Genomic DNA, 144,179 nt, shown 5'->3' on the forward strand with positions numbered 1-144,179 from the left:
ACGCCACCAACAACTTTGTTACTTTTTAAATAGCTTTTAGTCAAAATCTTGAAAAATTCACAATATTTTAGGCAAAATCTTTGCAAGAAGTAGATATTATAAAATTACAATTCACCCAAATTGCATGTTCTACGGAAGCGTTTGACACTCTCCAAGCTGTAGGAAGCCTTCACCCCATATCTGGGCTTTCTTTAGCACATGGACCTTCCTCTCATGAAGTGTAATAGTAGTGTACATTTAAAAAAAACTTTTTGGGCTGTGAAATAAAATCAGTCAGTTTACAAAACACTTGGGAGTTTTTTGTCCTGCAGGGCTCAGTGTCACACCAATGCAAGTCATATCTGGTGTAACAGTAGTGTACATTTAACTGAAAAAAAACTTTTTTGACTGTGAAATAATATCAGTCAGTTTACTTCACACTTGGGAGTTTTTGTGCCTACCAGGGCTCAGTGTCACACTAGTGCAATTCATATCTGGTGTAACAGTTGTGTACATTTAAAAAAAAAATACAATTTTGACTGTAATAGTGCACAGTGCCACTCATATCTGTTGTCACAGAAGCTTGCACGCATAGTACCACTAATTGGAAAAAAAATGACATGCAAAACAAAAAAAAAAAAATGATGAAAATTTGTCTATATATTCGCAAAATATTGCAAATTCGAATATGGGCAATGCTGCTCATCACTACTGCCCAGCCAAAAAGTGGAGGAGACATCTGACGCTTCCTCCGCTAGGAGGGCAAGTAGTGATGAGGAGAGTGACGAGGGAGGCAATGTTGCCAGCGTTCAGGGTCCTGAAGCAGACACTGTTGAGAAACCTGAGGAGGACATCAGTGACGTGCAGACACTTGTTGATGATGATGAAACCGATTGCAATTGGGAGTCGGTTGCAGAAGGGGCTTCATCATCATTAGGAGAAGAGGGTTGCAGGTTGCCCGTGAGGCAGCAGCTGAGCCAGCAAGGTGGTAGCATAGTTGACAGTCAGGATGGTGGCAGAAATTCTGGAGACAAACGTGCCCGGGGAGACCTCCTGCTTCGCAGCAGCCTACCTTCCGGGGAGTTAGTGGAACAGGAGTTCCTGGAGACGGCGCAGTAGCAGTCAGCTATTTCGGACTGTTGGTAGGAAAATCAGCTACTCGGCTTTGTGGCAGTTTTTCATCAAGCATCTAGAGGAGGTTAACATAGCCACATGCAAGATGTGTCGGCAGAAGGTGAAGTGTGGCCAGGGTCCCAATGTTGGCACCAAGGCCCTGCATCAACATATGCTGCAATTATATACATATATGTCACCTGTTCACACTTGGGCGGGTGTCCTGCATTTTGTAAGTGAGGGCTCCCAACTCACTGGAAATCCAAGTAGCAAAAGTGAAAAATGCCACCAACAACTTTGTTACATTATAAATAGCTTTTAGTGAAAATCTTGAAAAATTCACAATATTTTAGGCAAAATCTTTGCAAGAAGTAGATATTATAAAATTACAATTCACCCAAAGTGCACCTTCTAAGGAAGCGTTCGACACTCTCCAAGCTGTAGGAAGTCTTCACCCCATATCCAGGCTTTCTTTAGCACATGGACCTTCTTCTCACGAAGGGGAACAGACTGGAGCTTGCGTCGACACCTTACGAAGTTTCGGAGACCACGCCTCCTTTCTCAAGTATCAACATATGCTGCGCCACCATAAAACAGCCTGGGAGTACCGAGGCTCCAATGTAGTGGTCCAGCCTGATGCATTACCCAGTGGCATGCCACTCCCTCTTTCAGCCAGTCAAGGCTCCACCACCTCAGCCAAAGGAAGCTGTGTGTCATACCCTCCTTCTGTCACTCAAGTTGCTCCTGCTCCTCCTACTTTTAGTCAGTCATTTCAACAATCCATCGGTGAAGCCATGTCCAAGAGACAACAGTATTCGCCCACTCATCCAATGGCAAAGAAGCTGAATGTGCTCCTGGTGGTGCTGCAATCCCTCCCTTTTCAAGTGGTGGACTCTGCATCTTTCAGAGAACTGATGGCTTGTGCCAAGCCGAGGTGGATATTGCAAAGCCGTTATTTTTTTTGTGAAGAAGGCATTACCAGCCCTGCACAATTTTGTGGAAGAGAAGGTGGGCCAGTCCTTGAGCCTGTCAGTGTGTACCAAAGGGCATGGCAGCACCGACATCTGGAGCTGTAACTATGGTCAGGGACAATACATGTCCTTTACAGCCCACTGGGTGAATGTGGTTCCTGCACAGCCACAACACAACTCCTTCACATTCTCAGGCCGTTGGTCCTGTGACAGTGTGCGACTCCGCCACCTCATCCTCCACCGTGTCCTCACCCGCCAATGCACAGACAAGTCTCAGTTCCCCTTTTGCATACCATGTGTGCAGGGCACGGCGGTGTCACGCTGTTCTTCACATGGTTTGCCCTGGCGAACGGATACACACAGGGGAGGAACTGTTAAAAGTAATTCATAAAGAAATCAGAGCATGGCTTAATCCACGAAAACTGGAACTGGGAATCATGGTGACTGACAACAGGAAGAACATCTTGTCTGCACTGCGTCAAGGAAGGCTGAGCCATGTGCCCTGTATGGCACACATGATAAATCTGGTTGTCAAGCAGTTTCTGAAGTGTTCTGCCCATTTGCAAGACATCTTAACAATGGGAAGGAAACTGTGCATGCACTTTAGCCACTCATACACCGCAAAAGCACACCCTCCTTGAGCTGCAGCATCAGAACAGTGTCTCCCAACATAGTTTTATTTGCAACATTGCCACACGTTGGAATTCCACCCTCCATATGTTGGACCGACTATACAACAGAGAAAAGCATCACTGATTTCTTGATGATCCAAGCGGATAGGGGTACTCTCCTGTGTAACTTTAATGTCAACCAGTGGCAGCTCATACGTGACGCCTGCCGTTTGCTCAGGCCCTTTGAGAAAGCGACATTATTAGTCAGTCACCAGGATTACGGGATGAACAACATCATTCCACTGCTTCATTTCCTACAACACGTGTTGGAAACGCTGGCTGGTCAGGGTAATAGAGACGTGGCGCTTACATCTCATGGCCACATGATCCCTGTGGGGGATGACCTGGAGGAGGAGGAGGAGAGGGAGGGGCACAGTGGAGCACAGTTTAGGTTTCGTAAAATGGGCAGTTTTTCTAGTCATCTGACAGGAGGAGCAAGAGCAGCTAGAGGGTTATGAAGAAGGCGAGACAGAGGACCCAGACACATCGTGGCAGTATGCAGTGGAGATGGAGTCCCTCCGAGTCACTTGCACAAATGGCACTATGTATGCTCACTTGCTTGCGTAGTGACCACCGAATTGTCACCATTTGGCAGTGGGATAACTTCTGGCTCTTCACCTTATTGGACCCTCGCTACCGCCACAAAATGGGGGCCTTTTTTACACCCATTGAGAGGAACTGACCTACTAAAGAGCCATCCTACGTTGTCAGTTGGCTGATGCGTATCGGCGCCATTGTCCATCCTCTCGCAGGTCTGACTCAGGGGGCCCCCTGCGCTCACCTTCCACTGTCATGGCTGCTGGGGAGGGGTGCGTGGCAGGAGCAGTACCAGCTCCATCAGCATAGCAGCCTGAGTCTACAATTGCTGATGAGTACCTTTCTTCACCTGCTGTTACGCCGAGCACTCCGGGTCCCTGCTCCTCCCCGGAGAGCTCGCGGCGTCCTCTTCTCTGCAGCGCCCCGGTCAGACCCGCTGACCGGGAGCGCTGCACTGACACTGCCGACGGGGATGCGATTCGCATAGCGGGACGCACCCGCTCGTGGATCGCATCCTTCTGCCGTTACCATTGATTACGAACCTTGCCGCCTGCCCTGACCTTCTGCTACGTCTGACTCGCCTCTGTCTAATCCTTCTGTCCCACGCCTTCTCAGCAGTCAGCGAGGTTGAGCCGTTACCGGTGGATACGACCTGGTTGCTACCGCCGCAGCAAGACCATCCCGCTTTGCGGCGGGCTCTGGTGAATACCAGTAGCAACTTAGAACCGGTCCACTGGTACGGTCCACGCCAATCCCTTGCTGACACAGAGGATCCACATTCAGCCTGCCGAATCCTAACAGTAGATCCGGCCATGGATCCCGCTGAGGTGCCCCTGCCAAGTCTCGCTGACCTCACCACCGTGGTCGCCCAACAAGGACAGCAGCTGTCACAGTTGTCCGCCATGCTACAGCAGCTTCTGCCTCTTCAGCAGCAACCATCTCCTCCGCCAGCTCCTGCACCTCCTCCACAGCAAGTGGCCGCTCCTAGCCTCCGCTTGTCTCTGCCAGACAAATTTGATGGGGACTCTAAACTCTGCCATGGTTTCCTGTCCCAATGCTCCCTACACTTGGAGATGTTGTCGGACCAATTTCCCACAGAACGGTCAAAGGTGGCTTTCGTGGTTAGTCTCCTGTCTGGGAAGGCCTTGCCATGGGCCCCACCGCTCTGGGACCGCAGTGATCCTGTCACTGCCACTGTTCAGTCCTTCTTCGCTGAGATTCGTAGTGTCTTCGAGGAACCAGCCCGAGCCTCTTCTGCCGAAACTGCCTTGTTGAACCTTGTCCAAGGAAATTCTTCTGTGGGCGAATACGCCATCCAATTTTGTACCCTCGCCTCTGAATTATCTTGGAACAATGAGGCCCTCTGCGCGACCTTCAAAAAAGGCCTATCCAGTAACATCAAGGATGTGCTGGCCGCACGAGAAATTCCTGCCAACCTGCATGAACTTATCCATTTGGCCACCCGCATTGACATGCGTCTTTCTGAAAGACACCAGGAACTCCTCCAGCAAAAGGACCTTGATCTCTGGGCACCTCTCTCCTGGAATCCTTTGCAGTCTACCCCTGTGCCTCCCGCCGAGGAGGCTATACAAGTGGATCGGTCTTGCCTGACCCATGAAGAGAGGTCTCGTTGCAGAGATAAAAATGTATGCCTCTACTGCGCTAGTACCGAACATTTCCAAGTGGATTGCCCTATTCGTCCTCCGCGTCTGGGAAACGCACGCACGCACCCAGCTCACGTGGGAGTGGCCTCTCTTGGTGTGAAGTCTGCTTCTCCACATCTCACTGCGCCCGTGCGGATTTCTCCTTCTGCCAACTCCTCCTTCTCAGCTGTGGCCTTCTTGGACTCTGGTTCTGCGGGAAATTTTATTTTGGCCTCTTTTGTTAATAGGTTCAGCATCCCAGTGACCCGTCTCGTCAAGCCGCTCTGCATTTCTTCTGTCAACGGAGTAAAATTGGACTGCACTGTGCGTTACCACACAGAACCCCTGCTTATGAGCATTGGACTGCATCACGAAAAAATAGAATTTTCTGTTCTGCCCAAGTGCACCTCTGAAGTCCTCCTCTGTCTGCCATGGCTCCAAAGTCATTCTCCTACCCTTGACTGGACCACCGGGGAGATCATGAATTGGGGTCCTTCTTGTCACAAACGATGCCTCACATCTGCTCCCACTTGTCTGGCTCCTGAGGTTCCACCCATACCGGCTCCCCCCAAGGCTTACCAGGATATTTTCGGCAAAAAGCAAGCTGGGATTTTGCCTCCTCATAGCCCCCTTCCTGGTAACACTCTGCCCAGTGGCAAGCTTCACCCTCTGCCCCCCCTCCCCATTCCCACTTCTTCTGGATTTTCTGCCATTGATGAAGTTACCCAGGACTTCTCTGTCATCCGGAAGGAATCTCAAGAATCGCTCCCAATGGCCTCGTCTCGTATGAAGGGACAAGCAGACAAAAAGAGGGGGAGACCTAAGGGGGGGGTACTGTTACGCCGAGCGCTCCGGGTCCCTGCTCCTCCCCGGAGCGCTCGCGGCGTCCTCCTCTCTGCAGCGCCCCGGTCAGACCCGCTGACTGGGAGCGCTGCACTGACACCGCCAACGGGTATGTGATTCGCATAGCGGGACGCGCCCACTCACGGATCGCATCCCAATCCACTTACCTGTCCCGGTTCCCGGCTGTCACGTCCTGGTGCGCGGCTCCGCTCCCTAGGGTGCGCGCACCAGCTCTGTAATATTTAAAGGGCCAGTGCACCACTAATTGGTGCCTGGCCCAATCAGTGTAATTAGCTCCCACCTGCTCCACGCCTTTATAACCTCACTTCCCCTTCCCAGCATTGCCAGATCTTGTTGCCCTTGTGCCTAGTGAAAGCGTTTCCTGTGATTGCCTTACCAGTGTTTCTAGACCTTCTGCCGTTACCATTGACTACGAACCTTGCCGCATGCCCTGACTTTCTGCTACATCTGACCTCGCCTCTGTCTAATCCTTCTGTCCCACGCCTTCTCAGCAGTCAGCGAGGTAGAGCCATTACCGGTGGATACGACCTAGTTGCTACCGCCGCAGCAAGACCATCCTGCTTTGCGGCAGGCTCTGGTGAATACCAGTAGCAACTTAGAACCGGTCCACCAGTACGGTCCACGCCAATCCTTCGCTGACAAAGAGGATCCACATCCAGCCTGCCGAATCCTAACACCTGCATAGTGAAGCAACTCATCAGCAGCAGGTAGACCTGGAGCAGGACCTGAACCAGCAGGTGATGGCATTCCTTGACATGCCCATACCAACACACCTTGAAGATTGGCTGGTCTGCTGGGCAGCCAAATTTGATTTGTGGCCGCAACTAGCAGAGTTTTCCCTGGAAAAGCTGTCCTGCTCGGCCAGTAGTGTGCCATCAGCGTGGGTGTTTAGTGCAGAACTCGTCTGTCCAGGAAAAATGCATAGAGACTGACCTTTGTGAAGATGAATGTGGCATGGATCAGCCAGGATTTCCACCCAGCAATGCCTGATGCATCAGAGTTGATTGACCATGGTGCCACACCAACACTTCACAAATATGGATAGTGCCAAACAGATTTAAGGCACTGCTCCCCAGTTACAAACTTTCCTCCACATCAGACCTTTTTTACCCACCTTCATCACCGGGTACTGGTATTGCCACCCACTGCACCACTCTGTCGCCAGGTAACTTTTAGGACTCCTGATGCTGCTGCTGCCTCCTCCAGGCGGTCTCATTCTGCCACCATATGGTCTCCACATGCTTCCGCCAACTCAAGGCTGTGCCATTCAGCCACTATATATTCAACTACTGCTACCGCGAGCTGCAGGCTGTCATTCAGCCACTATATGGTTTACTGATGCTGCTGAGCCTGGAACATTACCTACAAATTTTTATGGTAGCACTAGTTACCATAAATCTTCAATTTAAATTTTAAAATTAATCTTTTAATCTTAGGGATTGTGAGGCCCTATGGTCTCCTCATGCTGTTTTGAGCTGCAGGCTGTGCCATTCAGCCACTATATGGTTTACTGATGCTGCTTGGCCTGGGACATTGCCCACACATTTTTATAGTAACACTAGCTACCATAAATCTTCAAATTAAAATTGTGAGGCCCAATGGTCTCCTTATGCTGCCGCGAGCTGCAGGCTGTGTCATTCTGCCAGATTATGGTCTCCTCATGCTGCTGTAACCTCTAGGCTCTGTCATTGTGCTACCATGTGACTCCTTGTTAGTTTGTGTTTTGTGGTCATACAGTATTGGTTCAAAGCAAACACCAAGACATTAAACTTGGGAATCTAATATAATTATTCAATTAAAAAAAATTGATGTAATCTTTTCGAGACTGAGGCCCCATGGTCGTCGTTGTCATATTACCTGTGGAATTATCACAATAATCCAATGAAACAGCTTGGAGCGATAACAATTAACCACAACTGATTATATCAAGCATTCGCACTTTCACAGTCAGGGGGCGCTGAGAGGCAGGGGCTAGAACAGGTGGTATCCTGCCTGGCAGAGGACCGCCAGCTCGATTTTAAGATACAAGTACAAGCTTTTTCACTACAGCCACTTCTAGCTTCATGCGCCCACTTATCCAATGGCACAGAAGCTGAATGTGCTCCTGTCCAAGTTGCTGGTACTGCAGTCCCTCCCTTTTCAAGTGGACACTCAGAGCATGGGGGTGCGCTGAGAGGCAGGGGCTGTAACAAGTGGTAGCTCACGTTGCGGCGCACCACCAGCTCGATGCTCACCAGAATGGGTAATCAAGAAATTAAAATGAATTCAAATTAAGTTAAATAAAAATTACATAAAAAATCTGCCACATCCAGATGCTCTGCGGTAGTGATTCTAATAGCAATGCCTGTAATCTGCATATCATACTGAATAACGGTATTATTTCACTAACACAGCATACTCCCTATGTGGGTAGGACAAAGCAAAGTGTTCTACACCCCTATTGAGCCTCTCTGTAGGCCAGAAATAGCCATCTTTAATAGTGATTCACCGCAAATAAATTCGGACTGAACTAAATTTATTCGGAAAATTCGGCAAATCGTCCAAATCTAATTTTTCTAAAATTTGCTTATCTCTAGATATGGTACAAATGGTGATTTTCATTTCTTTGAAAGAGGCCCAAGCTTTACTGCAATGTGAAGGAATTTACTGGAATTATATGGGTCATCTGCTGCCTAGGCCTTTAAGACCCTTTAGGATCTAGTGTATACAAAATCATCTCAACCTCGTCCAGGCATCAACACACAGGCACTGGTTTAGATAACATCATTAAAGGGGTACTCCGGCGCTTAGACATCTTATTCCTTATTGCGGGGGTATCGCTGCTGTCACGGCCCCTCCCATAGGCTTGCATTGAGGTGGGGCGGAGCGTGACGTCATACGGGGCTCCGGTCCCGTGATCGACAATAATCAGACCCGGAGCATGCACGCTCCAGGGACTGATTTTAAACGGGGTGCGGCGTGCAAGATCATGGGGGTCCCCAGCAGCTGGACCCCCGCGATCAGGCATCTTATCCCCTATCCTTTGGATAGGGAATAAGATGTCTAAGCACCGGTGTACTTCTTTAATGGACATTATCAACCTTCTTACACCAAGAGACTAGTTTCATTGAAGTCTCCTCAGGAAGGCTTTGGACAGATTTCTTGATTCATGAAAACTAAGTTAGATTAGGTTAACCGCAGGAAGCAAGATTGTGAGGATTGTGCTCAGGCTCTGAACGTGAGTACTTACCTGAACCTACAAGCAAACTTACCATTGAGATAAACACAGAATCAAATATATATACATATATATATATATATATATATATATATATATACGTAACAAGCGGTTGGTGTGTGCCATGACCGCGAACGGGGGTACACCTGTAGAGGGCATACCCTGTGGTGGAGAGTGACTGAAGAAAGGTTGGGTTGGGTGGGTTATGCAAACGCAACACACGCCCAGAAGAGGGGAATTGTGGAACTTTTATAGTCCTCCGCCCCTCCCACAAACCCAGTCTTGCAGACTGATTACTTGTGCTCAGGCTCCGAACGTGAGTACTGTCCTGAACCTACAAGCAAACATACCATTGAGATAAACACAGAATCATATATATATATATATATATATATATATATATATATATACGTAACAAGCAGTTGGTGTGTGCCATGACCGCGAACGGGGGTACACCTGTAGAGGGCAAAAACTAAGATAAGTAGTTATGTACATAATTTATTTAGACTGCATCATTACATAACCAAGACTTTAAACACTTGTGACATTTCAAGTTGAGGGTTTGGTACATATCTGGTATAGCAGGTTGAATTCCATCTGCCCATGGTTTTAATGATGTGCGCTGGGGCCTGATGCTGAGAGGCAGCCGAAGCCGCCCCAATTCGTAACGAATGCCCGGAAAGAGTAGCGGTATCATGACCTAGGGCCTTTGCCAGAGCACGTACCTGTTTAACAAACGTACCGGTCGTCAATGGGGCGTTATTGAACAGGAGTAACGGTGCATCAGCCTGTCTGACCACCATGGTGCCCAATAGGGTCTTGCACACCTCAACAGGACACCACTTGTGTCCTGATTGGTAGTACGGGACCTGGACTGCCCCCTGGGAAGTTTTGGTGGACAACAATGTTAACACGAACATATTATTGGCTGAAACTAACTGGGATTTCAGCAAAGCTGGTGTTTTGAGATTGGCACTGGAGAATTCCCCTGTTCTCAAGAAGCCGTAGAATGCCAGGTATATTGCCGCCTTGATAACCAGGCTATTGGTGAAGCCAAACGGGGATCTGTCCAGCGCGTCCAACATACTCCTGAACAATTCCCCAGTGACTGGTAGCCGTGACAGAGGCTTGGTGACAACTTTGAATTATAGTGGCAAAAGGCAATAAAACATACTAATAGTTCGATATAGTCAATATCTGCTGCCTTGTGGGTCTTGATGAAGCCTCGGTATCTATCCCATCATAGGACTTATTAGTGTTGCTGGCCAGGGAATGCCTGATGAGGCCATTTGCCAGATTTTTGTATAGCGTCAATCCATCAGGAGAGCCTGGACTGGGGGAACTTGTGTGCACACCTGGTCTGCCTCTGGTACAGTCTGAAAGAATACGTAAAAATGTAACCTTGATAATGCATCAGCTGTCATGTTCCTAGCTCCTGGTATGTACACCGCAGTGAAGTGGAAATGGTGTCTAAGGGCGACCCATACCAACCTCCTTAAGAAAGTCATCACCAATTCAGATTTCGAACGGCCCTTGTTTAAAATTTTTAAGGTGGCCTGGTTGTCACATATGAAAACCACTGTATTGTTTGCCCAACTACGCCCCCATGCCACGGCTGCTGCTACTACCGGAAAGATCTTAAAGGCTGCTGAAGATTGGTTGAAGCCAGACATGTTTTTGACTTGGTCTGGCCATGCGTCTGCTAGCCAGTGGTTGTTGTGCCGAGCCGCAAAGCCTATACTGGAAGATGCGTCGGTGAACACTTTAGGGGATTGATCCGACACTTCAGGGAGGAAAAATGAGATGCCATTCCAGTTGTCGAGGAAAACTTGCCACATTGCCAGATCTGATCTGGCAGTGGGACCTAGGGTAACAGCACTGTCCTGATTGGGAACAGCAGACATGACTTCCAGCAGCCTGGAGATGAATGATCGTCCCTGTGGTATGATCCTCATTGCGAAGGCCAACATCCCCAGTAGGCTCTGCAGCTCGGCTTTGGTCCTTACCTGTGACCTGTTGAAGTTTGCCTTAATTCGTCTGATCCTATCTAATTTGTCTGCCGGTAATCTGGCCTCCATTTTGTCTGAATCTAAAATGATACCCAAGAAGGTCAATACGTGGGAAGGGCCTTCTATCTTGGTGGGGAAGACCAGGACTGCTAACTGTTGGAACACTGCAAGCAGATCTGCGAGTTGATGGAGTACTGACTGTGGAGCCTCTAATAACAAGAAGTCGTCCAAGTAGTGGATGACATCACTGCACCCCACTATGTTCTCTAATACCCACTGGAGGGCTATGGCAAACTGGTCAAATAACCATGGGCTGCTTTTTGACCTGAAGATTAACTTGACTGCAAAATAGCTCCTTTTTTACCGGCAGCAGTTTGAACGCATCAGCGATGTCAGCTTTTGACAACCAAGCCCCTTGCCTCAGTCGTGAGATCATCGGGATTGCCTCATCGATTGAAGCATACTTCATGCTAAACTCCTCCAATGGGATTAACTAATTAAGACTGGGGATAACTGAGCAATGAGGTGCTGACAAATCAACGCTTCTTTTTATTGAATTTACTGGACACAATGCCTATAGGGCTAACCCTATAGCAGCTGAAGGGTGATGAGATGAAGGGCCCGATCATGAAACCCTTGTCCAGTTCTTTTTTGATCAGCATCGCCACTGTGTCTGGGTCCCCGGCTGCGGAGACGAGATTCTTGCACTTGTGGGTGGACTGTTGGAGGGCTACTAGGCCTGTATGAAAGCCGGAAACAAAACCCTCCAGTAACCAAGTGACCCATCGAGGCTTAGGATGGCTGTTCAACAGGCGTGCAAGGACCTCTACGTCCACTATGCCCATTCATGACTGTGCGTTCTTTAAGGTGCAGGCCGACCTAGGATGTGCCCTGTAGCAATTGGAGCAGATGTGAATCAATCTGCACAAGTTGAAGTTACATGTAGACAGGTTGAAATTGTTGCAGATTGGATTCCGCCCTAGGAAACTGATCGGCCTACCCAGCCTATCCACCGTGCTAACTGATTTCTGGCCAGAAGGACCTGCTACCGGTAGGGGCCTGCTGTTCCCCGCTTATTTTGGCTGAGTGCACCAATTTGTGGCATGCGAAATTGACTGGCAATAAGAGCATGCTGGTGCTTTTAGCCCAGCGAAATGCCTGCAAAAGAGTCCCGTGTCAATCCTCGCCCAATCAGCCTCTCTGTTATACTGCGTTAGGGCAGCCGCAGCCTTAAAAGAAAATACTTTATGGTAGTCGTAAAACAATGTACCACTGTAGTACATGCTTAAATCTGGCAATATTGTACAAGTACATGACCAACTCCTGGCGTCTGTCTGGCCTGACTGAACATACCACATCACGGTACATGCTGAATGCAACGACGAACTCAGAGAAGTTGAGTTTCCTGCCAACTCTAGCATCCCTGCTTTTGAACGTCACTGCCACTTCCCCACAAGACACTGTCTTAGTGTCATTGGCATCGTGGAATGCTATCAGCAGAGCGGCCAAGTTTATGTCCTTGCCCTCTATGATCTCTTTGCGTATGCTGGCTGGGACGTAGGATTCAGGGGCCACGCTTAAGACCTCAAAAGCCATACCTGGGACGAGAGCCCTTGATGTGGACGCCACGGGCGCCGGGGGTGGGATGACCTCCACCTGAACCAGTGGTACGGGGACCGCGGTATCCCTTTCCAATGACTCAAGTCTGTCCTGAAACCCCGTCATCGATGACAGCACAGAGCTCATCATCTGGAGTAGCTGCCCGGACTGTGAACCATCTTCAGTCCCGGGTACCATGGCTACACTGGGGCCTGCCAGAGGATTCTCCACCAAAAGTCTGTACAGATCAGCTTTCCGGGCGGTTGCTGCAAAAGTACTCCCCTCCTGCACAACTCCTCCATGATCCTATGGATCGTCCACACTTGATAAGAAGAGACACTGCCTCTGTCTGAAGCCCTGGCTGGAGTCTCCGGAATCGGCATAGCCTCCTCAATATCGGATGCACTAGACATGCTGGCTGGCTGGCAACCTTAACCGGACCAATAAAGGGTGCCGGTGGACAAACAAAAAAGAGCATGAGTAACCCAACTTACTGGCCTAGCACCCTTACCATATTGCGACCACAGAATTCACATGCACCCAAACATCTATGCACCCCTGAATAGGGACATAGACATGTATAAACTGTCCCCTCTTTTTTTTTTTTTTACACACCTGAAACTGCCTCCCAAACTTCAAAAGCAACGTCACTAGGAGCCAAGCCCTGAAGAGAAACAAAAACGCTCATATAAAATCACTCACTGATGCAAGGACATGTGTGATGAAACGTCTCCCATTGGAGTGAAAGGCCTCTGTGTGACTGAATATGTGTGCTGTATCCAGCCTGTACGATGGGGGAAGTGATTTATATGATATATTATATGCCAGACTATATATATATATATATATATATATATATATATATATATATATATATATATATTTTTTTAGCACTATTTTTAACCTATAGTCGATATTGCTCTGAAGACGTGTCAATAACAATATGAGTAAACTATTTACCCCCCAAAGACGTGTCGGGTATGATGAGCTAGTTGTTTATGCTATACTACGTAAGTCGGTATTGCTTTGAAGACGTGTCAGTAACAATACAAGTAAATGATCTGCCCCCCAAAGACGTGTCGGGTATGATGGGCTGATCACTTATACTACCGCTACACCAATTGATAGTGCTCTGGAAGACGTGTCAGTAACAATATGATAAAGCGAGTTGCCACCCGAAAACGTGTCAGGTATGATGGGCTCCTCACTTATGCTACTGCTATTTGAGTTTGCACTGAATGAAATAGTACTCAAGGTGAAGAGGCATAGCAGGATGCCGCTCCTGTTTGCCTGAAAATGGAAAGACCACTGTGGAGTCAGGACTGCTGTGAGCTGACCTGAGGTGGGGGTTTGTGTGTGTGCAAGCAGCTGAGGACTGCTGTATGTGTAAAATATATGTATATATTTATTTTTTTTTATTTTTTTTACACACACCTGTAACTGGCAAGACGCTGATGATGTATAGTCCCAGAACAATGAATCACGCAACTCAAACTATAGGGACAGTAATGATAGAGTGGCCATAAAATTTGTGACATTGACCTGCCACCAGTTGCACCCTCTGTGCTGAACTACCACCTCAGTCTGCCCCACTACCTCTCCCTCCCCCCTTGCCATAGTGCCCGCTGCCAGTGTTTCTGCCATCACTGCCCTATGTGACTACCACCACCTGTGTGGTGATTTTCTGGCAGGCACCTGTAGCAACCACCATCGACATTGAAACCTAGCCGGAGCACGTGACCTGACATCAGCCGCTGGTGCCCTGACCATCCAGCCCCTCCATGTCCCGCTGGGCACCGTGTTGGCAGGGCAGAAGACCACCACTGCCATGTTGGAGACCTGGCCTGCAATCAGAGCACCCGGGATGTGGGGATCACCCCGGCCGTGAGAGCTGTTAAGAGAGGAGTGGCGGGCCCTCCTCTGAGCTCTGTTAGTTTACGTTTGACCCAGCACCAGCCCTGCTGTAGTGAAATCACTACCCAGGGCTGGGGGTGTGCCCTCCCTCGATCCGGTGCGTTACTCTGGCCGGCACCGAGGGTTGGACTTAAATGGTAGCGCGCCCGCCCACCGGCATCATGTGATCCCCCGCGTCACTGCACACATGGCCGCCGGCGCTAGGATGACATGGCAGACTGCGCAGCGTCGTGCATGGTGCTCTGGATACCGGTGCCGCCGCGGCGCCACCGATTAGTGACGTGGCTGCGGACGTGACCAAAGGTAGGCGGGCTGTGAGGAGGATATCGCCACCAGGGGTGACACCGTGGCCACCAGGTGAAAAAACGGCCGGTGGCGGAGCAAACCGCCGGCCAAGACAATCACAATGAGTGAAGATACCACGGCAGGTATACATTTGAAAACGTGAATAAAAGACCAGGCCGCTACCTCGCATTAGCGAGACAACAGGACTTACCTGTACTGGCAAGCTTCTTACTTTGTATATAACCACCGAAAACGCGACTTCTCTCCCTCCTAGCGTATGAGCTCACAGCAGTGCATCTGTAAAGAGAACACTGCAAACGCAACACACGCCCAGAAGAGGGAAATTGTGGACCTTTTATAGTCCTTCGCCCCTCCCACAAACCCAATCTTGCAGACTGATTACTTATCTATTTTACACCAACTCCAAAGTGTTAGTTTACGTTAGTTTAGTGACTGACGCTTTATCTTCATGTTATATAACATGTGAAACTAAGACATGTGAGAAAACATGAAAGCTTCTGTTATACCTGGAACATTCATGGGTGCATATTCCCTTTTATTTGGACTGCTATTATATGTCTATGGTATCAGTGATGCTGCTTGAACAAGGATGGCCCTGTAATATATGCTTTTTTAACAGAATATGCACATTAATAGAATCTATGCAGTATGAGCAGGTCACTTATTGTGGATATTTTTATTTTGGCTTAACTGGAAAGCTAAATAGCTCTTGTTTTGCCTCTAGTGCTCAACAAACTAGTGCTCAATTAGTGCTCAACAATGCCAGCTAACCTTAGCAGATGTCTAGAGGAAACACCCCGGAGGGGATACTACTTTCTGTCTCCCATTTATCACCAATTTACCTGTATAGACTTGATCCTTACAAACACTCTAACATGTTTGTGGTCAGACTAAAACTTGGTCTTCGATGAATTTAAGCTTTTGGGAAAAATTATGTGCAGAACTTTCTCAATATTTCAGAGATAATAATACCTGGCCCTGGTCAAAGATGAATGTGGATGGCAGATAATATCTTTCATAGAGGCAAAATTATTTAGACAATAAAAAAATAGGATCAAGTCTATGTGTAAATTGTTCACTAACAAAATCATGGCATGTACCCACACAAGTGATTAAAACTACAAGATTAGAGCGTACCTGTCAGATTCCTCAAATAAATTTTTTTTTTCCCTCAATACCTAATCCTGACCATGTACATCTAATGCCTTGATCACCTATATTTATTATAAAATATACCTCTTTTCATTATGTCACAGTGTTAGAAATCCTCTCAGGGGAAGAGGGCATGTCCCTCTTTGTGGTGGTGGGAGGTGATTGGTCTGTCTGCTCATGCAGCTTTGAGTCATCTCTTGTCCATCTCATGTGAGAAAACATGAAAGCTTCTGTTATACCTGGAACATTCATGGGGGCATATTCCCTTTTATTTGGACTGCTATTATATGTCTATGGTATCAGTGATGCTGCTTGAACAAGGATGGCACTGTAATATATGCTTTTTTAACAGAATATGCACATTAATAGAATCTATGCAGTATTAGCAGGTCATTTAACCCCTTAAGGACCAAGCCCATTTTGGCCTTAAGGACCAGAGCGTTTTTTGCACATCTGACCACTGTCACTTTAAACATTAATAACTCGGGAATGCTTTTAGTTATCATTCAGATTCCGAGATAGCTTTTTCGTGACATATTCTACTTTAACATAGTAGTACATTTTTGTGGTAACTTGCATCCTTTCTTGGTGAAAAATCCCAAAATTTTATGAAAAATTTGAAAATTTTGCATTTTTCTAACTTTGAAGCTTTCTACTTGTAAGGAAAATGGATATTACAAATAATTTTTTTTATTCACATATACAATATGTCTACTTTATGTTTGCATCATAAAATTGATGAGTTTTTACTTTTGGAAGACATCAGATGGCTTCAAAGTTCAATAGCAATTTTCCAATTTTTCACAAAATTTTCAAACTCGATATTTTTCAGGGACCAGTTTAGTTTTGAAGTGGATTTGAAGGGTCTTCATATTAGAAATACCCCATAAATGACCCCATTATAAAAACTACACCCCCCAAAGTATTCAAAATTACATTCAGTCAGTGTTTTAACCCTTTAGGTGTTTCACAGGAATAGCAGCAAAGTGAAGGAGAAAATTCAAAATCTTCATTTTTTACACTCACATGTTCTTGTAGATCCAATATTTGAATTTTTGCAAGTGGTAAAAGGAGAACATTTTTACTTGTATTTGTAGTCCAATTTCTCTCGAGTAAGCACATACCTTATATGTCTATGTAAAGTGTTCGGCGGGCGCAGTAGAGGGCTCAGAAGGTAAGGAGCGACAAGGGGATTTTGGAGAGAACATTTTTCTGAAATGGTTTTTGGGGGGCATGTCACATTTAGGAAGCCCCTAGGGTGTCAAAACAGCAAAAAAAAAAACACATGGCATACCATTTTGGAAACTAGACCCCTTGGGGAATGTAACAAGGGATAAAGTGAGGTTTAATACCCCAAAGGTGTTTCATGACTTTTGCAAATGTAAAAAAAAAAAATTACCTAAAATGCTTGTTTTCCCAACAATTTTACATTTTTAAAAAGGGTAATGGCAGGAAATATCACCCAAAATTTGAAGCCCAATTTCTCCCGATTAAGAAAACACCCCATAGGGGGGTGAAAAGTGCTCTGCTGGCGCACTACAGGTCTCAGAAGAGGAGTAGTCACATTTGGCTTTTTGGAAAGCAAATTTAGCTGAAATGGTTTTTGGGGAATGCCACATTTTGGAAGCCCCTATGGTGCCAGGAAAGCAAAAAAAAAAAAAAACACATGGCATACTATTTTGGAAACTAGACCCCTCGGGGAACGTAACAAGGGGTTAAGTGAACCTTTATACCCCACAGGTGTTTCACGACTTTTGCATATGTAAAACATTTTTTTTTTTTACCTAAAATTCTTGTTTTCCCAAAAATGTTACATTTTTAAAAAGGGTAAAAGCAGAAAATACCCCCCAAAATTTTAAGCCCAATTTCTCCCGAGTACGGCGATACCCCATATGTGACCCTAAACTGTGGCCTTGAAATACGACAGGGCTCCAAAGTGAGAGCGCCATGCCCATTTGAGGCCTAAATTAGGGACTTGCATAGGTGTGGACATAGGGGTATTCTACGCCAGTGATTCCCAAACAGGGTGCCTCCAGCTATTGTAAAACTCCCAGCATGCCTGTACAATCAGTGGCTGTCTGGTAATACTGGGAGTAGTTGTTTTGCAAAAGCTGGAGGCTCCGTTTTGGAAACAGTGGCGTACCAGACGTTTTTCATTTTTATTGGGGAGGGGAGGGGGGCATGTGTATATGTATTGTTTTTTACTTTTTATTTTATTTTGTGTTAGTGTAGTGTAGTGTTTTTAGGGTACAGTCACACGGGCGGGGGTTCACACTAGTTTCTCGCTGGCAGTTTGAGCTGAGGCAGAAAATTTGGATACTTACTGTAAACCTCCGCCCATGTGAGTGTACCCTGTACATTCACATTGGGGGGGAACATCCAGCTGTTGCAAAACTACAACTCCCAGCATGCGCTGACAGACTGTACATGCTGAGAGTTTTAGTTTTGCAACAGCTGAAGGCACACTGGTTATGTATCACTGAGTTTGTGACCTAACTCAGTGTTTCACAACCAGTGTGCCTCCAGCTGTTGCAAAACTACAACTCCCAGCATGTATGGTGCATGCTGGGAGTTGTAGTTTGCAACAGCTGGAGGCACACTGGTCGTGAAACACTGAGTTAAGTAAACAAAAACTCTGAGTTTCACAACCAGTGTGCCTTCAGCTGTTTCAAAACTACAACTCTCAGCAGTCACCGACAGCCAACGGGCATGCTGGGAGTTGTAGTTATGCAACCAGCAGATGCACCACTACAACTCCCAGCATGCACTTTAGCTGTTTGTGCAAGCTGGGAGTTGTAGTTATACAACAGCTGAAGGTACACTTTTCCATAGAAAAAAATATGCCTCCAGCTGTTGCAAAACTATAAGTCCCAGCATGCCCATTAGGGAATGTTGGGAGTTGTGGTGGTATGCCTCCTGCTGTTGCATAACTACAGCTCCCAGCATGCCCTTTTTGCATGCTGGGAGCTGTTGCTAAGCAACAGCAGGAGGCTGTCACTCAGCTCCAACTGCTGCTCTCCAGGTCAGTCCCTCGCCGCCGCCATCGCTCCTGGGACCCGGATCCCAACAGGGACGCCGGGGATCGGGGTCCCCAGCTACCGGGGTCCTGTTCCCGCACCCGATCACGTCCTCCAGAAGAGGGGCGGAGCGGGTTGCGGGAGTGACACCCGCAGCAGGTGCCCTGATTGGTCGGCCGGTAAACCCTGTAAACCCCCTGGGTGATATGCCGCGATGCTTGCTGAACAATTTCAGCAGGCATCCGACTCCGGTCCCCAACCGGCTAGCGATGGGGACCAGATTTCCCATGGGCGTATGGATACGCCCTGTGCCCTTAAGGACTCGGAATGCAGGGCATATCCATACGCCCTGTGTCCTGAAGAGGTTAATGTGGAGATTTTTATTTTGGCTTAACTGGAAAGCTAAATAGCTCTTTTTTTGCCTCTGGTGCTCAACAAACTAGTGCTCAATTAGTGGTCAACAATGCCAGCTAACCTTAGCAGATGTCTAGAGGAAACACCCCGGAGGGGATACTACTTTCTGTCTCCCATTTATCACCAATTTACCTGTATAGACTTGATCCTTACAAACACTCTAACATGTTTGTGGTCAGAATAAAACTTGGTCTTCGATGAATTTAAGCTTTTGGTAAAAATTATGTGCAGAACTTTCTCAATATTTCAGAGATAATAATACCTGGCCCTGGTCAAAGATGAATGTGGATGGCACATATCTTTCATAGAGGCAAAATTATTTAGACAATAAAAAAAAATAAGATCAAGTCTATTTGTAAAAACAAATTAAAGAAAATAGGATAAAAAATTGTTCACTAACAAAATCACGGCATGTATCCACACAAGTGATTAAAACTACAAGATTAGAGCGCACCTGTCAGATTCCTCAAAGAAAAAAAAATGTTCCTCAATACCTAATCATGACCATGTACATCTAATGCCTTGATCACCTATATTTATTATAAAATATACCTCTTTTCATTATCTCACAGTGTTAGAAATCCTCTCAGGGGAAGGGGGCATGTCCCTTTTTGTAGTGGTGGGAGGTGATTGGTCTGTCTGCTCATGCAGCTTTGAGTCATCTCTTGTCCATGACTAATGAACAAGCTGATTCAGCTGCAGGACTGGTTAGTGTGCCAGTAGGTATTGGGACCCTTAGTGGTGAGATTTTCAGGAGCCATTGTTTTTATTAAATATTTGAAATGTTTAAACAACCATATTACAAAAAAGTTACAAAAATAAAAGTTTTTTTGGATCTGACAGTGCCCATTTAACACAATCCGCATTAAATGTTAATTTAATCATCTGTTAATGAGGATGATATAATTCATCAACAAAAAAGTTAAAACAGGGGAAGACCCCCAGCACATTTGCCTTTCCAGCTTTATATTATATAAAGTTCTATTCCATTTTTGGTCTGCAAGCATCCAAGCTCCAAGACAAACAATTGTCAGCAGAGTTCAAGGAAGCGATAATTGTAGTAATCTAAGAAAAGACTTGCTTTTACTTTTTTTTATAATCATGAAAGGATTATATTCACTATAACCAGGCTTATTTATAACCCAAGTGGAAATAATCACAGGTCGAAAAGTCCCCTACAAGATTAGACAGATTTTGAATGGGAAAGATTTCTAATGGGAATATCTCATCAGAAAATGTATTCCGAGTAAAGGCTTGAGAAAGCATAAATGAACATGAAACAGCTGTCTCCTGAATGCTCTAATAGACCTGTTAGTGTGTCTTTTTAACTCAATTGAAGTAAAAATTAAGATACATTTTTCAACAGCATTGATGCATCCAACACAATTTATTTTATGCTACAACCTCAAAAACTCTTTAAACAACTTTTTATACACAAACACGTCATTTTTTTTAATGCAATGCAAGGTTTAATCTGTTGCTGCAGACAATTACATGGTCATTAAATTTTTATCTTTTTTAACTTTGTTGCTCCTACCTAAGGAGTACTGGGATTTATGTGCCATTCTACTCTACTTATATGGAATCCCTCAGAGGTTAAACTTCTTTTCATGTTACAGTAGGAGAAGGATATCCACTGTACTATATCCTTGAAAAAATGTCATTTCCTGCAGACAACTTAGTTAGGGGTGCGGGAAGGCTTCACTATCATATTGAATATTTTATCTCCTGATTAGACACTATTACTCGACACTCATAATGACAGTGTCACATCAGAAGATAGAATACTTGATATGACACGTGTATCCAAAAATTCATAAAAAAATATAAATAGATCTTCATCCTGGTTCCCAGAGCGAGGTATTTACTATATTCCAACTATGACAAAATGCCTTTTTTTCCCCCAGCCTCCCCATTATGTTTCTCTTCCCAAACTACCTACTATAGTATGTGTTTCCTAAAAGGAACCTATAAATATCCCTGACTTTGCCTTTCAGTCTACTCAGTTTATCTTATTGGATGTAGAAATGCATATTGCCTCAAGGTGGAAATTATCTGATCTCCAATTCCCAGCAGTCATTTCCAAAATCAATAACACCATGCCATATTGCAGCAATCTGATCTCATTAGATAGAGCAATTCAATAAGGTATAGAACCAGTGATTATCCTCATTATGAGCATGATTTAATCTATTTTTTGACTATTTAAGAATGCATGTAAAATGTAATGATCTGTAGTTGTATTATTTATGAACCCCATAAGGGGAATAGAATCTAAGAACCTCAGATACATGTACTTCTGAAATACTTATAACCTGGATTGTTGTAATTTCTCTTTCCAACAAATATCATGTACTATCATTTTTAGTACTTTTCTTCAATAAGTTTATAGCTTGAAACATTTCTACTTAGTTAGAAAAGAGGAATAAAAAAATGCTGACCTGTTTCTTTATTTTATTTTTATTTTTTTCAAAGCCCATAACAAATTCATCAAAAATAAAAGATCCAGCTCAAGAATCTAATATAGAAACTTCTCAACAAGCAGGTACTTGTAAAATCATAACATGTCTTTCTGTTAATAAAAAAAGCATTAAACAATTCCAAAAATATATTTTAGAAAAAAACTTAAAACCATACAGCATGTTTTTGTTAATGTGCTGTATTTTTTTTTCAAGTTATGCAGGAGCTGTACCTAAGACTGTCAGTACCCCCTGAAAAAGCTGTTGTAGGAATAATATGAGTTCAAAAAAGTTTCCAATAGTTTTCACTAAAAATGTTAAGTAACGTTTAGTTTTTCTATTGCAGGCTACACTGCATCACATATATAGCAGGCAGTTTTTTCCTGTTCAGAAATAAATCAGTCAGAGAAGTTGTCTGGTGGCTTAGTCCTCGATTACTTTGTCTCCTCTAGTGAATGATCTTCTAAGCTGATTTCTGACCAAAAAAAGTTGACCTTTGATTTGCTCATAATTCAGTTTAGAAGATGTTTCAGGAGAGGAGAAAGAGAAAAAAAATGGAGACCCAATGCTAATCTGATGGTAAACAATCTGCAATGTACCGTATTTTTCGCCCTATAGGACGCACCGGCATATAAGACGCACCCAATTTTAAAGGTGCAAAATCTAGAAAAAAAAGATTCTGCACTCAACAGTGATCTTCAACCTGGGACCTCCACAGGTTGAGGACCACTGGATAGGAGGTAGTACTCACGTGTCCCCGCCGCTCCGGACCCGTCACCGCTGCCTTGGATGTCGCTCCATTGCTGTCGCCGCGTCCCTGGGGTATCCCCAACGCTCCGGACGTCTTCTTCCCCGGGATCCATGCTCTCCGTCGCCGTCATCACGTCGCTACGAACGCCGCTCCTATTGGATGACGGGACGGCGTGCGCAACGACGTGATGACGTCGAAGGAGAGCGCCACCATGCAGGGGATCCTGGCACGAAGTAGACACCGAGGAGGCAGGTAAGGTCCCTCCCGGTGTCCTGTAAGCTGTTCGGGATTCCGCTATTTCACCGCGGCGGTCCCGAACAGCCCGACTTTCGCTTCAGATGCGGTGATCAGCTTTAATCGCCGCATCTGAAGGGTTAATACAGGGCATCACTGCGATCGGTGATGTCCTGTATTAGCCGTGGCTCCCGGTCGTTGATGGCTGCAGGGACCAACCCGATAGGTGTGTATTTGCCGTATAAGACGCACCAACTTTCCCCCCCCCAAAGAAAAAGTGCGTCTTATACGGCGAAAAATACGCTATGTGATACATGTTGGCTTCAGAAAATAAATAGTAAATATTTTTATGAAAGAACTATTGAAAACATTTTCATACAGCAATGGCCCTCATTTACTAGGAATTTTGGGATTTCACTACAGTGAAATGTTGTTTCTGACTTGTAGGATTCCACTCTATTTACTATGGGGATTCAGATTTACAAGTCAGGAATATTTTCTGACCAGCTCTTTCTAGTTGGAAATTTCCAGCCATTTATTCACAGGATTTTCTGTGACATCAAAAGTAAATAGGTCAAGTTGTGAAACCACGCCCCTTTTGGGCTGACCACAACCGTTTGTGTCAGACCACACCCCCTTTTGAGCTTTTCACAACGCAATGTCAGGTTTGTCGGATTTTCCTGGTCCACACTTGCGCAGACAAGTCGCAGATGCTATGCGACAAAATAACTTGGAATAGCCCGACAAAAACTAGCTGGATTTAACTTAGTAAATGAGGGCCAATAAGTAAATTGCAGTAAAAAAAAAAAAAAAAAAGAGCTCATACTGCGCAGTCAAAAGTGCAAATAGCTTTGTGGTGAGGGTGTGATGAAGGGCAGATGTTATTACCCTTAGGGCAGATAATATTAACCCTTGGTATTCTTGATGCCAGGGCGTCCCCACCCGAGGTATGGCCGCTGGTTCCTGGGCCTGGTGCGGGGCAAATATTCACTCCGATGCAAGGTTACGGAACAACGGCAGCTTTACTGAGGCAGAAAGATGTTATAGTCTTTACAGCTTAGTTTAGGCCCAAGGAGATGACCAGTGGACTTTAGGAGACTTGTGGGCTGGGACTTGTAGTGGACTTGGGCTCAATTATGCAGTCCCATGCTGACTAGACTTGACACCCTTATTTAGAATTACCAGGCTTTGACTTTCGCCTGTTGGGGGTTTCACAGATTGTGGCTGCATGAGTAGGCCTTGGTCTCCCTCAGAAACACCAGACACTCTCTGGTCTTCACTTGACTGTACCTCAGAACAGAACTGAACAAGCTAGCTCCTCCCTGCTATATAAGGGAGCAATTTGGAGGACTCCCATAGGTCACCAACAAGTCCCCTGGTCACTGACACCTTCCCTGGTTACATAAGGCTTAGTAACAACATTTAAAGGCACATTAACATGACTATAATACATTAACTCTTTATATTACAGAAGAAATGATGAGAGTCCGGAGGAGTGTGGAGGCCAGGGGACTGGAACTGAGTCAACCTGATAGGACCAACAGTGTACAGAAGGGCCACTTCTGTACTGGGCCACCACAGCTTCAAAACAGAGTCTCTTGTGTTATTTTTTTCCTACCGATCTCTAGACCCTACTGGCTCATGCCCAGAAATTTGTGAAAATGCTTGAATTTTTAAAAATGATTCTCAGTAGGTTCTCCAATATGTAAAGCACTCTGATTTGCTGATTTGGAGGCCCGTTAAAGTGCAGTAGGGGCACAAAATGATTTGTCGTAAGCTTCACACTCCCCACATTGTCTGTTCCTCTCCCAGCTTTTTATGCATTACTTTGTGGAATAAAATTAAAATATCTTTATCTCTTGGATTTTTAAGTTTATAGAGAAGTGTCAGTGTAGAACATTATTTCTTTAGCAACCAGTACTGCAATTTAAAAAGTTACTGTGAACTAAACAACACTGCTTATTTAAATTAAAAAACTTATGTGTAAAAATTTGGAACAAAGTACTGTAGCTCTGGTGCTTTTATTTTATGCGTTTTCGGAGATAATACTGTCATCAGATTAAAAGATTAAAGTGCATTGAGTGGTGCAAGAAACTGGAGGGTTAACTTGCACTGAGAGCTTTTGTTTGGTCTTGTTTCTTTGGTTTTGCTGAGACTGGTCAGCTGACCTTGATGTGAGCACTTGGTCTGGACCTATTTAAGCTGGCAGTCTTCTCCCAGTCTTTGCCTGCTAAAGAGCTCAGTTTGTACTCCTAGCTAACGCAATACTGTTTCTAATATATCTGGCATTTTGACCCTTTGGCTCCACTCTCTTCTGGTATTAGGCTTTTTGTACTTTGACATCTCCTGGTGTTTGACGTGGATAGTGGACTTTTGTGACATTTTGTGTGTTTGTTTGTTAGTTTTTCTTCTTTTAATCTGTCTGCTCCCTATTGTACCTTGACCTGTGTCTGTATTATTGTATTTAATTATTTTGACAGTCACACCCCTCACTTGTCTAGGGAGGGACTGTTACCGTGGTAATGGACCCGTCACCTGGGGCGGGTAAGTAAGTAGCCAGGGGATAGGGGAGTGAGCGACGATAGTGTTCACTCCTTCCCTGCCAATACATGACATTTTAGTAGGCCAAAAATATACCTGCATTTGCCTTGTTCCTGCATCATGGATGCAATGTCTGCTTTGGTGCAGCTACTGCAGGGCTTGACTCAGCTTGTCCATGATTTAGCTGAAAGTCTTCAGCAATATGAGTCTTCTCAGTCTCAGCATTAGTTGAGACCTTGACTAATGCAAGATCAGGAGCAATTAGTTCAGAGCTTGCTAGCCAAAATTCAGGAGCTGCAGTCTGCTCAAACTCAGATGTTCTCTTTTCCTGCTTCAGCTCCTGTGGAGCCACAAGTTAGTCTCCCTGACCGATTTTCTGGTAACCGCAAAATGTTCAAAGCCTTTTGTGGGAGCTGCAAATTGTACTTAAGCTTTAGGCCTTACACATCTGGTACTGAGGCCCAGAGAGTGGGTATTATTATGTCTATTTTGCAAGGGAGTCCCCAGGAATGAGTATTTTCCCCTGGTCCCGATACTCCAACGTTGTCCTCAGTGGACGCCTTATTTGCGGTACTGGGTCCGTTGTACGCTGAACCAGACTGCGCAGCATACGCTGAGAGTCAACTGCGTACATTAAAGCAAGAGCGCAGATAAGTAGAGGAGTATTGTCCAGATTTTAGAAAGTGGTTCGTAGAATACTCCAGCCTTGATTTGTCAGTTCAGACTAGGGTTATCTGACACCTTAAAGGACATGCTTGTTACGTATCTCTCTCCTGAAACCCTTGACCATGCCCTAACTTTAGCTGTGCGTTTGGATAGATGTTTGCGAGAATGGAAACTGGAGTGTTCTTCATCCTCTGTCTCTCCTGTCCTGCTTCATATCTCACCTGTCTTTAAATCTGTGCTTGAGGTTGAACCTATGCACATAGGATCCATTCATACCCCGGAAGAACGCAGGAGGTTTCGTCAACTCTATGGCCTGTGTTTTTACTGTGGAGAGGACCCTCATTTCATTCTATTGTGGAGGACACTTGGGCGCACAGGTATGTCATGCCTCTCAGAGAGCTACGCCTGGCAGAGTTCTTCTGGGGGGTGGGGGTCATTTTTCCTTCTAGTGTACAATCTGATTTTACATCAAAGAGTATTATGAAGCCTCTTTTGCATCAGCCTCTGGTTAAATCGGTGTCTTGTGACATCATGGGCCATAAGAGTGTAGAGAGCACTCCAATTGCAGTCAGAGGGTAGTAATGAGGATCTGGAGGATGACTCTGAGGACACCAATGAGTGGTGTGATTATGAGGATGAGAATACAGATGAGGACATTGATGGTCCATCTGTATCCAAGTCAAGACCTTTATACTCTCAGGTGCTTAAGGATCCAGTGGCCCCTCTTAAGAGAGGGGGGGTGTACTGTAAGGAACCGAAGGGTTAAAGGGGTACTCCGTTGGAAAACTTTTTTTTTTAAATAAACTGGTGCCAGAAAATTAAACAGATTTGTAAATTACTTCTATTAAAAAATCCTTCCAGTACTTAGCTGCTGAATAGTACAGAGGAAATTATTTCCTTTTTCGAATACAGTGCTCTCTGCTGACATCTCTCTCCATTTTAGGAACTCACCAGAGAAGCATATGTTTGCTATGGGGATTTTCTCCTACTCTGGACAGTTCTTAAAATGGACAGAGATGTCAGCAGAGAGCACTGTGCTTGTGATGTCAGCAGAGCGTTCTGTGTTCCAAAAAGAAAATAATTTCCTCTGTAGTATTCAGCAGCTAATAAGTACTGGAAGGATTAAGATTTTTTAATAGAAGTATATTTACAAATCTATTTAACTATTTGGCACCAGTTGATTAAAAAAAAAAAAAGAAGTTTTCCACCGGAGTACCCCTTTAACTTACACTGAGAGCTTTTGTTTGGTCTTGTTGCTTTGGTTACACCTGTCCGCTGAGATGTGAGCACCTGGTCTGGACCTATTTAAGCTGGCAGTCTACTCCCAGTCTTTGCCTGCTAAAGAGCTCAGTTTGTACTCCTAGCTAGCTTAATACTGTTTCTGATACTGTAATTCTGGCATTTTGACCCTTTGGCTCCGATCTCTGTCTCTTCTTCTGGAATTAGCTTTTTTGTACTTCAACATATCCTGGTTTTTGACGTGGATAGTGGACTTTGACTTATTGTGTGTGTGTGTTTGTTAGTTTTTACTCTGTTAGTCTGTCTGCTCCCTACTGTACCTTGACCTGTGTCTGTATTATTGTATTTTATTATTTTGACAGTTATGCCCCTCACTAGGGAGGGACTGTCATTGTGGTTATAGGCCCGTCACCTAAGGCGGGTACATAAGTAGGCAGGGATAGGGGAGTGGGCGAGAATAGTGTGCACTCCCTGCCCATACGTGACAGGTTGTATGGCAATGTCAACATCATTATTTTTCTGCACTAGACTGAAAAATTATGATTAAAAAAATCCCAATTACAAGCCACCCACTTCTCTATACTCAGTGTTGCTGCAACCGATCGAACCTGGTTACACACTTACAATTTCACAATCCAATCCAATATTCCCAAGTAGCTTAAAAAGCAGGAATAAAAAGAGAGTTAGAAAACAGAAAAATGTTTGTTTACAAACTAACTTTCTTCAGGAATAATATGGTCTGTTTTACCAGAAAAAGGCAGGACTTCATAAATTAATGATTTATTATGAATTAAAAATATTTGCAATACAAAAAGAAAATAGTTAGAAGCAATTTACACCACACGGACAGTGGAGTAGCTATAGAGGTCGCAAAGGTCGCAATCGCGATCGGGCCCCACAGCCTGGGGGTCCCATAGGGCCACTTGCCACTGCCCTATACTATGCTTAGATGCTGCAGTGGTCGGGCCCTGGGTGCAGCCCAACGTGGCATTGCACTACACAATATTTATATGCTGCAGAGGTCAGGCCCCCTGGCGCAGCCCGTCAGGCTGGGCCGGCCGCTGCCAGCACTTTTTTTTTTAATTACCCCAGAACTGGCAAGCGGTGGACGGACAGGCCAGGGGCTGATGGGAGTAGATGTGCCCCATGTAGGCACGCACGTCGCTCCAAGCCCCTGACATGTCACAGGCCTCTTACTCTCACGATAGCTATGCCCGGCATCAGAGCAGTATCAGCAGCCAGCCTCACAGCACCGCTAATCTCAGCGGATCTCCAGGAAGGTGAGGAGACCAAGGAGCGGATGCGGGGGTGGTGTAATGAAAGGGGAATGAGGATGGGGTCCGGGGGGGGGGGGGGTTTGGGGGGAGCAGTGATGGTGATTGCAATAATGAGCATGGGGTCTGGGGGGGTGATTGCAATACTGAGGAACGGGGTCTGGGGAGAAGAATTGCAATGATGAGCAGAATGAGGATGGGAAGGGGTGGGACAGAGTGGGTGTAATAATGATAATGATGAGACTTAGGATGGGGTGTGGGGGAGAAGGATGGAATGATGTGGAGATCAAGGATGGACTCCTAGGGGGCGAATAACGGGATAATGAGGAGACTGAGGATGGGGTGGGGGGGGATATGGGAGTGCAGGGGTGAGGAGACCAAGGATGGGAGGGGTGGGGATGAGGGTATGGCAGTATTATATTCAGGGGGTACAGTGGGTGGCAGTAATATATTCAAAGGGGTAAAGTGTGTGGCAGTATTATATTCAGGAGGTACAGTGGGTGGCAGTAATATATTCAAGGGGTACAGTGTGTGGCAGTATTACATTCAGGGGGTACAGTGGTTGACAGTCATATATTCAGGGGGTACAGTGTGTGGCAGTATTATATTCAAGGGGTACAGTGGTTGGAAGTTTATCAAGGGGGTAAAGTGTGTAGTTGTAGCTTTGCAACATCTGGAGAGTCACTTGAACCAAGGTGATTGGTGGGGGTCCCATCAGTCGGACCCCACTATAAAAATTAGCTGCTTATTCTAAAATGTCTGGGTCTATTTTTGGTCCCAGTCCTGCCCTATCTATAAGTGACTTATATCACTGTGTATTCTGCTGACTGTGTGCTATCAGTGCTGTAGACATTGATATCTTTGTGTTGCCGAGTAAGGGGTCTTCGGGGATTAGGGAAGTGGGTCATCAGGGAGTAGGGGGCCCAGGACAATTTTTCACATTGGGGCCCTGTGGTTTCTAGCTACGCCCCTGCACACGGATATGAAAATAAAAAGGAGAAAATATAGAAATTGCACTTACAACCGTATGATATTCTATCACAGGTGGACATATGATGAATAAATGGGGATTTAACACAAGTTAGTCCTGAATCCTGAGTATAAGAAACCCAATCTTTCTAGGGCAGCAAATTCTGCAGGTCAGACCAGTATCTGGGCAGAAGAATAGAAGGGGCTGAGAAGCTTCCAACTTTCTAGAACTGTCTCCTTTATAATTTTAGAACTAGGAAAAATGTATGTCTCTATTTCTCACTATTAATAAGGTATTCATATAATTATTTTATATTTGTGTTATCCAAAGGCTGCCTTTTATGGGGATGGCTGCCACCCTATATCATATTGCAGCTGGTTACATCTGGTACTGTACTTGGACAAACTAGTCACGTATGGGCTTATTTTGAAGGGGCTTTGATGAGAAGTCCATGCATGACAGGAGCTACAGGTATGCCTCCCAAAAGGTTTTATTGTCATTTATGTACCTATTATACACACATGACTAACAATGAAATATTAAGAAGTCTACTTCTCCACAAATAATGGGTTATGCACTCTGACCTGATTGTCAGCTGTTGATAGTGACTCTTTTGAGCTCATGTCTGGACAGTCACAGTCACTTTAGGTTTATTATTAAGTAGATGACCAATGGTGCTGGTACTGTTTCTGCTGTGTTAAGTGTGATTAGTTAGCTGAATAACACAGAAGTTGGATGATTTATTGACAGTGTCATCAGGCTTTGGTTAATCCTTCAAGAGTACTACTCTCTAAAACCACATTACCTGTCAAATAAATGTCTGCTCACTTCCTGCACACAGATTACTGTAAATCCAAATGAAATATGAATTGCCTTCTCATGAGCTACTATTGGCTTGCTGTACTTTAATAGTTATACCACTTGTGATAAAATTAAGGCTTTAAGTCAAATTCCACTTTTAAGTTAATTTTCTTTGGCCAAAATCCTAGCTTTAAAGGATTAGTAGATGTAGAAATAAATGATTAACCCCTTAAGGACCAAGCCCTTTTTCACCTTAAGGACCAGAGCATTTTTTGCAATTCTGACCACTGTCACTTTAAACATTAATAACTCTGGAATGCTTTTAGTTATCATTCTGATTCCGAGATTGTTTTTTCGTGACATATTCTACTTTAACTTAGTGGTAAATTTTTGTGGTAACTTGCATCCTTTCTTGGTGAAAAATCCCCAAATTTGATGAAAAAAATGATCATTTTGCATTTTTCTAACTTTGAAGCTCTCTGCTTGTAAGGAAAATGGATATTCAAAATATTTTTTTTTTGGGTTCACATATGCAATATGTCTACTTTATGTTTGAATCATAAAATTTATGAGTTTTTAGTTTTGGAAGACACCAGAGGGCTTCAAAGTTCAGCAGCAATTTAGAAATTTTTCACAAAATTTTCCAACTCGCTATTTTTCATGGACCAGTACAGGTTTGAAGTGGATTTGAAGGGTCTTCCTATTAGAAATACCCCATAAAAGACCCCATTATAAAAACTACACCCCCAAAGTATTCAAAATGACATTCAGTAAGTGTATTAACCCTTTAGGTGTTTCACAGGAATAGCAGCAAAGTGAAGGAGAAAATTCAAAATCTTCATTTTTTACATTTGCATTTTTTTGTAGACCCAATTTTTGAATTTTTGCAAGGGGTAAAAAGGAGAACATTTTTACTTGTATTTGAAACCCAATTTCTCTCGAGTAAGGACATACCTCATATGTCTATGTTAATTGATCAGCGGGCGCAGTAGAAGGCTCAGAAGGGAAGGGGCGACAAATGGTTTTTGGGGGGCATGTCACCTTTAGGAAGCCCCTATGGTGCCAGGACAGCAAAAAAAAAACACATGGCATACCATTTTGGAAACTAGACCCCTCAGGGAACGTAACAAGGGGTAAAGTGAACCTTAATACCCTACAGGTGTTTCACGACTTTTGCATATGTAAAAAAATTTTTTTTTTTTACCTAAAATGCTTGGTTTCCCAAAAATTTTACATTTTTAAAAAGTGTAATAGCAGAAAATACCCCCCAAAATTTGAAACCCAATTTCTCCCGATTCAGAAAACACCCCATATGGGGGTGAAAATTGCTCTGCTGGCGCACTACAGGTCTCAGAAGAGAAGGAGTCACATTTGGCTTTTTGAAAGCAAATTTTGCTCTTGGGGCATGCCGCATTTAGGAAGCCCCTATGGTGCCAGAACAGCAAAAATAAAACACATGGCATACCATTTTGGAAACTAGACCCCTCGGGGAACGTAACAAGGGGTAATGTGAACCTTAATACCCTACAGGTGTTTCGCGACTTTTGCATATGTGAAATTTTTTTTTTTTTTACCTAAAATGCTTGGTTTCCCAAAATTTTTACATTTTTAAAAAGGGTAATAGCAGAAAACACCCCCCAAAATTTGAAGCCCAATTTCTCCCGATTCAGAAAACACCCCATATGGGGGGTGAAAAGTGCTCTGCTGGCACACTACAGGTCTCAGAAGAGAAGGAGTCACATTTGGTTTTTTGAAAGCAAATTTTGCTCTGGGGGCATGCCACATTTAGGAAGCCCCTAGGGTGCCAGAACAGCAAAAGAAAAACATATGGCATACCATTTTGGAAACTAGACCCCTCGGGGAACGTAACAAGGGGTAATGTGAACCTTAATACCCTACAGGTGTTTCACGACTTTTGTATATGTGAAAATTATTATTTTTTTTTACCTAAAATGCTTGGTTTCCCAAAATTTTTACATTTTTAAAAAGGGTAATAGCAGAAAACACCCCCCAAAATTTGAAGCCCAATTTCTCCCGATTCAGAAAACACCCCATATGGGGGTGAAAAGTGCTCTGCTGGCGCACTACAGGTCTCAGAAGAGAAGGAGTCACATTTGGCTTTTTGAAAGCAAATTTTGCTCTGGGGGCATGCCGCATTTAGGAAGCTCCTATGGTGCCAGGACAGCAAAAAAACAAACACATGGCATACCATTTTGGAAACTAGACCCCTCGGGGAACGTAACAAGGGGTTAAGTGAACCTTTATACCCCACAGGTGTTTTATGACTTTTGTATATGTAAAAAAATTTTTTTTACCTAAAATGCTTGTTTTCCCAAAAATTTTACATTTTTAAAAAGGGTAATAGCAGAAAATACCCCCCAAAATTTGAAGCCCAATTTCTCCCGAGTACGGCGATACCCCATATGTGGCCCTAAACTGTTGCCTTGAAATACGACAGGGCTCCAAAGTGACAGCACCATGCGCATTTGAGGCCTAAATTAGGGACTTGCATAGGGGTGGACATAGGGGTATTCTACGCCAGTGATTCCCAAACAGGGGGCCTCCAGCTGTTGTAGAACTCCCAGCATGCCTAGACAGTCAACGGCTATCTGGCAATACTGGGAGTAGTTGTTTTGCAACAGCTGGAGGCTCCGTTCTGGAAACAGTGGCGTACCAGACGTTTTTCATTTTTATTGGGGAGGGGAGGAGGGCTGTGTAGGGGTATGTGTATATGTAGTGTTTTTTTACTTTTTATTTTGTGTTAGTGTAGTGTAGTGTTTTTAGGGTACAGTCGCACGGGCGGGGATTCACAGTAGTTTCTCGCTGGCAGCTTGAGCTGCAGCAGAAAATTTGCCGCAGCTCAAACTTGCAGCCGGATACTTACTGTAATCCTCCGCCCATGTGAGTGTACCCTGTACGTTCACAGTGGGGGGGGGGGGGGACATTCAGCTGTTGCAAAACTACAACTCCCAGCATGTACGGTCTATCAGTGCATGTTGGGAGTTGTAGTTTTGCAACCGCTGGAGGCTCCGTTTTGGAAACAGTGACGTACCAGACGTTTTTCATTTTTATTGGGGAGGGGGGCTGTGTAGGGGTATGTGTATATGTAGTGTTTTTTACTTTTTATTTTATTTTATGTTAGTGTAGTGTAGTGTTTTTAGGGTACAGTCACACGGGCGGGGGGTTCACAGTAGTTTCTCGCTGGCAGTTTGAGCAGCGGCAGAAAATTTGCCGCAGCTCAAACTTGCAGCCGGATACTTACTGTAATCTTCCGCCCATGTGAGTGTACCCTGTACGTTCACATTGGGGGGGAGAAACATCCAGCTGTTGCAAAACTACAACTACCAGCATGTACGGTCTATCAGTGCATGCTGGGAGTTGTAGTTTTGCAACAGCTGGAGACACACAGGTTGTGAAACACCGAGTTTGGTAACAAACTCAGTGTTTTGCAACAAGTGTGCCTTCAGCTGTTGCAAAAGCTACAACCCCCAGCATGTACGGACAGCGGAAGGGCATGCTGGGTAGTTATGCAACAGCCGGAGGCATACTACATTGGCTGGGGATGCTGGGGATTGTAGTTATGCAACAGCTGGAGACACACTGGTTTGCTACTTAACTCAGTGTGCCTTCAGCTGTTGCAAAACTACAACTCTCAGCAGTCACCGACAGCCAACGGCATGCTGGGAGTTGTAGTTATGCAACCACCAGATGCACCACTACAACTCCCAGCATGCACTTTAGCTGATTGTGCAAGCTGGGAGTTGTAGTTATACAACAGCTGAAGGTACACTTTTCCATAGAAATAATGTGCCTCCAGCTGTTGCAAAACTACAAGTCCCAGCATGCCCATAAGGGCATGCTGGGAGTTGTGGTGGTCTGCCTCCTGCTGTTGCATAACTATAGCTCCCAGCATGCATTTTTTGCATGCTGGGAGCTGTTGCTAAGCAACAGCAGGAGGCTGTCACTCACCTTCTGCTGCTGCTCCACGATGCCGCCGCACAGGTCAGTCCCTCGCCGCCACCGTCGCTCCTGGGGCCCCGATCCCAACAGGGACGCCGGGGATCGGGGTCCCCAGCACCCGGGGTCTTCTTCCCGCACCCGCTCACGTCCTCCGGAAGAGGGGCGGAGCGGGTTGCGGGAGTGACACCCGCAGCAGGTGCCCTGATTGGTCAGCCGGGAATCCGGCCAACGAATCAGGGCGATCGTGAAGTGGCACCAGTGCCACCTCACCCCTGCTGGCTCTGGCTGGCCCCGATCAGCCAGTAATTCCGGGTCATCGGTTCACTGGAGACCCGATTGACCCGGAATCCACCGCAGATCGCTGGACTGAATTGTCCAGCGATCTGCGGCAATCGCCGACATGGGGGGACATAATGACCCCCCTGGGTGATATGCCGGGATGCCTGCTGAACGATTTCAGCAGGCATCCGGCTCCGGCTCCGCTTCGGCTAGCGGCGGGGGCCAGAAATGCTCAGGGCGTATCCATACGCCCTCGGTCCTTAAGGACTTGGAAATGGATACGCCCTATGTCCTTAAGGGGTTAAAGAAAAAAAAAAAAGAAAAATTTGCTCATAGTGTTTGTAATTTAACACATGTTCCTAGAATGCAGTCTTGTGGAAATCTGGTAAAGCTATTTGTTCCCTCACGGTCCTAGAGCCAGGGGCGTACCTAGAGCATTTGGCACCCGGGGAGGACCCTTTGTTTGGCACCCCACCCGCACCCCCCCTTAATTACACCCCCCTCCCTCCCCCCCCCCTTAATTACACCCCCTCCCAGGAGCGGACTGACAACACTCAGGGCCCACGGACCAAAAAAAGCAAGGGCCCCTACTAGGCTCTGCAGCTCGTCAATCTTCTGCCACGCCCCTATTCCACCTAAATCCCACACACAATAAACTAAAATTTATATATATTAGAAATACTTTAACATAGGTAAATTTCCATGACCAATAATACTGGTATACAAGGAGTAAATATATACCACCACACAATAACTGGATAATACCGCCATACTGTACTGAATAAAACCCCTATACACAGACCAGTATACTATAAAGGATCTGTATAAGTGATTATATACAGAACCATATGGCAGTAGATACAGGATCTGTATACCATATAAGTGATTGCAGTTACATTTTGGGGCTCCCAATTACGTATTTTCTGATCAGCAGCGTCCTCTTTCCTTTTCTTCTCCGTCTGGATAAGACCGCCATGTAGATCTCTTAACATCTGCAGGAAAAACATGTCAGACTCAGCATTTTTCCAGTGCCCTCCCCGCCACTACAAGCTTTCTATCTATAGGCCCACAAACTGTAATAATGCCCTCCTTGGTGTCATGCACTGTAAAAGGGCAGGTAAGGAGGTAAATAGGTAACTAGGTAGGTAGCCAGGTAAATAGGTAACTAGGTAGGTAGATCAGGAAGCCAGATATGTAGGTAGGTGACAAGTTAGGTAGGTAGGGGGCTAGCTAGATAGTTAGGCAGCCATGTATGAAGGCCAGGTATGTACATAGTTAGGTAGCTGGGTATGTAGGTAAGTAGTTAGGCATCCAGGTATAAAGTTAGGTAGCCCCCCTTCCCTGTAGGTATAGGCAGCAGAGTTAAACCCCCTTCCCAATAGGTATAGGAACAGAGTTAACCCCCTTTTCTCCTTAGGTATAGGCAGCAGAGTCCCCCCACCCCCCTTTCCCCGTAGGTATAGGCAGAGTTTTAAAAAAAAACTCCTCCCGTTTCCCATAGGTATAGGCAGAGTTAAACCCCTTTTTTCCCCATAGGTATAGGCAGACCCCCCCCCCCCTCTTCCCAATTGGTATAGGCAGAGTTACCCCCCTCTTCCCCATTGGTATAGGTAGAGTTACCCCCCTCTTCCCCATTGGTATAGGCAGTTACCCCCCTTTCCTCCGCTTTCCCCATAGGTATAGGCAGAGTTACCCCCCCCCCGCCTCTTGCCCATAGGTATAAGCAGGTACACCCCCCCCTCTTTCACATAGGTATATGCAGTTACACCCCCTCTTTCTCATATGTATGTGCAGCTACACCCCCCTCTTCGCCATAGGTATATGTAGAGTAACCCTCCCCTCCCCTTCCCCATAGGTATATGTAGAGTAACCCCCCCCCTTAGGTATATATAGAGTAACCCCCCCCTCCCCTTCCCCATAGGTATATGTAGAGTAACCCCCCTCTCCTATAGGTATATGTAGAGTAACCCCCCCTCCCCTTCCCCATTGGTATATGTAGAGTAACCCCCCCTCCTTTTCCCCATAGGTATATGTAGAGTAACCCCCCCTCCCCTTCCCCATAGGTATATGTAGAGTAACCCCCCCTTCCCCATAGGTATATGTAGAGAGTAACCCCCCTCCCCTAAAGGTATATGTAGAGTAACCCTTCCCCTTCCCCATAGGTATATGTAGAGTAACCCCTCCTCCCCTATAGGTATATGTAGAGTAACCCCCCTCCCCTTCCCCATAGGTATATGTAGAGTAACTCCCCTCCCCTATAGGTATATGTAGAGTAACCCCCCCTCCCCTTCCCCATTGGTATATGTAGAGTAACCCCCCTCCCCTTCCCCATAGGTATATGTAGAGTAACCCCCCCTCCCCTTCCCCATAGGTATATGTAGAGTAACACCCCCCTCCCCTTCCCCATAGGTATATGTAGAGAGTAACCCCCCCTCCCCTATAGGTATATGTAGAGTAACCCCCCTCCCCTATAGGTATATGTAGAGTAACCCCCCCTCCCCTTCCTCATAGGTATATGTAGAGTAAACCCCCCCTCCTTCCCCATAGGTATATGTAGAGAGTAACCCCCCTCCCCTATAGGTATATGTAGAGTAACCCCCTCCCCTTCCCCATAGGTATATGTAGAGTAACCCCTCCTCCTCTTAGGTATATGTAGAGTAACCCCCCCACTCCCCTTAGGTATATGTAGAGTAACCCCCCCCCCCTCCTCCCCTATAGGTATATGTAGAGTAACACCCTCCCTCCTTCCCATAGGTATATGTAGAGTAACCCCCCTCCCCTATAGATATATATGTAGAGTAACCCCCTCCTCCCCATAGGCATATGTAGAGTAACCCCCCTCCCCCATAGGTATATGTAGAGCACCCCCCCCTCCTCCCCTATAGGTAAATGTAGAGTAACCCCCCCTCCCCCATAGGTGTATGCAGAGTTGAGAAAAAAAAAAAAGGATGCTCACCTGATATCCCACGCAGCGATCTCCTCAGCTGCAGGGCCCGCGTCTTCTCCCCTCCACAGTACAGGCGCTGATGAGTGACGTCATCGGCGCCTGTACTGCGTGCTGCGTGGGGGCGGAGGTCACGTCTCCTCTGTGTAGCTTCAGATGCGGCTCACACAGAGGGGACGCCTTCTCCTGTATGTGCATGCATACAGGAGAAGGCACAGCTGCCTGCTGGGGATCTGGAATGAGTGTCCCGGTCCTCAGTAGTGGTGGCGGCGGGTCAGTCCGCCCCTGGCACCCCCCTTGTGAGCGGCACCCGGGGCAGGCCGCCCCCCCCCCCCCCCCTTAGTACGCCACTGCTTAGAGTCCTAGTAAATGGCCTGACACTCACTGTAAATGATCGTCAATTAGAACCTATTACAAGGAAAAGGGGGTAAGTACTCTCCTTCCGGAGGCATAATTTCTGGTGTGTGAAGATTCAAAGGCCATTAGCATTCCACTGGGCATTCTAGGAAAAAGAACATGCGAAGCAGCTCATCACACCCCCATCACAGATAGCATTCCCTAAACATCAGCTTCAGCTCCAATTACAGTGTCAGAGACTGATTGGGATTTTATGCCAAGCCAGTAGTCTCCCCTTCTGGCATAAAATCCCAATCACTCTCTGAGACTCCATAACTAGAGCTGCTGTTTAGGGAATGCTACCTGTGAAGGTGGTGTGATGGGCTGCTTTTATATTACTTATTACAAGGAACATTCACTGGACCGTTCATGTGGCCCTCTGCTTCCATCATTCATTCCTATTACAATGTGTGATGTGACTATGATTTTTTAGCAAATCAATATGATCAGCCAAACAAACAAACAATTGCTTGTTCCTTGGCTGATCACTGTCACTATTGTACAGTGCCATGTCAGGCCCATTGGGCTGGTAATCGCTCCGTGTAATTGAGCCATTATGGGTAGCTATTCATTACTTCCCCTGTCTATTCTGTTCAGCTGAATTACAAAATGAGAACAATATTAAGTTTACAGAATGCAGCCACACTTCTTATGCCCCAACTGCTGAGGTGAGCTGCTCTGTACCTCATACAGAAGTGACAGATGCACTTTAACCCCCAGTACCACAGGCGTAGGACCAGGACCACCCTTGCTTGCTGGTACTTAAGGACCAAGGGCGTACCTGAACACCCGTGGAAATTTCCGTCCCCACCGCGCGCCAGGTGGGGACCGGACTGGGATGCCTGCTGAAATCATTCAGCAGGCATCCCGTGTCAATGCCCAGGGGGATTCTGAGACCCCCCACGTCGGTGATCGCAGCAAATCGCCCGTGAATTCACACCGGTGAATTGCGGCGATTCTGGGTCATACGGGTCTCCGGTGACCCGGAAAATAAGGGAGATCGGGTCGCCTTGAAGGCATAGGAGTTAGGTGGCAGGGGTGCCACATCTCCTATCCCTGCTATTGGTTGGTCAGAAGCGACCAACCAATAGCAGATTGAGGGTGGGGTTCCCCCGCTCTTCCCACCCACTGTAGTCCAGGCAGAGCAGAGGAAACATCGGTGACCGGCACCGGAGGTCACTTACCATCAGTGGCGGCAGGAGGCGGCGATCAGCAGTGATCACAAGCGGCTGGCTCCCTGGTGCAGACTACGGAAGCTGGTGAGTAGCCTAGCAACATCTGGAGGGCTACAGTTTGAAACCACTATAAAGTGGTCTCTAAACTGTAGCCCTCCAGATGTTGCAAAACTACAACTCCCAGCATGCCCACACAGCAGTTTGCTGTCTGAGCATGCTGGGATTTGTAGTTTAGCAACATCTGAAGGGCCACAGTTTGGAGATCACTGTGCTGAGGTCTCTAAACTGTGGCCCTTCCGATCTTGCAAAACTACAACTCCACACCAAACAGCTGTCTCGGCATGCTGGGAGTTGTATTTGCGTACCTCCAGCTGTTGCGTACCTACATCTTTCAGCATGCCCTTCGGTGATCAGTACATTCTGGGAGTTGTAGTTTTGCAACAGCTGGAGGCACACTGGTTGGAAAATACTGAGTTAGGAAACAGAACCTAACTGAAGGTTTTCCAACCATTGTGCCTCCAGCTGTTGCAAAAGTGCAACTCCCAGCATGCACGGTCTGTCAGCGCATGCTGGGAGTTGTAGTTTTGCAACAGATGGAGGTCCCCCCCCCCCCATGTGAATGTACAGGGTACATTTACACGGGCGGGTTTACAGTGAGTTTCCTGCTTTAAGTTTGAGCTGAGTCAAATTTTCCGTCGCAGCGCAAACTTCTAGCGGGAAATTTACCATAACCCCCCACCAGTGCGAATGTACCCTAAAAACACTACACTACACTAACACAAAATAAGGGTAAAACACTACATATACACCTCCTTACACTGTCCCCCCCAATAAAAATGAAATATGTATCGTACGGCAGTGTTTCCAAAATGGAGCCTCCAGCTGTTGCAAAATAACAACTCCCAGCATTTCCGGACAGCCACTGACTGTCCAGGCATGCTGGGAGTTTGGCAACAGCTGGAGGCACCCTGTTTGGGAATCACTGGCGTAGAATACCCCTATCCACCCTATTCAATCCCTAATTTAGGCCTCAAATGCACATGGAACTCTCTCACTTCGGAGCCCTGTCGTATTTCAAGAAAACAGTTTAGGGCCACATATGGGGTATTTCCGTACTTGGGAGCAATTGAAATACAAATTTTCGGGGGCTTTTTCTCCTTTTACCCCCTATGAAAAGGAAAAGTTGGGGTCTACACAAGCCTGTTATAAAATAATTTACACTAACATGCTGGTGTTGCCCCATACTTTTTATTTTCACAAGAGATAAAAGGAAAAAAAGACCCCCAAAATTTGTAACACAATTTCTCCTGAGTACGGAAATACCCCATATGTGGGCGTAAAATGCTCTGCGGAAGCACAACAAGGCTCAGGATTGGGAGCTCACTACTGTATGTACAGTTAAGGCCTAAATTGGTGATTTGCACAGGAGTGGCTGATTTTACAGCGGTTCTGACATAAACGCATAAAAATTAATACCCATGTGTGACCCCATTTTGGAAACTGCACCTCTCAGGGAACGTAACAAGGGGTATAGTGAGTCTTACCACCCCATATGTGTTTGATGAATTTTTGTTGTATGGGAAAATGGGAAATGGGAAAATGGGAAAATGAAGATAAAAAATGTTTTTTCACTAAAATGCTGGTGTTAGCCTAAATATTTCATTTTCACAATGGAAAATAGGAAAAAATCCCCCCAAAATAAAGAAAGAAAGAAAATACCCCATATGTGGATGTAAAGTGCTCTGCGGGTGCACTACAATGCTCAGAATAGAAGGAACGCCATTGTGCTTTTGGAGAGAAAATTTGTACGGAATTGAAGGCCATGTGTGTTTACAAAGCCCCCATAGTGCAAAGGCAATGGATCCCCCCCCCCACATGTGACCCCATTTTGGAAAATACACCCCTCATGGAATGTTATAAGGTGTGCAGTGAGCATTTACACCCCACATGTGTCTGACAGATTTTTGGAACAGTGGTCCGTAATTTTTTTTTGCACAGCCCACTGTTCCAAAGATCTGTTAAACACCAGTTGGGTGTAAATGCTCACTGCACCCCTTATTAAATTTTGTGAGGGGTGTAGTTTCCAAAATGGAGTCACATGTGGGGGGGGGGGGTCCACTGTTCTGGCACCATGGGGGCTTTGTAAACGCACATGGCCCTAACTTCCACTCCAAACAAATTCTTTCTCCAAAATCTCAATGGCGCTCTTTTTCTTCTGAGCATTGTAGTTTGCCCGCAGTGCACTTTACGTCCACACATGGGGTATCAAGTTTGGGGGGGGCATTTTCTCCTATTACCCCTTGTAAAAATGTTAAATTTGGGGGAAAAACTGCATTTTAGTAAAAAATTTTTATTTTCATTTACACATCTGACTTTAACAAAAAATTTGTCAAATACATGTGGGGTACTAAGGCTCACTGTACCCCTTGTTACATTCCTTGAGGGGTGTAGTTTCCAAAATAGTAGGCCATGTGTTTTTTTTTTTTCTGTTCTGGCACAATAGGGGCTTCCTAAATGCGACATGCCTCCCAAAAAACATTTCAGAAAAATTTGCTTTCCAAAAGCCAAATGTGAGTCCTTCTCTTCTGAGCATTGTAGTTCCCCCCCCTTCTGAGCATTTTACGTCCTAACATGAGGTATATCCATACTCAGAAGAGAAGGGATTCCAAATTTTTCTCCCATTACTCTTTGTAAAAATGGTAAATTTTGGAAAAAACTGCATTTTAGTGTAAAAAAAATTTTCATTTACACATCCGACTTTTACAAAAAGTCGCCAAACACCTGTGGGGTGTTAAAGCTCACTGGACCCCTTGTTACGTGCCCTGAGGGTTGTAGTTTCCAAAATAGTGTGACATGTGTTTTTTTTTTTTTTTTTTTTGCAGTTCTGGCACAATAAGGGCTTTCTAAATGCAGCATGCCCCCCAAAAACCATTTCCGAAAAATTCACTCTCCAAAAACCCATTGTTTCTCCTTCCCTTCTGAGCCCTCTACTGCGCTTGCCGAACAATTCACATACACATATGAGGCATAGCCTTACTCAAGAGAAATTGGGTTACAAATTCTGGGCAGATTTTTCTCCTATAACTCCTATAACCCCTTGTGAAAATTCAAAAACTGGGTCTACAAGAACATGCGAGTGTAAGAAATGAAGATTTAGAATTTTCTCCTTCACTAAAGGGTTAACAAACTTCCTAAATGTCATTTTGAATACTTTGAGGGGTGCAGTTTTTATAATGGGGTCATGCAGGGGGAATTTCTAATATGAAGGCCCTTCAAACCCACTTCAAAACTGAACTGGCAACTGAAAAATTCTGATTTTGAAAATTTTGTGAAAAATTTTAAAATTGCTGCTGAACTGTGAAGCCCTCTGATGTCTTCCAAAAGTAAAAGCATGTCAACTTTATGATGCAAACATAAATTGTATATGTGAATCAATATATAATTTATTTGGAATGTCTAGTTTCCTTACAAGCAGAGAGATTCAAAGTTTGAATAATGCAAAATCTTAATTTTTTTCATACATTTTTGACATTTTCACCAAGAAATGATGTAAGTATCGACGAAAATTTATCACTAACATAAAGTAGAATATGTCACAAAAAAACATTCTCAGAATCAGATTGAAAAGTAAAAGCATCCCAGAGTAATTAATGCTTAAAGTGAAAATGGTCAGATGTGCAAAAAACACTCTGGTCCTTAAGGTTAAAATGGGCTTGGTCCTTAAAGGGGTACTCCGGTGGAAAACTTTTTTTTTTAAATCAACTGGTGCCAGAAAGCTAAACAGATTTGTAAATTACTTCTATTAAAAAATCTTAATCCTTCCAGTACTTATTAGCTGCTGAATACTACAGAGGAAATTATTTTCTTTTTGGAACACAGAGCTCTCTGCTGAAATCTCTGTCCATTTTAACAACTGTCCAGAGTAGAAGAAAATCCCCATAGCAAACCTACGCTGCTCTGGACAGTTCCTAAAATGGGCAGAGATGTCAGCAGAGAGCACTGTGGTCATGATGTCAGTAGAGATCTCTGTGTTCCAAAAATAAAATAATTTCCTCTATAGTATTCAGCAGCTAATAAGTACTGGAAGAATTAAAATGTTTTAATAGAAGTAATTTACTAATCTGTTTAACTTTCTGGCACCAGTTGATTAAATAAATAAATAAAGTTTTCTACCGGAGTACGCCTTTAACCACTTAAGGACCTAGGGCGTATGGATACGCCTTGACGTCCTGGTACTTAAGGACCCAGGGCGTATCCATACGCCCGTGGGAATTTCGGTCCCCGCCGCGCGCCGGGTGGGGACCGGGTCGGGGTGACTGCTGATATCTATCAGCAGGCACCCCGTGCAAATGCCCAGGGGGGTCATCAGACCCCCCCAAGTCGGCGATCGGCGCAAATCGCAAGTGAATTCACACTTGCGATTTGCGCCGATTCCGGGTCATACGGGTCTATTGTGACCCGGTGACCCGGAATAGAAGAGGGATCGCGGTTGTCCAAGACACCCACGATCCCCCTGTAGGCATAGGAGTGAGGTGGCAGGGTTGCCACCCCTCCTATCCCTGCTATTGGTCTGCTATTGATCGTCAGAGGCGACGACCAATAGCAGACCGGGGGCGGGGGGGTTAACTTTCGTTTTCCCCGTCCTGCCCTCCCACAATAGGCGGGGCAGCACGGGGAACCGAAGGGGACCGGGCGCCGACGTCCACTTACCCGTCCGGAGGCTGCGGCGACGTTGATCGGCGGGCGGCGTCACGTGCGTCTGAAGAGGACGGCTGCCGGGATCCTACGGAAGCCGGTAAGTAGATCTGGAGGGCTACAGTCTGAGACCGTGGTCTCTAACTGTAGCCCTCCAGATGTTGCAAAACTACAACTCCCAGCATGCCCAGACAGCTGTTTGGGCATGCTGGAATATGTAGTTTTGCAACAGCTGGAGGGCTGCAGTTTGAGACCACTATACAGTGGTCTCTAAACTATATCCCTCCAGATGTTGCAAAACTACAACTCCTAGCATGCCCACATAGCTGTTTGTTGTCTGGACATGCTGGGAGTTGTAGTTTTGCAACATCTGGAGGTCCACAGTTTGGAGATCACTGTGCAGTGGTCTAAAAACTGTAGCTCTCCAGATGTTGCAAAACTGCAATTCCCAGCATGCCCAGAAAGCAAACAGCTGTCTCGGCATGCTGGGAGTTGTAGTTGGGTACCTCCAGCTATTGCATAACTACATCTCCCAGCATGCCCTTCAGTGATTAGTACATGCTGGGAGTTGTAGTTTTGCAACAGCTGGAGGCACACTGGTTGGAAAATATTGAGTTAGGTAACAGAACCTAACTGAAGGTTTTCCAACCAGTGTGCCTCCAGCTGTTGCAAAACTACAACTCCCAGCATGCACGGTCTGTCAGTACATGCTGGGAGTTGTAGTTTTGAAACAGCTGGAGGTTTGCCCCCCCCCCCCCCCATGTGAACGTACAGGGTACATTCACATAGGCGGGTTTACAGTAAATTTCCTGCTTCAAGTTTGGGCTGCGTCAAATTTTTTGCCGCAGTGCAAACTCCTAGCGGGAAATTCACCGTAACACGTCAGTGCGAATGTACCCTAAAAACACTACACTACACTAACACATAATAAAGAGTAAAACACTACATATACACCCCTTACACTGTCCCCCCCCCAATAAACAATTTAAAACGTCTTGTACGGCAGGGTTTCCAAAACGGAGCCTCCAGCTGTTGCAAAACAACAATTCCCCCAGCATTTCTGGACAGCCACTGACTGTCCAGGCATGCTGGGAGTTTAGCAACAGCTGGAGGCACCCTGTTTGGGAATCACTGGCGTAGAATACCCCTATGCAATCCCTAATTTAGTCCTCAAATGCGCATGGTGCTCTCTTACTTCGGAGCCCTGTCGTATTTCAAGGAAACAGTTTAGGGCCACATATGGGGTATATCCGTACTCGGGAGAAATTACACTACAAATTTTGGGGGGCTTTTTTTCCTTTTATCGCTTGTGAAAAGGAAAAGTTGGGGGCTACACCAGCCTGTTAGTGTAAAATTTTTTTATTTTTTTAAAAGGAAAAAAAGACCCCCAAAATTTGTAACGCAATTTCTCCTGAGTACAGAAATACCCCAGATGTGGGCGTAAAATGCTCTGCGGGCACACAACAAGGCTCAAGAGTGAGAGTGCACCATGTACATTTGAGGCCTAAATTGGTGATTTGCACAGGGGTGGCTGATTTTACAGTGGTTCTAACAAACGCAAAAAAAAAATAATACCCACATGTGACCCCATTTTGGAAACTACACCCCTCACCGAACGTGACAAGGGGTATAGTGAGCCTGAACACCCCACAGGTGTTTGACGAATTTTCATTAAAGTTGGATGGGAAAATGAAAAAAATTATATTTTTTCACTAAAATGCTGGTGTTACCCTAAATTTTTCATTTTCACATCGGGAAATAGGAAAAAAGCCCCCCCAAATTTGTAAACCCATCTCTTCTGAGTAAGAACATACCCCATATGTGAATTTAAAGTGCTCTGCGGGCGAACTACAATGCTCAGAAGAGAAGGAGCGCCATTGGGATTTTGTAGAACAAATTTGTCCGGCATTGAAGGCCACATGTGTTTACAAAGCCCCCATAGTGCCAGAACAATGGACCCCCGACACATGTGACCCCATTTTGGAAACTACACCCCTCACGTAATGTAATAAGGGGTACATTGAGAATTTACGCCCCACAGATGTCTGACAGATTTTTGGAACAGTGGTCCGTAAAAATGAAAAATAAACTTTTTCATTTACACAGCCCACTGTTCCAAAGATCTGTGGGGTGTAAATACTCACTGCACCCCTTATTAAATTCTGTGAGGGGTGTAGTTTCCAAAATGGGGTCACATGTGGGGGGTTCCACTGTTCTGGCACCACGGGGGGCTTTGTAAACGCACATGGCCACTGACTACCATTCCAAACTAATTCTCTTTCCAAAAGCTCAATGGCGCTCCTCCTCTTCTGAGCATTGTAGTTCGCCAGCAGAGCATTTTACGTCCTAACATGGGGTATTTCCATACTCAGAAGAAATGGGGTTACACATTTTGGGGGTCATTTTCTCCTATTACCCCTTGTAAAAATGTAAAATTTTGGGGAAAAACAGCATTTTAGTAAAAAAATAATAATTTTTCATTTACACATCCAAATTTAACGAAAAGTCGTCAAACACCTGTGGGGTGTTAAGGCTCAGCGGACCCCTTGTTACGTTCCTTGAGGGGTGTAGTTTCCAAAATAGTATGCCATGTGGGTATTTTTTGCTGTTCTGGCACCACAGGGGCTTCCTAAATGCGACATGCCCCCAAAAAACCATTTCAGCAAAAGTTGCTTTCAAAAAAGCCAAATGTGACTCCTTCTCTTCTGAGCATTGTAGTTTGCCCGAAAAGCATTTTACATCCTAACATGGGGTATTTCCATACTCAGAAGAGATGGGGTTACAAATTTGGGGGGGCATTTTCTCCCATTACCCTTTGTAAAAATGGTAAATTTGGGGGAAAAACTGCACTTTAGTGAAAAATTTTTTTTTTCATTTACACATCCGACTTTAACGAAAAGTCATCAAACACCTGTGGGGTGTTAAGGCTCACTGGGCCCTTGTTACGTGCCTTGAGGGGTCTAGTTTCCAAAATGGTATGCCATGTTGGGGTTTTCTGCTGTTCTGGCACCATAGGGGCTTCCTAAATGTGACATGCCCCCCAAAAACCATTTCAGCAAAATTCCCTCTCCAAAATCCTATTGTCGCTCCTTCCCTTCTGAGCCCTCTAGTGCACCCGTCGAACACTTGACATACACATATGAGGTATTTCCTTACTCGAGAGAAATTGGGTTACAAATTTTGGGGGGATTTTTCATCTATTACCCCTTGTAAAAATTCAAAAACTGGGTCTACAAGAACATGCGAGTGTAAAAAATGAAGATTTTGAATTTTCTCCTTCACTTTGCTGCTATTCCTGTGAAACACCTAAAGGGTTAACACACTTACTGAATGTCATTTTGAATACTTTGAGGGGTGCAGTTTTTATAATGTGGTCATTTGTGGGGTATTTCTAATATGAAGGCCCTTCAAATCCACTTCAAAACTGAACTGGTCCCTGAAAAATTCTGATTTTGAAAATTTTGTGAAAAATTGGAAAATTGCTGCTGAACTTTGAAGCCCTCTGATGTCTTCCAAAAGTAAAAACATGTCAATTTTATGATGCAAACATAAATTAGACATATTGTATATGTGAATCAATGTATAATTTATTTGGAATATCCATTTTCCTTACAAGCAGTGAGCTTCAAAGTAAAAAAAATGCAACATTTTCAATTTTTTCATCAAATTTTGGAATTTTTCACCAAGAAATGATGCAAGTATCGACAAAATTTTATCACTAACATAAAGTAGAATATGTCACGAAAAAACAATCTCGGAATCAGAATGAAAGGTAAAAGCATCCCAGAGTTATTAATGCTTAAAGTGACAGTGGTCAGATGTTCAAAAAATGGCCGGGTCCTTAAGGTATATTTGGGCTGGGTCCTTAAGGGGTTAAGGGTTTAAGGTAGGGATTGTTAGAATTATTTTATTTTAGCATTTAATATTATTTTTATATTATGAAAGCATTTCATATTATTTTCCAGGTATTCTTTTATCGTCTTATTTTGTTTCATGTTTATATCTCCTTCACTAAGCCTGCCAACTTTTTAATTCAATATCTTTAATCCAAAAAGGAGCATTTTGTCAGTGATTTTATTTTTAGCTTTACAATATACATTACAGTATATGTATTTTTATATGGAGAATGCAATCATTTCTAGTCTCAAAGTTAAAAGTCTACACAGCATTTCTTCAATTTTACTTTGTCTGTCCAATCTTAGGTAGTTTTATACATTATACATTCTGTAAAAACACCAGGGAGAAATGCTAAAAAAAAATTCAGTGGCCAGATGGAGTCAATAAGAAAATATGAAAAATACATGTACTAAATAAAGTACACTATTGTTTGGAAAAAAGCCATAAGGCAAGATTTCCCCACAGGTGTTTTTTCTAGTGTTTTTGTGGAAGACTGCCACTGCAGTTTTTGAGCCAAAGCCAGAAGTTTATTCAAAAGGAATGGGAAATATAAAGAAAGGACTTTCTCCTTCCTACTGGATCCACTTCTGACTTTGGCTCAGAGACTCCAAAGGCAGTTTCCCCCAATATGCCCAAAAAAACACCTGTGTGGAAATCTAGCCAAAAGATGCAATCATAAAGCAATAACCCTTACCCTGTTAAGGATGCAGGGCGTATAGGTATGCCCTTGCGCCTGAGTCCTTAAGGACCCGGTGAGTCCCGACTGTTCTCAGCAGCCAAGACCCAGGGTTGATGCTGAGCATCACAAATCGGGCCGATGGCCGGCATAACCCTTTATATGCCGCAATCAAAGTTGATTGCGGCATCTAAAATAAAAGTGAAAGCATCCCAGCAGCTCAGCGGAGCTTATCGGGACCATTGCGATGAAATCGCGATGTCCCAATCAGCTGAGAGGCTGGCGGGAGGGCCCTTTCCTGCCTCCTTGCCATTCGATCAGTCCTCTACTGCTCCCAGCCAGACAGTCAGGCTGGAGCGGCAGAGAACCGATAACTTGGATCAATGCTATGCTTTGGTACCGATAAAGACTACAGACCCTGTTGCAAAAAATTAGCCTTTATTAGCCCTCATAAAGCCCCATATGCGGAAAAATAAAAAAAAGTTGTAGGGGTCAGAAGATGACAATTTCAAACATACTAATCTTGGTGCATGTAGTTCTCATTTTTTAAGTAGCAAAATAAAATAAAACCTATATAAATTGGGTATCCTTGTAACAGTATGGACCTAAAGAATAAATATAAGTTGTCATTCTTACCGATAAGGGCACTGCATAGAAACAGAAGCCCTAAAAATTTACAAAATAGTGTTTTTTTTATTTCATCCCACAAATAAGTTTTTTTTTTGTTTCGCCACAGATAATGTTATAAAATAAGTGATGTCATTACAAAGTACAATTGGTGACGCAAAATAAACAAGCCCTTATATGGGTCTGTAGGTGCGAAATTGAATACGTTATGATTTTTAGAAGGGGAGGAAGAAAAAACGAAAGTGCAAAACATGAAAATTGGCCTTAAGGTGTTAAACAAGTTATGACAATCACATGAAAGCCTTGAACTCTAGATATGGAGAACTAGGAAAGATAAGCCAGATAGTGCCCCTGTAGACCCTACTGCAAGGAAGCCACACTATTTATAAAATTAAAGTTTCTAGAGCAATTTAATGGGCCTCATTTACTAAGAGTGTCGTGTTTTTACTAGTGGGAAATGTTGTTTCAGACTTGAAAGATTCCTCTTTATTTACTATAGGGAAAAGACGGGAACATTTTCTGACCAGCTTTTTCTAGGTCGAACTTTCCAGCCATTTATCCACAGGATTTTCTGTGAATTCAATAGTAAATTGGTCGGGTTGTGAAACCACGCCCCTTTTTGAGTCGACCACGCCTCTGTGACAGACACTTCTTCGGCTTTTCACAAGGCAATGTCGGATTAGTTGGCTTTTCCTGGTGTACACTGTCTCAGACAGTCTCAGCCATGTCTCAGACACTATGCACCAAAATAACTTAGAAAAACCAGTCAAAAACTGGTCGGTTTCAGCTTAGTAAATGAGGCCCAATATGTTTTTGTCACGAATACTGTTTTCAACACAATATTTTTACCATGAACGTTTTCTGTACTTCAGTATTACTGTATGTTAATTGTAAATTCAGAGCACTAAATGTTACTAAGTATTTATTATTTAATTAGTTTGTGAATGTCTTTTTAGAAAATTATATCATTTGTTATTTTCTTAATACTCAGTATTTTTCCTTTTTCCGTTTTTTTTTTACTTTCTTGTCTGCTTTTCGCTATGTGTGGTGACACATATCACACTGAACTATTTACTTTTGTGTAAAGGTATTTGAGTGATGCATATTTTGGCAAAATGGCAGTCTCTTTTTATTGTCTCTTATTTCACTTATATCTGTTTTCTACTCTTAAAACTGTCACAGTTAGTGCATTATTAATATTTCTATTATCCTACCTGCATGACTTTGAGTAACTGTAGAAATAAAAAAAATGACAATGATAAAAAGGCAATGTTTGATACAAAGGCAATGTATAACACAAGTCACAATAGTAATGATTTTTTTTTCCCTAAGAATGAAAACCCAAAAAGGTATAAATATAGGTAGCTATTATATTTAACCCCTTAAGGACCAGAGATTTTTTGCATTAGTAACTCTGGGGTGCTTGTACTTATGAATTTGATTCCGAGATTGTTTTTTCGTGACATATTCTACTTTATGTTAGTGGCAAATTTTCATCGATACTTGCATCATTTCTTGGTGAAAAATTCAAAAATTTCATGAAAAATTTGAAAATTTAGCATTTTTATAACTTTGAAGCTCTCTAAATATAAATAATACATTGATTCACATATACAATATGTCTACTTTATGTTTGCATCATAAAGTTGACATGTTTTTACTTTTTGAAGGCATCAGAGGGCTTCAAAGTATAACAGCAATTTTCCAATTTTTTAAGTAAATTTCAAAATCTGAATTTTTCAGGGACCAGTTCAGTTTTGAAGTGAATTTCAGGGTCTTTATGTTAGAAATACCCCATAATGGACCCCATTTTGAAAACTGCACCCCTCAACGTATTCAAAATGACATTCAGAAAGTTTGTTGATCCTTTAGGTGTTTTACAGGAATAGTAGCAAAGTGGAGGCTCAAATTCTAAATCTTCATTTTTTACACTAACATGTTCTTGTAGACCAATATTTTTTTTATTTTTACAAGAGGTAAAAGGAGAAAAATCAGAAAAAAATTGTAACCCAATATCTCTCGAGTAAAGAAATACTTCATATGTGGATGTAAAGTGTTCTGTGGGTGGACTAGGGGGCTCAGAAGGGAGGGAGCGACAATGGGATTTTGGAGAGATAATTTAGCTGAAATGGTTTTTGTGGGGCATGTCACATTTAGGAAGCCCCCATGGTGCCAGAACAGTGAAAAACACACCACATGGCATACTATTTGGGAAACTACACCCCTCAAGGAATGTAACAAGGGGTACACTGAGCCTTAGCACCCCGCAGGTGTTTGACGACTTTGCGTTGAAGTTGGATGTGAAAATGAAAAATTTAATTTTTTTTGCTAAAATTCTAATGTTACCCCAATTTTTTTTATTTTTACAAGGGGTAATAGGTGAAAATGCCCCCCAAAATTTGTAATCCCACTTCTCTCGAGTAAGAAAATACCTCATATGGGAATGTAAAATGCTCTGTGGGTGCACTACAATGGTCGGAGGGGAGGGAGCCACAATGGAATTTTGGAGAGAGTATTTGGTTGGAATAGAAGTCTGGGGTCAAGTGCGTTTATAAAGCCCCCATGGTGCCAGAACAGTGAAACCCCCCCCCCACCCACATGTGACCCCGTTTCGGAAACTACCCCTCACGGACCGTAACAAGGGGTATAGTGAGCATTTACACCTCACTGGCATTTGACAGATCTTTGTAACAGTGGGCTGTGCAAATTAAAAATAAAATTTTTCATTTTCACGGACCATTGTTCAAAAAATCTGTCAGACACCTGTGGGTGTAAAGGCTCACTATACTCCTTCTTACGTTCCGTGTGGCGTATAGTTTCCGAAATGGGGTGACATGTGGGTATTTATTTTTCTGTAGAAAGGTGGAGCGGATAATCCGATCACAAAAAAGGGGAACTTCTGAAGGAGCGCAGACCTCTTTAGTAGGACTCTTGGTGCTGCTTGGCAACCGTTTATTTTTCTGTGTTTATGTCAGAACCGCTGTAACCAGCAGCCACCCCTGTGCAAATCACTAGTTTAGGCCTCAAATGTACAAAGTGCGCTCTCACTTCTGAGCCCTGTTGTGCGCCTGCAGAGCATTTTACGACCACATATGGAGTATTTCCGTACTCAGGAGAAATCGTGTTACATATTTGGGAGGCTTTTTTTCCTTTTACATCTTATGAAAATGAAAAGTATGGGGCAACATCAGCATGTTAATGTAAAATATTTAAAAATTTTACGCTAACATGCTGGTGTAGACTCCAACTTTACCTTTTCAAATGGGGTAAAAGGAGAAAAAGCCACCAAAAAATTGTAGCACAATTTCTCCTGAGTATGGAAATACCCCATGCCTTGCCCTAAACTGTTGCCTTGAAATACGACAGGGCTCTGAAGTGAGAGAGTGCCATGTGCATTTGAGGCCTAAATTAGGGATTTTAATAGGGGGGGACCCAGATGCAAGCGTTACACTTGCCTCCTCCACCAAAAATGCTGTACGTCAGTTTTCCCCAAACAGGGTGCCTCCAGTTGTTGCAAAACTCGCAAAATGCCTGGACAGTCAATGGCTGTCCGGCAATACTGGGAGTTGTTATTTTGCAACAGCTGGAGGCTCCGTTTTGGGAGAACTGATGTACAAGACGTGTTTAATTTTTATTGGGGAGGGGGGTGATAGTGTAAGGGTGGAGTGTATATGTAATGTTTTACTCTTTATTTTGGGTTAGTGTGGTGTAGTGTTTTAGGGTACATTCATACGGGTGGGGGTTTACAGTGAGTTTCCCTCTGCTGCAGAAAATTTGCCACATCTCAAACTTGAAGCGGGAAACTTGCTGTAAACCCCCGCCCATGTGAATGTACACTGTACATTCACGTGGGGGTGGGGGGCAAAATTACAACTCCCAGCATGCACTGACAGTGCATGCTGGGAGTTGTAGTTATGTAACAGCTAGAGGCACACTGGTTGAGATTGGGAAACACTGAATTAGGTAACAGACTACCGCAGTGTTTCCACACCACTGTCTGTTTCCTGACTCAGTGTTTTCCAACCCATGGGCCTCCAGCTGTTGCAAAACTATAACTCCCAGCATGCATGGTCTGTCATAGTTGCAGGTTGGGAGTCATAGTTTTGCAACAGCAGGAGGCACATGGGTTGAGAAACACTGAGTTAGGAAACAGACAATTTTTCCCAACCAGTGTGCCTCCAGTTGTTGCAAAACTACAACTTCCAGCATGCCCAGACAGCTGAAGGGCATGTTGGGAGTTTTAGTTATGCAACAACTGGAGGAGAAAAGTTTGGAGACCATTGTGTAGTGGTCTCCAAACTGTAGCCCGCCAAACTGTAGCCCTCCAAACTGTAGCCAAACTGTAGCCCTCCAGATGTTGCAAAACTTCAACTCCAAGCATGTCCAAGCATGTCCGAGTTTGTACAAATCAAAGCATGCCTGGACAGTCTCGGCATGCTTTGAAATAACATCTGGAGGGCTACAGTTTGGACACCACTGTATAGTGGTCTCCAAACAGTGCCCTCCAGATGTTGCAAAACTACAACTCTCATCAGGCATGATGGGAGTTGTAGTTCTGCAACATCTGAAGGGACAGATTTTAAAGAACTAAAACTCCCAGCATGCCTGGACACTCAGTGGCTGTCTGGAAATGCTGGGAGTTGTTGTTTTGCAACAGCTGGAGGCTCCGTTTTGGAAAGAATACGTTTTCATTTTTATTGGGGGGGATAGTGTAAGGGGGTGTATATGTAGTCTTTTACCCTTTATTATGTGTTAGTGTAGTGTAGTATAGTGTATTTAGGGTACATTCACATGGGCGGTGGTTTACAGTGAGTTTCCCGCTAGGAGTTTGTGCTGTGGCAGAAAATATGCCACAGCTCAAACTTGAAGCAGGAAACTCACTGTAAACCCGCGCGTGTAAATGTACCCTGTATATTCACATGGGGGGGAAAACCTCCAGCTGTTTCAAAACTACAACTACCAGCATGCACTGTACTTTTGCAACAGCTGAAGGCACACTGGTTGGAAAACCTTCAGTTAGGTTCTGTTACCTAATTCAGTATTTTTCAATCAGTGTGCCTCCAGCTGTTGCAAAACTACAACTCCCAGCATGTACTGATAGCCGAAGGGCATGCTGGGAGATGTAGCTGTGCAACAGCTGGAGGTACGCAACTACATCTCCCAGCATGCTGAGACAGCTGTTTTCTGTTTGGGAATACTGGGAGTTGTAGTTTTGCAAGATCTAGATGGCCACAGTTTGGAGATCACTGCACAGTGATCTCCAAACTGTAGCCCTTCAGCTGTTGCAAAACTACAAATCCCAGTATGCCCAAACAGCTGTCTGGGCATGCTGGGAGTTGTAGTTTTGCAACATCTGGAGGGCTATAGTTTTGAGACCACTGTATAGTGGTCTCAAACTGTAGTCCTCCAGATGTTGCTAGGCAACTCACCGGCTTATATAGTCTGCACCAGGGAGCCGCACGTCATCGCCGCACCAGGGAGCCGCATGTCATTGCAGCCCGCTGCCTCCGCCAATCACCGCCCACTGCTGCCGCCGCCAATGATAAGTTACCTCCGGTGCCGGACAGTTCCCCTGCTCTGCCCGGACAACAGTGGGTGGGCAGAGTGGGGAAACCGAACTTTAACCCCCAGCCCCCAATCTGCTATTGGTCTGATTGACCAATAGCAGGGATAGGAGGGGTGGCACCCCTGTCACCTAACTCCTATCCCTTCAGGGGGACCAGGGGTGTCTTGGACACCCACAATCCCTCTTATTTTCCTGGTCACTGGAGACCCGCATGACACGGAATCGGCTCAAATCGCCAGTGTGAATTCACCGTTGATTTGCGGCGATCGCCGACATGGGGGGCGGGGGTCTCAGGACCACCCTGGGCATTGGCCCAGGATGCCTGCAGATGGATATTAGCAGTCATCCCAGTCCGGTCCCTGCCCAGCATGCGGTGGGGACCGAAATTCCCACGGGCGTACAGGTACTCCCTTGGTCCTTAAATGGGCACTGTCAGATACAAACTTTTGATATGTTGTAAAGCATGCAAAACGAATAGGTTTTGCAATTGCTTTCATTAGAAAATTTTCAGTATTTCATGCTGAAAAAGCCAGTCAAACAATTGCCCCCCTGCCTGCTTGGATGCATACTAGTGAGCACAGGGCTCACAGCTGGAGGAAAAAATCCTCCCTCTGTCAGCTTGTGTCCTGCTACTGTCAGTGAGGACAAGCTGGGAGTTGTAGTTTTGCTAATGCTAGGGGAGATGTGCGCAGACAGCATACTGAGGGAGGGGGCGGAGACCTGAACAGTGAGGCCACACCCCTCCCTTTGAGAGGAATTCAGACTAGTGAGCTAAATTAAAAGTGTAATAAAATAAATAAATAAAGGTGCTAGAAACATAAAAATTAGATGTACATGGTCAGGATTAGGTACTGAGTGATATATTAAAAACAATAAAAAATTTGTGTAATCTGACAGGTACGCTTTAGGTACCAGGGCGCAAGGGCAAACCCATACACCAGTGGTCCCTAACAGGTTAATTAGGAATACTTGTTTAATTTACTTAAGAAAAATTTACAATTAGGAAACATACTTATGCAGGTCATAGTATTTTTTGTGGTAAAAAGTGACAATTAGTTTCTCTTTCCTTCATAAAGTACACTGTATTATATATTGAGAAGTCAAAGGCTGGCAGTGAGGCATTTTTCTACACCTTTTTTTGTGTAGGTTATGTGTAGAAGCATCACATTTATGAAATGGTCATAGTGCATTTGATAAATGTTGTGCTGGTCATATTTTCTCTCTTCACATACACCAAAAAGCTCAGCTAAGTCTTGGCTGGTGTAGTTTTAGAGACTTTTCAGTGGCTTTGCGCCTTTTTTGAGCCTTTTCACAAAAATACTGGCACATAAGGACGCTGCTCATGTCACTCACCCAACTGTACAGGCCTTAAGTGTATATATATATATATATATATATATATATGTATGTGTATGTATATACATATTGGAAAGTGAGCATGACCACAGTATCTGTCTCCTTTCCTATTTCCATTATGTGCACTAAAATAAACTTACTTCAGAGTGGAGACATCTCTCCTCTCAACTCCAATTCAGCTCTTTACTTACAGTATACCTTTACTTACACCAGGCAGGATTAAATTCAGTAGTTCTTACCACTTTTATTTTTAAAATAAAACATAGGATTGGTCAGGGTGCGGTAGCCCTTTTGGGTGTCCCTCCTGCCAGTCTAGGGGTGGTGTGTGAACATCAGATTACCTCCCTGCAAATACCCCGGGTACTCCTGCATGGGCAGGGTACCGACCGTGTAACATCTCTGCAGGCAGATACCCTGGTTAACGCCTAGGTTGATACCGGGAGCATTTGTGGTCATTTAGTAGCTTCGGCGAAAAGGAACATCGAACCTGGAACCTTGCAGGTGCCTTCTAGCCTGGAGGGGAAGGGTAAGGTTTGTTGTGAGGCCTCTCTCCTGTTGGAAAAAGACTTGCCATAGACCACATCATTTTTCCACTTTGGGTTATTGAGAGCACGTGCCTCAGCCCTGAAAAAAAAATACAATAAAATAGCTTTATTGATCCTTCAGTCATTACAAGTCATACACTAAATTGCAATCAAACAGAGCATGACAGTACAATACACAGCAAAAGTCCCCTAAGCTATACATTGCACAGCATGCTACTCTAACACTCCTCTCAATCCTAAAAGAGAAAAGCACCCAACATCGTCATAACCAAACAATACAATCTGTGATCGGGGGAGGGGCGTGTGGCTATAGGGCAGGGGAGACTATAAGGGTAGGAAGGGGGGAAGATCACAGGGCCAAACTACTGGGCAAGAACTTCAGGGGGACATGGGGAAAGAGAGGGGCCTTCACTCCTCTTCTTTATCAACGTCCGGGCTGTCCAAGATGGCATAGTCTCTTAGCAACTCAACGGATTTCAGAGTTCACCTCTTTTCAAGAGAACATTTGCAAACACTAACATATCTGCTCATCTTCCCCACTGCTTATGTATTTGGATGTGACGTAATGCTACCAGGTTTACTTGTTTTCTCATTACTTCTTCTATAATCCCATTCATATGGGAGCATTTCTCTATGTGTGTTACATTCATACTAAAACACATAAATAAATAAAAACAGACATTACCTATATACAATATAGAGATGAACGAATTTTTGAAAAATTCGATTTGGCTGATTCAGCAAATTTTTTAAAAACAAATGGATTCGATCCAAATAAATTCTAGGCAAATTTTAATTAGTAATGTATTTTAATAATGTTTCCAAGAGAAAAGTAAGGATGGCACTAACCAAGCTTCTGCTGTATAAACGTTGCTTTTATTTGTGATACTGTGCAAAGTGCATGGTGCAGCTAGATCCGCAGCGGGCGGTGACACCGGGACCTCTCCCCAGGACGGTGCAACAGCTGTTTTGTAGCTTAGAACTACTTCATCAGGCCATGCTGGACTGCCTCCTGGCCGATATGTTCTGGAGGGCTCTGCCTTACACCCTCCAGAGCTGGATTGGCCAGGTGTCCCCAAATAGCGCATTGGATATGGTAGACCTCGCGGAGAGGTACGAGGCCACCATCAAGCTGCGGGAGGGGGCGGTTAAATCCTGGAGGTCCCCACCCTTGCCCAGGCTGTTAGAAAACCCTAGAAGTCCCTGGGAGGTGGTTCCCAAGGGCCCTGCCCCATTGCTGTTTTGGGGCTGTCAGCAGGCAGAACATGTTAGGGCCAACTGTCCCCAGCGGGAAGAGCTCATGAACATAAATTCTGTATTCCGGCCATCCCTGTATGCCCAGAGACTGTGGGCAGCGGGTAATCCCAGGGCAGGAGACTCGGGTCACCTCCACCAGGTGGAGCTGGGGAGGTGTGTCGTGGAGGCATTGTTGGACTTTGGGAATATGGTGACCCTGGTGAGGTCCAATCTGGTGCCGCATGTGGAGTACACGGGATGACAGGCGGGGGTTTTGTGTATCCACGGGGACTTAAGAGACTACCCCACCGCCCTGGTGACTGTGACAACTCCAAATGACCGATGGACTCTTGAGATGGCTGTGGCTACAAAGCTTCCCCACGAACTGATTATTGGGAGGGATTTTCTAGGATTTGTGTCTTTGTGGCCCCAGATAAGAGTTCCCCAGACCTGTGAGGCAGGGGTGTCCCCAATAGACTGACCACTCCTACAGAGTAAGAGACGGAATCATCTCCACTGCAAGTCATGGTGGGAGATGTGGAGGAGCTGCCGTCAGGTCCTGAGTTGGCAGACCTCAATGTCTCCGGAGAAGATTTCGGTACCACACAGCACCATGAACCGACGTTATCTCCAGCCTGGGAAAATTTCTTAAATGTGGAAGGTGCACCACAACAAGCGGGGGCCGATATTATGTACCTCCACTTTGTGATCCACCAGGGGATGCTGTACCAGGTAAATCAGGTGCAGGGTGAGAACATGGAACAGTTGGTGGTGCCTAAAGCATATTGGAGATTGCTGTTGGCCCATCAACATGTTCTAGGGGGGCACCTGGGCCAGCAGAAGATGCAGAACCCAATTTTGCAGAGCTTTTACTGGCCCAGTTTGTATAAAGAGGTCGAGAGGTACTGTAAATCTTGCCCAACCTGTCAAATAACAAGCCCCAACTAGCCCACATTACTGTAGTCCGCTGGTCCCGCTCCCGATTATTGAGGTTCCGTTTGAACGGATCTCTATGCATCTGATGGGCCCATTGCCAAAATCTGCTAGGAGGCACCAACACATCCTGGTAGTCCTGGACAACGCAACTCCGTATCCTGAGGCGCTATCTCTGCGGCATGCTTCGGCCAAACTCATAGCTAAGGAGTTAATGAAGAAGTTTTCCCGAATGGGCAAAATGGTGTTGACTGACCAGGGCACCAGGTTTATGTCAAAAGTAATGAAAGAGCTCAGAAAGTTACTGCAGGTAAAACAGCTGCCGACCTCCGTGTACCACCCGCAGATGGACGGCCTGGTAGAAAGGTTTAACCAAACATTAAAAAACGTGTTGAAGCAGGTGGTGGCTAGAAATGGGAAAAATTGGGACCTTTTATTGCCCTATCTCATGTTCACAGTGCGAGAAGTGCCCAAAGGCTTCTACTGGGTTCTCGCCCTTTGAACTGCTATACGGCAGACATCCACGTGGTCTGTTAGACATAGCTAAAGATGCATGAGAACATCAGCCCACCCCACACAAAAGTGTAGTTGAGAATGTCACTCAGTTGCAGGATCGATAGAAGCAGCATTGCCCTTGGTTAGAGGCAGCTCAGTGGGCCCAGAGTATAGTCTATAATCGCTAGGCTTGGGTCCAGAATTTTAACCAGGAAGATCGGGTTCTGGTACTGATACCAACAGTAAATTCCTGGCTAGGTGGCAGGGTCCCTATAAAGTGATTGAAAAGGTAGGGGAGGTGACGTACAGGGTACACCAGCCCGGGCAAAGGAAGCCAGAGCAAGTGTACCATGTAAACTTATTGAAACCTTGGAAAGATAGGGAGACTAGTGTGGATGATAGTCCCCGGCCAGGTTTGTTAGGGGGGGGTTTCCCATCCCTCAGTCTGGTGCGAAGGAAGGAGTTGCCACAATGAAAATAGCTGACAACCTTTCCTCTGTACAGACTCAGAAGGTCAGGGAGTTCGTCAGTAGGAACTGACAATGTGTTCTCAGACTTTCCTAGGCGTACTTCTGTCATCCGCCATGACATTGTCACTGAACCGCAGGTAAAAATACCGTTGAAATCGTACCAGGTACCTGAGTTGCGATGACAAGTCCTTTCAGATGAAGTGCAACATATGTTAAAGAAGAATTGAAAATTGAGTGGGCTAGTCCAATAGTCTTAATACCCAAACCAGATGGTACGTTATGGTTCTGTAACGATTTCCGGAAACTGAATGAGGTTTCCAAGTTCGATGCAAATCCCATGCCGCGAGTTGATGAGCTTATTGAGAAGCTACGACAGGCTCAGTATTTTTCTGTTTTGGACCTCACCAAAGGGTACTGACAGGTGCCCTTGACGGAGGCTGCCAAAGAGAAAACAGCCTTTGTTACACCAGAAGGTTTGTTCCAGTACAAGGTGTTACATTTTGGTTTACATGGTGCTCCCGCTACTTTTCAAAGGCTAATGGACATTGTACTTCAGCCACATCGTTGATATGCCTCAGCTTTTCTGCTTATCTGGACGATATCATCATCCATAGTACAGACTGGGAAAGTCGCCTTCCAAAAGTACAGGCAGTGGTAGACTCCCTTAGGAAGGCCGGGTTAACTGCTAACCCCCAAAAATGTGCCATAGGGTGGGAAGAGACCAAATATCTGGGGTATGTCATTGGGCGTGGAGTTGTTAAACCCCAGGTAAACAAAATAGAGGCCATCCGGAATTGGCCTCGACCTGTCACTACCTGACAGGTGAAGTAATTCCTCGGAATGGTGGGTTACTATATGAGGTTCATCCCCTATTTTGCTATGGTGGCTGCGCCCTTAATAGTCCTCCTGAAGGGATGCAAGTCCATCATGGTGCACTGGAACAAACAGGCAGAGCAGGCATTTTCCGCTTTGAAGTCAGCCCTATGTGGATCTCCCATGTTGGTGACACCGGACTTCAAAAAGGAATTTGTGATACAGACCAATGCCTCTCAGGTAGGTCTCGGTGCTGTACTCTCCTAGGAAGTCAAAAGGGAAGAGCATCCCGTTGTCTTTCTCAGCCGTAAGCTGACCCCGGCCGAGACCAGGTATAGTATAGTGGATGCTGGGATTTGTAGTTTTGCAACAGCTGGAGGTCCACAGTTTGGAGATCTCTAAATTGTACCCCTCCAGATGTTGCAAATCTGCAAAACTGACAAAGCCTTAGCGAAAACACGTTCAGGGTGAGGTGAGGTATTGCATGTGGGGTGTGTGGCATGGCCAGTCTTTACACTGTTATTCATAACCTTATTGCCTTTCAGCCTTTACCCCTTTTTTTACATTGTATGTATATTCATTTGATTTATCCTGGCACCAGTCCTTTTGTTATTAGACACATTGCTTATTTGTGATTGTGTCTTAGTCCTTTTCTCTTGTTATCACGAGGTTGTCTATTCAATCCCAGTAGGTGCCATATGTAATATCCTCATATCCTTTTTCTGTATGTGCAACCATCCTTTATTTGTTGATTTATGTTGTTTTAACATGTTGTAGTGTTTTTAGTATTTGTGTAATAAAGATTTATATTTGTTATGACCATTTTCTTTGGCCTTTATTTCGGTGTATATGTATTGGTGGCCTATGGTCTACTACAGAGACAGTGCCTCTAATTCTTTTTTGTGTTGAAAACTGCAAATCCCAGCATGCCCAAACAGCAAACAGCTGTCTCAGCATGCTGGGAGTTGCAGTTGTGTACCTCCAGCTGTTGCATAACTACATCTCCCAGAATGCCCTTCGGCGATCAGTTCATGCTGGGAGTTGTAATTTGGCAACAGCTGAAGGCACACTAGTTGGTAAATACTGAGTTAGGTAACAGAACCTAACTGAAGGTTTTCCAACCAGTGTGCCTCCAGCTGTTGCAAAAGTACAACTCCCAGCATGTCCAGAATTGAAGGCCATGTGTGTTTACAAAGCCCCCATGGTACCAGAACAGTAGGGGGGGGGGGCATGTGACCCCATTTTGGAAACTACACCCCACATGTAATGTAATAAGGGGTGCAGTGAGCATTTACGCCCCACAGGAGTCTGACAGATTTTTGGAACAGTGGTCCGTGAAAATGAAAATTTTAATTTTTCATTTGCTCAGCCCACTGCTCCAAAGATCTGTCAAAAGCCAGTGGGGTGTAAATGCTCACTTCACCCCTTATAAAATTCTGTGAGGTGTGTAGTTTCCAAAATGGGGTCACATGTGGGGGGGGGGGGTCCACTGTTCTGGCACCACGGGGGTCTTTGTAAACACACAAGGCCCCTGACTTCCATTCCAAACAAATTCCCTTTTCAAAAGCTTAATGGCGCTCCTTCTCTTCTGAGCATTGTAGTTTGCCAGCAGAGCACTTGACGTCCACACATGGGGTATTTCCATACTCAGAAGAAATGGGGTTACAAATTTTGGGGGTATTTTTCTCCTATTACCCTTGTAAAAATGTACAATTTGGGGAAAAAACAGCATTTTAGTGAAAAATTATTTTTTTTCATTTACACATCTGATTTTAACAAAAAGTCGTGAAATACCTGTGGGGTGTTAAGGCTCCCTGTACCCCTTGTTACATTCCTTGAGGGGTGTAGTTTCCAAAATAGTATGCCATGTGTTTGTTTTTTTTGCTGTTCTGGCATCATAGTGGCTTCCTAAATGTGACATGCCCCCCAAAAACCATTTCAGAAAAACTCACTCTCCAAAATCCCATTGTCGCTCCTTCCCTTCTGAGCCCTCTACTGCGCCCGCAGAACACTTGACATACACATATGAGACATTTCCTTACTTGAGAGAAATTGGGTTACAAATTTTGAGAGGACTTTTTTCCTTTTACCTCTTGTAACAATTCAAAAACTGGGTCTATAAGAACATGCAAGTGTAAAAAATCAAGATTTTAAATTTTCTCCTTCACTTTGCTGCTATTCCTCTGAAACACCTAAAGGGTTAACACACTTACTGAATGTCATTTTAAATACTTTGAGGGGTGCAGTTTTTAAAATGGATTCATTTGTGGGGTATTTCTAATATGAAGGCCCTTCGAATCGACTTAAAACCTGAACTGGTCCATGAAAAATTCCGATTTTGAAAATTTGGGGAAAAATTGGAAAATTGCTGCTGAACTTTGAAGCCCTCTGATGTCGTCCAAAAGTTAAAACATGTCAACTTTATGATGCAAACATAAAGTAGACATTTTGTATTTGTGAATCAAAATATAATTTCTTTAGAATGTCTGTTTTCCTTACAAGCAGAGAGCTTCAAAGTTGGAAAAATGCTAAATTTTCAATTTTTTCATCAAATTTTGGAATTTTTCACTAAGAAATGGTGCAAGTATCAACAAAATTTTACCAATAACATAAAGTAGAATATATCACGAAAAAAGTATCTTGGAATCAGAATGATAGGTGAAAGCATCCCAGAGTTATTAATGCTTAAAGTGAAAGTGGTCAGATGTGCAAAAAACGCTCTGGCCCTACAGTGAAAATTGGCCTGGTCCTTAAGGGGTTAATATACATATGGCCCCTGCTGCCGCTCACAATGTTTATTTTAAAAACCCTGCCAGGAGCCCTTAATGGCTCCTCAGTACTGGCCATTTAGGGCTCCCGGCGTGAGATTCAAAAATGTAGGGAAAAACACATGATACATCAGAGAAGAGTGCAGCATGCTGCCAGCTCCCCTGCTTAATAACTTCTGATTGCATAGGGTCTCAGAAGAGACCCAGTGCGATCAATCCCTCAGCCCCTGTACTACAACCCCCATCATGGAACATAGTCTGTACCATGATGGGGGTAGTGTACAAACACTAATGTAGCTTCCCCAGCCGCCAGCAGACTCCCGCAGCCAGGGAACTACTACTCCCATCATGGAAAGAAGTATGTTCCATGATGGGAGTAGTAGTAGTCCCGGCTGCGGGAGTCTGCCGACTGCTGATACTAATGGATGAAAAACTGATGCAAATGGATGCCACTAAAAGGCAACCCTTTGCATCAGTTTGCATCCGTTATTAGAATGGTCTGTCTAGGAGGCAATTATAGAGAAAATATGAACTTTAGCAATCCAAAAAACTGATGGAGATACCTTTTTTAATAACATTTCGTAGGGTATCATTAAAAAATATTAAAAAAGATGCAGTAGTGATGGAAAAAATTGTGTTTGACTAAATTTATCTCTACTATAACAAAATTTTTATTAATTTTAAACAGGGATCAATTTATGTGGACAGGCAGGGCACTAAAAATGTAGCCGACAATAATACAAATGTAGTGTGTGCGTTTTTCCCTTTTTTCCTTTTTTTTTTTTTTTACACTTTTTAGGTAGTACTACTACTCCCAGCATGGAACACACTGTTCCATGATGGGAGTAGTAGTACCTGTAATAATCGACAGATCGCCCCTTTCACTTCTAACACTGATTGCGATCCTTCTGTATAATGTATAGATGCGGCCGGCAGCTCTTCCATGGTCCCCTTCACTGCTGTGTGTATACACCTGTTCATATTGCCCGCAGAGAGCTATGATTGGTCTGATGGTTCCAGCCACTCACAGCTCTCTGCAGGGAATATGAATAATAGGTATATATACGGCTTATACTCATACTACAGTGGGACCAGAGAAGAGCGGCCGGCCTCATCTTTACATTGTACAGGACGATCGCATCGGGTGTCAGAAGTGACACTCGCTGAGATCTGTCTATTAATGCAGGTACTACAGCCCCCAGCTTGGAGCAGAGTGTGCTCCGTTATTGAAAGAGCTTTATTGTCCGTTCAGTCATTACAAGTCGTACAATAATAAATTACAATCACACAAAGAATGACAGTACAGTACATAGCAAAGGTTCCCTAAGCTATACATCGCACATCATGCTACTCTAACACTCCGCTCAATCCTGTAATAGAAAACCACAAGAAATCGAATAACAAGACAATACAATCTGTGATCGGGGTAGGGGCGACAATGTGGGGGTTGGGAGGGGGCGGATCACAGGGCCAGACTGCTGGGCTGTATCTTCAAGGAGACATGGGGGAAGGGGAGGGGTCTTCCCTCTTCTTCCTCATCGACGGCCAAGCTGTCCAAGATGGAATAGTCTCTAAGCAGGCTCTTGATGAACCCGCGGCAGTCCCGGACGGACATGTTCTCCCTGTTGATCACGAGGCGGTTCCTGGCAAGCCACACTGCGTCCTTAAAACAGTTCATAAGGCGCCAGGCCTCCTGGATAGCCTCCACATCGTGGGTCCCAATGGTACGATAGGCAGTTCCTGGGTACAGAATCTCTGAGTTCATGTTCCAGGGCGTTCAACAGACCCTGTGCAAAGGGGCACTGCCAAAACACGTGCAAAGATGTTTCCTCCTTGTAGGGGCACCGGGGGTAGTACCATGTTCTGCACAGGTTGCGGGCATGCATGAACGACCTGAGGGAGAGACCTCCCTTGACGGCCATCCACGACAAGTCCTTGTGTCCTTGATAAGCCGCTTTGAAGCCACATTAGTCCAAACTGTCACCGCAGTGGCTGCAGGGAGTCCCGGAACCAGCTCAATAAAGTCCTTAGCTCAGATGAGCTTGTAGATTGTCTTCGGCTTCCATAGGTCAGGTTTCAGTCCCTCCAGCTGGTGTTCCCTCACAAACCGGACAACATCCCCATAGAACCAGGGAGCGTCCCAGTTGTAAGGGATGGAGCTGTCCCACTTGTCCCAGCCCAGCTGTCTCCAGAGGGGCATGAGAAACAAGCGAGACATGGACCTGCCCGCTGAGCCAGTCTTTTCAACAAGAGTCCGCTGCACGCTGACACATGCAAAGGAGGCCCTCAGCAGAGTGGGGATGCCGGGCACGCCCTTCCCACCCCTGCGGGGCTCCTTATACATCACAGTCCGCTTGATTCTGTCCATTTTGCCCCAGATGAAGCGAAACACTGTCCGGGTGATGATGGCCTTGCAAACGGGGGTATGGGGAGGCCAGGCCTGTGCGGTATATTGGAGCACAGGCAAAACTTCACTCCGGAGGACAAGTGTTTTGCCCTCAATAGAGAGCTTTCTGGAGCTCCACAGTCCAATCTTAGAGTTCATCTTTCCTAGTCGGTCTTGCCAAGACTTGAGGGCCGCTCCTTCCTTGCCAAACCAGACTCCGAGAATTTGAATGAAGTCTGGTTTAACCGTAAAGGGGAAGGGGGCGGAAGAAGCCAGGTGCCACTCGCCAAAGAGCATGGCTTCCAACTTCCCGCAGTTGACTTTTGCCCCTGAAGCTTTGCCGAAGTCCTCGCAGATCTGGACGAGTGCAGTCACGGAACGCTGGTCAGCGCAGAAGACGGTCACGTCGTCCATGTAGAGCGAGCACTTGACCTCGTAGCGATCTGGTCCTGGTGCGGTGATCCCTCTGATCTCTCCATTCTGCCGGATAGTCTCAGCGAAGAGCTCTATAACACAAGCAAAAAGAAGAGGTGAAAGAGGGCAGCCTTGTCTAACCCCTGAAAGGATGGAAAAGGGGTTAGTCTTCCAGCCGTTCACCAGCACCGTGCTGTAAATATCAAAATACATGACGTTAACAAAGGAGCAAAACATCTTCCCCAGACCCAGCCTGCGCAAAGCCCTGCCCTTGAAAGCGTGGGAGATATGGTCAAACGTCTACTACTAATCCAAACTGACCAGGGCGGTGCGGGCACGACGGTCCTGGATGTAATAGACCGTGTCTCTCACAAGGGTGAGGCTGTCGGCAATCCTGCGACCAGGAATGCCGCAGGTCTGGTCCGGATGGACGATCTGCCCGATGACAGATTTCAGCCTGTTGGCCAGCACCTTGGCGAGGATCTTGTAGTCCACGTTCAGGAGAGGGATGGGACGCCAGTTTTTCAGGTCACATCTCTCCCCCTTCCGCTTATACAAGATCATGATCATCCCTTCCCTCAACGACGGAGGCATTCTGCCCCCCACCACCATCTCCTCGTACACCTCCAACAGGTCCGGACAGATCAGGCCACCCAGCGCTACATAAAGCTCGGCCGGGAGACCGTCACTGCCCGAGGTTCTGCCGGGCTTAAAGGATTTAGCTGCAGAGAGCAGCTCCCCCACCGTCAATGGATCGTCCATAGCCGCCGCACCTGCGGGATCAATAACGTTAGTGATACCTGACAGGAACCTCTCTGCGGCTTCGGGTTCGGATGACTTGGGGGTGTAGAGGTTGTTGTAGAATTCGGAGTCCTTGCCCCTCCTCATGTGTCCGGTCTCATCTCGTGGCTCAGTCAGGGGCGTGTGGCCAGCATGGAGCTTCCTGAAAAAGAGAGAGTTACACTTCTCACCCTTCTCCAGGTTCTCCACCTTGGAACAAAGACGATTCGCTTGGATTCCTCCTCAAAGTGCCTTTTCAAGCTCTTTTTGGTCTCCTCCAGCTCCTCCCTGACGTCCCAGCCACACTGGAGCAGGTCCTGCAGGGACCGCAGCTCGTGCTGCAGTTTCCTGAAGTCCCACTTCTTCGCACACGCCCGTTGTCTGCCTTTTGCCTGAAAGAAACAACGGAACTCGACTTTAACATATTCCCACCAATCACTGATGCAGTTAAACAGACATTTGTCATTACGCCATACAAGGTATGCATCCCTAAGTTCCTCCATGACCTACCTCTGCTCTATCAGGGCACAATTCAACTTCCAGGAGCCTGGTCCAGGTGGGAAACCATGGCCCAGAGTCCCCCAAAATCGAATGGCCCTGTGGTGAGAGAAGAAGCAGGGGACCATAGAGTACGACACCTTTCTGACTGCTCTCAAAGTGAAGATGAAGTCTATCCGAGAACGGAGCGAGCCATTGGGGCGGCTCCACGTATAGTTTACAGAGCCATTCCTGATGGACCCAACAATGTCCTGCAAGGATGCCTCTGTCACCATCTCAATCAGCAGCTTAGACGTCACGTCCAGGTTGGTGGATGTGCCAGAACTGCGCCCATCCACCTCAATGGGGCAGTTGAAGTCACCACCCAACACTACTGCCCTAGTGGTGGAGAGCTGAGTCCCCAGGGCCTGGAGAACCTCCAGTCGGACATTCTTCTCAGGGGAGGCATACACATTGATGAGCCGCACGGGCTCACCCGCCCAGAAACCGTCTGCGATCAGAAGTCTGCCACAGACGAGCTCCCGGACGGAATCAAGTGCAAAGTTACCTCCCCTGATCAGGATGGCCACCACCGCAGACCTACAGTCACCCCCACCAGACCAGTAGGAAGGGCCGTGAGACCACCACCTGGCCAGATGGTTGTAAGACCTAGAAGCAGACAAAGCACATTCCTGCAGCATGTAAACATCACACCTTTGAGAATCTAAGAACGTAAGGACAGTCTGAAATCTAAACCTATCTCTAATACTGCTCACATTAATGCAGAAGATGTTAAGATCAGCCATGGGAATAAAAAAGAGAGGTTGGTTCAGATACTAGTTACCACTCCGGTCGGGTGGGTCCCCTTCTCTGGCGCCTGTCAGCTTCTGTGGCTTCTCATAGCGCCCTTCCAGGTTGGCTGGAGTGTCTAGGATTTATTTGACTTCTGGGTCCTGCAGCAGCTCCTCCATAGACTGAGCTTGGACTTGCTCCGCTTGGACCTGCTCCACTTGGGCCTGCTCCATCTCCTCCTCTCCATCTGAAGCTTGAAGGCTCTCGCAGACCTGCTCCATTTCCTTCTCTTCATCTAAAGCTTGAGGGGTCTGGCAGGTCTCGATGATTTTTCTCTTGTGGGACTCATCTGATGCATTGTTCCTTCCTTTCCTCTTCCTCTGTATGGTGCCTGGGGGAGGAAGCACAGAAAAATCCTCCGACGAGCGGGCACCAGCAGCTGGAGGGGGGTTAGGTGCTGGGACAGGAGAGAAAGGAGGCTGGGTGGGGCAGGGGGCAGGGGAGGGCCGGGCAGGGGAGGACGGGGTAGGGGTGGGCCGGGCAGGGGAGGACAGGGCTTGGGAGGACGGGGCAGGGGTGGGCCAAGGTGGGGTACGGGGGGGGCAGGGGTGGGACATGATGGGGAGGGAATGGGGCGGGAGGGGCAGGGGAAGGGGCGGCAGGGGAACGGGTGGGAGGGGCAGGGGAACGAGCAGGAGGGGCAGGGGAAGGGGCGGGAGGGGCAGGGGAGGGAAGGGACAGGGGTGGTGGCTTTTGCCTTCTTACCCACCTTTGTCGGCTTGGCCATCCGTGCTGCTGGCTCCGGAGCTGGGGCTGGCTTCGGTGCTCTCGCTGCCACAGATGGCCATGTTCTCTCCCTCTGGGGGCAGTCCTTGTAGCTGTGGGCCGCCAATCCACAGAGGTTGCAGGTCTTGCTCTTGGGGCAATCCTTGGTCGTGTGACCTGTCACACGGCAAAACCTGCAGGCATCCTCCTTACAGTCCTTGCCCTCGTGGCCCATCTTGCCACATCTCCTGCAGGTCTCCGGCATGTCCAGGTAGAAGATATGTCCTGTGGAGTTGCACAAGGAGAATGTCAGTGGCAGGTGCTGTAGTCCATCTGGAGAAGCAAGGTTCCTGTTCAGTCTGACGACCACAGACCACTTGCAGGTCCAGTATCCGAGGGAGTTCAGGATGCGGGTGGGCTCCCTCACCACGGTGCAGAAGCGCTTCAGGAAGGTCGAGATGTCCGTGCCTGGGGTGTGTGAGTTCCGCATTGAATGCGTCACCCGCCTCCCCTCTCTTTGAATAGGGCAGTTGCCCACAAAGCGAGAGAAAGGGGATTTGGGACTCGCCGCTTCCACCGCCTCCCAGTATCTTCTACAGGTCCCAAAGGTGATATAGAAGATTTCAGACATGAACGTTGCTATTCCATTATCAGCCGTGGAGAAGCCTTGATCCGCCAGCATCTTCTTGCAGAACACGTGGTGGGACATGTCTGGCACCCTTCCGTCCACAGGCTTCTGCTTCAAGGCAACAGTCTGCCTCATCCAGGGCTCCAGGGTTGTAGCTTCAAGGTAGGGGATTCTGCCGCCCTTCTGCCTTGCTGTGGTTGGGGCTGGACCTCCAGGCCTTGCCCTGCAGCCTCCTGGGTGGACCTGCTGGTTGAGGCCATGGCTTCTTCCATCAGGCTCTTTTCCGCTTCCATGCTTGTGGAGAGGCTTCGCAATGTCTTCTATCCCGTGTGGGAGGAGCTATGCAGATCCGGTCCCGATGGGAGGAGCTATGCAATTCCTTCTCCAGAGGCAGCTAGTTTCTTCTAAAAGATTCTGCGCCGCCTTTGTCTTCGCCGAAGTTCCGGAATTCACCACCGATTCCCTTCTTCCAAGTTCTTCTTCGGCTTCTTCCGGAGCTGCAGTCTTCAAGATCTTCTCCTTCTTCAGATGTTCCGAGGCAGGTAGGAGATGATCTTCAAGTGGTATGCTCTCGAGAATTGCGGTTCTAATAAAAACAAAAAGTACTGCAATCGTACTACGCAAAATCTCTACCACAATGCTGGGAGTTCTTCAGTTCAGATCGCCTTGGTGATCATGGTATCTCCCCTGCCAGGTAAGAGTGTGCTCCATGTTGATAGTAGTAGTACCTGCAGTTGAGGACAGATCACAGCAAGTGTCACTCCTGACACCCCCTGCGATCGTCCTATCTTTTAAAGAGATGTGAGCGCAGAAGAGAGCCGCTCTCATATTTTACAGGACAATCGCAGGGGTGTCGCTAATGAAGAAATTTGTTATTTAGAATCGAGTCGAAGTTTGGATTCGGTCCGAATTAAATTTTGCATGAAATTTGGAACGAATTCGACCTCGTCAGATTCGATTTGCTCATCTCCAATAGAATACATGCTAGATCAGCAACAATCCTTAAAAATTGCATAAAAACATGCATAACATTTGCATAATAAATGAGTAAACTGCACATTAAATTAACATTAGCATACACATCTTTTGTTCCACTTATCCTTCCAACAGCATAGTAAAGCAGCCTATCACTAAAAGGGTTCTGTGCAGAATGGTGTGCAAGAAAAAAATTTCAAATTGTATTTTTTGTCATTATTTTCATTTTATCCTATTTAGTTCCATCACGAGCACCACTTTATCTTCTCCGTAAGCTATTTTGTCCAATTCTATCACCACTTTCACTTTATCATCTCCACAATCTCATTGAGACCATGTGGATACAATATATCTAATCTGAAAATCCAGGTTCAATGTTTCTTTTATCCAAAGCTATTAAGAGACCACAAATGCTCCCAGCATTAAAGGGGTATTCTGGGCAAAAAATCTTATGCCCTATCCATCCCGCTGCTGGGACCCCCGCGATCTCTCTGCAGCAGCCCGCATTCTATGCATTGCTGCGTCTGAATTTTCAAAAACCTCCGGGCTTCCGAGACAGAGAAGTGACGTCACGCCACGCCCCATCCATTCATGTCTATGGGAGAGGGCATTGTGGCTGTTACGCCCCCTCCCATAGAAATGAATGGAGGGGGCGTGACGTCACATCCCCGTCTTTGAAGCCTGTCAGTTTCCGAAACTTCAGTCGCAGCTACGCATAGAATGCGGGCAGCTGCAGGGAGATCGCGGGGGGTCCCATCGGTGGGCCCCCCATAATCAGACATCTTATCCCCTATCCCTTCGATAGGGGAAAAGATGGTTTTACCCGGAATACCCCTTTAACCTAGTTAACCAGGGTATCTTCTTACAGAGCTGTTAATGGTTGGTACCCTGCCCATGCAGGAGTAACCAAGGTTTTTACAGGGAGGTGAGGATCCTGATGGTGACACGCATCTCCTAGACTGCCATGAGGGACACCTAGAAGAGCTACCGCACTTTGACAATCCAGTAATCACACATGACACAAAAAGTGAATTATTGGATTTTAAGATTGCAGACATTATACCCAAATTGTCTCAATGAGGTTTATGGAGAAGATACAATGGCAATGGTGATAGAATTGGACAAAAGAGCTTAGGGAAAAGATAACATGTTGCTAGTAATAGAACTAGATAAGCTAAAATAAAATGAATATATTATAAAAATAAAATATGAAATTGTTTTCTTGTATGCCATTCTGTACAGAACACTTTTAGTGATAAGCTGCTGCTATGTTGTTGGAAGAATAAGTGGAGTATAAGATTTTTATGCTGATGTTAATTTAATAAGTGGTTTACTCATTTATTATGCAAATATTATGCATTTTTTATGGATTGTTGCTGATCTAGTGTGTATTTTATATATGTAAATTATTTATTTATTTATTCATGTGTTTTAGTATAAATATGTACACCATATAGAGAAATGCTACCGTATGAATGAGATTATAATAGAAGTAATGAGAAAAAGAGTTAAACTGGTAGTGATACATCAAATTTGGTTAAGTAAACAGTGGGGAAGAGAAGCAGATATGTAAGTGTTTGTAAATATTCTCTTGAAAAAGGGTGAACCCTGAAATGTGTTGAGTTGCTATGTTATACAGAAGAAGGCATTTGACCGTGTCTCCCATGATTTCCTGGGCAGGGCTTTGCACAAACTTGGTATGGGGAAGGTGTTTTGCTCGTTCGTTAATGTGATGTATCTTGATATTTGCAACACAGTACTGGTAAATGGCTGGGAGACTGACCCCTTTCCAGTCCTCTTTGGGGTCAGACAAGAGCTCTTTGTGGAGTCTATCCAGCAGAATGGAGAGATAAGAGGGATCACTGCCCCGGGCCCAGATCGCTACAAGGTCAAGTGCTCGCTCTACATGGACGATGTGACTGTCTTCTGCGCTGATCAGCAGTCGGTCTAAACTTAGTCAAGAAACCAGGAAAAACACATTGTGGGGCGCACACCAAACATATCAATACAAATAAATCACATAATCTTAGAAAATTTCATGCAAGGCACACAAGATAAAAACAATTAAAACCTAAGAAGCGGAGGGATAAAAACCCACCTCCACCCTCAACCACAGGGGGTGATCCTAGAAACCTGAGACCTCCCACATGGGACAACCTGGCTCCAGTAATAGATAACAATAACACAAGTTACCCTCAATGCACACCAAGTAAACAGTTGTAAATATCACTAGATGTAAGCAGTAGTATACCCATCCACAATAGGACAAATAACCTGGCACAGCATGGGGGAACCAGTAATGTCAGTAAGATATTGCAGCCATAAGAGCAGGCATCCCACCTGAGTCTCCACATATTCCGTCACCAACTGGTGACATCCTTAGAGGCGTTTTGGTTCTATGCTAAAACAGTATATATATATATATATATATATATATATATATATATATGCAGGAGAATACAGCAACACACTGCTAGCACAAAGATACAGATGAAACATCAAATGCTATATTGCTACAATGAAAAATGAGATGTTAAGATAGTTTGGACCATCCCACCCTGATAAGGTGACCTCATTGGGACAGACCCTACACTATGAATGTGCCTATGTGCAGTCAGTAACCAGGCTTTTAAGGTCTGAAACATCCAGCACCTTATAAGATGGGTGGTGTTCAGAAACCAACATGAAGGTAGCCACTCGCCCCATATGTATAACACAAAAAAACATAAGTTGGCAAGCACATACTGATACCAAACTATTGCATGGACCCGGCATACAGGTGCACGCTGCCAGGATAAATATACACAAGCAGGAGAATATAGCAGCACACTGCTAGGACAAAGATACCGATGAAACATGAAATGCTATATTGCTACAATGAAAATTGAAAAATTGAGGTGATTCGCTCATCATTCGGCCAAATAGTTTGGACCATCCCACCACCATAAGGTGACCTCAATGGGACGGACCCTGCACTATGAATGTGCCTTTGTACAGTCAGTTACCAGGCTTGTAAGGTCTGAAAAATCCAGCACCTTATAAGATGGGTGGGGTGCAGGAACCAACATGGAGGTAGTCACTCCCTCCAGGTGTATAACACAAAAAAAGGATAAGTTGGCCAGCACATACTGGTACCAAACTATTGCATGGACCCGGCATGCATCAAAATTATTATGTTTAAAATTGGCATTTTATGACCCCTATAACTTTTTTATTTTTCCGTGTTGGGGGTGGTATGAGGGCTCATTTTTTGCGCCGTCATCTGTAGTTTTTATAGGTACTATTTTTGTTTTGATGGGACTTTTGATCCCTCTTTATTAATATTTTTATGGTGTATGAAGTGACAAAAACATGCACAATTTTGGACTTTTTTGGTATTTTTTTTACGTGTACGCCATTGACCATTTGGTTTAACTAACCTAATATTTTAATAGTTCGGACATTTATGCACACGGTGGTACCCCATATGATTATTTTTTTTTCTTTATTACATTATTTTATTTTAAAAAATTGGAAAAGGTGGGGGTGACTTAAACTTTTGATAGGGAAGAGGTTAATTAACTTTTTTTTTAGCCCCCATAGGGTGTTAAAATATACTGATCAGTGCTCTACCATTGCAAAGCACTGATCAGTGTAACTGGCGCTCTGCTGCTCCTGCCTGCTGCAGGCATGGAGCAGTAGATCGCAGATTGGACAACAGAGAGGCAGGTGAGGACCCTTCTATCGTCTGGTAAGATGATCGGGACATCACAATTTTGTCGCGATAGTCCCATTCAGCTCGACTGAGCTTCTGGGATTCTTTTACTTTTTCAACTTTGATTGCGGCGTCTAAAGGGTTAATGCCGGGCATCGGCCCGATTGGCGGTGCTCGGCATTAGCCGTGGGTCCTGGCTGCCCATAGCAATCGGGACCCACCGGGTTTAACCTGCTGGTGAGAACAGTTTAAACCCGGTAAACGGGACCAAGGCGCACCTGAGTCCTTAAGGATCAGGGATGCAGAGCGTATACATATGCCCTGTGTCCCCAAGACGTTAAGGACCCAAGCATGTTTTTTGCACATCTGACCACTGCCACTTTAAGCATTAATAACTTTGAAATTATTTTACTTTTCATTCAGATTCCAGTAAATTTTGCATTTATTTTTTACTTTTAAACTCTCTACTTCAAAGGAAAATGGACATCCCAAATAAATTATATATTGATTCACATATACACTATGTCTACTTTATGTTTGCATCATAAATTTGACATGTTTTTACTTTTGAAGGACATCAGAGGGCTTCAAAGTTCAGCAGCAATTTTCAAATTTTTTACAACATTTTCAAAATCGTAATTTTTCAGAGACCAGTTTAGTTTTGAAGTGGATTTGAGGGGCCTTCATATCAGAAATACCCCATAAATGAACCCATTATTAAAACTGCACCCCTCAAAGTATTCAAAATGACATTGAGAAAGTGTGTTAACCCTTTAGGTGTTAAACAGGAATAGCAGCAATGTGAAGGAGAAAATTCAAAATCTTCATTTTTTACACTCGCATGTTCTTGTAGACACAGTTTTTGAATTTTTACAAGGGGTGAAAGGAGAGAAATCTCCATAAAATTTGTAACCCAATTTCTCTCAAGTAAGGAAATACCTCATATGTGTACGTAAAGTGCTCTATGGGTGCACTAGAGGGCTCAGAAGGGAAGGAGCGATAATGTAATTTTGAAGAGTGAGTTTTTCAGAAATATGTAACCCCCATCTCTTCTGAGTATATGCAAGCTAGATATAGAAAAAAGGAGAGAGCAGAGCTTCCTCTAAGAGTAGTATGTTTTATAACATCAAAAAATAGTCAGTGTGGACATATTCCACTATAGGTGTCCGTTCACCTTGTGGGGTTATGTGCCGGACACAACCACCATGAAGCACTTGTCAGTGTTTTTACGGAGCTGCCTTCCGGGAATCAGAGGGGGGTGTCCCTTTCTGATCAGGATCATCAAGTGGAAGCAGGATAAAAAGCCGGGATCTGTTGGCGCGTGCCGTAATAATGTTCAGCAATCCAGTATGGTTATAAGTTCTTTTTTATTGCCAGATTTTAGACGCGTTTCGAGGATACAACCTCTTTCTCAATAAAACATAGGCTTCTAACAACATTCACCTACAAGAGGTTTTTAAAAGAAAAAAAAACTCTTCTATAGAGTATAGAAATACCCCATGTGTGGATGTCAAGTCCACTGCGGGCACACTACAATGCTCAGAAGAGAAGTTTTGGAAAGTAAATTTTGCTGAAATGTTTTTTTGGGGGCATGTCGCATTTCGGAAGCCCCTATGATGCCAGAACTGAAAAAAAAAACACATGGCAGACTATATTGGAAACTACACCCCTTAAGGAATGTAACAAGGGGGTACAGTGAACCCTAACACCCCACAGGTGTTTGACAACTTTTCTTTAAAGTTGGATGTGTAAATTATTATTTTTTTAACTAAAATACAGTTTTTCCCCAAATGTTACATTTTTAAAAGGGGTAATAGGAGAAAATGCCCCCCAAAATTTGTAACCCCATCTCTTCTGAGTATAGAAGTGTCCCATGTGTGGACTTAAAATGCACTGCGGGTGCAATACAATGCTCAGATGAGAAGGAGTCACATTTGGCTTTTGGAAAGCAAATTTAGCTGAAATCATTTTTGGGGGGCATGTCACATTTAGGAAGCCCCTGTGGTGCCAGAACAGCAAAAAAGCCCCACATGGCACACTATTTGGAAAACAACACCCCTCAATGAACGTAACAAGGAGTACATTGAGCCTTTACACACCACAGGTGTTTGACAAATTTCCAGTAAAATTGGACGTGAAAATGAAAAATTAGATTTTTTTCACTAAAATGCTGGTGTTACCCCACATTTTTTATTTTTACAAGGAGTAATAGGAGAAAAAGCCTCCCCAAATTTTTAACCCTGTTTCTTTTGAGTATGGAAGTACCTCATATGTGGATATAAATTGCTCTGCAGGCGAACTACAATGCTCAGAAGAGATGGAGTGCCATTGGGCTTTTGCAGAGAGAATTAGTTTGGAATGGAAGTCGGGGGCCATGTGCGTTTACAAAGCTCCCGGTGGTGCCAGAACAGTTGATCCCCCCAACATGTGACCCCATTTTGGAAACTACACCCCTCACAGAATTTAATAAGGGGCGCAGTAAGCATTTACATCCCACTGGAACTTAAATTAAATTTTACCAAAATTACCCTACCGCAGGGTTTCCCAAACAGGGTGCCTCCAGCTGTTGCGAAACTCCCAGTGTGTCAGGCAACACTGGGAGTTGCTGTTTTGCAATAGCTGGGAGCTCTGTTTTAGAAGCCATGCCGTACCAGACGTTTCTCATTTTCATTGGGGGGGGGGGGTAAATGTGTAGGGGTATGTGTAGTGTTTTACTTTTTATTTTGTGCAGTGTAGTGTAGTGCAGTGTTTTTAGGGTACATTCACACGGGTGGAATTCACAGTGAGTTTCCCGTTGGGAGTTTGAGCTGCAGCAGAAAATTTACTGCATCTCAAACTTGTAAACCCCCGTGTGAATGTACCCTCCAGCTGTTGCAGAACTAGAACTCCCAGAATGCCCTTTGGCTCTCCGTGCATGCTGTGGGTTTCAGTTATGCAACAGCTGGAGGCACACTGGTTGCAAAATACAGAGTTTGTTACTTGACTCAAAGATTTGCAACCAGTGTGCCTCCAGTTGTTGCAAAAGTACAACTCCCAGCATACAAGGACAGCAGAAGGGCATGCTGGGACTTGTAGTGATTCAACAGCTGTAGGCATACTACTACAACTTCCAGCATGGCCTTTGGCTGTCCGTGCATGCTGGGGGTTGTAGTTATGCAACAGCTGGAGGCACACTGGTTGCAAAACACTGAGAGTTTTTACTTAACTCAGTGTTTCCCAACCTGTGTGCCTCCAGCTTTTGCAAAACTACAACTCCCAGCATGTATGGTCTGTCAGTGCATGCTGGGAGTTATAGTTTTGCAACAGCTGGAGGCACATCGGTTGGGAAACATTGAGTTAGGAAACAGACAATGTTTCCCAACCAGTGTGCCTCCAGTTGTTGCAAAACTACAGCTCCCAGAATGCCCAGACAGCCGAAGGGCATGTTGGTAGTTGTAGTTGTGCAACAACTGGAGGAGAACAGTTTGGAGACCACTGTGTAGTGGTGTCCAAGCTGTAGCCCTCCAAATGTTGCAAAACTACAACTCCAAGCATGCTCAGACTGCCCAGGCATGCTGGGAGTTGTAGTTTGGCAACATCTGAAGGGCCACATGTTGCCAAACTACAACTCCCAGCATGCCTGGGCAGTCTGGGCATGCTTGGAGTTATAGTTTTACAACATCTGGAACGCTAAAGTTTAACCCCTTCACGCCGAGCGACGTACATGTACGGCGCCGCGAAGTGTCACTTGGCGCGCGGCGACGTACATGTACGTCGCGGTGTTCCGGGAGCGCCGCGTCACCGGTAGCTGTGATCGGACCGGGATGACTGCTGTTATCTAACAGCAGGCATCCCGGCACATCGCCGAGGGGGGTCCTGAGACCCCCCCATGACCGCGATGCGCGCAAATCGCAGGTCAATTCAGACCTGCGATCTGCGCGATTCCAGGTCATACGGGTCACTGGTGACCCGGTGACCCGGAAAATAAGAGGGATCGTAGGTGTCCGAGACACCCTAGATCCCCCTAAAGGGATAGGAGTTTGGTGGCAGGGTTGCCACCCCTCCTATCCCTGCTATTGGTCGGCCGAACGACCGACCGATAGCAGACCGGGGGAGGGGGGGGTTAAAGTTCGGTTCCCCCGCTTTGCCCACCTATCGGTGTCCGGGCAGAACGGGGGAACCGTCTAGGGAGGGTCGGCGCCGAAGGTCCCTACCTGGATCCCGGATTGTGATCCTCCATGCGGGGATCCCCCACGTGCGGCGGCGGCGGCTTCCGGGTCCTGCTAGGTGAGTTGTTGCCTAGCAACATCCGGAGGGCCACAGTTTACAGTGGTCTCTAAACCGTGGCCCTCCAGATGTTGCAAAACTACAACTCCCAGCTGGGACTTGTAGTTTTGCAATATTTAGAGGGGTTCAGGTTGTAGATCACTAAGTGGTCTCAAACTGTAGCCCTCCAGATGTTGCAAAACTACAACTCTCAGCATGCCCAGACAGCAGTTTGCTGGCTGGGCATGCTGAGAGTTGTAGTTTTGCAACATCTGGAGGGCCACAGTTTTGAGACCACTGGACAGTGATTTACAACTTGAACCCCTCTAAATCTTGCAAAACTACAACTCCCAGCATTCAGGAACAGCATAAGGCTGTCTTGGCATGCTGGGAGTTGTACTTGCGTGCCTCCAGCCATTGCATAACTACATCTCCCAGCATGCCCTTCCGCAATCAGTACATGCTGGGAGTTGCAGTTTTGCAACAGCTGGAGGCACACTGGTTGGAAAATACTGAGTTAGGTCATAGAACCTAACTCAAGGTTTTACAGCCAGTGTGCCTCCAGCTGTTGCAAAACTACAACTCCCAGCATGCATGGTCTGTCAGTGCATGCTGGGAGTTGTAGTTTTGACCCCCCTCCCGTGTGAATGTACAGGCTACATTCACACTGGCGGCAGATTACAGTGAGTTCCCCGCTGCAAATTTGAGATGCGGCAAATTTTCCGCCGCAGCTCAAACTCCTAGCGGGAGACTCAGTGTAATCTGCCGCCAGTGTGAATGTAACCTAAAAACACTACACTACACTAACATAAAATAAAGAGTAAAACACTACATATACACACGTACACTGCCCCCCCACCCCCCACCCCCCTTCTCCAATAAAAATTAAAAACGTATTGTACGGCAGTGTTTCTAAGATGGAGCCTCCAGCTGTTGCAAAACAAAAACTCCCAGCATTTCTGGACAGCAATTGACTGTCCAAGTATGCTGGGAGTTTAGCAACAGCTGGAGGCGTCCTGTTTGGGAATCACAGGCGTAGAATACCCCTATGTCCAGCCCTATGCAAGTCCCTAATTCAGGCCTCAAATGCACATGGCGCTCTCACTTTGGAGCCCTGTCGTATTTCAAGGCAACAGAATAGGGTCACATATGGGGTATCGCCGTACTCGGGAGAAATTGCCTAACAAATTTTGGGGGGCTTTTTCTCCTTTTACCCCTTATGAAAAGGAACAGTTGGGGTCTACACCAGCATGTTAGTGTAAAAAAATAAAAAATTTTACACTAACATGCTGGTGTTGCCCTATACTTTTCATTTTCACAAGAGGTAAAAGGGAAAAACGCCCCCCAAAATTTGTAACACAATTTCTCCCGAGTACGGAGATACCCCATATGTGGGCGCAAAGTGCTCTGGGGGTGCACAACAAGGCCCAGAAGGGAGAGTGCGCCATGTACATTTGAGGTGATTTGCACAGAGGTGGCTGATTGTTACAGCGGTTCTGACAAACGCAAAAAAAAAAAAAAAACACACCCACATGTGACCCCATTTCGGAAACTACACCCCTCACGGAATGTAATGAGGAGTGCAGTGAGAATTTACACCCCACAGGTGTCTGACGGATCTTTGGAACAGTGGTCCGTGAAAATGAAAAATGTTGCACAGTCCACTGTTCCAAAGATCTGTCAGACACCAGTGGGGGGTAAATGCTCACTGTACCCCTCATAACATTCTGTGAGGGGTCTAGTTTACAAAATGGTATGTGGGGGTTATTTTGCTGTTCTGGCACCATAGGGGCTTCCTAAATGCGACATGCCCCCCGAGCAAAATTTGCTCTCAAAAAGCCAAATATGACGCCTTCCCTTCTGAGCATTGTAGTTCGCCCGTAGTGCACTTCAGGTCCACTTATGGGGTACCTCCATACTCAGAAGAGATGGGGTTACAAATTTTGGGGGGTCTTTTCTGCTATTAACCCTTGCAAAAATGTGAAATTTGGGGGGAAACCCACATTTTAGTGAATTTTTTTTTTTTTTACATATGCAAAAGTCGTGAAACACCTGTGGGGTATTAAGGCTCACTTTATCCCTTGTTACGTTCCTCAAGGGGTCTAGTTTCCAAAATGGTATGCCATGTGTTTTCTTTTTGCTGTTCTGGCACCATAGGGGCTTCCTAAAGGTGACATGCCCCCCAAAAACCATTTCAGAAAAACGTACTTTCTAAAATCCCCTTGTCGCTCCTTCGCTTCTGAGCCCTCTACTGCGCCCGCCGAACACTTTACATAGACATATGAGGTATGTGCTAACTCGAGAGAAATTGGGCTACAAATATAAGTATACATTTTCTCCTTTTACCCCTTGTAAAAATTAAAAAATTGGGTCTACAAGAACATGCGAGTGTAAAAAATGAAGATTTTGAATTTTCTCCTTCACTTTGCTGCTTTTCCTGTGAAACACCTAAAGGGTTAAAACATTTACTGAATGTCATTTTGAATACTTTGGGGGGTGCAGTTTTTATAATGGGGTAATTTATGGGGTATTTCTAATATGAAGACCCTTCAAATCCACTTCAAACCTGAACTGGTCCCTGAAAAATTGCGAGTTTGAAAATTTTGTGAAAAATTGGAAAATTGCTGCTGAACTTTGAAGCCCTCTGGTGTCTTACAAAAGTAAAAACTCGTCAATTTTATGATGGAAATATAAAGTAGACATATTGTATATGTGAATACAAAAAAAAAAATATTTGGTATATCCATTTTCCTTACAAGCAGAGAGCTTCAAAGTTAGAAAAATGAATTTTTTTTTATTTTTTCATCAAATTTTGGAATTTTTCACCAAGAAAGGATGCAAGTTACCACAAAATTTTACCACTAAGTTTAAGTAGAATATGTCACGAAAAAACAATCTCGGAATCAGAATGATAACTAAAAGCATTCCAGAGTTATTAATGTTTAAAGTGACAGTGGTCAGATTTGCAAAAAAGGGCTTCGTCCTAGAGGTGAAAATGGGCTCCGTCCTTAAGGGGTTAAACACCAAACTGTGTTCTTCTAGATGTTGAAAAACTACAACTCCCAGCATGCTGAGACTGTCCAGGCATGCTGGATGTTGTAGTTCTGCAACATCTGAAGGGCCAGGTGTTACAGCTTGGGGGCTACTGTATAGTGGTCTCAAAACTGTGGCCCTCCAGATGTTGCAAAACTACAACTCCCAGCATGCCCAGACAACCTTTGGCTGTTTGGGCATGATGGGAGTTGTAGTTTGGCAACTCCTAGAAGGCAGCAGTGAAGATCACTTATCCCTGATCTTCACTGCTACCTCCACCACTACTCCACTGCCACCTCCTTACTGACGCCGATCCTGCCGCTGCCTGCAACCAGTCCCTTCCCGATCTTCCCCTCCGCTCTGTCTGACATCCAGGGGTGGGCAGAGCGGGGATTTCAACTGTAACCCCCCTGCCTCCAACTGTCATTGGTCGGTTAGTCCTAATCGACCAATGGCAGGGGATAGGAGGAGATGGCACCCCTGCCACCCCACTCCTATCCTTCAGGATGATCGGGGATGTCTCTGACATCTACGATCATCCCCATTTTCCGGGCTATCGGGTCATCAGAGTCCCGATCAGCCCGGAATCGCTGCAAATCGCCGATCTGTATTGATTGACCCCCAAGGCGTTGTCATGGGATGCCTGCTGAATGATTTCAGCAGGCATCCCAGTCCGGTCTCTGCCCAGTGAGCGGCGGGGACCGAAAATACTCAGGGTGTACAGGTACGCCCTGAGTTCTTAAGGTCTTGGGAACGGGGGCATATCCATACACCTGCTTCCTTAGGGAGTTAAGGGAGGACTGTCTCTTAGGTCGTTCATGCATGCCTGTGACCTGTGTGGAACCTGGTACTGCCCCCAAGAAAACATCTTTTCACATCTTTTGGCATTGCCCCTTTGCACAGGGTCTGTTGGACGCCTAGCCAGGAACTGCCTATTGTACTATTCGGTACTTTACAGTCTGTTCCCTGGGACCCATGATGTAGAGGCCATCCAGTAGGCCTGGCGCCTTATGAACTTTTTTAAGGATGATGCTTGGAGGGAGAACATGACCGTCCCGGACTGTTGCAGGTTCATTCGGAGCCTGATGAGAGAATATGCCATTTTGGACATCCGTTGTCGATGAAGAAGAGAAGTGAAGACCCCTCTCCTTCCTCGTGTCCCCTGGAAGTTATCACTTAGTATTTTGACCATGTGATCCACCCCCTCCCTACCCCCAAACTCTCCCACACCCCCATGCACCCGCCCCGCCCCATAGCCCCACACCCTTACCTCAATCACAGATTGTATTATTTGGTTATTTTTTGGTGTTTTTCTCTTTCAGGATTGAGAGGAGTGTTAGAGTAGCATGCTGTGCGATGTATAGCTTTGGGAACCATTGCTGTGTATTGTACTGTCATGCTTTGTGTGAATGTAATTTATTGTATGACTTGTAATGACCGATTGATCAATAAAGTTCTTTCAATAATGGTTGCTATGTTATAATGTATGTTTATTTTGAAAATAAAAGTGGTAAGAACTACTGAATGTAGTCCTGGAACCATATGAGCTTGGTACAAAAAACCTGTGAATGTATTAGTGAAGAGAAGACTTGGTGTTGAAGGGACAGGAGAGATTCCTCCCCTCCAAAAAAAAGTCTATTTCAGTGCACTTAAAGGGGTAATCCGCCCCTAGACATCTTATCCCCTATCCAAAGGATAGGGGATAAGATGTCAGATCGCCGGGGTCCCGCTGCTGAAGACCCCGGGGATCGCTGCTGCAGCACCCCGCTATCATTACTGCGCAGAGCGAGATCTCTCTGCACGTAATGACGGGCAATACAGGGGCCGGAGCATTGTTACGTCACGGCTCCGCCCCTCGTGACGTCACGGCCCGCCCCCGTCAATACAAGTCTATGGGAGGGGGCGTGGCGGTCATCACGCCCCCTGCCATAGAGTTGCATTAAGGGGACGGGATGTGATGTCATGAGGGGCGGAGCCATGACGTCACGCTGCTCCGGCCCCTGTATCGCCCGTCATTACGCACAGAGCGATCTTGCTCTGTGCTGTAATGATAGCGCGGTGCCGCAGCGGCGATACCCGGGGTCCCCAGTAGCAAGACCGCGGCGATCTAACATCTTATCCCCTATCCTTTGGATAGGGGATAAGATGCCAGGGGCGGAGTACCCCTTTAACCTCTTAAGGACGCAGGGCATATGGATACGCCCTGCATCCCGAGTCCTTAAGGACGCAGGGCGTATCCATACGCCCGTGGGAATTCCGGTCCTCACCGCTAGCCGGTTGGGGACCGGAGCCGGATGCCTGCTGAAATCGTTCAGCAGGCATCCCGGCATATCGCCCAGGGGGGTCATTATGCCCCCCCATGTCGGCGATCGCCGCAGATCGCTGGACAATTCAGTCCAGCGATCTGCGGCGATTCCGGGTCAATCGGGTCTCCAGTGACCCGGTGACCCGGAATTACTGGCAGTTCGGGGCCGTCTCTGACGGGCCCGAACAGCCAGAGCCTGCAGGGGTGAGGTGGCACTGGTGCCACCTCACGATCGCCCTGATTCGTCGGCCGGATTACCGGCCGACCAATCAGGGCGCCTGCTGCGGGTGTCACTCCCGCACCCGCTCCGCCCCTCTTCCGGAGGGCGTGAGCGGGTGCGGGAAGACGACCCCGGGTGCTGGGGACCCCGATCCCCGGCGTCAATGTTGGGATCGGGGCCCCAGGAGCGACGGCGGCGGCGAGGGACAGCCTGCGATTGAGCAGCAGCAGGAGGTGAGTTACAGCCTCCTGCTGTTGCTTAGCAACAGCTCCCAGCATGCAAAAAGGGCATGCTGGGAGCTGTAGTTATGCAACAGCAGGAGGCAGACCACCACAACTCCCAGCATTCCCTTATGGGCATGCTGGGACTTATGGTTTTGCAACAGCTGGAGGCACATTTTTTCTATGGAAAAGTGTACCTTCAGCTGTTGTATAACTACAACTCCCAGCTTGCACAAACAGCTAAAGTGCATGCTGGGAGTTGTAGTGGTGCATCTGCTGGTTGCATAACTACAACTCCCAGCATGCCCGTTGGCTGTCGGTGACTGCTGAGAGTTATAGTTTTGCAACAGCTGAAGGCACACTGGTTGTGAAACTCAGATTTTTTTTTTTACCTAACTCAGTGTTTCACGACCGGTGTGCCTCCAGCTGTTGCAAACTACAACTCCCAGCAGTCACCTTACACCATGCACCGTACATGCTGGGAGTTGTAGTTTTGCAACAGCTGGAGGCACACTGGTTTTGAAACACTGAGTAAGGTCACAAATTCCGTGATACATAACCAGTGTGCCTACAGCTGTTGCAAAACTAAAACACTCAGCATGTACAGTCTGCCAGCGCATGCTGGGAGTTGTAGTTTTGCAACAGCTGGATGTCCCCCCCAATGTGAACGTACAGGGTACACTCACATGGGCGGAGGATTACAGTAAGTATCGGGCTGCAAGTTTGAGCTGCAGCAAATTTTCTGCAACAGCTCAAACTGTCAGCGAGAAACTACTGTGAACCCCCGCCCGTGCGACTGTACCCTAAAAACACTACACTACCACAAAAAATAAAATAAAAAGTAAAAAAACACTATATATACACATACCCCTACACAGCCCCCCTCCCCAATAAAAATGAAAAACGTCTGTTACGCCACGGTTTCCAAAACGGAGCCTCCAGCTGTTGCAAAACAACAACTCCCAGTATTGTCGGACAGCCGTTGACTGTCCAGGCATGCTGGGAGTTTTGCAACAGCTGGAGGCACCCTGTTTGGGAATCACTGGCATAGAATTCCCCTATGTCCACCCCTATGCAATCCCTAATTTAGGCCTCAAATGCGCATGGCGCTCTCACTTTGGAGCCCTGTCGTATTTCAAGGGAACAGTTAAGGGTCACATATGGGGTATTGCCTTACTCGGGAGAAATTGGGCTTCAAATTTTGGGGGGTATTTTCTGCTTTTACCCTTTTTAAAAATGTAAAGTTTTTGGGAAAAGAAGCATTTTAGGTAAAAATTTTTTTTTTTTTTTACATATGCAATTGTCGTGAAACGCCTGTGGGGTATTAAGGTTCCCCTTAACCCCTTGTTACATTCCCCTAGGGCTCTAGTTTCCAAAATGGTATGCCATGTGGGCTTTTTTTGCGGTCCTGGCACCATAGGGGCTTCCTAAATGCGGCATGCCCCCAGAGCAAAATTTGCTTTCAAAAAGCCAAATGTGACTCCTTCTCTTCTGAGACCTGTAGTGCGCCAGCAGAGCACTTTTCACCCCCATATGGGGTGTTTTCTGAATCGGGAGAAATTGGGCTTCAAATTTTGGGGGGTATTTTCAGCTTTAACCCTTTGTATAAATGTAAATTTTTTGGGAAACCAAGCATTTTAGGTACATTATTTTTTTTTTTTACATATGCAAAAGTCGTGAAAGACCTGTAGGGTATTAAGGTTCAGTTTTCCCCTTGTTACGTTCCCTGAGGGGTCTAGTTTCCAAAATGGTAAGCCATGTGTTTTTTTTTTTGCTGTCCTGGCACCATAGGGGCTTCCTAAATGTGGCATGCCCCCAGAGCAAAATTTCCTTCAAAAAAGCCAAATGTGACTCCTTCTCTTCTGAGACCTGTAGTGCGCCAGCAGAGCACTTTTCACCCCCATATGGGGTGTTTTCTGAATCGGGAGAAGTTGGGCTTCAAATTTTGGGGGGTATTTTCTGCTATTACCCTTTTTAAAAATGTAAAACTTTAGGGAAACCAAGCATTTTAGGTAAAAATTTTTATTTATTTTTTTACATATGCAAAAGTCGTGAATCACCTGTGGGGTATTAAGGTTCACATTACCCCTTGTTACGTTCCCCGAGGGGTCTAGTTTCCAAAATGGTATGCCATGTGGGGTTTTTTGCTGTTCTGGCACCATAGGGGCTTCCTAAAGGTGACATGCCCCCCAAAAACCATTTGACGCTCCTTCCCTTCTGAGCCCTCTACTGCGCCCGCCGAACAATTAACATAGACATATGAGGTATGTGCTTACTCGAGAGAAATTGGGTTTCAAATACAAGTAAAAATTTTCTCCTTTTTACCCCTTGCAAAAATTCAAAAATTGGGTCTACAAGAACATGCGAGTGTAAAAAATGAAGATTGTGAATTTTCTCCTTCACTTTGCTGCTATTACTGTGAAACCCGTAAAGGGTTAAAACGCTTACTGAATGTCATTTTGAATACTTTCGGGGGTGCAGTTTTTATAATGGGGTCATTTATGGGGTATTTCTAATATGAAGACCCTTCAAATCCACTTCAAACCTGAACTGGTCCCTGAAAAAAAGCGAGTTTCAAAATTTTGTGAAAAATTGGAAAATTGCTGCGGAACTTTGAAGCCCTCTGTTGTCTTCCAAAAGTAAAAACTCATCAATTTTATGATGCAAATATAAAGTAGACATATTGTATATGTGAATAAAAAAAAAATATTTGGAATATCCATTTTCCTTACAAGCAGAGAGCTTCAAAGTTAGAAAAATGCAAAATTTTCAAATTTTTCATCAAATTTTGGGATTTTTCACCAAGAATGGATGCAAGTTACCAAAAAATTTTACCACTACGTTAAAGTAGAATATGTCACGAAAAAACAATCTCGAAATCAGAATGATAACTAAAAGCATTCCAGAGTTATTAATGTTTAAAGTGACAGTGGTCAGATTTGCAAAAAATGGCCGAGTCCTTAAGGTGAAAAGGGGCTCAGTCCTTAAGGGGTTAAGGGAGATAGTAAAGTGGACAGATAGTGTGGTCTTGCTCGCTCTCCAATATTTTCTGTTATTCCTTTTGGGCTATATTTATTATTGTTTCTGAACATTCCCCAGTGAAGTGAATTAGAGCTAGCGACTAAGTTTCTTTTCAGGGCTTCTTTTGGAGATTCTATGGAGCCTTTTTTTTTTTTCAAAACTCTGCAAACATTCCCTTAAACTGTGTAAACATATCTTTACACAGAGTTAATATAGCCTAATGGAAAGATTTTCCAGATTTTTTCAATCTTTTTTCCTCATTGGTTCCATTCCTAGTTTTGCTGAAATTAATAGTGACCATAATGAGCAACAAATCAAGCACCAAAATACACTGTGTCAACAAAGCTTTATGTTGCTTAAAGTTTAAAACGTGCCTTCAGTTAATACAATTCATCTACAATGTTCATGCCTTAGTAATAGTATTAAATTACACAAAACTCTAAACTGAGGTAGACACATGAAGATAAAATATTTTCAAAATATTTAAAGTCCAGTTATTTTTTTTATTTTTTTTATCGCTAAATTAATAAAAAGGTGCATATGCATTTCATATGCTGTATCTATTTATATTATCAATTTTGTCCTGTCCAAATTAGTCTGGGATATTTAAATTTTTACGCAGTATCTGATTTCCACATTATTTTGGCAACAACAACCAAACTACAACCATATTTTTTTTCAGTGATTTATATATATATATATATATATATATATATATATATATATATATATATATATTTTTTTTTTATGGAACACCCTAGCAATGACTGCACTAATGACTAACATTTCTGCAGAGAATTGAAATCTATCATGGTGCTTCCATTAAAATAGATTAATCAGATAATCAACTCATGACTTTTATTCCATTTGAGCTACCTGTTTTGGATTTGAACTTTTTTTTTTTTTTTCACAGATGGGAAAAAATTCTGTGTTAGTGCAAAATCCATGTTAAGGTTTCAGCCATAACTCAAAGAAAAAAACTCTAAGGAATCCTTTGATGACAGTGCAATGCTAGATTGATTTTGCTACAATACAGGAATGCTCTACTGTCTCCAGTTTCAGCCCAGCTCCTGGGAAACATATATGGCTGCAGTCCAAGTAACAACATCTGACACATGCTTAAAAGTGTTATGCCCTCTTGCACGACCAGAAAAGATGACTGGATTGGCACATTTACTTCTGCCTTGAAGCTTTTTCTGCTTATTTTCGTCATACTGCACCATGAAAATGATGTTAAGAATTAGGCATGGAGTGGAACGCAACCTCCAAATTCATCCACATTGTCAATGGAGGGAAGTAGTAGGATGATGTCATAGTAACCACCATTGGTCATGGCAGCGGTAGTTTATAGCTGCTAGTATAAAAGAATAAATAAATATCTAAAAGAAATTCTAAAAGAATAAATAAATCAAGGTTGTCTTTTCAATAAATAGTCAGATGGGCGGGAACCTTATAGAAAAATGGGGTGTTGAATGCTAGGCTCAGGAGATATGATTAACTGAGTAAAATTCTATATCTCCAGAACAATGTGGCATAAAAAGAAAGAAAAACAGTCAATGAGTAAGCTGGAGATATTTTGATGAAACTTGGTATAGATGTTAATTATATGTCAACTAAAACTATAGTTGATTAAATAAACTCTAACCCACTCCCCTTTACAAGGGTGGGGGGTTTTGTCTAAAGTTCTATGCAAATCTGTGGATTGTGCCACAATACTCCAGGGCTGCAGAGATTGCCAATGACTTTTAAACATCCTTTCCGACTGTTTAATAGTTAGTGTGGGGGATTGGGTGTAGTATTAGGATAGGATATAAGGTTGGCATAGGAGGATGGGATATGAGGTCAGGATTAGAGAATGGGATATAAGAATAGGATATGAGGACAAGAGCATCATTGTTGCTTTTTTCCTCTCTCACTAGGTTTAGGGAGGAAGACCAGACAGCGCTATTTATATAACATTTAACACGTGTTTGTATATATGTATGTATGTTAACTCGGCCTTTTGGCTAAGATCAAGTGTAGTATCTGTTCTTATCAGTTTTCATGCTGGTGGGGATGGGTGCTGCATGGAGGATGCAGGTGTACCAGGGCTTTCCGGGGCTGGTTCTGAGGAATCAGCTCGACGGCTGCCCCGATGTGACCTGTTCCCTCCAGGTCTCGCCATGAGGCTGAGAGGGTCTAGAGCCGAGGTACTTTTGTGCCTCGGGGAGTGGTGACCCCGAGGTGCCGAAACTCACTGGGAGGATGGGCTCACTGAGTTGAAGCACGGGCACCATAATCTCTTCACCTTGTGGCACTCACCTCTTGATTCCCGGCCTTCTGGCTAGGATCAGAGACATTTTTATAGATCCGGCCGGATGTCCGGGCAGTATATCTGCACACATTAACTTATTTATTTCTTTTTGTCTCACTGTGTCACTTTTTGTGTGTTGTGTGTTCACAGGATTTGTCAGGATGCGGTAGCCCTTCTGGGTGTCCCTCCTGGCGGTCTAGGGGAGGTGTGTGTGGCCATTAGGTTCCGCACCTCCCTGCAACACCCCGGGTACTCCTGCTTTGGCAGGGTACCTACCGTTATCGGCTCTGCGGGCAGATACCTTGGCTAACGCCAAGGGGGATGCCAGGAGCATTTGTGGTCCCCTAGTAGCTTCGGCGAAAAGGGACATCGAACCTGGAACCTCGCAGGTACCTTTTGGTCCGGAGGCGAAGGGTAAGGTTTGTTGGGGGGCCTCTCTCCTATCGGAGAAGGGCTTGCGATAGACCGCATCCTTTGTGCACGTTTTTTTTCGTGTAACACGTTTGCACTTTTTCTTGCACTTTGGGTGAATCGAGAGCACGTTCCTCGGCTTTAAAAAAAAAAATATGTGGCTTATATGCCAACTCAACAATAGCACAGTTAAATTAACCCTAACATATTCCCTTATGCAAGTGGGTTGCTTTGCTAGCATGAAAGAAATCACCCAGTTTTCTTTTTATTATTTTCTGTTATTCTCTACATACAATTTTAAAATTGACAGTTGGACAAAATAAAGTTCTTTAACATTTAGTTTCAATGGAATCAATAAAACTGTAGTTCTTTTATTTTATTGGGACATACAGTCCATTTTTACTATGTTCTTGCATTTCTTCCAAGAAAAGTAAAACTACATTTTTGATTACCTTCACTTCAATAAGTAATCACTAACTATACTATAAATGGTAAATTCAGTTAAAGGGACATGTTCAGAATGTTGGCTTCGGGCATCTGTGGTCATGACATCACTCCACACGTCCTCCATTCATGTCTATGGGAGGGGGCATGACATCCGCCTGAAGCTGGCATTCTTAACATAAATGTTTACAACGTCAGGGTGTCGGCCCGGAGATTGCGGGAGGTCTCTTTGGATAGAGAATAAGATGTCTAGAACAGAGTTGACACTGGAATGCTTAAGATTTTTAAATAGAAGTAATTTCTATTACCAGTTTCTGGCACCTGATTTGAAAACATTTGTTTTCCACTTGTTTTCCAATGTTTTCCTTTAAACTCCTTCACTGTATTCACAGCTACCACTTCCACAGGAAGGCTATTCCATGCATCCACAACTCTCTCTGTAAAGTAATATTTCCTGATATTATTGCATAAACCTTTGCCCCTCTAATAAAAAAATCTATGTCCTCTTGTTGTAATTTTTCTTCCTTTAAAGGGGTACTCCGGAGCTTAGACATCTTATCCCCTATCCAAAGGATAGGGGATAAGATGCCTGATCGCTGGGGTCCCGCCGCTGGGAACCCCCGTGATCTTGCACGCAGCACACCAGTTAAAATCATTCCCCGGCGCATGAGGGGCGGAGCTTGACGTCACACGGGGGCGGAGGCGTGACGTCACACATCGCTTGCCCTGTGGTCGCCGCTTGCCCCGTGGTCACGAATATGCTCCGGGGACTGATTTTAACTGGGGTGCTGCATGCAAGATCACGGGGGTCCACAGCGGCGGGACCCCCGCGATCAGGCATCTTATCCCCTATCCTTTGGAGCCTTCCCAGATGCCATTTAAAGGAAATGGACACCACAGATGGGATCCCCCAACTTTCCATACATTATTTAAACAGACATATTTGCATAGTTTGTAAGGTTGAAAAAAGACAAGAGTCCATCAAGTTTAACCTAACATACTACTGTGTTAATCCAGAGGAAGGCAAAACAAAAGGTTGATGTCAATTGCCTTATGACAGTGGAAAAAATCCATCCTGACTCAACTATGGCAATCAGAATAAGCGTTAAAGCCCCCCGGGCTGTATTTGTGGGAGGAGCGTGGGCCTATATAATCGGGGCGTGTGTTGCCTTCGTAGTGTCCTCTGTTAGCAAAAGCACTACTACTAGCTCATATGCCCGGAGGAGAGGAGGTTTTCGTGTTCGGTGTTTGTACACAGCATTCCAGTAGGTCGGGATAGATAAGTGCCGCTACCCCGTTAATATGGGGTAACGGAGTGGTTATTTTCAGCCTGCCATGGCTTTTTACTGCCCGTCATGGTGTAACTGTGTTTTCGTTTGTAAAAAATGCGGGCATTCGGCGATACCATTACTAGCCTGCGCAGGGCCTCAATATTGTTAACATTGCTTATCATATCTTATTTTATTGCTGGTCATTGTCTCTTCCTCCAGGTACTGTGGGGTCTGCCCTTTCTCTACTACGCAGTGGTCTATGTGGCAGCGAGATCGCGGCATGCTGCAAGGTGTGCACAGGGGTCAGTGGGCTGAGACTCCGTGCCTCCGTCATACACCGACAAGGGACAGGTCGGCCTGTGCTTGCTGCGTACCATCGGCAGGTGACTTGCCCATTATACCTGACTTATAAGATGGAAGTTACTTGCACCATATTGTTACTGACACGCCTTCAGAACAATATTTTCGTACATTTTGACACGTTTATTGCTTTTGCATAGTCATAAAAAAAAGAGACATATTTTACTTGACACTCGGTCCAGGCAAACGTTACATGTTTCACTCATACGTTCCTAGCATGGCACTCCTAACTTCAGTTATAGCCTATTTCAATCTCATTTCTCACAAGATTAGTTTCTTCATGCAACAATAATTCATACATGAGATTACAAAATGTTATATCTTAGTTAATTTTTTTTCAGGGCATAGCTCTTGTTGACGTTGCTTTTGAGCTTATTAAAGTCAGTAACAGGTGTGTTAAAAAAAAAGAGAGCTTTTATGTGGTTTGAGATCAGCAATTCTTGATACTTTTTGTTTGTCTTCCGGCACCCATCACTGGACCGGACAGGTAGTTGGTCAGCATGTCTCATGCTTCAGATATTTATGAGACCTTGTCAATTCCGGAGACTCTGTCAAGGGCTTTGGACAGAGGCAGTGTCTCGTCATATTGCATGTGGACAATTCCTAAAATCATGAGGGAGTTCCTTTTGCGACAACAGCTAGGAAGGATGAGCTATAGAAGTTACTGATGGAACAACCTCTTGCAGTGGGATTACGGAACCCATGGGGGGTAGAGAGTACACAGCTTGGTCACCTCCATCAAATGATGAGCTCCATGCTGTCTTCCATGGTGGGATTTCAGAGCAGACTTGGATCTCTGGAAAGGGATAGGTCTTCCCCTCATACAGTGCTTTAGGCACCTGCTGTGATTTCTGTACCAACAGTGCAGGAGGTTTTGAGTCCACCCTTTGTGCCTGCAGCATCCACTTCAAGTGCTCCAATCAAAGAATTTGAACGGTGCACCTGCATTTTTTGTGCCTTCTAATATACGAAAGGATATCATAGAAGGCAAAGATGTTAATTTGGCAGCATTGTTGATAGCATCTCATGACATTACTGATGTGAAAGCAAAGATGCCAGACTAGAAAGCTGAGTATCTCTGAATTTGTGGTGAAGTTCAGCATGTACCGTGACGTGGTATGCTCTGTCAAACCAGAGAGACATCAACAGTTGGATACATATCTGTTAAACGTAGCAGATCTAAGCATGAAGTATGGTGGCTCAACTTTTTACAACTGTCACAAGTCATTCTCATTCAAAGCAGCTGCAGCTTTGATTCAGCACAATAAGGAACCGAATTGGGCGAAAATTGACAGTGAACTTTTCTGCAGGCATTTTGCTGGGTTTAAAGCACCAGCGTGTTGGTATTGCCAGTCAAGTTCTCATCCCACGTCATGGTGTCAATTGGCAAAGGAAAAAATGGCTAGATCCAGAGCTCCAGCTGTGCTAGGCCCTTCAGGTAAGAGAGCACCCAACACAGTAGATAGGCTGGGCAGGTCGGTCAGATTGCTAGGACGGAATCAGATTTGCTATAACTTTAACCTATCTTCCTGAAGTTATAGTCAGTGCAGGATGTTGCACATCTGTTTTAATTGTTTCAGAGCACTTCTGTGGTCAGCCTGTACGCAAAATAATGTACAGTCCTGACTAGGCGTAGTGGAGGTCAACGTCCTAGGGTGCTTGTTGAGCACCCATCCAGACCCTATGTGGGGATGGCTTCACTAATGGCTTTTATACAGGCTTAGTAGCATCCCCAAAGAGTACGTACGAATGCAGGAACCTCCTATCTGCGAGCAATGATCCAAACACAGTATCAATTGTTACGCCGAGCGCTCCGGGTCCCCGCTCCTCCCCGGAGCGCTCGCTTCACTCCCTCCGCTGCAGCGCTCCGGTCACGTCCTCTGACCCGGGGCGCTGCGATCCCGCTGCCAGCCGGGATGCGATTCGCGATGCGGGTAGCGCCCGCTCGCGATGCGCACCCCGGCTCCCCTACCTGACTCGCTCCCCGTCTGTTCTGTCCCGGCGCGCGCGGCCCCGCTCCCTAGGGCGCGCGCGCGCCGGGTCTCTGCGATTTAAAGGGCCACTGCGCCGCTGATTGGCGCAGTGGTTCCAATTAGGGTTTTCACCTGTGCACTTCCCTATATTACCTCACTTCCCTTGCACTCCCTTGCCGGATCTTGTTGCCTTAGTGCCAGTGAAAGCGTTCCTTGTGTGTTCCTTGCCTGTGTTTCCAGACCTTCTGCCGTTGCCCCTGACTACGATCCTTGCTGCCTGCCCCGACCTTCTGCTACGTCCGACCTTGCTTCTGCCTACTCCCTTGTACCGCGCCTATCTTCAGCAGCCAGAGAGGTGAGCCGTTGCTAGTGGATACGACCTGGTCACTACCGCCGCAGCAAGACCATCCCGCTTTGCGGCGGGCTCTGGTGAAAACCAGTAGTGGCTTAGAACCGGTCCACTAGCACGGTCCACGCCAATCCCTCTCTGGCACAGAGGGTCCACTACCTGCCAGCCGGCATCGTGACAGTAGATCCGGCCATGGATCCCGCTGAAGTTCCTCTGCCAGTTGTCGCTGACCTCACCACGGTGGTCGCCTAGCAGTCACAACAGATAGCGCAACAAGGCCAACAGCTGTCTCAACTGACCGTTATGCTACAACAGTTGCTACCACAGCTTCAGCAGTCATCTCCTCCGCCAGCTCCTGCACCTCCTCCGCAGCGAGTGGCCGCTCCTGGGATACGCTTATCCTTGCCGGATAAATTTGATGGGGACTCTAAGTTTTGCCGTGGCTTTCTTTCCCAATGTTCCCTGCATCTGGAGATGATGTCGGACCTGTTTCCCACTGAAAGGTCTAAGGTGGCTTTCGTAGTCAGTCTTCTGTCCGGAAAAGCCCTGTCATGGGCCACACCGCTCTGGGACCGCAATGACCCCGTCACTGCCTCTGTACACTCCTTCTTCTCGGAAATCCGAAGTGTCTTTGAGGAACCTGCCCGAGCCTCTTCTGCTGAGACTGCCCTGTTGAACCTGGTCCAGGGTAATTCTTCCGTTGGCGAGTATGCCGTACAATTCCGTACACTTGCTTCAGAATTGTCCTGGAATAATGAGGCCCTCTGCGCGACCTTCAAAAAAGGCCTATCCAGCAACATTAAAGATGTTCTGGCCGCACGAGAAATTCCTGCTAATCTACATGAACTTATTCACCTAGCCACTCGCATTGACATGCGTTTTTCTGAAAGGCGTCAGGAACTCCGCCAAGATATGGACTCTGTTCGCACGAGGCGTTTCGTCTCCTCGGCTCCTCTCTCCTCTGGTCCCCTGCAATCTGTTCCTGTGCCTCCCGCCGTGGAGGCTATGCAGGTCGACCGGTCTCGCCTGACACCTCAAGAGAGGACACGACGCCGTATGGAGAACCTCTGCCTGTACTGTGCTAGTACCGAACACTTCCTGAGGGATTGTCCTATCCGTCCTCCCCGCCTGGAAAGACGTACGCTGACTCCGCACAAAGGTGAGACAGTCCTTGATGTCTACTCTGCTTCTCCACGTCTTACTGTGCCTGTGCGGATGTCTGCCTTTGCCTTCTCCTTCTCTACAGTGGCCTTCTTGGACTCTGGATCTGCAGGAAATTTTATTTTGGCCTCTCTCGTCAACAGGTTCAACATCCCGGTGACCAGTCTCGCCAGACCCCTCTACATCAATTGTGTAAATAATGAAAGATTGGACTGTACCATACGTTTCCGCACGGAGCCCCTTCTTATGAGCATCGGATCTCATCATGAGAGGATTGAACTTTTGGTCCTCCCCAATTGCACCTCGGAGATTCTCCTTGGACTTCCCTGGCTTCAACTTCATTCTCCAACCCTGGATTGGTCCACTGGGGAGATCAAGAGTTGGGGGTCCTCTTGTTCCAAGAACTGTCTAAAACCGGTTCCCAGTAACCCTTGCCGTAACTCTGTGGTTCCTCCAGTAACCGGTCTCCCTAAGGCCTATATGGACTTCGCGGATGTTTTCTGCAAAAAACAAGCTGAGACTCTACCTCCTCACAGGCCTTATGATTGCCCTATCGACCTCCTCCCGGGTACTACTCCACCCCGGGGCAGAATTTATCCTCTCTCTGCCCCAGAGACTCTTGCCATGTCCGAATACGTCCAGGAGAATCTAAAAAAGGGCTTTATCCGTAAATCCTCCTCTCCTGCCGGAGCCGGATTTTTCTTTGTGTCCAAAAAAGATGGCTCCCTACGTCCTTGCATTGACTACCGCGGTCTTAATAAAATCACGGTTAAGAACCGCTACCCCTTACCCCTCATCTCTGAACTCTTTGATCGCCTCCAAGGTGCCCACATCTTCACTAAATTGGACTTAAGAGGCGCCTATAACCTCATCCGCATCAGAGAGGGGGACGAGTGGAAAATGGCATTTAACACCAGAGATGGACACTTTGAGTATCTGGTCATGCCCTTTGGACTGTGCAATGCCCCTGCCGTCTTCCAAGACTTTGTCAATGAAATTTTTCGTGATCTGTTATACTCCTGTGTTGTTGTATATCTGGACGATATCCTAATTTTTTCTGCCAATCTAGAAGAACACCGCCAGCATGTCCGTATGGTTCTTCAGAGACTTCGTGACAACCAACTCTATGCCAAAATTGAGAAATGTCTGTTTGAATGCCAATCTCTTCCTTTTCTAGGATATTTGGTCTCTGGCCAGGGACTACAGATGGATCCAGACAAACTCTCTGCCGTCTTAGATTGGCCACGCCCCTCCGGACTCCGTGCTATCCAACGCTTTTTGGGGTTCGCCAATTATTACAGGCAATTTATTCCACATTTTTCTACCATTGTGGCTCCTATCGTGGCTTTAACCAAAAAAAATGCTGATCCCAAGTCCTGGCCTCCTCAAGCAGAAGACTCCTTTAAACGACTCAAGTCTGCCTTTTCTTCGGCTCCCGTGCTCTCCAGACCTGACCCTTCCAAACCCTTCCTATTGGAGGTTGATGCCTCCTCAGTGGGAGCTGGAGCTGTTCTTCTACAAAAAAATTCTTCCGGGCATGCTGTCACTTGTGGTTTTTTCTCTAGGACCTTCTCTCCAGCGGAGAGGAACTACTCCATCGGGGATCGAGAGCTTCTAGCCATTAAATTAGCACTTGAGGAATGGAGGCATCTGCTGGAGGGATCAAGATTTCCTGTTATTATCTACACCGACCACAAGAACCTCTCCTACCTCCAGTCTGCCCAACGGCTGAATCCTCGCCAGGCCCGGTGGTCTCTGTTCTTTGCCCGATTTAATTTTGAGATTCACTTTCGTCCTGCCGATAAGAACATTAGGGCCGATGCTCTCTCTCGTTCCTCGGATGCCTCAGAAGTTGATCTCCCTCCGCAACACATCATTCCACCTGACTGCCTGATCTCCACTTCTCCTGCCTCCATCAGGCAGACTCCTCCAGGAAAGACCTTTGTTTCTCCACGCCAACGCCTCGGAATCCTCAAATGGGGTCACTCCTCCCATCTCGCAGGTCATGCGGGCATCAAGAAATCTGTGCAACTCATCTCCCGCTTCTATTGGTGGCCGACTCTGGAGACGGATGTTGGGGACTTTGTGCGAGCCTGCACTATCTGTGCCCGGGATAAGACTCCTCGCCAGAAGCCCGCTGGTTTTCTTCATCCTCTGCCTGTCCCCGAACAGCCTTGGTCTCTGATTGGTATGGATTTTATTACTGATTTACCCCCTTCCCGTGGCAACACCGTTATTTGGGTGGTCGTTGATCGATTCTCCAAAATGGCACATTTCATCCCTCTTCCTGGTCTTCCTTCTGCGCCTCAGTTGGCTAAACAATTTTTTGTACACATTTTTCGTCTTCACGGGTTGCCTACGCAGATTGTCTCGGATAGAGGGGTCCAATTCGTGTCTAAATTCTGGAGGGCTCTCTGTAAACAACTCAAGATTAAATTAAATTTTTCCTCTGCATATCATCCCCAGTCCAATGGACAAGTAGAAAGAATTAACCAGATCCTGGGTGATTATTTGCGACATTTTGTTTCCTCCCGCCAGGATGACTGGGCAGATCTCCTTCCATGGGCCGAATTCTCGTATAACTTCAGGGTCTCTGAATCTTCCTCCAAATCCCCATTTTTCGTGGTGTACGGCCGTCACCCTCTTCCCCCCCTCCCTACCCCCTTGCCCTCTGGTCTGCCCGCTGTGGATGAAATTTCTCGTGACCTTTCCATTATATGGAGAGAGACCCAAAATTCTCTCTTACAGGCTTCTTCACGCATGAAGAGGTTCGCGGATAAGAAAAGAAGAGCTCCCCCCGTTTTTTCCCCTGGAGACAAGGTATGGCTCTCCGCTAAATATGTCCGCTTCCGTGTCCCTAGCTACAAGTTGGGACCACGCTATCTTGGTCCTTTCAAAATTTTGTGTCAAATTAATCCTGTCTCTTATAAACTTCTTCTTCCTCCTTCTCTTCGTATCCCTAATGCCTTTCACGTCTCTCTTCTCAAACCACTCATCCTCAACCGTTTTTCTCCCAAGTCTGTTCCTCCCACTCCTGTTTCCGGCTCCTCGGACGTCTTCTCGGTCAAGGAAATTTTGGCTGCCAAAAAGGTCAGAGGGAAAAATTTTTTTTTAGTAGACTGGGAGGGTTGTGGTCCTGAAGAGAGATCCTGGGAACCTGAGGACAACATCCTTGACAAAAGTCTGCTCCTCAGGTTCTCAGGCTCCAAGAAGAGGGGGAGACCCAAGGGGGGGGGTACTGTTACGCCGAGCGCTCCTGGTCCCCGCTCCTCCCCGGAGCGCTCGCTTCACTCCCTCCGCTGCAGCGCTCCGGTCACGTCCTCTGACCCGGGGCGCTGCGATCCCGCTGCCAGCCGGGATGCGATTCGCGATGCGGGTAGCGCCCGCTCGCGATGCGCACCCCGGCTCCCCTACCTGACTCGCTCCCCGTCTGTTCTGTCCCGGCGCGCGCGGCCCCGCTCCCTAGGGCGCGCGCGCGCCGGGTCTCTGCGATTTAAAGGGCCACTGCGCCGCTGATTGGCGCAGTGGTTCCAATTAGGGTTTTCACCTGTGCACTTCCCTATATTACCTCACTTCCCTTGCACTCCCTTGCCGGATCTTGTTGCCTTAGTGCCAGTGAAAGCGTTCCTTGTGTGTTCCTTGCCTGTGTTTCCAGACCTTCTGCCGTTGCCCCTGACTACGATCCTTGCTGCCTGCCCCGACCTTCTGCTACGTCCGACCTTGCTTCTGCCTACTCCCTTGTACCGCGCCTATCTTCAGCAGCCAGAGAGGTGAGCCGTTGCTAGTGGATACGACCTGGTCACTACCGCCGCAGCAAGACCATCCCGCTTTGCGGCGGGCTCTGGTGAAAACCAGTAGTGGCTTAGAACCGGTCCACTAGCACGGTCCACGCCAATCCCTCTCTGGCACAGAGGGTCCACTACCTGCCAGCCGGCATCGTGACATCAATGTTGTTGAAGAATGAAGTTGAATGGGTTTATGATCAGACCATTTCTTACATCACCAACATTAATTTACAATTTGTCAGCGTCTAATTCCTCTATCATTCACTGATCCTGTCAGAAGAATTCAGCATGAAGTATGCTTCAATTGATGAGGCAATTCAGATCATATCAGAACTGGGTCAAAGTGCCTGGTTGTCAAAAGCAGACTGTTACGCCGAGCGCTCCGGGTCCCCGCTCCTCCCCGGAGCGCTCACGGCGTCTCTCTCCCTGCAGCGCCCCGGTCAGTCCCGCTGACCGGGAGCGCTGCACTGACATGGCCGTCGGGGATGCGATTCGCACAGCGGGACGCGCCCGCTCGCGAATCGCATCCCAAGTCACTTACCCGTCCCGGTCCCCTGCTGTCATGTGCTGGCGCGCGCGGCTCCGCTCTCTAGGGCACGCGCGCGCCAGCTCTCTGAGACTTTAAGGGCCAGTGCACCAATGATTGGTGCCTGGCCCAATTAGCTTAATTAGCTTGCACCTGTGCACTCCCTACTTATACCTCACTTCCCCTGCACTCCCTCACCGGATCTTGTTGCCCTTGTGCCAGAGAAAGCCTTTCCTTGTGTGTTCCTAGCCTGTGTTCCAGACCTCCTGCCGTTGCCCCTGACTACGATCCTTGCTGCCTGCCCTGACCTTCTGCTACGTCCGACCTTGCTCTTGCCTTATCCCTTGTACCATGCCTATCTCAGCAGTCAGAGAGGTTGAGCCGTTGCCGGTGGATACGACCTGGTTGCTACCGCCGATGCAAGACCATCCCGCTTTGCGGCGGGCTCTGGTGAAAACCAGTAGCAACTTAGAACCGGTCCACCGACACGGTCCACGCCAATCCCTCTCTGACACAGAGGATCCACCTCCTGCCTGTCGATCCGTGACAGTAGATCCGGCCATGGATTCCGCTGAGGTGCCGCTGTCAAGTCTTGCCGACATTTCCACGGTGATTGCCCAGCAATCCCTAATGATCACCCAACGAAATCACCAGCTGGCATACTTGACCACCGTGACACAGCAACTTCAGTCACAGATACAGCAGCTGCTGCCGCAGATACAGCAACTTCAGTCTCAGACACAGCAGCTGCAACAGCAACAACCATCTCCTCCGCCGGCTCCTGCAACTCCTCCGCAGCGACCGGCCGCTCCTAACCCCTGCTTGTCCCTGCCGGACAAATTTGATGGGGACTCTAGACTCTGCCGTGGTCTCCTGCCTGGCAAGGCCCTGCCATGTGCCACACCGCTCGGAGCACCTCTCTCACAGTATCCTTTGCAATCCACCCCTGTGCCTCCCGCCGAGGAGGCTATGCAAGTGGATCGGTCTCGCCTGACCCCTGAAGAGAGGACTCGCCGCAGAAAGAAAGAAGATTTACTTCTATACTGCACTGTGCGTTGTCACGATGCCGGCTGGCAGGAGGTGGATCCTCTGTGCCAGAGAGGGATGGCGAGGACCGTGCTAGTGGACCGGTTCTAAGACACTACTGGTTTTCACCAGGGCCCGCCGCAAAGCGGGATGGTCTTGCTGCGGCGGTAGTGACCAGGTCGTATCCACTAGCAACGGCTCACCTCTCTGGCTGCTGAAGATAGGCGAGGTACAAGGGAGTAGGCAGAAGCAAAGTCGGACGTAGCAGAAGGTCGGGGGCAGGCGGCAAGGTTCGTAGTCAGGGGAGATAGCAGTAGTTCTGGTACACAGGGTATAAACACACAAAACGCTTTCACTAGGCACAAGGGCAACAAGATCCGGCAAGGAAGTGCAAGGGAGGAGGTTAGATATAGTCAGGGACCAGGTGGGAGCCAATTAAGCTAATTGGGCCAGGCACCAATCATTGGTGCACTGGCCCTTTAAGTCTCAGGGAGCTGGCGCGCGCGCGCCCTAGAGAGCGGAGCCGCGCGCGCCAGCACATGACAGCAGGGGACGGGAACGGGTAAGTGACCTGGGATGCGATTCGCGAGCGGGCGCGTCCCGCTGTGCGAATCGCATCCCCAACGGCCATGACAGAGCAGCGCTCCCGGTCAGCGGGACTGACCGGGGAGCTGCAGGGAAAAAGACGCCGTGAGCGCTCCGGGGAGGAGCGGGGACCCGGAGCGCTAGGCGTAACAGTACCCCCCCCCTTAGGTCTCCCCTTCTCTTTATTGGGTAACTGCCTCCCCTGGGATGAGGACACCGGGAAAGGATGGAGGGATTCCTCAACGGCAGGCAGAACCGCAGGAGTGGGAATGGGGAGAGAGGGCAGAGGGCGAGACCTGGCACGGGGCAGTGTGACACCAGGACGAGGGCCATGAGGGGACACAGAAGCTTGCCTGATGGAACTGGGAGGGGGGGGAGGGGCATTTCCTGTGGCAGGCAGAGTCCTTAATGACCTTAGGGGGACCGGATACTGAGGGAACCACAGAGTCACGGCAAGGGTTACTGGGAACCGGTCTTAGACAGTCCTTGGAACAAGAGGGCCCCCAACTCTTGATCTCCCCAGTGGACCAATCCAGGGTTGGGGAATGAAGTTGAAGCCAGGGAAGTCCAAGGAGAATTTCCGAGGTGCAATTGGGGAGGACCAAAAGTTCAATCCTCTCGTGATGAGATCCGATGCTCATTAGAAGGGGCTCCGTGCGGAAGCGTATGGTACAATCCAACCTGGCTCCATTGACCGCGGAAACGTGGAGTGGCTTGACAAGACGGGTCACCGGAATGCGGAATTTATTCACTAAGGATTCCCGAATAAAATTCCCAGAAGCTCCAGAGTCCAGGCAGGCCACGGCTGAGAGGGGAGAGCTGGCTGAAGTGGAAATCCGAACAGGTACCGTGAGACGTGGAGAAGCCGACTTGACATCAAGAGACGCCACACCCACGAGAGCTGGGTGCGAGCGTGCGTTTCCCAGACGTGGAGGACGGATTGGGCAATCCACCAAAAAATGTTCAGTACTGGCACAGTATAGACAAAGATTCTCTTCCTTACGGCGATTCCTCTCTTCCAGGGTCAGGCGAGACCGATCCACTTGCATGGCCTCCTCGGCGGGAGGCCTAGGCGCAGATTGCAGTGGAGACTGTGGGAGAGGTGTCCAGAGATCTAAGTCTTTTTCCTGGCGGAGCTCTTGATGCCTCTCAGAAAAACGCATGTCAATGCGAGTGGCTAGATGAATGAGTTCATGCAGGTTAGCAGGGGTCTCTCGTGCGGCCAGAACATCTTTAATGTTGCTGGATAGGCCTTTTTTAAAGGTCGCGCAGAGAGCCTCATTATTCCAGGATAGTTCAGAAGCAAGAGTACGGAATTGTATGGCGTACTCGCCAACGGAGGAATTACCCTGGACCAGGTTCAGCAGGGCAGTCTCAGCAGAAGAGGCTCGGGCAGGTTCCTCAAAGACGCTTCGAATTTCCGAGAAGAAGGAGTGTACAGAGGCAGTGACGGGGTCATCGCGGTCCCAGAGCGGTGTGGCCCATGACAGGGCTTTTCCAGACAGAAGGCTGACTACGAAAGCCACCTTAGACCTTTCAGTAGGAAACTGATCCGACATCATCTCCAAGTGCAAGGAACATTGCGAAAGAAAGCCACGGCAAAACTTAGAGTCCCCATTAAATTTGTCCGGCAAGGACAGGCGGAGGCTAGGAGTGGCCACTCGCTGCGGAAGGGGTGCAGGAGGTGGCGGAGGAGATGATTGCTGCTGCAGTTGCGACTGAAGTTGGTGCACAATGGTGGACATTTCCGACATCCGGTGGGTTAGATGGGCGATCTGTCGGGATTGCTGGGCGACCACCGTGGTGAGATCAGAGATGGAATGCTGGGGAACCTCAGCGGGATCCATGGCCGGATCTACTGTCACGATGCCGGCTGGCAGGAGGTGGATCCTCTGTGCCAGAGAGGGATGGCGAGGACCGTGCTAGTGGACCGGTTCTAAGACACTACTGGTTTTCACCAGGGCCCGCCGCAAAGCGGGATGGTCTTGCTGCGGCGGTAGTGACCAGGTCGTATCCACTAGCAACGGCTCACCTCTCTGGCTGCTGAAGATAGGCGAGGTACAAGGGAGTAGGCAGAAGCAAAGTCGGACGTAGCAGAAGGTCGGGGGCAGGCGGCAAGGTTCGTAGTCAGGGGAGATAGCAGTAGTTCTGGTACACAGGGTATAAACACACAAAACGCTTTCACTAGGCACAAGGGCAACAAGATCCGGCAAGGAAGTGCAAGGGAGGAGGTTAGATATAGTCAGGGACCAGGTGGGAGCCAATTAAGCTAATTGGGCCAGGCACCAATCATTGGTGCACTGGCCCTTTAAGTCTCAGGGAGCTGGCGCGCGCGCGCCCTAGAGAGCGGAGCCGCGCGCGCCAGCACATGACAGCAGGGGACGGGAACGGGTAAGTGACCTGGGATGCGATTCGCGAGCGGGCGCGTCCCGCTGTGCGAATCGCATCCCCAACGGCCATGACAGAGCAGCGCTCCCGGTCAGCGGGACTGACCGGGGAGCTGCAGGGAAAAAGACGCCGTGAGCGCTCCGGGGAGGAGCGGGGACCCGGAGCGCTAGGCGTAACATGCGTTACCGCACAGAACCCCTGCTCTTGAGCATGGAACTTTTTGTTTTGCCCAAATGCTCCTCTGAAGTCCTCCTCGGTCTGCCATGGCTCCAACGCCACTCCTCTACCCTTGTCTGGACCACCGGGGAGATCATGAGCTGGGGTGCTTCTTGCCACAGAAAATGCCTCACGTCTGCTCCCAGTCCCGTCAGTCAAACCTCTGTGTCTCCCCCTTTACCTGGTCTCCCCAAGGCCTATCTGGACTATGCTGTGTCTCCTCCTCACAGCCCCCGTCCTGTTAACACTCTGCCCCGTGCCAAGCTTGACCCTCTTCCCTCCCTCCCCACCCCCACGCCTTCTTGTGTGCCCGCTGTTGATGTGGTTTCCCGGGGCTTCGCCACCATCTGGAAAAAGACTCTAAAATTCCTCATACTAGCCTCATCCCGGGTGAAGAAGCTTGCCGGAAAAAAGAGAAGAGCTCCTCCTGTTTTTGCGTGGCTCTCCGCCAAGTATATCCGCTTCCGTGTCCCCAGTTTTTATCTGGGACCACGTTACCTTGGACCCTTTGAAGTTAAATACCTAGAGGAAGCCACTCCGGTCTCCGGGTCCTCTGACGTCTTCCGGATTAAAGAATTATCAGGTCCCAAAAAGAGGGGGAGACCCAAGGGGGGGGGGGGGTACTGTTACGCCGAGCGCTCCGGGTCCCCGCTCCTCCCCGGAGCGCTCACGGCGTCTCTCTCCCTGCAGCGCCCCGGTCAGTCCCGCTGACCGGGAGCGCTGCACTGACATGGCCGTCGGGGATGCGATTCGCACAGCGGGACGCGCCCGCTCGCGAATCGCATCCCAAGTCACTTACCCGTCCCGGTCCCCTGCTGTCATGTGCTGGCGCGCGCGGCTCCGCTCTCTAGGGCGCGCGCGCGCCAGCTCTCTGAGACTTTAAGGGTCAGTGCACCAATGATTGGTGCCTGGCCCAATTAGCTTAATTAGCTTGCACCTGTGCACTCCCTACTTATACCTCACTTCCCCTGCACTCCCTCGCCGGATCTTGTTGCCCTTGTGCCAGAGAAAGCCTTTCCTTGTGTGTTCCTAGCCTGTGTTCCAGACCTCCTGCCGTTGCCCCTGACTACGATCCTTGCTGCCTGCCCTGACCTTCTGCTACGTCCGACCTTGCTCTTGCCTTATCCCTTGTACCATGCCTATCTCAGCAGTCAGAGAGGTTGAGCCGTTGCCGGTGGATACGACCTGGTTGCTACCGCCGCTGCAAGACCATCCCGCTTTGCGGCGGGCTCTGGTGAAAACCAGTAGCAACTTAGAACCGGTCCACCGACACGGTCCACGCCAATCCCTCTCTGACACAGAGGATCCACCTCCTGCCTGCCGATCCGTGACACAGACATTGCGGATGCTTTCAAGTTGTTACTGGTGAAAACTGATTTATGGCGTTGGTATGGGGTAAAGTTGGAAGAGTCAAATTATTTTGCAGTCAAACTGACTTTTGGGTCAAAAAGCAGCCCGTGGTTGTTTGACCAATTAGCCAAAGTCCTTGAATGGATCCTAGAGAATGTGGGGGGATGCCAGCATGTCATCCACTATTTGGATGACTTTCTGTTATTAGAAGAATCAGCATCAGTGCCTCATCTACAGAGTTACTCAATTTGTTTCAGCAGCTAAGGGTCCCAGTCTTGCCAACAAGGATAGAAGGCCTTTCTCATGTTCTGACTTTTCTGGGCATAGTTTTAGATACAGAAAGGATGGAATTGAGGTTGCCACAAGACAAATAAATAAGAATTAGAGAGACCATTTGAAATTTCAACAGATCTCAGGTAGGTAACAACACAAAGTTACAGAGTCTCTTAAAGGGGTACTCCACCCCTGGCATCTTATCCCTTATCCAAAGGATAGGGGATAAGATGTTAGATCGCCGCGGTCCCGCTGCTGGGGACCCCGGGAATCGCCACTGCGGCACCCCACCATCATTACTGCACAGAGCGAGTTCACCTCTGTGCGTAATGACGGGCGATACAGGGGCCGGAGCAGCGTGACATCATGGCTCCGCCCCTCATGACATCACGGCCCGTCCCCTTAATGCAAGTCTATGGCCACGCCCCCCTCCCATAGACTTGTATTGAGGGGGGCGGGCTGTGACGTCACGAGGGGGTGGAGCCGTGACGTAACGATGTTCCGGCCCCTGTATTGCCCGTCATTACGTGCAGAGCGATCTCGCTCTGCGCAGTAATGATAGCGGGGTGCTGCAGCAGCGATCCCCGGGGTCCCCAGCAGCGGGACCCCGGCGATCTGACATCTTATCCCCTATCCTTTGTATAGGGGATAAGATGTCTAGGGACGGAGTACCCCTTTAAGGATGTTAGCGTTCTCTATGAGGATCATACCTTGGGCAGACTTGGTGGGCAGGCCGGTTCCAGCAGTCAGTGCATTGATGATGGACTAAAATAAAAAAAAACTGGCAGATGGCCTTGTCAAGGATTTTCTGGCTACTAACACCAAGAGATCATATAATGTAGGCTGGAAGTTCATCAAGACTCATAATGCAACTGGTTCTGATCATATTGAAGTCCTATTTTGTTTTGTTTCTTTTTGCCATTATAAGTGGATATTGTCCTACAGTACCATCAAGTTATAAATTCGAGTAGAATACAGACATAGCGCACATCTACAATCTTGCATAATGATCTGATTGCTTCTCAGCATAATATCAAAAACTAACAGGTTGTTAGTATACATTTTTGATCAAAAAGTACAAGCCCACTCGCCACGTCAAGGCCACCTATTCAGAGTGGGTCCCTAACGTCCCTAGCATAAAATGGCGCAGCACCAGGCGGCGACCACCACCGCCGCGTCCGTTGCTGCCGTGGTGCTGTGTCTGCAGGCGGGTGCGGCCTATAGACTGGTTTGAGAGGCATTGGGGCCGCTCTGCCAGTGGGTCGCTCCCCCCCCCGTGGGCACCTGTGTCGCGGCGGTGATGGTCGCCGCCTGGTGCTGCGCCATTTTATGCTAGGGACGTTAGGGACCCACTCTGAATAGGTGGCCTTGACGTGGCGAGTGGGCTTGTACTTTTTGATCAAAAATGTATACTAACAACCTGTTAGTTTTTGATATTATGCTGAGAAGCAATCAGATCATTATGCAAGATTGTAGATGTGCGCTATGTCTGTATTCTACTCGAATTCATATTGTGATTTCTTTCTTCCCCCTTTTTTTTGTTTTTTTGAACATGTGCTGCACTCTTCCCCACCCCCCACAGCCAAAACCTATATAGGTGGTAATTAACCACAATAGGGCCATTTCACTCCTAGCAGCCTCCCAGTCTGACTGGGAGAGCAGGGTAAGTGAGCCATTACACCTTGTTCACACTGGTGTGGTGCGGGGCGGCGTCCGTTGCTGCCGTGGTGCTGTGTCTGCGGGCGGGTGCAGCCTATAGACTAGTTTGAGAGGCATTGGGGCCGCTCTGCCAGTGGGTCGCTCCCCCCCCCCCGTGGGCACCTGTGTCGCGGCGGTGGTGGTCGCCGCCTGGTGCTGCGCCATTTTATGCTAGGGACGTTAGGGACCCACTCTGAATAGGTGGCCTTGACGTGGCGAGTGGGCTTGTACTTTTTGATCAAAAATGTATACTAACAACCTGTTAGTTTTTGATATTATGCTGAGAAGCAATCAGATCATTATGCAAGATTGTAGATGTGCGCTATGTCTGTATTCTACTCGAATTCATATTGTGATTTCTTTCTTCCCCCTTTTTTTTGTTTTTTTGAACATGTGCTGCACTCTTCCCCACCCCCCACAGCCAAAACCTATATAGGTGGTAATTAACCACAATAGGGCCATTTCACTCCTAGCAGCCTCCCAGTCTGACTGGGAGAGCAGGGTAAGTGAGCCATTACACCTTGTTCACACTGGTGTGGTGCGGGGCGGCGTCCGTTGCTGCCGTGGTGCTGTGTCTGCGGACGGGTGCGGCCTATAGACTGGTTTGAGAGGCATTGGGGCCGCTCTGCCAGTGGGTCGCTCCCCCCCCCCGTGGGCACCTGTGTCGCGGCGGTGGTGGTCGCCGCCTGGTGCTGCGCCATTTTATGCTAGGGACGTTAGGGACCCACTCTGAATAGGTGGCCTTGACGTGGCGAGTGGGCTTGTACTTTTTGATCAAAAATGTATACTAACAACCTGTTAGTTTTTGATATTATGCTGAGAAGCAATCAGATCATTATGCAAGATTGTAGATGTGCGCTATGTCTGTATTCTACTCGAATTCATATTGTGATTTCTTTCTTCCCCCTTTTGTTTGTTTTTTTGAACATGTGCTGCACTCTTCCCCACCCCCCACAGCCAAAACCTATATAGGTGGTAATTAACCACAATAGGGCCATTTCACTCCTAGCAGCCTCCCAGTCTGACTGGGAGAGCAGGGTAAGTGAGCCATTACACCTTGTTCACACTGGTGTGGTGCGGGGCGGCGTCCGTTGCTGCCGTGGTGCTGTGTCTGCGGGCGGGTGCGGCCTATAGACTGGTTTGAGAGGCATTGGGGCCGCTCTGCCAGTGGGTCACTCCCCCCCCCGTGGGCACCTGTGTCGCGGCGGTGGTGGTCGCCGCCTGGTGCTGCGCCATTTTATGCTAGGGACGTTAGGGACCCACTCTGAATAGGTGGCCTTGACGTGGCGAGTGGGCTTGTACTTTTTGATCAAAAATGTATACTAACAACCTGTTAGTTTTTGATATTATGCTGAGAAGCAATCAGATCATTATGCAAGATTGTAGATGTGCGCTATGTCTGTATTCTACTCGAATTCATATTGTGATTTCTTTCTTCCCCCTTTTTTTTGTTTTTTTGAACATGTGCTGCACTCTTCCCCACCCCCCACAGCCAAAACCTATATAGGTGGTAATTAACCACAATAGGGCCATTTCACTCCTAGCAGCCTCCCAGTCTGACTGGGAGAGCAGGGTAAGTGAGCCATTACACCTTGTTCACACTGGTGTGGTGCGGGGCGGCGTCCGTTGCTGCCGTGGTGCTGTGTCTGCGGGCGGGTGCGGCCTATAGACTGGTTTGAGAGGCATTGGGGCCGCTCTGCCAGTGGGTCGCTCCCCCCCCCGTGGGCACCTGTGTCGCGGCGGTGGTGGTCGCCGCCTGGTGCTGCGCCATTTTATGCTAGGGACGTTAGGGACCCACTCTGAATAGGTGACCTTGACGTGGCGAGTGGGCTTGTACTTTTTGATCAAAAATGTATACTAACAACCTGTTAGTTTTTGATATTATGCTGAGAAGCAATCAGATCATTATGCAAGATTGTAGATGTGCGCTATGTCTGTATTCTACTCGAATTCATATTGTGATTTCTTTCTTCCCCCTTTTTTTTGTTTTTTTGAACATGTGCTGCACTCTTCCCCACCCCCCACAGCCAAAACCTATATAGGTGGTAATTAACCACAATAGGGCCATTTCACTCCTAGTAGCCTCCCAGTCTGACTGGGAGAGCAGGGTAAGTGAGCCATTACACCTTGTTCACACTGGTGTGGTGCGGGGCGGCGTCCGTTGCTGCCGTGGTGCTGTGTCTGCGGGCGGGTGCGGCCTATAGACTGGTTTGAGAGGCATTGGGGCCGCTCTGCCAGTGGGTCGCTCCCCCCCCCCGTGGGCACCTGTGTCGCGGCGGAGGTGGTCGCCGCCTGGTGCTGCGCCATTTTATGCTAGGGACGTTAGGGACCCACTCTGAATAGGTGGCCTTGACGTGGCGAGTGGGCTTGTACTTTTTGATCAAAAATGTATACTAACAACCTGTTAGTTTTTGATATTATGCTGAGAAGCAATCAGATCATTATGCAAGATTGTAGATGTGCGCTATGTCTGTATTCTACTCGAATTCACCATCAAGTTATACCTGGCAGGGGTACAGCATCATTTGTCAATGCATTTGCCGAGTAGTCCATCGTTGTTCACAGCTCACCCGGTCAGGGACATTTTGAGGAGAATAAAGAACAAAACTGTCAGCAAGGCCCCTTCAAGGTTACCACTTTCAGGGGAGATGTTTAGAAACATGTCTGATTTTCAAGATAATTTCTCCTTTGGTTTAATTAACAGCTTAGTAATCAAAGCAGCTATATATTTAGTGTTCTATGGGTTTTTAAGGCCAGGGGAGTTTTCTAGTGCCAGTGTCAAGTCTTGGTACCAATGTTTTTACTTTATTGTCTACCAAGACTTCTAGGGCAGAAGTGAAGGTACTGTATTTTCCGACAGGGTACATTACTCATCGCATTGGGGGGGAAGCCTGAGAGTGCACCTTTGCTTCCATTTAACAATGCTTTCCTAACAACCAGCAATTTTGTAAAACACATATGTATTTTAGCTACTGGGTTATAATCCGGCTTCTCTTTCTGGGCATTCTTTCCGTATTAGTGCCGCCTCAGCAGCGTCACAGTACAAGGTTCCAACGCATATCATCAAGTCAATGGGTAGATAGAATTCGTTTTGTTATGTGAGATATGCTCCGAATCCTCAGCTTGAAATGTTTCAGGTGTTTAAGTTTTTGACAATGTAATTGTGGTATATCAAATAAATGTGTATTTTACCTACTTGTCTTGCTTTTTGCCCTCCATAGGCATGCCCTCATTTGCAGTAATGGCACACTTCATCCGCTTATTATGTATGTGGTAATTATGTGTTGTTGTAGGGTGGTTACAGGTAAGTAGTCACGTTTTAAGCCCTGGATTAACGTTCTTTCCACATACATCTAGTATCCATGACAGGACCGGTCCCGCATAAACCCATGTTGGTGCTGTGTTAGAAAGTTATTTTTATTAAGAAACTCGAGAGTAACAGCTTCAGGGTATTGTAGTTGGAGGGAGGGAACTCCAAGAGGAAATCGTTAATTTCTAATGATAATTTGTTTTCCCTTAGTCCTAACAGTAGCACAGATGGGGTATTCCACCCCCCGCGAACTGGTTAGGACAGATGGAAGTTTTATTGAACTTAATTAAATAATCAGTGAAAACACACCCACAACACCCTGTATAAGTAAGAGGGTCACCCTCTGTCCCATTGTGTAGTAACAAGAAGAACTAAAAACAAAGAATAGAAAAAAAAACTTAACTAGGGAGGGAAAGTTGTGCTACTGTTAGGACTAAGGGAAAACAAATGATCATTAGAAATTAACGATTCCCTTACGTCCTAACCAGTAGCACAGATGGGGAAATGGCAAGCAGAAACCCTATGAGGGAGGGCTCTCATGCCTGATAGCAGATAATACTGTCCGTCCAAATTAGAAGAAATTGGCCAATCTACTGTCAAGTCTGTAGTTGGTGATACATGTGGAGAGTGAACTCCAGGATGCAGCTTTGCATATATGTTCCAAGGGAACAAGACTCCTTTCCGCAAAGGAGGTAGATACAGACCTGGTGGAATGAGCTTTTACAAACTCAGGAGGCTCCTTACCTTGGGATACCATGGAAATACGAATGGCATCCTTTACCATCTACTGATGGAGGGCTTTGAAGCTTTAAGACCTCTCTTGGGTCCTGCAAAGAGAATTAGATTTTCATCCTTCCTAAACTCCAAAGATCTTCTTATATAAATCTGGAGGCATCTCGAGATATCTAGGCAATGAAGAGCCCTTTCTTCATTAGAGGATGGAGGAGGAGAAAATACTGGCAGGGATATAACTTGGTTTATATTTTGGAATGATGGAACCTTAGGTATAAAGGATGGCATAAATCTGAGTAACACTCGGTCTGGCAAAAATTTAGTATATGGTTCAAGTGCCGAGAGCACTTGAAGTTCCCAATCCTCTTGGCTGATGTGATTGCCAGTAAAAAAGTTATTTTAATGGTAACAAATTTCATGTCCACCTCCTCCAAGGGCTCAAAGGGGGGAGATGCCAACCCCTTGAGCACCACCGATAAGTCCCATGCTGGGACAGGTTGTATAATTGTAGGTTTAACCTTGAGGATCCCCTCAAGAATGTTTTGACTAGTGGGTCTTGAGACAATGGTTTATTGAGAAAGGCAGAGATGGCTGATACCTGAACTCTGAGTGTGGAAGGGGATAGATTCTTGTCTAATCCATCCTGAAGAAAGTTGAGGATTGTGGCAACGGCTGGATTCTGTCCAGGAAGTTGTTTCTTGGAGCACCAAGACTGAAAGGTTGTCCAGATTCTTTTATAGGCTTTGTTAGTGGACTCCGCTCTGGAATGCGAGAGAGTATTCAAGACAGCACTAGAAAGCCCTTCTAGATGTGGAAGGGACTGGTCAACCTCCAGGCTGTCAGGTTGAACATTTGAAGATTTGAGCAGCTGTGAGTGTCCCCCGACACTAGTGCTTGCTCTGGGGGAAGCCTCCAGAATTGTCCCCGACTCATTTGCAAGAGTTGGGTAAACCAAGCTCTCTTGGGCCAAAATGGAATGATGGCTATGACAGAGGCTTGGTCCTGCCTGATTTTCATCAATACCCTTGGGATCAAGGAAATTGGAGGGAAGATGTAGGCCAGCCTAAACCTCCATGGGATTGAGAGAGCATCGATTGCTACTGGGTTGCCTTCCCTGTACAGGGAGCAAAATCTCACCACTTTGGTGTTGAACCTCGTTGCCATAAGATCTATTTCTGGCATACCCCACCTGAGTGTTATTTGTTTGAATATCTCTGGATGGAGAGACCATTCTCCAGTTGAAAGACCTCTGCTCAGGCAGTCGGCGATCACATTGAGAGATCCCCGAATGTGAACTGCCGACAGATGGATTAGGTTCCTCTCTGCCCAATCCAAGATCAGACCCACCTCTCTGAGGAGGCTTTGTGATCGATTGCCTCCCTGCTTGTTGATGTACAATACAGCCGTCATGCTGTCGGATTGGATCTTTACTGCTTTCCCTTGAAGAAGAGAAGCAAAATGGAGGAGTGCTAATCTGATGGCTCGAATCTCGAGGAGATTGGAGGTTAACCCTCTCTCCTGTGGAGACCAAGATCCCCGCACTGTCAGATCCAAGAGATGCGCTCCCCAACCTACAAGGGACGCGTCGGTAGTAAGTATGATCCAAGAGGGTTGGATCATTGACTTGCCGTCCTCGAGGTGAGACCACCATCTGAGAGAGGATCGGACTAGATAAGACAGGAAGTGGCACTTGTTTAGGCCCGAGGGCCGGAGATTCCATGTGGCAAGCACCTCTGATTGAAGAGGGCGTAGAAGCCAAAGAGCCCAAGGAACCGCATCCACGGTAGCGGACATAAGTCCCAACATCCGCATGAGAGTGCGAATGGATACTCTCCAGGGTACAGAGAGAAAAAGGGCAGATTCTTGAACCCAAGATTTCCTCTCGGGAGAGAGGTAAAGTGTCATGGAGATTGAGTCGACTATGAAGCTGAGGAACCTTACTGAGGTCGTTGGGAGGAAATTGGATTTGGCCCAATTGACTATCCACTCTAACTGGTGAAGGAAGGATTCTGCTAGTTGCAGATGTTGGGACAGAATCGCAGAAGAAGGAGCTCTGAGGAGCCAATCGTCTAGGTAGGGAACAATGCAGAGCCCCTGTAGCCTTAGAGCAGCCGGTCTACCTCAGGAACTGGAACGGAACGGTCTATCTCAGGAACTGGTCACAGCAGGAACAATTAACTGGCCACAGCAGGAACAATTAACAGCTTTAAATCAGGGTTAGATACATTCCTGGAACAAAATAACATTAATGCTTATGCAGAATTATAAAACTACATTGCTTTCCCTTATCCCCTTACACCCTTCCCTTCAATACCCTGGTTGGACTTGATGGACGTATGTCTTTTTTCAACCATACTAACTATGTAACTATGTAACTATGTAACTACCGCTACCACCACTTTGGTAAATTTGTGTGGGGCCGAAGAAATTCCAAACGGGAGGGCTACAAATTGGAGGTGTTTTAGAACTCCCCCTACCTGAACTGCGATCCTTAGATACTTTCTGGATACCGGATGAATAGGAATATGAAGGTAAGCATCCTTTAGATCCAGAGTAGCCAGGTAATCCCCTGGCAAGATGAGGTTGACCACAGATTGAATAGTTTCCATACGAAAGCGTTTGTGCTTCACGTACTGATTGAGATATCTCAGATCTATAATCATCTGCCAGTCTCCTGTTACCTTGGGAACTAGGAAGACTGGAGAATAAATTCCTGACCCCCACTCTGCAAGAGGAACTTCCTCTAAGGCATTCTTCTGGATGTATTCCAGAATGTAAGTTTCTAGCGCCACCTGTTTGATTGGTGAAAGAACTCTTGTCTCCACATATTTGGATGGGGGAATTGATTCGAGGTCTATCGAATAACCATCTGAGATTAATCTCAGGACCCAAGGGTCCTGAATGTGGAGGGACCAGGCGCTTAAAAAATGGTGAAGATGACCACCAACTGGAATCTGGGGGGCAGGATGAGAAACTGGAAAGGTCACCTCGGCAGGGAACCCAGAGCTTCGTAGAAGCCCGTATTCAGAGCTTTCTATTGTCTTTGGGGCCACAGGAGCATTTTCCGCCCCCGCGTTGATTACCCCAGTCTCTCTGAGGCTTAGGCTGGGGGGCTGATCCGCCCCCAGAACGCCGCCCCCGACCACAAAAGGAGGAATAAGGAAGGGATTTGCCTCTCTTGTACGAAAGTCCCTCCATAATGCGGTCCAACTCAGCTCCGAAAATAATCCCGGGTTCGTAAGGCATAGCACATAAGGTGTTCTTGGAAGAGTTGTCGACCTTCCAAGGTTTTAACCACAGAGGACGTCGTCCAGCAGAAGCCAGGGCCATAGACTTGGAGGCCAACTTAAGATGCTGGGTGGAAGCATCGCACAAAAAATCAACGGCCAGATTGGCCGTCTTGAAGGATGAAATAATTTCATCCCTAGGAACCCCTTGGTCCAAATCTGACTGGATGTCAGAAAGGCGGGTCTTTAAAAAGTTTGCTACTTCTGAGCAAGCTATCTCCACTGATGCAGACGCAGAAGCAGTGGAGTAGGAGCGCCTCATGGCACAGTCAGCCTTCCGATCCATTGGATCCTGCAAGGAAGACCCATCCTCAGCAGGGACCACTGTCCTCTTGGACAGTTTGGCAACTGCCATGTCAACCTTAGGGACAGGGCCCCAGGAAGAAAGCTGAGTTTCCTGTATAGGAAACATGGTCTTAAATCTTTTGGTTAAGACGGGACCCTTTTCTGTTTTTTTCCATTCCGTTCTAAGTACGGGCAGAAGGGTATCATCCGCTTTAAAGACCCTAGGTCCATTAGAGGCGGAGGTAGAGGCTTCCCCGGGATCAACAGCCTGGTCCCCCGACCAGATGGATCTCAAAAGACGCTGGGTCTTTTCCAGCGGAGAAAAATAGGAGGCAGCGACCTCCTCATCCGAAGAGGAGGACTTGGAATCTTCTCTCTCTTGATCCACAGACGTCTCCATTCTGGGAGGTGAAGAAGGTCTGGCGCGTTTCTGAGAGACAACGTGTTTCAGCTCCTCAATAGAGGCTTGCATGGCCGACATGTTAGAGGAGACCCACACATACATATCTTTGACTGTAGGCTCAGTCTGGTGGGAAGGTAGAGATTTAGCCCTACAAGGAGGGCACCTGGAAAATTCATAATTATCCTCAAGGGGAATATTGCACTCATGGCAAGAAAGGTGCTTGCGTTTGGCGGACTTTTTTGCCAAGCCTTCACGATCCCCTGAGCCCTCAGTCGACATATCTAGATAAATATGAGAGAAGGATTAGATAATATAGCGGCAAGAAAAAAAATTGCGGCTAGATAAAATATAATTTTAAATACCCAGGTTTTCAGCAAGAAAACAGGTAAGCAATAGAAATAGGGAAACAGTAGTATCTGCAAGGATGCACTACTAGACTCAAAAAGACAGGACTTTGGAAGTACCAACAGCTCTGCGGTCTAGGAGGCTGAATAACAGCCTAGGGGGAGTTTAAATATCCCCCTAGATGGCGCCAAACCAAGACTCCGCCCACAAGGCGGGGTTACAGGAGAAATAAAGGAATTCTGCTCAAAGCAGGATTAAAAGGAAGCCTAAGCTAGAGGACTATAAGACGAAGCTCCCTGCTTGGTTTTGCCGCATTATGAAAAGTAGAACGGCGCAAAAACCGAGCCGGGGACTAAAGAGAGAACCAGGAAGTGACGTCAGACGCCGCTGACTCACTTCCGGCCGGGGCTGCGGTGGAGTCGCGGCTCCGGGAGTGACAGGCGCAGATAGGCGCAAAGAATGCCCAATGCAAGTAAGAAAGAAACCCCCCCTACTCATATAACAGGAGTAAGGGGGTCACCATCTGTCCCACTGTCCGGGAGGACAGAAAATAACACAATGGGACAGAGGGTGACCCTCTTACTTATACAGGGTGTTGTGGGTGTGTTTTCACTGATTATTTAATTAAGTTCAATAAAACTTCCATCTGTCCTAACCAGTTTGCGGGGGGTGTAATACCCCATCTGTGCTACTGGTTAGGACGTAAGGGAATAGCATTTTTACAAAATAAAAGCAGCAGCATTATTGTGGACTCACAACACAGTCATTTAGCCCCAAGACAAGCATGGATCCCACTTAAGCATGTCCATTACAGTCTGGCAGGTAAATACTAAAATTGTCTTATGTTGGATAACCCTTTAAATGTGTATATAAACTGTAGACCCAAATAGTTTAATCCAATCAATAAAACTAAAACTTGTTGCTACGGTAGATCTTTCCTTTAAGGATCCTGTGTACATAAAAGGAAGAAATTAAGATAAATACACAACAATCTCCTTTCAGATTCATTACTGGGGTACATTTTGTTGAACTTTTATAATTATACCATAGCGTTCTTCTTATTCCTGCAAACACTGTCATTAAGAGTCCTATCCTTAAAATATCAATCCCAGGGCAAAGACGTGCTTAAGTACATCAGGGGATGATTAAAAGATGTAGTCTAGATGTTTTCACTGATACGTGATTGGACTTCAGATGAATGTTAATGACTGGAAGATCAGAGGTGATGGAGACTAATTTAATTAAGTAGTGACATGAATGGTTTACTGAATGGAAAATTCCAACTACAGTAAGAATATTGAACATCACAAATTATCAGAAAAAAATATATAAAAATATATGAATATAGACATTAGGTCAGCCACCTTTCATGATTTCCAAACCTGTTAATGTGAAAGTGAATTATTCTAATCTGCGATAATATAATTTATTTTCCATTTATCCTATAAATGAAAAAGAAAGTAATTGTGTTTGAATGTATCTAGCATTGCTGTAAATTGTACAACTTAGAGGATGTGGACACCATTGCAATGGTTTTATTATCGTTCATTTGTTTCCTGATTTGAAAGTTGATTTTGCATATAGTCTTCATTGAACACTATTCTGGCCTATCTATCTTCCTGATTGTAAAAAATATTCAAATAGCAGACTTTCTGATATAGAGAAAGCAACAAGAATAGGATGTACACTATGGCTTAGAGTGTAGAGACTTGGGAGAGCATGCATGGAGGACAGTTCACACAGGCTTTACATATGGAGGAAAGCACTAAAAGGGCACATTTTAGGGGAGAATAACATAAACTATGTTCAAATGTAGAGATAAAATAGAACTCTTAGACAAACTTAAAGGGGTACTCCACCCCTAAATATCTTATCCCCTATGCAAAGCATAGGGGATGTCTGATTGGGGGTGTCCCGCAGCTGGGAACCCCCATGATCTCTCCTGCAGCACCCTGTGTCATCTGCTGCACGGAGCGAACTTCGCATCGTGCCTGATGACGGACGATACAGGGGCTGGAGTATCGTGATGTCATAGGCCGCACCCCTCGTGACGTCACAGTCCGTCCCCTCAATGCAAGTCTATGGGAGGGGACATGGCAACTGTCACACTCACTCCCAAAGACTTGTATTGAGGGGGTGGGCAATGATCTCACAAGGGGGGATGTAACGATACTCTGGCCCCTGTATCGTCCGTCATCAGGCACGGAGTGTGCTCCGTGTAGCAGATGACACAGGGTGCTGCAGGAGAGGACAGACCCCCACGATCAGACATCTTATCCCCTATCCTTCAGATAGGGGATAAGATGTCTAGGGGCGGAGTACCCCTTTAAGACTCCTGAACAGAGACATATCCAGAAGGACACACCCACATGCAAAGAATGGGAACCTACAACCCGTAGAAATACTGAAGATAGTTGTTCCCACATTGGTCATGGTTCACTCACACTGTGAGGCGTCTGATAGTGTATGAAATTAACTATGTCCATAAGATGTGGATAACTGGAAAAAAGGTGTTAACTATACTGGAATGCACTGTGCACAACTATACAGTGAATACATACAGCTTACAGCATAGTGTAGTGATGTTGCAATCTTTCGGAAAAACACTTGGCATGTGGTCAAAGTTCCGATCGGTTGCTTTAACCCCTTAACTATGAGCACCGTAAATGTATGGCGCTGCCAAGTGTCACTTCACGCACAGTGCCGTGCATTTATGGCACTGCGTTCCATGATCACCGCGTCTCCGGATGCGGTGATCGGAACGGGATGACTGCTGATATCTATCACCAGCCATCTCGGCATATTGCCCAAGGGGGTCCTGAGACCCCCCTTTTCGTTGATCGCCGTGATTCACCGGTCAATTCGCCGGCTTTGTCAAAGTTGAGATCCTCGCTCTGCCCACTCTGGAAGTCCGGGCAGAGCGGGGCAAAGATGGCGACGGTGGTTACCGGTGGCATACAGCTGGGGGACAGCGGCAGACAGCGGGGAACCGGCAGCAGGCTGCGGGAGACCATTGGTGGGGAGCCAAAGGCTGTCTGGGCATGCTGGGAGTTATAGTTTTGCAAAATCTGGAGGGCTACAGTTTGGAGACCACTGTATAGTGGTCTCCAAATTGTGCACTTCCAGAAGTTGCAAAACTACAACTCCCAGCATGCCAAGACTGTCAAGGCATGCTGAGCTTTGTAGTTCGGCAACATCTGAAGGGCCAGATGTTGCAAAACGACAACTCCCTGCATGCCCTTTGGCTCTCCGGGCATGCTGGGAGTTGTAGTTTTGCAACAACTGGAGGTAGACTGATTCGAAAACACTGTCTGTTTCCTAACTTAGTGTTTCCCAACCTGTGTGCCTCCAGTTGTTGCAAAACTACAACTCCCAGTATGCCCAGAGAGCCGAAGGGCATGCTGGAAGTTGTCGTTTTGCAACATCTGGCCCTTCAACTACAAAGCTCAGCATGCCTAGACAGTCTTTGCATGCTGGGAGTTGTAGTTTTGCAACATCTTGAAGTGCACAGTTTGGGAACCACTATACAGTGGTCTCCAAACTGTAGCCCTCCAGATTTTGCAAAACTACAACTCCCAGCATGCCCAGACAGCCTTTGGCTCCCCACCCATGGTCTCCCGCAGTCTGCCGCCGGTTCCCCGCTGTCTGCCGCTGTCCAACAGCTGTATGCCGCCGGTAACCACCGCCGCCATCTTTGCCACCGCTACCATCTTTGTTTCCCAACCAGTGTGCCTCCAGCTGTTGCATAACTACAACTCCCAACATTCACGGTCTGTCAGTGCATGCTGGGAGTTGTAGTTTTGCAACAGTCTAAGGTCAGCCCCCCATGTGAATGTAGAGGGTACATTCATACGGGCGGGGGTTTACAGTCAGTTTCCCGCTTTAAGTTTGAGCTGCAGCAAATTTTCCGCTGCAGTTCAAACTCCCAGCGGGAAACTTGCTGTGAACCCCCGCCCATGTGAATGTACCCTAAAAACACTACACTAACACCAAATGAAGGGTAAAACACTACATATACACCCCCCTACACTGACCCCCCCCCCCCCACCCCCCAATACAAATTAAAAACATCTCATACGGCAGTGTTTCCAAAGCGGAGCCTCCAGTATTTCCAGACAGCCATTGACTGTTAAGGCATGCTCAGAGTTTTGCAACAGCTGGAGGCACCCTGTTTGGGGAACACTGTCATGTCTGCGCATGGCACTCTCTTACTTTGGAGCCCTGTCATATTTCAAGGCAACAGTTTAGGGCCATATATGGGGTATTTCTGTACTCAGGAAAAATTGCCTAACAAATTTTGGGGGGCTTTTTCTCCTTTTACCACATATGAAAAGGTAAAGTTGGGGTCTACACCAGCATGTTAGTGTAAAAACACTAACCCCCATGGTGCCAGAACAGCGGAACCCCCCCACATGCGACCCCATTTTGGAAACTACACCCCTCACGGAATTTTTCATTTGCACAGCCCACTGTTCAAAAAATCTGTCAAACGCCAGTGGGGTGTAAATGCTAACTGCACCCCTTATTAAATTCTGTGAGGGGTGTATTTTCCAAAATGGGGTCACATGGGGGGTCCACTGTTCTGGTAGCACGGGGGCTTTGTAAACACACAAGGCCTCCGACTTCTATTCCAACCAAATTCTCTTTCCAAAAGCCCAATGGTGCCCCTTCTCTTCTGAGCATTGTAGCTCGCCCGCAGAGTACTTTACATCCTCATATGGGCTATTTCCATACTCAGAAGAAATTGTGTTACAAATTTTGGGGGGCTTTTTCTCCCATTAAAACTTTGGGATAACACCAGCATTTTAGTGAAAAAAAAATTTTTCATTCCCACGTCCAACTTTAGCAAAAATTCATCAATCACCTGTGGGGTGTTAAGGCTCCCTATACCCCTTGTTACATTCCTTGAGGGGTGTAGCTTCCAAAATAGTGTGCCATGTGTTTTTTTTTTTTTTTTTTTTTTGCTGGTATGGCACCATGGGGCTTCCTAGATGAGACATGTCCCCCAACAACCATTTCAGCAAATATTGCTCTCCAAAATCCCATTGTCGCTCCTACCTTTCTAAGACCTCTAGTGCACCCACAGAGCACTTTACATCCACATATGAGGTATTTCCTTACTCGAGAGAAATGGGGTTACAAATTTTGGGGGACATTTTTACCTATTACCCCTTGTGAAAATGAAAAATTTGGAGTTGCACCAGCATTTTAGTGAAAAAAATAATTTTTTTCATTTTCACGTCCAACTATGGGGCAAATTCGTCAAACATCTGTGGGGTGTTACGGCTCACTGTACCCCTTGTTACATTCCTTGAGGGGTATAGTTTCCCTAATAGTGTGCCATGTGTTTTTTTTTTGCTGTTCTGGCACCATGGGAGCTTCCTAAATGAGACATGACCCCCAAAAGCCATTTCAGCATAATTCGCTCTCCAAAATCCCATTGTTGCTCCTTCCCTTCTGAGCCTTCTACTGCACCCACAGAACACTTTACATCCATATATGAGGTATTTCCTTACTTGAGAGAAATAGGGTTACAAATTTTGGGGGACATTTTTACCTATTACCCCTTGTAAAATGAAAAAAATGGGTTTGCAAGAACATGTTTTGAATTTTCTCCTCCACTTTGCTGCTATTCCTGTGAAATACCTAAAGGGTTAACAAACTTTCTGAATGTCATTTTGAATACTTTAAGGGGTGCAGTTTTCATAATGGGGTCCATTATAGGGTATTTCTAACATAAAGACCCTCAAATTCACTTTGAAACTGAACTGGTCTCTGAAAAATTCTGATTTTGAGATTTTCATGAAATATTTGAAAATTGCTGCTAAACTATAAAGCCCTTTGTTGTCTTCAAAAAGTAAAAACATGTCAACTTTATGATCCAGAGACAAATTAGACATATTGTATATGTGAATCAACATATCATTTATTTGGAATGTCCATTTTCCTTACAAGCAGAGAGCTTCAAAGTTTGAAAAATAGGTTCATTTTCAAATTTTTCATGAAATTTTGAATTTTTTCACCAAGAAATGATGCAAGTATCGACAAAAATTTACCACTAACATAAAGTAGAATATATCATGAAAAAACTATCTCAGAATCAAATTCCTAAGTTAAAGCATCCCAGAGATATTAATGCTTAAAGTGACAGTGATCGTTGCGTCCTTAAGGTCAAAATGGGCTGCATCCTTATGGGGTTAAGAGCAGTAACACTGAAGAAAAGAAACTGAAGAAATACGGAAGAAGCGGCACTCCAGGGATTGTAATCCAAATAAAATAGTTTTATTCACCCATCAGTGAGATGCAACGTTTCGATCCACAATCCGGATCTTTATCAAGCATAGTAATCAAGTGCAACAACACAATATTTATATGGTATCCTAAACTGACATCATATCCTTCAGGGGGTGTGGCCACCCATGTAAACACAAACTAATAAATGGTATAGTGCATAATCAACATGACATAATACATAAACCATTAGATCTAGTGTTAATGTAATCATGTACCTAATGAATGTAACTTAAATCCACCCATCTAAGTGCATATCATAAGAGTTCTGACCTCCGATATCCGACTGTCCGGTCACCTTCACTTACCACCATATCCGGAACGTCATTACCGGAAGCATGCGGCCTGTGTTTGTACACAAACACTCTGCGCAGAAGCGGATGGCCGCTAGCGCTCACGCCGTGCCACCGCTATGCGCCCGCAAACACAGCAGACAAGTCACATGATCGCAAATCATATGACCGCACAACAGGTAAGTCACATGATCGCAACCTCATGACCACTTGCTTCAGCGGTCACATGATATGTCAAAAATAGACACAACATGACTAAAACAGTCACAAAATGTGTCAAATGGAAAAGATATAAATTGAGAATATAAACCTAATAACAGGACCAAGTGTATAAGGTGATTATATATCCCAAAAGGGGAAAGATACTCAAAAAATGACCAATAAAGAGACTTCTGCTCTAACCCAACTAGGGAATTATAAACAGGTTAATAGAGTTCAGGAGGGAACCATAGACTCAATGAATATAAGGGGACCTCTATCAAAGGTGTTAACCATAGATATATGTCACCCAATTATATGGAGAAGTTCATGTGTACATGGGGGATACATAATCCTCCATGTCCCACATCATCATCCCACAACAATATCCCTAACATAGGAGTGTGTTGGATATGTTCACGGAGGTGTCACCCTTACGTGATTCACATCCTCACAACTCAATTTGCTGAGATTATGTGTACCCCCTAACTCATTCTAAACCATCTCTTAAAAAAATTGTAACTATATAATTAAAGCAAAAAAAGCTCTTTATTAGTCATGAGAAACAACAATATAGGGTCCGTAGAAGGAAAAATGACATTGATCATGTAGACTTGAAAGCTGAAAACAACATTCCTTGTGACGTCGGATAGGGGCAGTTGGAAGGAACTTCCAGAGGATATCTAAGAGGAGAGAACAGAAGAAAGTGTCAAAAAACAGATTAAAATCATATAAATAGTACAAATAGTACACAAAAGACATTAATCTGATTTTAATATGATTTTTATTTGTACTATTTATATGATTTTAATCTGTTTTTTGACACTTTCTTCTGTTCTCTCCTCTTAGATATCCTCTGGAAGTTCCTTCCAACTGCCCCTATCCGACGTCACAAGGAATGTTGTTTTCAGCTTTCAAGTCTACATGATCAATGTCATTTTTCCTTCTACGGACCCTATATTGTTGTTTCTCATGACTAATAAAGAGCTTTTTTTGCTTTAATTATATAGTTACAATTTTTTTAAGAGATGGTTTAGAATGAGTTAGGGGGTACACATAATCTCAGCAAATTGAGTTGTGAGGATGTGAATCACGTAAGGGTGACACCTCCGTGAACATATCCAACACACTCCTATGTTAGGGATATTGTTGTGGGATGATGATGTGGGACATGGAGGATTATGTATCCCCCATGTACACATGAACTTCTCCATATAATTGGGTGACATATATCTATGGTTAACACCTTTGATAGAGGTCCCCTTATATTCATTGAGTCTATGGTTCCCTCCTGAACTCTATTAACCTGTTTATAATTCCCTAGTTGGGTTAGAGCAGAAGTCTCTTTATTGGTCATTTTTTGAGTATCTTTCCCCTTTTGGGATATATAATCACCTTATACACTTGGTCCTGTTATTAGGTTTATATTCTCAATTTATATCTTTTCCATTTGACACATTTTGTGACTGTTTTAGTCATGTTGTGTCTATTTTTGACATATCATGTGACCGCTGAAGCAAGTGGTCATGAGGTTGCGATCATGTGACTTACCTGTTGTGCGGTCATATGATTTGCGATCATGTGACTTGTCTGCTGTGTTTGCGGGCGCATAGCGGTGGCACGGCGTGAGCGCTAGCGGCCATCCGCTTCTGCGCAGAGTGTTTGTGTACAAACACAGGCCGCATGCTTCCGGTAATGACGTTCCGGATATGGTGGTAAGTGAAGGTGACCGGACAGTCGGATATCGGAGGTCAGAACTCTTATGATATGCACTTAGATGGGTGGATTTAAGTTACATTCATTAGGTACATGATTACATTAACACTAGATCTAATGGTTTATGTATTATGTCATGTTGATTATGCACTATACCATTTATTAGTTTGTGTTTACATGGGTGGCCACACCCCCTGAAGGATATGATGTCAGTTTAGGATACCATATAAATATTGTGTTGTTGCACTTGATTACTATGCTTGATAAAGATCCGGATTGTGGATCGAAACGTTGCATCTCACTGATGGGTGAATAAAACTATTTTATTTGGATTACAATCCCTGGAGTGCCGCTTCTTCCGTATTTCTTCAATATCTGGGATCTTGAGTCGGACCCCTGGAGCTTGTGCACCCACTCTGGACTATAAGTCCTCCACTGTGCCTTACCTCACTTCCCTCTACTTTTTTTGAAGAAAAGAAACTGGATATGCTGTTCGCACTTTAGCCACAAAGAGTTAAAGGGGTACTCCGGTGAAAAACTTTTTTTTTTCAGATCAATTGGTGCCATAAAGTTTTGTAAATTTAAACAAATTTGTAAATTACTTCTATTATAAAATCTTAATCCTTCCTGTACTTATTAGCTACTGAATACTACAGTGGATATTCTTTTCTGTTTGAAACACAGAGATGTCTGCTGAATCACGAGCACAATGCTCTCTGCTGACATCTCTGTCCATTTTTAGGAACTGTCCAGGGTAAAAGGAAATCCCCATAGCAAACATATGCTGTTCTGGACAGTTCATAAAATGGACAGAGATGTCAGCAGAGAGCACTGTGCTCGTGATGTCAGCAGACAGTTCTGTGTTTCAAAAAGAAAAGAATTTCCGCTGTAGTATTCAGCAGCTAATAAGTACAGGAAGGATTAAGATTTTTTTAATAGAAGTAATTTACAAATCTGTTTAACTTTCTGGCACCAGTTGATTTAAAAAAAAAAGTATATCACAGGAGTACCCCTTTAAGTATTAGCAGAAGAGTCCTTCCCTCTTCTGGCTAGACTTGTCATAAACCTACCTATCTGCACTCCTAGTCTGTGTCCAGTCCCTGGAGGGCACTTCTAGGAGTGTTCCAGGGTATCTATGATGATTAGCTCAGCTCAGTTGTAGAGCTCCATGTCAAACTGTTGACAGTCCTACTGATCAAGAGAAACGTGTAGGCCCTCATACTTAAGAGCAGGATATTTAAACTGGGCAGCTGCTGCAGTCAGATGCCTTTTGAGTGAGGTAATCACTTCAAAATCATATGTAACTCTGTGCTATTCCCTGTATTTTCCTTTACCTGACCCTTATTTTGACTATTCTATTGCCTGCTAAATCCGCTAATCTACTGGTATGACACTTGCTTGATTCTAATTGTTGTTCTGATTTTGTATAGTGCTACCCTCTAGGCTTTGATTCTCTGGCTGGTTATCTGGCTAACTTTTTGTCTGCTATGTTTGTACCCTATCTGCCTGTGTTTTGCTAACCTAGTTTGGCTGACTCTTCTCTTACACCCCTTTGTACTTACGTTGAGTGTAGGGACCATCACCCATTTGGGGCCGTCGTTTATTGCAGATCATCTATTGAGACAGTGATTCTGGTCTCAATTTAAAAGTCTAGGGTTTATCATTATCACTCTTAATTAGCAAAAATGAAAGTCTATGGGACCCCTTGTTTCTTTGTGAGATATTCCTCTTTGCATTGCAATGGGCAAACCTGTTGTGGACAGCTGCACAAAGAATCTATAATGAATTCATCATGCTTGTATTATGGTTGCATTATGTAACTATATGAGTATACAGAAGTTATTTTAGGCCTTGGATAATAACCCTTGCCATTCCTTAAGGCAAGATTACTCTTCTTTGTCTAGAAACGTTGTTACAAAATGTGGTATATTTCAATTTTAATTAAATATTAACAGGAAAGGGTGCAAAGAAGACAGAAAAATATAACTTTAGAATTATATGACCAACTCAATACTCTAGAAAGTAACCTTGTACAGATCATTGATTCTTAGTGTCAGATATATCATATGTCAGGCAGAAAATGTTTTCACAAGACGCGTTGTTCATATCTGCTGGGTACTGTATATTAAACTTGGTTTTTAATATAGCAGACATGCTCAATCCCCTTGTTTCTGAAATCTCACAGTAAACACAATATAGACTTGTGCTTATATCAATACTCAAACATGTTTTTTGAGCAAAACAAAACGATTAAATATTTGAGATACAGTCTGATTTTACACATCCACCAGTTACTTGCTGACACCAAGTTTAACCCCTTAAGGACCAAGCCCATTTTCACCTTAAGGACCAGGCCAATTTTATTTTTGTGTTTTCGTTTTTTCCTCCTCGCCTTCTAAAATCCATAACTCCTTTATATTTCCGTCTACAGACCCATATAAGGGCTTGTTTTTTGCACGACCAATTGCACTCTGTAATGAAACATCTAATTTTACCATAAAATGTACGGCAAACCCAAAAAATATTTTTTTAGGGAGGAAATTTTAATGAAAACCACAATTGTGCGCATTTTGGAGGGTTTTGTTTTCACACTATATACTTTACGGTAAAATTGACATGTGTTCTTTATTCTGTGGTCAATACGATTAAAATTATACCTATGGCTAGTTACTTTCATATTTTTGTACCACTTAAAAAAAAATCTAAAACTTTTTGTACAAAATCAGTAATCTAATCGCCCAATTTTGACCACCTATAAGGCTGGGTTCACACCACGTTTTCTTAAATACGGTTCCCGTATACGGTTTGGAGGAGAGGGGCGGGGCTTAATCGCGGCGCCCGCACTCAGCCTTATTCGGGAACCGTATTTAATGCAAGTCTATGAGCCGACCGGAGTGAACCGCAGCCTCCGGTCGGCTTCGTTTTCGGCCGTATGCGGTTTCCCGACCGCAGGCAAAAACGTGGTCGACCACGTTTTTGCCTGCGGTCGGGAAACCGCATACGGCCGAAAACGAAGCCGACCGGAGGCTGCGGTTCACTCCGGTCGGCTCATAGACTTGCATTAAATACGGTTCCCGAATACGGCTGAGTGCGGGCGCCGCGATTAAGCCCCGCCCCCCTCCTCCAAACCGTATACGGGAACCGTATTTAAGAAAACGTGGTGTGAACCCAGCCTAACTTTTTCATTTTTCCATATATAGGGCGCTATGAGGGCTCATTTTTTGAGCCATCATCTGTAATTTGTATTGATACCACATTTGCATGTATAAAACTTTTAGATCATTTTTTATTAACTTTTTTTTAATAAAATGTGGCAAAAAAGCTGCATTTTTAGACTTTTTTAATTTTTTACGTTTACGCCATTCACCGTAGGGGATAATTAACATTATATTTTGATAGTACGGACATTTATGCAAGTGGCAATACCAAATATGCTTATTAAAAAAATGTACGCTTTTTGGGAGTAAAATGGGAAAAACTGACAATTTTCATTTTTATTGGGGGGAGGGGATTTTTCCCTTTTTTTTTACTTTTTATGTTTACATTTTTCAACTTTTATTTTTACACTTTCTATGTCCCCATAGGGGGCTTTGTGGTAGCCCTTGGGGGTGTATGGTAGTGGTGGTATGGTATCGGTATATGAGGGGTTAATGTTAACCCTATAGTTCGTGACGCCAGGCTGAGGGCTGGTATGCTGAGGCAATGCTCTGGCCTATGGCCGCCCTTCCCAGTAACGATAGGTGCATGAAATGACTGAAGGTCCCCAAGGAGATTAAACTTGAACTTGAACAACTTTACTTAAGTGCTTGCGATACATCCAAGGCACGGTAACAGTCTCGTACAAACAGTCCTTATATTGCTTAGTGACTGACAGTTGTTGCGGACCTTGAGCTATTTTGGAAAGTCTCTCAATTTAGGGTAGTTATTTGCCGATCTGTCTGGATTTAGGGGTTATATTAGGTCCAGTGATGCTGCAGAGTGTCTGGGAATTGATACACTCTATATTCTGAATTACTCAGCCATTGCCGCAAGGCTCGGGCCTAACTCACTGCGGGAGATTGCCGTATAGATCCTTCCACGTCAGGATCACAGGAGCAAGAGAGCGAGAAGATGGCCGCCGCTCCCTTATATGGGCAGGGGGCGGGGTGAATCCTATTGGTCCGAACATCTGTCACTCACCATTACAGAGAGTAATGGGATTGCTTACGTCACAGGGCATCCAAAGGTCCTTAAGCAGAATACCATAGAGTTTACCTAGTCACGTGACCCGCAGGTCCTGCAACGCTAGGGAACCGGTAATTAACCATTTATTTAAAGTTATATTACTATATTTACATTATCTTTACATAAATTACTAGGCTATTAGTTGTAATAAAAGCGACAAGGGGTAAGCTACACAACAGGGATCCCTATGTCCTAGGGACTCTGGCTATGGGGACCCACACATACATAGGTACCGTATAAGATGCGGTATCGGGACACCGCAACTATCTATAGCAATCCTTTGATTGCTAATACTGTTCAGTGCTATGTATAGAACACAGCACTGATCAGTATTATCGGTCATCTTCTGCTCTGGTCTGCTCGATCGCAGAACAGAAGACCCCGGGAGATGGCCGGAGCCAGGGGAGGAGACCTTAGGCCGCCATTCTGATCCAATCATCCATTCAAAGTACCGCACTGCCACAGATGCCGTGATCTGTATTGATCGCGGCATCTGAGGGGTTAATGGCGGACATCCGCGCGATCGCGGATGTCGCCCATTACGGGCAGGTCCCCAGCTGCTACTAGCAGCCATAACCTGACGTGTGTGACGCGAGCACCGTTCCGCTGCTCGCGGTCATACACAGGACATAAATGCATGTCCTGATGCTGGAAGTCCCACCAAACCAGGACGTACATTTTACGTCCGTGGTCATTAAGGGGTTAAATTTTAAATCATTATCATTGTAAAATTATCTTCAACAAAAGCTGATACCGAATACAAATATATGTTTTTGCCTATTTATATGTTGTAAAACAACCCCCCTAAAATAATATAGGCCCAAACAGGGGCCCTCTTAACTAAATCAGATCTTAGAGTTTTTCCTGGAGTATACTTGTATCAGAATATTAAAAAAAAATTACCACCCCCAAGAGATATAGCTTACTAATATAGTGTTGTTGCAAACTGTAGATGCTTCAGAATGCTTGTACTTGAATACCCCAGACAGCAAGTTGCGTAGTCTTAAATTTTTAGTGTTGTGTTGTCTAAGCATCTTCCCAGCTCCTCCCTTTTTTCAGAGATGATACATCACCCTCTTCTGTCTCTGGAGGCCTGGCTGGATATTGTCTCTAAGCTGAAGACCTCCTCACTGAGTGGTGTCACTTCTAACGAGCCCCCACATCACCATCTTCCTGTCATATAAACATATATGTTTAATGGGACATTTAGGGAAGAATTAGGTGTGTTTAGAACATGCTGCCTAATGCGGAAATATGCCACAGGCAGAGAATCAGACAGGGAATAAGTACAACAGTTGCTGCATATTTAGTGGAAGGCTACTGTGTATTGTAATGTTCTGCAATAGCTCTGGGAGGGCTGTGATGGTCAAATGAGAGAAAGCACTGGGTTCTGGGAATTGTAGTAGTGAGCAACTGATCAACCAGGAAGTAGTGAAATCACATTGAGTAAGTTAATAGTGACCACAGAACAAATGTGAAACAGATGTCATGATGTCAGACACCAAGGAGGGGGCTCCTCTGCAGGGACTCCTTGTGTTATCTTGCTAGTTTATTAAATGTGGTGTATGTTACCTTAAGATCATAGATAGGATTCTAAGGTATAGATAGTATATAGGATCTTTGGAGGACTCAAGGACCTGTGTGAGTAATCCTGTCACATGTTATGTTATGCAGTTATATGATTTGTTACAACATGTACTCCCAGAGAGCACCAGCTTTAACCCATGACCCACAGCTTGACCAATGGGCTTTAATCTAGCTCCCTTATATAGTGAGCCATCTTTAATTCACTCTCTTAGCTCTCAGAGCAAGTCTTTGCTGAAGCAGCTACCAGAGGCCTTAGAGACAAGTGTTCAGCATTTGGAGTACCACAAAGCTACAACTCTCCAGTAAGTCAAGTCTATGTCTGCTCCCACTGAAGTTAGTCAAGTCCTGCACATAGTCAAGTCCAGTCTAATGACAGTCACGTCTAAATTACAAGTCCAAGTCAAGTTAAATACAAGTGTTGGTCCAGCAAGCTGCGAGGTCCTACTGGTCACATCTCTGGGACAATCTGGCAATAGCTGTGAAGATAATTACACCTGTCTTCTATTCAGTAAAGCCTCTGTTTACCTGCAACTGGTTGTGGACCCTTTATTCAGCCCGTGGGATAGCGGAGAATCCGGGCGTGTGGTGTTCCGGAACCCAAAAGCCAAACTGGCGTCACAAACACATAGAGGTTAATACCATCCAACCCCAGAGGTTAATAACATCTGATCCCACCACTCACTGCAACACCCGTGGCCCTGCCACTACTAACTATAGTGGCACACCACAGTATAATTCAGCTCTGGCTTGCTATATCATACTGCTAGTAGCAGAGTAATTTGACATATGTAGATGTAGTATCAATCAAGTTCATTGATGATGCACCACCGAACTGGTGCGCAGAACCTGGCAGCATGGTGCACCACAACAATCAAGTTGGTGGCTCCCCTTCTGTTGAATTGTCAGAAAAGTATAACCTGTTGATAAGTGTGCAGAGGTTGCTGTTAATAACTGAACAGGACTGCCCATGGGACTCCTAAATCCACAGTACTACATTTATTTTAATACATATGAGGGTTATCTTTAAAAAAATGTCACAACCTAAGCAACACCAACTACAAGTGAAAAAGGCTGCGACAAAAATAGCATGAAAGCAGTCATAAATAAGGTGCATGGCCTTCTAAAGAAAAGAAACACTCTGGCTGGAAAAAAAAAATTGTGCAAAAAAAAAAAAAAATGAGTGTCCTATGTTTTGTTAAAAAAATTTGACATGCCTAAAAGCATGATATTTAATGAACCTAACTCCTAATCCTTAACAAAATTGTTCCAAAAATGTAGATAAAATATCAGACTTTTCAGCATTTTTTAACTAAAATTATACTTCGATATGGAATTTGGTTTCAATCAACCTCATTTTGCTTCATGTTTTAACACCACAGGCAAAATCTGATCCTTTTCCTTTCAGCCATATTCTTTGATTGATACATTGATCTTCATGGGACTCCAGACAACACATTGACCTCAATTTATTTAGCCAAGAGATCGATGATCAGACTGAAGATTTAGCTTTCTTTGAGCTGAATGAAATCTGTATAGGAACAATAAGGACAGAACTGTAGCAATTTCAATTGTCTGTTTTGTTCTTGTAATGACTTTGTCTGATTCAAAGACAGAAGAAGAAAACCCTATGAAGAATGAAATCCTTGTTCTGTAAGAGGTCATTTTCATTTTAGTGTTTGTGCGTTCATGTGTTTTTATGCACACAGGGGTATTACGGCTCCATAGAACCTTCAAGTTACAATACGTCAAGTCTAAGTCTATGAGTCCCAACTGTACCTCTGTTTGCTTTTAATTTAATACAGAAGTGCTCTGAATTGCAAAGATATTATTCCCCAGAAGTATTGTTTATAGGAAATACACTTATAGGAAAGCAATGTTCATGTGGAGGTTCAGTTGAGTGTCAGTCAGAGTGCCTCTTTCACAGGCTTTGTGCACATAGTCCTACCTTTACACATCTTTTAGCAGTGTTTATGCCACCCATTTAAAATAGGCATGGTTATTGAATGTCTAATGAACAGACTCGGCTTTGAATTAGACCCAGGGGCTCAATAAGCAGCTATATCTTATTAAATTGGCAATTGTTAGAGATATTCCTTAAATTTTGTTGTATTTTAATATAATAAAATTGTTCGTTTTTGCTATAAAATTGTCTTTATTCTCTGCTTTCACTTTTCTATTATAGCACTAGTAGCATGTAAGGTGACATACAAATTATCTACTTCTTCCCATAGGCAAACAGTGTGCTACATAATGATGCTCTTTGCGTAAGCAATGTTTCTGGGGGAGAGAAACGGAAGTCTCAAAGTCACAGGGTTATTTTTCACTGTAGAAACTGCTTTGTTTTTGTGGTGCCTTACTAATTGATTGAGGGCAACTGGATCTATATAGGGGTTTATTACAAGTTATAAATATAAATACAAAGGGGGATCCTAACAAATTGAGGGATAGGGGTGCAAAGAAGAGGGGAAGGTGATAGGAAGGGGGCAGGAAATGCTCTATCTCTCTATCATCATCCTATAAGTAACATATTTATCAGTCATCCACACACCTAACCCATACATTGCCCATCCCAAGACATCTCCATGGCCAATCAGAACTGCTCCTCGACAATCCGCAAACAAGGTTGTTGAATGTTGTCCTGTAGGTGGTTTATTTGCATTCCAATCAGTTCTTGTTCTTTGATGTCTTCCTGAGTGGGGGATCCTCTTTGTTGTCCCATATCATGTTGACAGATGTCCATCCAAGTTTTCTCGAGAACCACATCTTGGTGGGCTGATTACTCCATCACAAATGCGTAGTCCATTGTGTCCAACACTGAAGGGGCTGGTTTTATGGCTTAATGAGCAGATGAAAGCAAAGGACTTGTTTAACTAGCAAGATATGCTGTCACTGTACATCCTTACATCCATGTCATTCCACTCCATTCCATTGTCCTCTTCATTGTTTCGGAGTTCATCTTATCAACATATCAAATTATACTGCTGTGGCCAATGTTGGCCACACTCAGAATGAAGCCCAGACTCTTCTGCACAGTACTCTAGATTACAAAAGTCCATATATCTTCTGGATTTTCCTCAGGGAAATACTGGTAGAAGTTAAAATTTTGAAGAGACTGGGCATAAATGACCATCACACTTCTATCAATGGGTATACAACAACATAAATTATATAAAATATCTATCGAACATGTTTACCTATACATACAGCTACCTGTGCCATTGACAGATACATAATAATCAAAGACAATATCATGTACAACATCATGTACATAACAAACTAACAATCTGAAACTGTATCCATCGGGTTCCTCATTATGTTAAAGAAATAAAGTTTATGGGGTTTGTGTTCCATGACATCATGTTTTTGCACTTTGCATTGAATGTAATTCACCATGTTTTGCACCAACTGATCTCTCTTGGTGACCAGTAGATTTTTAGTAGACCATTTCTTTTTAATTGTTAATAGGATTATTTGAAGAAATCTTTGATTTTGACCGACAGGGATTAATTTAATTGCCATCACATGTATGGCTTACATACACATTCAGTAATCAGCACATGTCAATCCTGTCTTTGCTTCACAAAGGATCCTGGGAACAAAAGAACAAAGGCAGTATCAGATTCTTTGCAGTATAATGTAATATATGCCATTACATCAAAATTCCTATATATCATTGAAAATACAGCTAAATTATAGTGACTCATGGCCTATATGGTGTTTCCTCCATGCATTTTGCATCTAATATCCAGATCCAACCTGGTTTCCTCCTTGCTAGCACTAACATTAGGGCATATCCCTAACTAACTGACAGGAAGGAAGAAACTTCCTAGATTTAACTAGCAAGATTTAACTCCTGGCATGGCTGCTTTCGCCTTATCCCTGACTGGGCTTGTTACACCAATTCCCTCGCATATGCCACAAATGCATGCAAATGGAAATATTGTATCATGAAAATCATCAAAATTATTCACACCATGTAATTTTTTTGGACCAATAATCATTTTAACACCCCTTTGGTACCAAAAGAAAAAAATTATTAGTACCAAACAAAAAATAAAAGGTCAAATACATTGGAAGAAAAAAAAAAATCAGAACAATGAACAATGTTTCAAAAGCAAAAGATATGCTTAATAAAAAACAAACAAACATACTCCTGGGCATCTGGAGCATAAAGAAATAACACTGTGATGTCATGATACTCAATGAACAGGACAGAAACAGACAACATAAAACAATCAGATTAACTTAACTTTTATCTGCCTTATGATGTGTCTTTGGGCAGTTTCTAAGTAAATAATTAGTTTAACTGGCTCTACAGATATTAAAATGGGATTTGTAGTGGTCACCAGTCATACATTTAATCTGTCAAGCTTCAGCTTTCTGATTTAAGACTGCGACCTGCTTAGAAAAAACATTAAAAAGACAACATACCAACATACACCTACAAAAACACAACAACAACAAAAAAACACTAGGCTAGCACAACAAGTCTTCATCACAATGGCATGTTAATTTAATTGTTTGCAAACTCATGTATAAAACCACGTGGACTTTAAATTTATGAATTTGGACAAATGCACTAGATTATTTACTAGAATAACCAGTTTCATTTGTTGACGTCTCACAGTTTATAACCTGTTGAATAAGCATAGAGATTAGTATCCTTGCTGTAACATCACATGACAATGGTGGTCAGTCTGTAAGGAAACACAAACACAATTATAATACAAAAAGACATGAAAAACAAATATAGTTCTGGCATGTGCATTATATCTATACCAATATGTCCAAATATAGCACAACAAAGTTCCTCAATGTTTACAACACATATTAGCACACTGTGGTGTGCTGTGCTATTAAGCACTAGGGGTAGGGCAATCTGTGACCAACTCAAGAATAGTAAAAATGGCAGATTTACCCATGGATTGTACATTGGGATATTAATGCCTGCCTTTTGCTGTTCACAAGGGGATTGTCACGATGCCGGCTGGCAGGTAGTGGATCCTCTGTGCCAGAGAGGGATTGGCGTGGACCGTGCTAGTGGACCGGTTCTAAGCCACTACTGGTTTTCACCAGAGCCCGCCGCAAAGCGGGATGGTCTTGCTGCGGCGGTAGTGACCAGGTCGTATCCACTAGCAACGGCTCACCTCTCTGGCTGCTGAAGATAGGCGCGGTACAAGGGAGTAGGCAAAGGCAAGGTCGGACGTAGCAGAAGGTCGGGGCAGGCAGCAAGGATCGTAGTCAGGGGCAACGGCAGAAGGTCTGGAAACACAGGCAAGGAACACACAAGGAACGCTTACACTGGCACTAGGCAACAAGATCCGGCCAGGGAGTGCAAGGGAGGAGACTAGATATAGCCAGGGAGCAGATGGAAGCCAATTAAGCTAATTGGGCCAGGCACCAATCATTGGTGCACTGGCCCTTTAAGTCTCAGAGAGCTGGCGCGCGCGCGCCCTAGAGAGCGGAGCCGCGCGCGCCAGCACATGACAGCAGGGGACCGGGACGGGTAAGTGACCTGGGATGCGATTCGCGAGCGGGCGCGTCCCGCTGTGCGAATCGCATCCCCAACGGCCATGACAGTGCGGCGCTCCCGGTCAGCGGGACTGACCGGGGCGCTGCAGGGAGAAAGACGCCGTGAGCGCTCCGGGGAGGAGCGGGGACCCGGAGCGCTAGGCGTAACAGTACCCCCCCCCCTTAGGTCTCCCCTTCTCTTTGTCCAGTAACTGCCTCCCCTGGGATGAGGACACCGGGAAAGAATGGAGGGTTTCCTCAACGGCAGGCAGTACAGCAGGAGTGGGAATGGGGAGGGAGGGCAGAGGGCGAGGCCTGGCACGGGGCAGTGTGACACCAGGACGGGGGCCATGGGGTGGCACAGAGGCTTGCCTGACGGGACTGGGAGGGGGGGAGAGGCACTTCCTGTGGCAGGCAGAGTCCCAGTTCCTGATCTCCCCGGTGGTCCAATCAATGGTGGGGGAATGAAGCCGGAGCCAAGGCAGACCGAGGAGGACCTCAGAGGTACAGTTGGGGAGAATGAAGAACTCAATCCTCTCAAGGTGGGGTCCAATAGACATGAGGAGGGGCTCTGTGCGGTAACGCACGGTGCAGTCCAATCTGGCTCCGTTGACCGTGGAAATGTAGAGCGGCTTGACGAGACGGGTCACCGGGATGCTGAATTTATTAACAAACGACTCCAAAATAAAATTTCCTGAGGCACCGGAGTCCAAGCAGGCCACGGCTGAGAGGGAGGAGCTGGCTGAAGAAGAAATCCGCACGGGTACCGTGAGACGTGGAGGAGCAGACTTGGAACCAAGAGACGCCACACCCACGTGAGCTGGGTGCGTGCGTGCGTTTCCCAGGCGTGGAGGACGGATAGGGCAATCCACCAAGAAATGCTCGGTACTGGCACAGTAAAGACAGAGATTTTCTTCCCTACGGCGATTCCTCTCTTCCTGGGTCAGGCGAGACTTATCCACTTGCATGGCCTCCTCGGCGGGAGGCCCAGGCGTAGATTGCAACGGATACTGTGGGAGAGGTGCCCAGAGATCTAAGTCTTTTTCCTGGCGGAGCTCTTGGTGTCGCTCAGAAAAACGCATGTCAATGCGGGTAGCTAGATGGATGAGTTCTTGCAGATTGGCAGGAATCTCTCGTGCGGCCAGCACATCCTTGATGCGACTGGATAGGCCTTTTTTAAAGGTCGCGCAGAGAGCCTCGTTATTCCAGGATAATTCTGAAGCAAGAGTACGGAATTGTACGGCATACTCGCCAACGGAAGAATTACCCTGGACCAGGTTCAACAGGGCAGTCTCGGCAGAAGAAGCTCGGGCTGGCTCCTCGAAGACACTCCGGAGTTCAGTGAAGAAGGCCTGGACTGTGGCTGTGGCAGGATCATTGCGGTCCCAGAGCGGTGTGGCCCAAGACAAGGCCTTTCCTGAAAGAAGGCTTACTACGAACGCCACCTTAGACCGTTCTGAAGGAAACAAGTCCGACATCATCTCCATATGCAGGGAACACTGAGACAAAAATCCACGGCAGAGTCTGGAGTCCCCATCAAATTTGTCCGGCAGGGACAAGCGGAGGCTAGGAGCGGCCACTCGCTGCGGAGGAGGTGCAGGAGCTGGCGGAGGAGATGGTTGCTGCTGTAGCAGAGGCAGAAGTTGCTGTAACGTGGCGGTCAACTGCGACAGCTGCTGTCCTTGTTGGGCAATCTGCTGCGATTGCTGAGCGACCACCGTGGTAAGGTCAGCGAGACTTGGCAGCGGCACCTCAGCGGGATCCATGGCCGGATCTACTGTCACGATGCCGGCTGGCAGGTAGTGGATCCTCTGTGCCAGAGAGGGATTGGCGTGGACCGTGCTAGTGGACCGGTTCTAAGCCACTACTGGTTTTCACCAGAGCCCGCCGCAAAGCGGGATGGTCTTGCTGCGGCGGTAGTGACCAGGTCGTATCCACTAGCAACGGCTCACCTCTCTGGCTGCTGAAGATAGGCGCGGTACAAGGGAGTAGGCAAAGGCAAGGTCGGACGTAGCAGAAGGTCGGGGCAGGCAGCAAGGATCGTAGTCAGGGGCAACGGCAGAAGGTCTGGAAACACAGGCAAGGAACACACAAGGAACGCTTACACTGGCACTAGGCAACAAGATCCGGCCAGGGAGTGCAAGGGAGGAGACTAGATATAGCCAGGGAGCAGATGGAAGCCAATTAAGCTAATTGGGCCAGGCACCAATCATTGGTGCACTGGCCCTTTAAGTCTCAGAGAGCTGGCGCGCGCGCGCCCTAGAGAGCGGAGCCGCGCGCGCCAGCACATGACAGCAGGGGACCGGGACGGGTAAGTGACCTGGGATGCGATTCGCGAGCGGGCGCGTCCCGCTGTGCGAATCGCATCCCCAACGGCCATGACAGTGCGGCGCTCCCGGTCAGCGGGACTGACCGGGGCGCTGCAGGGAGAAAGACGCCGTGAGCGCTCCGGGGAGGAGCGGGGACCCGGAGCGCTAGGCGTAACAGGGATGTATCTTTCTGTTTCTTTGTCTCTACTTTATTCACATTAGGGCACTGTTTTGTTGGGGATTTTGATGCAAATCTCTTAACACCTTACTTATTCTCCCCCTCAGGCTGAATGCTGCTAACCTCCTGCTGTGATGAATGGTCTCTAGGCTCAGGATGTACATTAGATGTCTCACAATATCTTTTAATATGCCCTGGTCTCCCACATTTGCAACAATATCTAACCCACCATTTCCTCCTAGGTCTATACACAACAGATATGTTCTCAGGTGTCTCAATCCTGTCTCCAGACCCTTAAATCCAGTCCCTTAAAATATTGATGCATTTCTCATAGGAGCTTGTATTTCTCAGAGCCAATCTCCTGGTGTAATCTATGTTACATCTATTTGCCATGGAATACAGGAAATTGTTATCATCCTGAGACATTTCTGGGCAGTTTTAAACAGACCTATATAGGGATAGATAATCTTTACAAAAAATGACCGGCTCATCACATCGCCTGAACCTCGACTTTCTTAGGGCATTTTCACCCCTAAAGTCTTGTCCACCCAAAATTTGCTGCAGCTCCTTCCTTTGGAATTCTGCCCCTCTACAGTCATCACCTATATGGGCAGATGTTAAAGGGGTTATCCACCAAAAGGGGATTTTAGTACGTACCTGGCAGGAAGTAATGGAAATGATTACGAAGGATCTGCAGTTGTCTTGGGGCTAAATGGCTATGTCATGAGATTACCATAACACTGTGGCTAGCTTTTTGTGAGCTTGTATTTCCTGCTTGACTTTTTTCTTTTTATGGACTACAAATCCCAAAATTCCATCTTCCTCCCTCCCACACATCAGCCACCCACCCATTGAAACAAAAGACCTGTAGTATTCAATCAGGGTGCCTACAGCTGTTGCTCCCTCCACCCATTGAAGCAGACAGGTTCCCTGTCATCAGCTGACTAGTGAGTCAGGTCTCAGCCGCATCGCACAATAGAAATGGGTAAGGGTCGGCACTCGAGTCCCTTGGTAGTGCACGTGGAATAAATGGCAATGGTAGAAAGAACAATCCAGGCACTCACTTTAGTCTTCTGCCAAGTGAAATGTGTTTATTAAAACACGGTGCAAACACAATATGACACGTTTCGGCCAAACCCTTTATCAGACTGACAAAGGCTTTTTCCGAAACGCGTCATATTGTGTTTGCACCGTGTTTTAATAAACACATTTCACTTGGCAGAAGACTAAAGTGAGTGCCTGAATTGTTCTTTCTACCTCAGCCACATTGCAAGCTGGGAAAAATCTGAGACAACAGTCATTTTGTATGCTGTTAAAAATAAATAGTGGGGTGAAAATCACAGAAGATTTGTGAGAAAACCGTCACACACAGGTACAGAAACTATATTATGAACTACACTAACTTTACAGCCCCTGTAGCATAGTCAAATAAAAAAAAATCCTGGAATACCCCTTTAACGGTGCTGCCAGTGGCCCTCGAAGCCAAGCTTGGAGCAGGGACCAGGCATTTTTGTTATTTAGGTGATACTGTATAGTTGGTCCAACATATATAGGGTGGAATTCCAACGTGTGGCCACGTCGCAAATCAGACTATCTTGGGGGATACCGCAGTGTACGAGTGGTTGAAGTGCATGCAAAGTTTCCTTCACATTGTTAGGATGTCTTGCAAATGGGGGGAAAACTTCAGGAACCGCTTGTCAACCAGATTGAACATGTGTGCCATGCAGGGCCCACCTCTCCACCTCGGCTCGGCACAAGCCATCAGTTCTCTGAAAGGTGCAGAGTCCACCACTTGAAAAGGGAGGGACTGCAGCACCAGCAACTTGGACAGGAGCACATTCAGCGCCGTTGGATGAGTGGGCACATACTGTTGTCTCTTGGACATGGCTTCGCCGATGGATTGCTGGCGGAATCACTGACTAAAAGTAGGAGGAGCAGGAGCATCTGTAGTCACAGAAGGGGGGTATGACACACAGCTCCCTTCGGCTGAGGTGGTGGAACCTTGGTTGGCTGAAAGAGGGAGCGGCGTGCCACTGGGTGATGCAGCAGGCTGGACCACTAAATCGGAGCCACGGTTCTTTCAGGTCGCTTTATGCAGGTGGTGCAGCATGTGTTGATGCAGGGCTGTGGTGCAAACATTGGGACCCTGGCCACGCTTCACCTTCTGCCAACACATCTTGCATGTGGCTATGTTAACCTCCTCCAGATGCTTGATGAAAAACTGCAACACCAACGATTAGCGGATTTTCCCACCAACAGTCTGCATTAATTGACTGCTACTGCCGCCGTCTACGTGAACCCCTGTTCCACTACCTCCCGGGAAGGTAGGCTACTGCGAAGTAGGTGGTTTCCCCCGGGCACGTTTGGCTCCAGAATTTCCACTGCTACCACCTTGCTGGCTCAGCTGCTGCCTCACGGGTAACCTGCTACCCTCTTCTCCTGATGATGATGATGAAGCCAATTCTGCACCCGTCTCCCAATTGCGATCAGCTTCATCATCAACAAGAGTCTGCATGTCACTGATGTCCTCCTCAGGTTCCTCAACAGTGACTGCTTCAGGACCCTGAACGCTGGCAACACCACCTACCACGTTACTCTTCTACTAACTAATTGCCCACTTAGAGGAGGAAAAGGCGGATGTCTTCTCCACTTCTTTCTCTGGGCAGTAGCTGCTGACTGTCCTCTATTAGATCTTCCTCACCGAATAGTAGAGCTGAACCCACAGCATAAGATACTTCTTTAGGGGAGGGAACAGTATGGGACAGAGGCAATGGGAGGACAGGGATTGCTCCCGGGCCATGCCAACTATTGGTTGTGTCTGAGGAACCTAACGATAGTTGACTGGGGGTATCAGATGTCACTTGTGATGAAGTGGATGACCGTGTTGACCAATCAATGACGGCAGATGGGTTGCTGGGCGAGACATGACCGCTAGCTGATACCGGGAGATCAGGCCTCTCGCTGCGACTCCTGCTGCCACTCACTGCTAGTCTACCGTGACTTCTGCCGGCGCCTGATGAATTTAGGCCTCTTCTGCAACCTCTGCCTGTGCCTGATGAATTTAGGCCTCTGCCACTCCCCTGTGTACGTCCTGGCACTTGCCTGACATACTTAGTGCATATATGAGGTGAGTACAATACGCTTCACTATGCTTAAAACAGTATTTGTCTAGAGCAGAAGCAGTGTGTACTTTTGGCTGTCCTTTCACAGTATCCCTTGACAGATTAACAGGTACAAAATAGTACACTACTTAGATGTAGGGAAGTGGTATGCACTTATGAGGGGAGGACAAAATGTTACAGTACGCTTAAAAAAGTATTGAAGTAAAACACCAGCCGGTGATGACTTTTGCCTGGACTTTCACAGTATCTAGGCCCTTGACAGATTAACAGATGCAAAATAGTACACTACTTAGATGTATGTATGTGGTATGCATTTATGAGGGCAGAAAAATGTCGTTTTGAAACCTGCTGCCTGTGTGAATACTCTCATTGTCGACCCCACCATGTGAGCTGTTCCCTACACACTGCAGGGGCTGGTTTTATGGCTCAATGAGCAGACGAAAGCAAAGGACTTGCCTTACCATACAGTAGAATGAATGTCAGAGCTAAATATAGCGAAATCACACCTGACGTCATACCGAAGGGGACTGTCCAATTGAGTAATTGCTTTAGAGTATATTCACATGCTGTATATTTGTTACAGAAATTTCCTAAACTGGCTTGTTATATGAGAAACAAAACAGAAATAACATTCAGATAGATTGAACTGGCTGTCACAGATGCTTAAGGCTGAAAACATTTCCTGTTGCAGTAGATGCTGTCATTTGGGAAGTGAACCAAATTGTAGTGTATACTTTTATTATTATTATGATTATTATTATTATTATTATTAATAATAATAAAATCAATATTAATAATGCTTCCTGATGAAGTGCTTAGGATTCCAAGAAATATTCAAAGGATTTTCTGGCCTAAATCATTGTATGAAAGTTTGTGCAGATTTCTTCTGTTAGTGAATGGGAACATCATTGTTTTTCTGGTGTATTAGAGGAAAATGTCTTTTTTCTCAACCTATCAGGCTACTTTTTCCCTCTCTCCTAAATTCCAGGACTAGACTACTGATAAAAGCATTCTCAAAGCATATCAGCTCGCTGATGTATCAGGTTACTGCTGTCCCCTAGAAGTCTATGGAGAGTGAAAGGGGGATGGGGAGTGGCTGAAGAGAGTCACTGGTAAATGCTCTATTAGTTGTTACTTCTTACCCCAATGCTTGATGCACAGTTTACACAGTTCAGTGCTGTACGTAACTTGAAGATGCAAGGCCCCAGTACAAAATCTGTAACAAGTCCCCTAACTATAACGCTTCATTGATAGTACTAGTCTCCTTATGTTACATAGTTACATAGTTAGTACGGTTGAAAAAAGACATACGTCCATCAAGTCCAACCAGGGAATTGAAGGGAAGGGTGTAAGGGGATAAGGGAAAGGGATGTAGTTTTATAATTCTGCATAAGCATTAATGTTATTTTGTTCCAGGAATGTATCTAACCCTGTTTTAAAGCTGTTAATTGTTCCTGCTGTGACCAGTTCCTGAGGTAGACCGTTCCATAAATTCACAGTCCTCACAGTAAAGAAGGCATGTCGCCCCTTTAGACTAAACCTTTTCTTCTCCAGACGGAGGGAGTGCCCCCTCGTCCTTTGGGGGGGTTTAACCTGGAACAGTTTTTCTACATATTTTTTGTATGTGCCATTTATATACTTATATACGTTTATCGTATCCCCCTTAAACGTCTCTTCTCAAGACTAAACAATTGTAACTCCTTTAATCGCTCCTCATAGCTAAGATGTTCCATGCCCCATATTAGTTTAGTCACGCGTCTCTGCACCCTTTCCAACTCCGCAGTGTCCCTTTTATGAACAGGCAACCAAAACTGAACAGCATATTCCAGGTGAGGCCGTACCAATGCTTTATAAAGGGGGAGTATTATGTCCCTGTCCCTTGAGTCCATGCCTCTTTTGATACATGACAATATCCTGCTGGCTTTGGAAGCAGCAGCCTGACATTGCATGCTATTTTGTAGTCTGTGATCTACAAGTACACCCAGATCCTTCTCTACCAGTGACTCTGCCAGTTTAATCCCCCCTTAGACATACGACGCATGCAGGTTATTAGTACCCAGATGCATAACTTTACATTTATCCACATTGAACCTCATTTGCCAAGTGGATGCCCAGACACTTAGTCTATCCAAGTCATCTTGTAACTTATGCACATCCTCTATAGACTGTACCGTGCTACAAAGCTTGGTGTCATCTGCAAAGATAGAAACAGAGCTGTTAATACCATCCTCTATATCATTGATAAATAAATTAAACAGCAGCAGGCCCAGTACTGAACCTTGGGGTACACCACTAATAACAATCAGACCAATCAGAGTACGAATCATTGACCACCACTCTCTGGGTACGATCCATGAGCCAGTGTTCAATCCAGTTACAAACTAAAGTTTCCAAGCCCAAGGACCTTAACTTACCTGTCAGACGTCTGTGAGGGACAGTATCAAACGCTTTGGCAAAATCCAGAAACACTATATCCACAGCCAATCCTCTGTCAAGGCTTCTACTCACCTCTTCATAAAAGCAAATTAGATTGGTTTGACAACTTCTATCCTTAGTAAACCCATGCTGGCTATCACTTATAATACTATTATCCCCTATGTATTCCTGTATGTAATCCCTTATAAGTCCTTCAAACAATTTACCCACAATGCACGTTAGACTTACCGGTCTATAATTGCCTGGCGAAGACCTAGAGCCCTTCTTGAAGATTGGTACCACATTCGCCTTGCGCCAGTCCCTTGGCACAATACCAGACACCAGAGAATCTCTAAATATCATGAACAAGGGTACAGATATTACTGAACTTACCTCTCTAAGAACTCTTGGGTGTAGTCCATCCGGCCCTGGAGATTTGCTTACATTTACTTTACTTAACTTACCTTGTACCATCTCTACATTAAGCCAGTTCAGTACATTACATGATGTGTTACCAGCACTGACCTGGCCAATGTCAGCTCCTTTTTCCATAGTGTATACAGAACTAAAGAACCCATTCAGTAGCTCCGCCTTCTCTTAATCGCCCATGACAACCTCCCCATTATCATTATTAAGGGGTCCTACATGCTCTGTCCTTGTTTTTTTTGTATTTATATATCTAAAAAAATATTTAGGATTAGTTTTGCTTTCTTTGGCCACCTGTCTCTCATTTTGA

General features: G+C 45.9%; 1 pseudogene; it reads left to right on the forward strand.

Moving 5' to 3' along the window:
* Positions 1-89,114: 89,114 nt before the first annotated feature.
* Positions 89,115-89,274, forward strand: LOC130267975 (U2 spliceosomal RNA; annotated as a pseudogene).
* Positions 89,275-144,179: the final 54,905 nt, after the last annotated feature.

This window comes from Hyla sarda, chromosome 4 (genome assembly GCF_029499605.1).
Source record: "Hyla sarda isolate aHylSar1 chromosome 4, aHylSar1.hap1, whole genome shotgun sequence".
NCBI classification, from domain to species: Eukaryota; Metazoa; Chordata; class Amphibia; order Anura; family Hylidae; genus Hyla; species Hyla sarda.